We start from the raw sequence: 137,865 nt of genomic DNA on the forward strand, positions 1-137,865 counted from the left end.
AACGCACCTATACACACACACACACAATATCCCTCTTTCTTGTGTTGGAGACCACATTGCTTCGATTGCTGCAAAATTTTGCAGGCTGACTTTATCAAACCGATTATAGTATAAGTAATGACGACTACGGAGGTGTTGTACTTTGAACAATTGTCTTTCAAGACCATGTCATTGTTTTGTACTTTGATGACGTCATCACACTGAAAATTGTGATTAGAGGTAAAGACGCAAAATCGGACAAGTTTACGTGTTATGTCTATGGGAGGTGATTTTTCTTTTAAACCATGCATTGACTTGACAACGTTTAAGCACCTTTATCTCAGCTGATTTTGCTTCGTTTCCTCTGAAACTAAAGTATGTTGTAGCTGAGACAATAAGCTGCAGTAATCATGCATTTTATTCTTTGAAATCTCCTCATCAGGTTGACAATTTTGCAGTTTAAAACTGAAAATGAGAATGGAATGTGGACGAAACGATTCCTGATTCATCTTTCACACACATAAGTTTACGTTCGTCATATTTTCTCGTCGAGACGTATGGCCGAGTGATTAAAGGCGACGTCTCAGAGAAGTGAGGTTGCATACGTGCGGGTTCGAACCCCACAAGATCACGAAACAAAATACTTTGCTATTTTACTTTTTTTTTCTTCAATAGTGTATTACATAATCGTCCATGTAGAAGTCAAGTTCGTATATAAACGCACCTATACACACACACACACACACACACACACACAATATCCCTCTTTTTTGTGTTGGAGACCACATTGCTTCGACTGCTGCAAACTTTTGCAGGCTGACTTTGTCAAACCGATCATAGTATGTAATGACGACGACGGAGGTGTTGTACTTTGAAAAATTGTCTTTCAAGACCATGTCAATAAGCCAGTTCGGGGTTAGCTCATGGGCACATGGGTACAAATGACCTTTCTTCTTTCTCAGTTGATTAGGCACTCCACTAGTTTCAAGCGACAGAAGGCATGAGCTTGCCCAACGTAACAATTTATGGAATTCATCAGTCATGTTCAAACAAAGGATGAACTTGCATAGACCAGGTGACCAGAATGATCCTTCCATTGACATTTTGGAAAGCATCCATTTCATTATTTTGCATTGAATGTATTAACAATCTCTTTCTATTGATATTGTCAGACACCGCTTTTGCTGTCATGTGGATGTGCTGGCAAGCACCACTTATAGGGATCAGTTGAATAATCATTACATTACAGATGCTTATCTCAGTGAATTTAAAAACCACCATGCTCTGCTGGTACAGATGACCTTTTTCTGCTCATGCTCAAAGTGGAACCCCGAACTGGCTTATTGTTTCGTACTTTGATGACGTCATCACACTGAAAATTGTGATTAAAGGCAAGGTATCAAAACCAGCCGATTATAGGTTTTATGTTTACGGCACGTATTTTTCCCAAGTTGCCAGAAATGGCATAGCGACATCAGTAGTTACAAGGCCGCATTTCCGTCTAGCAATGCAATACATGTTCACGCGGCCACGTTGGTTGAGTGGGCATTGACTTTTCTCCCTGTAATATCTATACATTTCTTTTTTGCCTTACCATTTCCGTGGATGTCCCGTGGCCGAGAGGTTAGGGAAACGGTTTTGCATGCAAACTCAATTATAACTTCAAGGTGTCTATATCACATTCTTTTCTTTGTCGATCACAGATGACCGACATCTGATGACCCCAAGCGTATCACCTAACTCGTCAGTCTGACGAGTTTCATATCTCGTTTTTTATTCTTCTTTCTTTCTGCCACATTTTGTGTCGTCAATATCTCAAGAATGACATCACGGAATGACATGACATTTTCAGTCAACATGTCTCATAACAATATCTAGCCACAATAAGGTTTTCATGACAGTAACATATCTATGACGTCATCTAGGCGCCATTTTGTGATTTTCGGACCTTGTCACATGATCAATCATAACTTCATAACTAGATGTCATTTCTGTATCATTTTCGCTGGACATAAAGTTCAGGTCACGCTCTATCTTACTTTCTAACGCTAGTTACCCAGGTCATCATTAGGCGCGCGTAAGCGCGCGTCAAAATTTTAAAAGGCTCAAAACGACTTCCCAATGGGAAATCTCGAAGTTTCAGACAATTATAAGCGTTTCAAACATTTTCTCGCGTGCGCGTCCGTCCGCGCAATTTCGCGCGCAGAGCGCTTAAGAAAGATGGAAATGCAATTTTTTTGACTGATTTGGATTCCTGATACTTTGAGTAACAGTATCCATTGATTTCCGATCGATTTCGACCCATAACAAAGGAATGCACAGGCGTCAAAGTTGAAATTCCGCACGCGCGTCTTTCTGCAAATATAGTGAAAAAACATGTCTTTGTTTATTTCGTCATAGCTCTTTAAATCGTCCGTTGACCCTATATTTCTATTGCATATTACAAAAGCATATGAATTGTAAATAACATTCCAAGTATCAATATTGCCAGAGAAACGCGATGACGTCATCAAATCGTCATTTTATATAAAAAAAGTGGAATTGATTTTTTTGAGGTACTGTTTCTGACATTCATTTGCTCGTATCTCTGTTGTTTAAGCTCAATATTATCCCAAATTCAGATATGTTGTACTTTGAACATTTGCCTCTCAAGTCCATGTGATGGTTTTGATATATGATGACGTCATCATACTAGAAATTGTGATTAAAGGTAAAGACTCAAAATCAGACAAGTTTACGTGTTATGTCTATGGGAGGTGATTTTTTTTCAAACCATGCATTGACTTGACAACGTTTAAGCACCTTTACCTCATCTGATTTTGCTCCATTTCCTCTGAAACATAAATATGTTGTAGCTGAGACAATAAGCTGCAGTCATCATGCATTTTATATTTTCAAATCTCCTCATCAGGTCGACAATTTTGTAGTTAAAAACTGAAAATGAGAATGCAATCTGTACGGAATGATTCCCGATTGTTCTTTGCAACTGTATATTGGTCGAATCCACGCGGCCACTTGTGGGAAGTTGAATAGCGCCATCTCAGTCAGCACTGTCACGACAGTATAATCATACATTTAAGTTTCGCATAGAATCTCCAGGACAGCCATATGGCGTAATCGCTTAGCGCGCTGGGTGTTCATAACGCCATACCGGAAGGCGAGAAGTTCGACTCCCGCGGAAGTTTTCTCTTTCTTTTTTTTTTTTTTTTTTTCCGGCAATTCAGCTTTACTCCGATGTCATTTATCGTATTATTTTACCAAGTATACGTAACCCGTGAACACGGCTGCTCTATTTCCCTCGTTTTGTATTGGAGTTTGGAGATTGGGTTTGCTTCATTAATTTTGTCACACTTAATGTTGTAAATTGCCCCTTGTTACAGTGTCCCGCTTGCCACCTTTCGTTTGCTCTTTCCTTTTCTCTTCATTGGTTCTTGTAATATTGTAACAGGATAGGTAGGAACATGTACGTTTAGATAACTGGCAGGAATGGGAGCTGAATTGATTAACTCTAGTCCAGGTGTATGGCGTCTCGCTCATCTCTTTGAAATTCCAGGTTGTTATTGTTTGACCCAATAACGGAGTTGTAGACAGGTTTTATGTTGCTATAGAGGTATCTTGTGCCACATGAATGGAAGGCATCACTGTTTAGTAGTAGTAATGAACTTTTTCATGTTGTAAATGATATAAAGATATGAATTTCACATCCAATCTTCGGGACAGCCGTGTGGCTTTATAGTCGCTTAGCGCGCTGCATGGTCATTATGCACTACCTTAGGACGAGATGTTCGGGACCCGCAGGACGCTATTATTTTTTTCTCTCTCTCTCTCTTTCTTTGTTTTTCTTTTGGCAGTTCAGCCTCATTCCGATGTCATTACCCCACGACACACAGTCACTCAAGTTCCCCTTTTTTTTTTTTTTTTTTTTGTCGGAGACTGGAGGTTGGATTTGCTTCATTTATCATACGTAATGTTGTAAATTGCCCTTGATATACAGTGCCCCGCTTGCCACCTTTCGTTTTCTCTTTCCTTTTCTCTACGTTTGTTCCTGTTACACTGCACAAGACAGGTCGGAAAATAATTTACATAACTCAACTGGAGCAGGAATGGCAACTGAATAAATTAACTCTAGGACAGGTGTATGGCGTCTCGCTCGTCTCTTTGAAATTCCAGGTTGCTATTGTTTGACCCAATAACGGAATTGTAGACAGGTTTTATGCTGCTATAGAGGTATCTTGTGCCACATGAGTAGAAGGCATCACTGTTTAGTAGTAGTAATGAACTTTTTCATGTCCCTCCATGTCAATTATAGTGTATTCAAAGGGGTTGTGTGTCTATCTGCCAAAGAAAAGGAAAACCTTATTTTCGCCATGGCTATTTCTCTATACGTAACCGTAGGTGATGAGTGTTGTTGGTATCTGAGCAGTGAATAACACAACATCAGGCTAAAATCCCCCTTTTATACGCGCTAAGCGTTCAATTTGATATATCTTTATTTATGTAGTCAATCACTGCTAATGGCGTTACAGAATTATGTTATAACACCTTTCACTGAAAGTTTATAAAGCAAAGTTTATGGACAAGGCAAGCAATTGTACATGAATAATACCAATGATTTCAGAGGGAAATTATGGTATACCTAAATGTAAGGGTATCATTGCTTTGGAATTGCTGAAACAATATCTTGGCACGAGGTCTTCCACCTCTAATAACTGATCCCTTTAAAGATGTGTCGGTCACGGGTGATCGTCATGATTCATCTTTCACGTAGAAGCTTCCGTTCCACACTCTTAGTTCGAGAAGACTTACCATCATACTTCAAATTGTGATTAAAGGTAAAGACTCAAAATCAGACAAGTTGACGTGTTATGTCTAAGGGAGGTGATTTTTTTTTTTTAAACCATGCATTGACTTGACAACGTTTCACCACCTTTATTTCAGCTGATTTTGCTCCATTTCCTCTGAAACTTAAGTATGTGGTAGCTCAGACAATAAGCTGCAGTAATCATGCATTTTATTTTTTCAAATCTCCTCATCAGGTTGATAATTTTGCAGCTAAAAACTGAAAATGCGAATGGAATGTGGACGAAACGATTCCTGATTCATCTTTCACATACATAAGTTTACATTCCTCATATTTTCTCGTCGGGACGTATGGCCGAGAGGATAAAGGCGACGTCACAAGATACGTGAGGTTGCACACGTACGGGTTCGAACCCCATAAGAACACGAAACAAAATACATCTTTTGCTTTTTTTCTTTTATGGAGTATTCACCTTCGTCCATGTAGAAATCACGTTTTCATGTAAACGTACACACACACACACACACACACACACACACACACACACAATATCCCTTTGTTTTGTGTTGGAGACCACATTGCTTTGACTGGCAACTTGGACTTGAAATTACAAATGTTAAAGTGAAGATGGCTCTTAAAAGACCGCATGGCCATGTTTGATTTTTTTTTTACAATATAAAGACCTATTGGTAAATATTCATTCACATATCCTTTCCAATCAACTTACTTGGACACGCCGACACCACACGAAATTTTCAATTGGTTGCATGACAGAAACAATTTCATCTGAATTATGTAGGACTGCATAAAGAATTGGACTTCACGAATATTTCTCAATATTATATTATACTTCAAGTCGCTACTTAACATTATTTTCGTTGTCGATCACTGAAAATGAGAATGGAATCTGGTCGAAACGATTCCCGATTTATCTTTGTAACTGTATATTGATCGAATCCACGCGGCCACTCGTGGGAAGTTGAACAGCGCTATCAGTCACTTGACGTATATCGCCAAAAAACTGAATATCAATGTAAATTTGTGTTGTGTATAGCATACATAGATAGATTTAAGTTTCGCACAGGATCTTCGGATCTTCCGTGTGGCAGAATCGCTTAGCACGCTGCGTGTTTATAATGCCCGACCGGAAGGAGAGAAGTTAATCGAGTCCCGCAGGACTTTTTCCTTTTATTTCTTTTTTCTTTTCTTTTTTTTTCAGCAGTTCAGCTTCACTCTGATGTCATGAACACAGCTACTCTATTTCCCTTGTTTTGTATTGGAGTTTGGAGGTTGGGTTGCTTCATTAATTTTGTCACGCGTAATGTTGTAAATTGCCCCTTGAAACAGTGCCACGCTTGCTACCATTCTTTTTCTCTTTCCTTTTCTCTTCATTTAGATTTTGTTCTTGTTATACTGTAGCAGGATATTTAGGAACGTGTACGTTTACATAACTAACAGGAATGGGAACTGAATTAATTAACTCTAGTCCAGGTGTATGGCGTCTCGCTTATCTGTTTAGAATTCCAGGTTGTTATTGTTTGACAAAAACGGAGTTAAAGACAGGCAGGGAAGGAAGTGACTTGATATTGCTTCATATTATATGAGGAATTTCGGGCAATACCTTTCCAATTAGTGTAGTGATTTTGACAGGGTTCTCTGTCGTTTATTTTCGTCATGGCTGTTTCACTAGTTTAGCCATAGGTGATATGTGTTGTTGGCATCTGGGAGAATAGAACAGATCAGTACCAAACTGGAATAGCCCTATAAGCAATGTGGTAAGCATTCAATTTGTTGCATTATCTTTCTTCTTTAAAGTCAATCACTACTGATCGAATTACACCATATAATATGGCACGTTTCACTGGTAGTTTAGGAAAAGGGAGCTAATTCAATGCAAGATACAATGATATGTGCTACCATTGATTTTAGAGACGTCATTGTGGTGTGGTGCTGGTGGTGGTAAGGGAATCATTGCTTTTAAATTAATGAGACAATCCTTGGAACTTTGCATCAAGAATATAATGCATGTTCGTGCGGCGTTTTTTTTTTTTTTAATCCTGACGTGGACATTATTTTTCTTTATCTTGTTTTTAATTCAAGAATGTTATATCTGAATATGTTCGATTTAGTTACGGTTTCAATGCATCTTGTTTACCATCTTCTCTGACATTAAATTGATGGTTTTTAAATTTGACATTGTCTGTCTATTTGTCTGTTTATGCTCATAAAACACTGCTATAACAACTAAAACATTTGTTTCACTTGTCACACGCAATGCTATGGATTACAGTTGTGCATGCAGTTTTCCTTTTGCCACCTCTCGTTTTTCTCTCCCCTTTTCCCTCACTTTGGTTTTGTTATACTGCAGATGGGAATGATTACAATAACATAACCCAACTTGAAGTAGGAATGAGAACTGAATAAATTAACTCTAGGCCAGGTGTATATAGCGTCTCGCTCATCTCTTTGAAATTTCAGGTTGTCATTGTTCTATCAATAGTCTAGCGGGCGACGTATTTTTAGCCTGAATCAGTCCTTGATTGGCAGTCAATAGAGGGCGCGACGATGTGGAAGTCAAGTTGACTAAAAATACGTCTAGTAAGAAACCTCCGAATAGAGGCGTGGAACCGGGCGTGGCATGACAGTTGCCAGTCTTCAATATCAAAGTTTCATTGGCTGAGCACCAATGTCAATCAAAATACATTGCAGAACTCAAAGGAATTCTAGTCTACTCTCCTAGGTATAATACATATTGTCTTTCAGGGAAAATAGAATTTCCCTGTCTCTTTCACATTATCATAGTATTTTGTCATTCTTTCCCATTCACTTTGAGGTGTATAACATCTTATCTTACCTCAAATAAGAGAATGATAGCAGTCAATGCGACTACATGCATTTGAAAATTCATGAGGGTTCTGCACATGGAAACTACTCCAAAATTACTGCCGAATGCAAACCTCTCACTGTTGTTGTAAAGTCTACGAGATATTCACTGTCATTGTCGGTTTTGAAAGTGTAATTTATGAATTTTTCCCACTGATATGTTTTTCACTTTAAAACACTTTATTTGTTCATATTAAATCTACTAAGATATTTGCTAAATATCAATCAAATCTGCCGTCAAGATAACAATCTCTATTGACAAACACCATCTACATTAAACAGGCATTTCGTGGGTGATCACACTGTCATAGGAAAATCCGTCCGTGGTACATTTCCTGTGAAAAGGGAAAGAGAGGATCTGCGACACAAAAGGATTCCTGTTAAGCCAAAGTGACAGGGGAATATGGTGCATTCTTTGCAATCATGAAATTACGAGACGCCATTCTCACAGAAGACTTAATTATATAAGTACTGATTAACATTTACAACTCAAATGTAGATAAGGACATCTCTCCTGGCAATTCGAAATGCATGCCTATGTAGAAAATGTGAAGCTGAAAAATTGAAATAGCATTAACGAGCTATCCTATGTGGATGGTGTAAACACACACACACACACACACACACACACACAATGAGCAAAAACACGATTATGTTACGAACCTAGAGCACAACGCACAAAATCTATGACCACGTCAAAAGCGCCAAAAAAGACCCATGCATGGTTCAAATGAAATGTCTGGTACCATTTTAATGAGAAACATCTCGTTTAGAAGAAAGCCATATTGAATTGTTGATAACGTATTATATACAAATTAGTTTAGATCTGTCAGAGATAAACACTATCTGCCTTTTATGCCAAGATTCCAGAATTGTGAATTAAGAATTGTGTCCTTTCCGAAGTTGTTCGAAGGATCGTTGATCCGAAGACGAAATAGGGTTCGTAATTCCGAACATGAAATAAACTAAGCTGTCTTTAGTGACAAAATAATTATGTCGATATAACAAGGAAGGATAGGATATTACGCAGTGAAAATTAAACAAAAACATGGTCAAGTACTCAACACTTACACGCACACACACATACACACACGCACACGTATTTAAAAACATACAAACACTACCAAAACACACACTCACTGGCGAACCGGAATACAATCGTATTTTGTAAATTGTATTATAAATAAAAAATAGGTATTTTTATCCTCTCCTCTGTATACCCATCATCAGGATGAGCCATTTATTATGTAGAAACAATTATTGCACTAAGATGCCACCTAAAACAAAATAACACACACACACACACACACACACACACACACACATAGAAATGCTGCTATGACGACTGGTATGTTTCCGCCATACTGCATGGTTCACCTTGTAAGTTTATAGTACATGTACAATGTCTTGACGTGTGATGACAGTTTCACATAATACCTATCAGAAAACATTAAAATGACAGGTTTGTCACAAATGTGCTGAATGCTCACTTTCGTTGAAGTAGGATTGATTGGATGAACGGCTATTATTGTCTAAAAGCGCGTGTATTTGAAGATTCGAGGATTTCTACTTAACTTTTGACCCTTTCATATAAGTTAAGGGAAAAAGTGAAACTTAGCACTTTCACTACACCTTGAACCTTTTGACCTTTGACCTCATGGCCAGGTACTTCCAACAGAATCTCTTTGGGTGATACTTGCATACATTAAGTTTCAAGAAAAATCCTGCAAGCATCGAATCTGGGGAGATAAGAGGAAAATAACCAGTGAAATTTAGAGTATTTGACCTTGACCTCAGTCTGAACCACGACCCCTACATTCCATAAGTATCACTGCCAGTCAGTGCATGCATATGTACTAAGTTCTATGAAGATATCTTGAACCATTTGTGAGATATGGAGAGGAAAAGTGAAATCTAAGTTAACATTTTCACTTGAACTTTGAACTTTGACCTCACGACACAAAACTCTCTCTGGAGAATCTTCATTTGGTCGTAGTTCACGTATACACGAAATTTCAAGAAGTACCTTCAGGCATTGCATAGATATGGGGGAAATACTCTAGTTACTTTTTTGGCATTTGACCTTTTTGACCTTTGACCTTGAGCACGTGTGGCCAAAAGTTGACAGTTGATAGGCATAACGTCACCAACTCATACATATACCTGGCTGCCAATTTTTTCATTAAAGGCATAAATTACCATTTGCAGATGAAACAATAACATAGCAGTAGTGCTTAAAATAGTTCTAGAATGTGAGTTAGGGATTGAAACAACCACAGTAAAAATTTGAATCAGTAAAATCGGAGTTAAGTATTGTTAAATATACAAAACGTGAACATTAGTTATAATAAGAATGTTTCCGGACTTTAGGAGAAATTTTGCGAAGAAATAATGTTTCCCAGAATATGGCGAACTAAAGGAGTATTGTCATAGCTCCAAGGATGTACGGTTTTGAATAGGTAATAACAAGAAATAATCTCCATTCGAGAAATCATTTCATCAACGCTAAGAATTGACATTTCCCATTGGGTAACAGAAGGACAGCTTTAGACTTTCGAGAGCAGGCCGGCACGGATGACGAAAGCAGTTTCGCCCTTTATATTGGTGCACTAACATTTATATCTGATTTCCACTCTTCCTAATGAGCGATGGTAACAAATAACCTCGAATTAACATGAAATTTATGTTACGGATCTGACGTCAACGTTTTCACCTTTTTCGTGTCTCATGTATTTGATTCCTCTAACCCATAACACATGTCTCTTGGTGGAAACTTCGTGATATCGCACATTGAGAACGTGCAATAATTAACTGGTATGCAAGTTATATTACTTGAGCATTATTCTAGACCAAATCAATGTCGTAAAATCATACTTTTGGGATCTTACCCTGTTTGAACTCAAACCCTTCACTTGAGGCTGACAAAATCAGTTTCATCCAGAATATTGCTATAATAAAGGGTTTATAGACCCTTTCGATATACCTAAAATGAAATAAGGCTCATAATTCCTAAAGTTTATTTGTTGATCTAAAATGATATATGGGTTGATATTCCGAAGGTGTGATGGCCTGAAATGAAATTGCGTTTGTTTTTTCGAAGGTTCGTTAATACGAAAATGAAACAAGGTCCGGTTTTCCAGTGATTCATTGATTCAAAATGTAATAAGGTTTGTTAATCCCAGCATGAATTAAGCTTCGTCAATCCAACAATGAAGGTTCTTTAATCCGAACACTATATCCATTTGTGGAGAAGCTGGTACTGTCGAGAAGAGGGAGGGTCATTGTTTCTGTAGATTAGTGATTTGAGGGTGGGAGGGGGCTGATAATGATCAAGGGTGTACACAGTAGTCTTTCAGAGGGTATCATCAGTGCACGCATGCGTGACTTTTTTTTTGGGGGGGGGGGGAGAACCGTTAGGTGGCCTCTTGTAATATTTGTTTCTATAATAATACGTCATGCATGGTCATCATAATGATGCCATAGATGACTATGGGAGCATACGGCGGAGAGGGAAAAATTGTTCATGTTTCCATGAAAAAAGCAATTTGCAAATTGTACGATTGTATTCCAGTTCGCCAGTGAGTGTTTCGGGGAGTTTGTGTATTTTCCATCTATCTCCCTCCCCCCCCCCCCTCTCTCTCTCTCTGTTTTTGTTCATTTTTCACCGCGTAATAGGACTATGACACCTTTTGTTATATTCAAATTAATTCGAATTTTATTTCATTTTTCGAAAAGAACATAAACATTTAACTTTTGGGGTAACAGAGAAAAAGGATGCACAATCAAAACAAAGTAAATTGAGAAAATATAATTGCGGAACCTTGGAGTAACAATAAAAAATTATTACAGTCTTTTGTCTCTAAAACAAGCTCACTTCATTTTCGGAATTTGAACTTTATTTCGTTTTCAAATTAACGATCCTTAGAATACCTTCGACAAAGAAAATGAAAGAACACTGTATTAATAAAATCATGTCGAGAAAGATGGGAAAAGTTTATTTCTGACAGATCTAAACAAATAAGTGCCTCTACGTAATCCACAATAGCTTTCCTCGTAAACGAGATATTTCTGGTGAAAAAGGTGCCAAACGCTTCAGTTGAGCCACACGGATCTTGATAGGTGCTTTGGACTCAGTCATAGATTTCGCGTGTTGCGCCCCACTTTCCCAACATTGTCATGTTGGTGTTATTCAATTGAGCTTCACGTTTTTCTGCATACGCATGCATTCCGAATGGACAAAAAAAAAAAAAAAAAAAAAAAAGATGTCCTCATCTCCATAATCATTTGTGTATAGAGAATGTCAATCAGCATCGACATCCCTTCACAACTGTACCGCCATCTGTAAGACTGACGTCTCTTCATTACGGATTGCAAAGAATGCACTATGTTTTCCCGGGCCTTTGGCTTTGCAGGAATCCTTTTGTGTTGCAGATCTTCTCTTTTCTCTTTCACAGGAAATGTACCACGGACGGATTTTCCTATGACAGTGTGATCAACCACGAAATGTCTGTTTAATGTAGATGGTGCTTGTCAATAGAGATTGTTATCTTGGCGGCAGATTTGATTGATATTTAGCAAATATCTTAGTAGATTTAATATGAACAAATAAAGTATGCTAAAGTGAAAAACATACCAGTGGGAAAATTTCATAAATCACACTTTCAAAACCGACAATGACAGTGAATATCTCGTAGACTTTACAACAACAGTGAGAGGTTTGCATTCGGCAGTAATTGTGAAGTAGTTTCCACGTGCAGAACCCTCATGAATTTTCAAATGCATGTAGTCGCATTGACTGCTATCATTCTCTTATTTGAAGTAAGAGAAGATGTTATACACCTCAAAATGAATGGGAAAGAATGGCAAAATACTATTATAATGTGAAAGAGACAGGGAAATTCTATTTTCCCTAAAAGACAATAATGTATTATACCTAGGAGAGTAGACTAGGATTCCTTTGGGTTCTGCAATGTATTTTGATTGACATTGATGCTCAGCCAATGAAACTTTGATATTGAAGACTGGCAACTGTCATGCCACGCCCGGTTCCACGCCTCTATTCGGAGGTTTCTTACTAGACGTATTTTTAGTCAACTTGACTTCCACATCGTCGCGCCCTCTATTGACTGCCAATCAAGGACTGATTCAGGCTAAAAATACGTCGCCCGCTAGACTATTCTATCAACGGAGTTGAAGACAGGCTTTATGTTGCTATAGAGGTATCTAGCTCCACATGAATGGAATGCATACGCTGTTTAGTATTAGTAATGAACTTTTTCATGTCCATCCCTGCCAAGAAAAGTGTGTTTGACGGGGTTCTGTGTCATTGTGCCTATGAGAAAGCAAAGTTTTATTTTCGCCATGGCTGTTTCTCTATGCGTAGCCGTGAGTGATGGATGTTGTTGGCATCTAGCTGGGCAGTAAAAAACCGAGTATCATGCTATAATACCCCCCCCCCCCCCCGTTAGGTTCTAAGCGTTCAATGTGATATATATTTCTTCTTCATTATGTCAATCACTGCTGATGGAATTACAGAATTATGCTATGACACGTTTCACTCAAAGCTTAAAAAGCAAAGTTTATGCACTATACAAGTAATGGTGCATGAATCCTATAGACCATTGATTTTAGATGAGAAATTATGATATGCCTATAGTAGGGATGTCATTGATTGGGAATTAATGACACGATTAAGCATTTTCATAATCCTTATCCTTCACTCTAACCTCCGTGAAAATATCATATTTGAATTCAACCAATAAGATGGTAAAAAATGCATGCATTCATGTTTTATCAATATACAATGTATGGACTTTCCAAACATTCAACAGCGATTATCTCAAAATGAACATTGTGTGGGTTAGCACTATATTGCATCGACCCCTTCAATTGTCTATCAAGTTCATGTCGATGTTTTCTAATTTGATGACGTCATCATACTAGAAGTTGTGATTAAAGGCAAGATATCAAAATCAGCGAAGATTACTAATCGCTGCCTCATGTTCCTGTGTTTGATCGTCCAGTCAATACCAAACTGACGACATACGTTGAATATGTTATACTTTGAACAATTGTCTATCAAGTCCATGTCGATGTTTTCTAATTTGATGACGTCATCATACTAGAAGTTGTGATTAAAGGCAAGATATCAAAATCAGCGAAGATTATGTGTTATGTCTATGGGGGGATTTTTTTTTTTTTAACCATGCATAGACGATAACGCTCAAGCACTTTTACCTCACTTGATTTTGCTTCATTTCCTCTGAAACTTAAGTATGTTGTAGCTGAGACAATAAGCTGCAGTAATCATACATTTTATTTTTTTTCAAATCTTCTCATCAGGTTGACAATTTTGCAGCTTAAAACTGAAAATGAGAATGGAAGGTGGACGAAACGATTCCTGATTCATCTTTCACATACATAAGTTTACGTTCCTCATATTTTCTCGTCGAGACGTATGGCCGAGTGGTTAAAGGCGACGTCTCAGAGACGTGAGGTTGCACACATTCATTCATTCATTCATTTTCATTTTCATTTCATTTATTTCCTTCCTTCTTTCTTTTTCGTCAAACATAACACGAAATGTATCAGAAGATATAACATAGGCATGTATTCGACTTTACATGGTAGATAATGGTTAACAAATACGAAATTATACATGCATACCGGCAAAATACAAAGTTATGTTTGGAGGATAAAAAAAAAAAGAAAGAACTGAGAGGTTCACTGAAAAGCATGCTTGTAAATTGTGAACCACTCAAAAGGATTCTTGTGAATACATTAAACTTTTTTTTTTTTTTTTTTTTTTTTTTTTTTTTTTTTTTTTTTTTTTACAAAGACAGGAGAGAACAAGACAGTAGAAACACAACGACATTACATGACTTTACAGTAGGGTATACCATGACACATGCGGGTTCGAACCCCACAAGATCACGAAACAAAATACTTAGCCATTTTACTTTTTTTTTTTTCTTCAGTGGTGTATTACATATTCGTCCATGTAGAAATCACGTTCGTATAGAAACGCACCTATACACACACACACACAATATCCCTCTTTCTTGTGTTGGAGACCACATTGCTTCGATTGCTGCAAAATTTTGCAGGCTGACTTTATCAAACCGATTATAGTATAAGTAATGACGACTACGGAGGTGTTGTACTTTGAACAATTGTCTTTCAAGACCATGTCATTGTTTTGTACTTTGATGACGTCATCACACTGAAAATTGTGATTAGAGGTAAAGACGCAAAATCGGACAAGTTTACGTGTTATGTCTATGGGAGGTGATTTTTCTTTTAAACCATGCATTGACTTGACAACGTTTAAGCACCTTTATCTCAGCTGATTTTGCTTCGTTTCCTCTGAAACTAAAGTATGTTGTAGCTGAGACAATAAGCTGCAGTAATCATGCATTTTATTCTTTGAAATCTCCTCATCAGGTTGACAATTTTGCAGTTTAAAACTGAAAATGAGAATGGAATGTGGACGAAACGATTCCTGATTCATCTTTCACACACATAAGTTTACGTTCGTCATATTTTCTCGTCGAGACGTATGGCCGAGTGATTAAAGGCGACGTCTCAGAGAAGTGAGGTTGCATACGTGCGGGTTCGAACCCCACAAGATCACGAAACAAAATACTTTGCTATTTTACTTTTTTTTCTTCAATGGTGTATTACATATTCGTCCATGTAGAAGTCAAGTTCGTATATAAACGCACCTATACACACACACACACACACACACACACACAATATCCCTCTTTTTTGTGTTGGAGACCACATTGCTTCGACTGCTGCAAACTTTTGCAGGCTGACTTTGTCAAACCGATCATAGTATGTAATGACGAAGACGGAGGTGTTGTACTTTGAAAAATTGTCTTTCAAGACCATGTCAATAAGCCAGTTCGGGGTTAGCTCATGGGCACATGGGTACAAATGACCTTTCTTCTTTCTCAGTTGATTAGGCACTCCACTAGTTTCAAGCGACAGAAGGCATGAGCTTGCCCAACGTAACAATTTATGGAATTCATCAGTCATGTTCAAACAAAGGATGAACTTGCATAGACCAGGTGACCAGAATGATCCTTCCATTGACATTTTGGAAAGCATCCATTTCATTATTTTGCATTGAATGTATTAACAATCTCTTTCTATTGATATTGTCAGACACCGCTTTTGCTGTCATGTGGATGTGCTGGCAAGCACCACTTATAGGGATCAGTTGAATAATCATTACATTACAGATGCTTATCTCAGTGAATTTAAAAACCACCATGCTCTGCTGGTACAGATGACCTTTTTCTGCTCATGCTCAAAGTGGAACCCCGAACTGGCTTATTGTTTCGTACTTTGATGACGTCATCACACTGAAAATTGTGATTAAAGGCAAGGTATCAAAACCAGCCGATTATAGGTTTTATGTCTACGGCACGTATTTTTCCCAAGTCGCCAGAAATGGCATAGCGACATCAGTCGTTACAAGGCCGCATTTCCGTCTAGCAATGCAATACATGTTCACGCGGCCCCGTTTGTTGAGTGGGCATTGACTTTTTCCCCCTGTAATATCTATACATTTTTTTTTTTTTTGCCTAACCATTTCCGTGGATGTCCCGTGGCCGAGTGGTTAGAGAAACGGATTTGCATGCACGCTGAATAATTTCAAGGTGCCTATATCACATTCTTTTCTTTGTCGATCACGGATGACCGACATCTGATGACCCCAAGCGTATCACCTAACTCGTCCTTAGTGTGACGAGTTTCATTTTTTATTCTTCTTTCTTTCTGGACAATTTTGTGTCGTCAATATCTCAACAATGACATTACGGAATGACATGAAATTTTCAGTCAACATGTCTCATAACAATATCTAGCCACAATAAGGTTTTCATGACAGTAACATATCTATGACGTCATTTAGGCGCCATTTTGTGATTTTCGGACCTTGTCACATGATCGATCATAACTTCATAACTAGATGTAATTTCTGCGTCATTTTCGGTGGACATAAAGTTCAGGTCACGCTCTATCTTACTTTTTAACGCTAGTTACCCAGGTCTTCATTACGCGCGCGTTCGCGCGCGTCAAAATTTTAAAAGGCTCAAAACGACTTCCCAATGGGAAATCTCGAAGTTTCAGACAATTTTAAGCGTTTCAAACATTTTCTCGCGTGCGCGTCCGTCCGCGCAATTTCGCGCGCAGAGGGCGTAACCAACATGAAAATGCAATTTTTTTGACTGATTTGGATTCCTGATACTTTGAGTAACAATATCCACTGATTTCCGATCGATGTTGACCTATAACAAAGGAATGCACTGGCGTCAAAGTTGAAATTTCGTGTGCGCGTCTATGTGGAAATATAGCGAAAAACATGTCTTTGTTTATTTCGCAATAGCTCTTTAAAAAGTCCGTTGACCCTATGTTTTTATTGCATATTACAAAAGCATATGAATTGGAAATAACGTTTCAAGTATCAATATTTCCCGAAATACATTATGACGTCATCATATCATCATCTGAAATCAAAAAAGTGGAATTAATTTTTTTGAGGTACTGTTTCTAACATTCATTTGCTCGTATCTCTGTTGTTTAAGCTCAATATTATCCCAAATTCACATATGTTGTACTTTTAACATTTGCCTTTCAAGTCCATGTCATGGTTTTGAAATTTGATGACGTTATCATACTTTAAATTGTGATTAAAAGTAAAGATGCAAAATCGGACAAGTTTACGTGTTATGTCTATGGGAAGTGATTTTTTTTAAAACCATCCATTGACTTGACAACGTTTAAGCACCTTTATCTCAGCTGATTTTGCTTCATTTCCTCTGAAATTTAAGTATGTTGTAGCTGAGACAATAAGCTGCAGTAATCATGCATTTTGTTCTTTGAAATCTTCTCATCAGGTTGACAATTTTGCAGTTTAAAACTGAAAATGAGAATGGAATGTGGACGAATCGATTCCTGATTCATCTTTCACATACATAAGTTTACCTTCCTCATATTTTCTCGTCGAGACGTATGGCCGAGTGGTTAAAGGCGCCGTCTCAGAGACGTGAGGTTGCACTCGTGCGGGTTCGAACCCCACAAGATCACGAAACAAAATACCTAGCTATTTTACTTTTTTTTTCTTCAATGGTGTATTACACATTCGTCCATGTAGAAATTACGTTCGTATATAAACGCACCTATACACACACACACACACACACACACACAATATCCCTCTGTTTTGTGTTGGAGACCACATTGCTTCGACTGCTGCAGAATGTTGCATCCTGACTCTGTCAAATAGTATGTAATGACGACAACGGAGGTGTTGTACTTTGAGCAATTGTCTTTCAAGTCCATGTCATTGTTTTGTACTTTGATGACGTCATCACACTGAAAATTGTGATTAAAGGCAAGGTATCAAAATCAGCCGATTATAGGTTTCATGTCTGCGGGACGTATTTTTCCGAAATTGCCAGAAATGGCACAGCGACCTCAGTCGTTACAAGGCCGCATTTCCTTCTAGCAATGCAATACATGTTCACGCGGCCACAATTGTTGAGTGGGCATTGACTTTTTCCCCCTGTAATATCTATACATTTTTTTTCGGCCTTAGCGTTTCCGTGGATGTCCCGTGGCCGAGTGGTTAGAGAAACCGTTTTGCATGCACGCTCAATATAACTTCAAGGTGCCTATATCACATTCTTTTCTTTGTCGATCACAGATGTCCGACATCTGATGACCCCAGGCGTATCACCTAACTCGTCAGTGTGACGAGTTTCATGTCTCGTTTCTTATTCTTCTTTCTTTCTGGCCTATTTTGTGTCGTCAATATCTCAAGAATGACATTACGGAGTAACATGACATTTTCAGTCAACATGTCTCATGACAATATCTAGCCACAATAAGGTTTTCATGACAGTAGCGTATCTATGACGTCATCTAGGCGCCATTTTGTGATTTTCGGACCATGTTACATGATCGATCATAACTTCATAACTAAAGGTCCTTTCTGTATCAGTTTTTGTGGACATAAAGTTCAGGTCACGCTCTATCTTTCTTTCTCTGATGCTAATTACCTAGGACGTCATCTAGGACGCGTAAGCGCGCGTCAAACATTTAAAAGGCTCAAAACAACTTTCCAATGGGAAATCTCGAAGTTTCAGACAATTTTAAGCGTTTCAAACAATTTTGCGCGTGCGCGTCCGTCCGCGCATTTTCGCGCGCACAGCGCGTCAGTAACATGAAAATGCACATTTTTTGACTGATTTGGATTCCTGATACTTTGAGTAACAATATCCATTGATTTCTGATCGATTTTGACAAATAACAAAGCAATGCACTGGCGTCAAAGTTGAAATTTCGCGTGCGCATCTATGTGCAAATATAGTGAAAAAACATGTCTTTGTTTATTTCGCCATAGCTCTTTAAAACGTCAGGTGACCCTATGTTTTTATTGCATATTACAAAAGCATATGAATTGAAAATAACGTTTCAAGTATCATTATTTCCATAATTACAATATGACGTCATCATAACGTCATCTGAAATAAAAAAAGTGGAATTAATTTTTTTAAGGTACTGTTTCTGACATTCATTTGCTCGTATCTCTGTTGTTTAAGCTCAATATTATCCCAAATTCACATATGTTGTACTTTGAACATTTGCCTTTTAAGTCCATGTCATGCTTTTGATATTTGATGACGTCATCATACCTTAAATTGTGATTAAAGGTAAAGACGCAAAATCGGACAAGTTTACGTGTATTGTCTATGGGAGGTGATTTTTTTTAAAAGCATCAATTGACTTAACAACGTTTAAGCACCTTTATCTCAGCTGATTTTGCTTCATTTCCTCTGAAACTTTAATATGTTGTAGCTGAGACAATAAGCTGCAGTAATCATGCATTTTATTCTTTGAAATCTCCTCATCAGATTGACAATTTTGCAGTTTAAAACTGAAAATGAAAATGGAATGTGGACAAAACGATTCCCCATGTATCTTTCACATACATAAGTTTACGTTCCCCATATTTTCTCGTCGAGACGTATGGCCGAGTGGTTAAAGGCGCCGTCTCAGAGACGTGAGATTGCGGGTTCGAACCCCACAAGATCACGAAACATTTTTTTTTTATTTTACTTTTTTTTTCTTCAATTTTGTATTACATATTCGTCCATGTAGAAATCACGTTCGTATATAAACGCACCTATACACACACTGAGACACACACACACGCCATATCCCTCTTTTTTGTGTGTTGGAGACCACATTGCTTCGACTGCAGCAACATTTTGCAGGTTGACTTTGTCAAACCGATCATAGTATGTAATGACGACGACTGAAGTGTTGTACTTTGAACAATTGTCTTTCAAGACGATGTCATTGTTTTGTAATTTGATGACGTCATTACACTGAAAATTGTGATTAAAGGCAAGGTATCAAAACCAGCCGATTATAGGTTTTATGTCTGCGGGACGTATTTTTCCCAAGTTGCCAGAAATGGCATAGTGACCTCAGTCGTTACAGGGCCGCTTCTCCGTCTAGCAATGCAATAGATGTTCACCAGGCCACGTTAGTTGAGTGGGCATTGACTTTCCCCCTGTTATATCTATACATTGTTTTTTTTTTTTTTTTTGTCTTACCATTTTCGTGGATGACCCGTGGCCGAGTGGTTACAGAAACGGTTTCGCATGCACGTTCAATATAACTTCAAGGTGCCTATATCACATTCTTTTCTTTGTCGATCACAGATGACCGTCATCTGATGACCACAAGCGTATCACCTAACTCGTCCTCAATGTGACGAGTTTTCATGTCTCGTTTTTTATTCTTCTTTCTTTCTGGACAATTTTGTGTCGTCAATATCTCAAGAATGACATTACGAAATAACATGACATTTTCAGTCAACATGTCTCATGACAAAATCTAGCCACAATAAGGTTTTCATGACAGTAACATATCTATGACGTCATCTAGGCGCCATTTTGTGATTTTCGGACCTTGTCACATGATCGATCATAACTTCATAACTAGATGTCATTTCTGTATCATTTTCGGTGGACATGAAGTTCAGGTCACGCTCTATCTTACTTTTTAACGCTAGTTACACAGGTCATCATTACGCGCGCGTAAGCGCGCGTCAAAATTTTAAAAGGCTCAAAACGACTTCCCAATGGGAAATCTCGAAGTTTCAGACAATTTTAAGCGTTTCAAACATTTTCTCGCGTGCGCGTCCGTCCGCGCAATTTCGCGCGCAGAGCCCGTAAGCAACATGAAAATGCAATATTTTTGACTGATTTGGATTCCTGATACTTTGAGTAATAATATCCATTGATTTCCGATCGATTTCGACCCATAACAAAGGAATGCACTGGCGTCAAAGTTGAAATTCCGCGTGCGCGTCTTTCTGCAAATATAGTGAAAAAACATGTCTTTGTTTATTTCGCCATAGTTCTTTAAATCGTCCGTTGACCCTATATTTCTATTGCATATAACAAAAGTATATGAATTGTAAATAACATTCCAAGTATCAGTATTGGCAGGAAAACGCGATGACGTCATCATATCGTCATTTTAAATCAAAAAAGTGGAATTGATTTTTTTGAGGTACTGTTTCTGACATTCATTTGCTCGTATCTCTGTTGTTTAAGCTCAATATTACCCCAAATTCATATATGTTGCACTTTGAACATTTGCCTTTCAAGTCCATGTGATGGTTTTGAAATATGATGACGTCATCATACTAGAAATTGTGATTAAAGGTAAAGACTCAAAATCAGACAAGTTTACGTGTTATGTCTATGGGAGGTGATTTTTTTTAAAACCATGCATTGACTTGACAACGTTTAAGCACCTTTACCTCATCTGATTTTACTCCATTTCCTCTGAAACATAAATATGTTGTAGCTGAGACAATAAGCTTTAGTAATCATGCATTTTATGTTTTCAAATCTCCTCATCAGGTTGACAATTTTGCAATTTAAAACTGAAAATGAGAATGCAATCTGTACGGAACGATTCCCAATTTTTCTTTGCAACTGTATATTGATCGAATCCACGCTGCCACTTGTGGGAAGTTGAATAGCGCCATCACAAGTCAACACTGTCACGATAGTATTTAGATTTAAGTTTCGCACTCGATCTTCAGGACAGCCATGTAGCATAATCGGTTAGCGCGCTGGTTGTTCATAACGCCATACCGGAAGGCGAGAGGTTCGACTCCCGCAGGACTTTTATCCGTTCTTTCTTTTTTTCTCTTTTTTTTTCGGCAGTTCAGCTTTACTGCGATGTCATTTATCGTATTATTTTATCAAGTGTACGTAACCCGTGAACACGGCTGCTCTATTTCCCTTGTTTTGTATTGGAGTTTGGAGATTGGGTTTGCTTCATTAATTTTGTCACACTTAATGTTGTAAATTGCCCCTTGTTACAGTTTCCCGCTTGCCACCTTTCGTTTGCTCTTTCCTTTTCTCTTCATTGGTTATTGTTATACTGTAACAGGATAGGTAGGAACATGTACGTTTAAATAACTTGCAGGAATGGGAGCTGAATTGATTAACTCTAGTCCAGGTGTATGGCGTCTCGCTCATCTCTTTGAAATTCCAGGTTGTTATTGTTTGACCCAATAACGGAGTTGTAGACAGGTTATATGTTGCTATAGAGGTATCTTGTGCCACATGAATGGAAAGCATCACTGTTTAGTAGTAGTAATGAACTTTTTCATGTTGTATATGGTATAAATATTTAAGATATATATATATATATATATATATATATATATATATAAAGATATATATATATATATATAAAGATCAAAGATAAATTTCACATCCAATCTTCGGTACAGCCGTGTGGCTTTATAGTCACTTAGCGCGCTGCATGGTCATTATGCACTACCTTAGGACGAGATGTTCGAGACCCGCAGGACGCTATCATTTTTTTTTTCTCTCTTTCTTTGTGTTTCTTTTGGCAGTTCAGCTTTATTCCGATCGATGTCATTTATCGTATTATCTTATCAATTATACTACCCCACGACACACAGTCGCTCAAGTTCCTTTTTTTTTTTTTGTCGGAGGCTGGAGGTTGGATTTGCTTCATTTATCATACGTATTGTTTAAATTGCCCTTGGTACAGTGCCCCGCTTGCCACCTTTCCTTTTCCCTTTCCTTTTCTCTACGTTTGTTCCTGTTATATTGTCACAAGACAGGTCGGAAAATAATTTGCATAACTCAACTGGAGCAGGAATGGCAACTGAATGAATTAACTCTAGGCCAGCTGTATGGCGTCTCGCTCATCTCTTTGAAATTCCAGGATGTTATTGTTTGACCCAATAACGGAATTGTAGACAGGTTTTATGTTGCTATAGAGGTATCTTGTGCCACATGAGTAGAAGGCATCACTGTTTAGTAGTAGTAATGAACTTTTTCATGTCCCTCCATGTCAATTGTAGTGTGGTTTAAAGGGGTTGTGTGTCTATCTGCCAAAGAAAAGGAATAACTTATTTTCGTCATGGCTGTTTCTCTATACGTAGCCGTAGGTAATGAGTGTTGTTGGTATCTGAGCAGTGAATAACAGAGCATCAGGCCAAAATCCCCCTTAGCTATACGCGCTAAGCGTTATCTTTCTTTATGAAGTCAATCCCTGCTAATGGAGTTACAGAATTATGTTATGACACGTTTCACTGAAAGTTTGTAAAGCAAAGTTTATGGACAAGGCAAGCAATTGTACATGAATATACCTACCATTGATTTCAGAGGGAAATTATGGTATGCATAAATGTAAGGGTATCATTGCTTTGGAATTGCTGAGACAATATGCTTGGCACGAGGGCTTCCACTTCTAATAACTGATCCCTTTGAAGATGTGTCGGTCACTGGTGATCGTCATGATTCATCTTTCACGTAGAAGCTTACGTTCCACACTCTTGGTTCGAGAAGACTTACCATCATACTTCAAATTGTTATTAAAGGTAAAGACTCAAAATCAGACAAGTTTACGTGTTATCTCTATGGGAGGTGATTTTTTTTTTAATGTGCATTGACTTGACAACGTTTAAGCACCTTTATCTCAGATGATTTTGCTCCATTTCCTCTGTAACTTAAGTGTGTGGTAACTGAGACAATAAGCTGCAGTAATCATGCATGTTATTCTTTGAAATCTCCTCATTAGTTTGACAATTTTGCAGTTTAAAACTGAAAATGAGAATGGAATGTGGACAAAACGATTCCTGATTCATCTTTCACATACATAAGTTTACGTTCCTTTTTTTTTCTCGTCGAGACGTATGGCCGAGTGGTTAAAGGCGACGTCTCAGAGACGTGAGGTTGCACACGTGCGGGTTCGAACCCCACAAGATCACGAAACAAAATACTTAGCTATTTTACTTTTTTTTCTTCAATTTTGTATTATATATTCGTCCATGTAGAAATCACATTCGTATATAAACGCACCTATACACACACACACACACACACACACACCATATCCCTCTTTTTTGTGTTGGAGACCATATTGCTTCGACTGCTGCAAAATTTTGCAGGCTGACTTTGTCAAACTGATCATAATAATGTAATGACGACGACGAAGGTGTTGTACTTTGAACAATTGTCTTTCAAGACCACATCATTATTTTGTACTTTGATGACGTCATCACACTGAAAATTGTGACTAAAGGCAAGGTATCAAAACCAGCCGATTATAGGTTTTATGTTTACGGCACGTATTTTTCCCAAGTTGCCAGAAATGGCATAGCGACATCAGTAGTTACAAGACCGCATTTCCGTCTAGCAATGCAATACATGTTCACGCGGCCACGTTGGTTGAGTGGGCATTGACTTTTCTCCCTGTAATATCTATACATTTCTTTTTTGCCTTACCATTTCCGTGGATGTCCCGTGGCCGAGAGGTTAGGGAAACGGTTTTGCATGCAAACTCAATTATAACTTCAAGGTGCCTATATCACATTCTTTTCTTTGTCGATCACCGATGACCGACATCTGATAACCCCAAGCGTATCACCTAACTCGTCAGTCTGACGAGTTTCATATCTCGTTTTTTATTCTTCTTTCTTTCTGGACAATTTTGTGTCGTCAATATCTCAAGAATGACATTACGAAATAACATGACATTTTCAGTCAACATGTCTCATGACAAAATCTAGCCACAATAAGGTTTTCATGACAGTAACATATCTATGACGTCATCTAGGCGCCATTTTGTGATTTTCGGACCTTGTCACATGATCGATCATAACTTCATAACTAGATGTCATTTCTGTATCATTTTCGGTGGACATGAAGTTCAGGTCACGCTCTATCTTACTTTTTAACGCTAGTTACACAGGTCATCATTACGCGCGCGTAAGCGCGCGTCAAAATTTTAAAAGGCTCAAAACGACTTCCCAATGGGAAATCTCGAAGTTTCAGACAATTTTAAGCGTTTCAAACATTTTCTCGCGTGCGCGTCCGTCCGCGCAATTTCGCGCGCAGAGCCCGTAAGCAACATGAAAATGCAATTTTTTTGACTGATTTGGATTCCTGATACTTTGAGTAATAATATCCATTGATTTCCGATCGATTACGACCTATAACAAAGGAATGCACTGGCGTCAAAGTTGAAATTCCGCGTGCGCGTCTTTCTGCAAATATAGTGAAAAAACATGTCTTTGTTTATTTCGCCATAGCTCTTTAAATCGTCCGTTGACCCTATATTTCTGTTGCATATTACAAAAGTATATGAATTGTAAGTAACATTCCAAGTATGAGTATTGCCAGGAATACGCGATGACGTCATCATATCGTCATTTTAAATCAAAAAAGTGGAATTGATTTTTTTGAGGTACTGTTTCTGACATTCATTTGCTCGTATCTCTGTTGTTTAAGCTCAATATTACCCCAAATTCAGATATGTTGCACTTTGAACATTTGCCTTTCAAGGCCATGTGATGGTTTTGAAATATGATGACGTCATCATACTAGAAATTGTGATTAAAGGTAAAGACTCAAAATCAGACAAGTTTACGTGTTATGTCTATGGGAGGTGATTTTTTTTTTAAACCATGCATTGACTTGACAACGTTTAAGCACCTTTACCTCATCTGATTTTACTCCATTTCCTCTGAAACATAAATATGTTGTAGCTGAGACAACAAGCTTTAGTAATCATGCATTTTATGTTTTCAAATCTCCTCATCAGGTTGACAATTTTGCAATTTAAAACTGAAAATGAGAATGCAATCTGTACGGAACGATTCCCAATTTTTCTTTGCAACTGTATATTGATCGAATCCACGCTGCCACTTGTGGGAGTTGAATAGCGCCATCACAAGTCAACACTGTCACGATAGTATTTAGATTTAAGTTTCGCACTCGATCTTCAGGACAGCCATGTGGCATAATCGGTTAGCGCGCTGGTTGTTCATAACGCCATACCGGAAGGCGAGAGGTTCGACTCCCGCAGGACTTTTATCCGTTCTTTCTTTTTTTCTCTTTTTTTTTTTTCGGCAGTTCATCTTTACTCCGATGTCATTTATCGTATTACTCTATCAAGTGTACGTAACCCGTGAACACGGCTGCTCTATTTCCCTTGTTTTGTATTGGAGTTTGGAGATTGGGTTTGCTTCATTAATTTTGTCACACTTAATGTTGTAAATTGCCCCTTGTTACAGTGTCCCGCTTGCCACCTTTCGTTTGCTCTTTCCTTTTCTCTTCATTGGTTATTGTTATACTGTAACAGGATAGGTAGGAACATGTATGTTTAAATAACTTGCAGGAATGGGAGCTGAATTGATTAACTCTAGTCCAGGTGTATGGCGTCTCGCTCATCTCTTTGAAATTCCAGGTTGTTATTGTTTGACCCATAACGAAGTTGTAGACAGGTTATATGTTATTATAGAGGTATCTTGTGCCACATGAATGGAAAGCATCACTGTTTAGTAGTAGTAATGAACTTTTTCATGTTGTATATGGTATGAATATTTAAGATAAATATATATATATATATATATATATAAAGATTAAAGATAAATTTCACATCCAATCTTCGGTACAGCCGTGTGGCTTTATAGTCACTTAGCGCGCTGCATGGTCATTATGCACTACCTTAGGACGAGATGTTCGAGACCCGCAGGACGCTATCATTTTTTTCTCTCTCTTTCTTTGTGTTTCTTTTGGCAGTTCAGCTTTATTCCGATCGATGTCATTTATCGTATTATCTTATCAATTATACTACCCCACGACACACAGTCGCTCAAGTTCCTCTTTTTTTTTTGTCGGAGGCTCTAGGTTGGATTTGCTTCATTTATCATACGTATTGTTTAAATTGCCCTTGGTACAGTGCCCCGCTTGCCACCTTTCCTTTTCCCTTTCCTTTTCTCTACGTTTGTTCCTGTTATATTGTCACAAGACAGGTCGGAAAATAATTTACATAACTCAACTGGAGCAGGAATGGCAACTGAATGAATTAACTCTAGGCCAGGTGTATGGCGTCTCGCTCATCTCTTTGAAATTCCAGGTTGTTATTGTTTGACGCAATAACGGAGTTGTAGACAGGTTTTATGTTGCTATAGAGGTATCTTGTGCCACATGAGTAGAAGGCATCACTGTTCAGTAGTAGTAATGAACTTTTTCATGTCCCTCCATGTCAATTATAGTGTGGTTTAAAGGGGTTGTGTGTCTATCTGCCAAAGAAAAGGAATAACTTATTTTCGTCATGGCTGTTTCTCTATACGTAGCCGTAGGTAATGAGTGTTGTTGGTATCTGAGCAGTGAAGAACAGAGCATCAGGCTAAAATCCCCCTTAGTTATACGCGCTAAGCGTTCAATTTGATATATCTTTCTTTATGAAGTCAATCCCTGCTAATGGAGTTACAGAATTATGTTATGACACGTTTCACTGAAAGTTTGTAAAGCAAAGTTTATGGACAAGGCAAGCAATTGTACATGAATATACCTACCATTGATTTCAGAGGGAAATTATGGTATGCATAAATGTAAGGGTATCATTGCTTTGGAATTGCTGAGACAATATGCTTGGCACGAGGGCTTCCACTTCTAATAACTGATCCCTTTGAAGATGTGTCGGTCACGGGTGATCGTCATGATTCATCTTTCACGTAGAAGCTTACGTTCCACACTCTTGGTTCGAGAAGACTTACCATCATACTTCAAATTGTTATTAAAGGTAAAGACTCAAAATCAGACAAGTTTACGTGTTATGTCTATGGGAGGTGATTTTTTTTTAATGTGCATTGACTTGACAACGTTTAAGCACCTTTATCTCAGATGATTTTGCTCCATTTCCTCTGTAACTTAAGTGTGTGGTAACTGAGACAATAAGCTGCAGTAATCATGCATGTTATTCTTTGAAATCTCTTCATTAGTTTGACAATTTTGCAGTTTAAAACTGAAAATGAGAATGGAATGTGGACAAAACGATTCCTGATTCATCTTTCACATACATAAGTTTACGTTCCTCTTTTTTTTCTCGTCGAGACGTATGGCCGAGTGGTTAAAGGCGACGTCTCAGAGACGTGAGGTTGCACACGTGCGGGTTCGAACCCCACAAGATCACGAAACAAAATACTTAGCTATTTTACTTTTTTTTCTTCAATTTTGTATTACATATTCGTCCATGTAGAAATCACATTCGTATATAAACGCACCTATACACACACACAGACACACACACACACACCATATCCCTCTTTTTTGTGTTGGAGACCATATTGCTTCGACTGCTGCAAAATTTTGCAGGCTGACTTTGTCAAACTGATCATAATATGTAATGACGACGACGAAGGTGTTGTACTTTGAACAATTGTCTTTCAAGACCACATCATTGTTTTGTACTTTGATGACGTCATCACACTGAAAATTGTGATTAAAGGCAAGGTATCAAAACCATCCGATTATAGGTTTTATGTTTACGGCACGTATTTTTCCCAAGTTGCCAGAAATGGCATAGCGACATCAGTAGTTACAAGGCCGCATTTCCGTCTAGCAATGCAATACATGTTCACGCGGCCACGTTGGTTGAGTGGGCATTGACTTTTCTCCCTGTAATATCTATACATTTCTTTTTTGCCTTACCATTTCCGTGGATGTCCCGTGGCCGAGAGGTTAGGGAAACGGTTTTGCATGCAAACTCAATTATAACTTCAAGGTGCCTATATCACATTCTTTTCTTTGTCGATCACAGAGGACCGACATCTGATAACCCCAAGCGTATCACCTAACTCGTCAGTCTGACGAGTTTCATATCTCGTATTTATGTATTTATGCCAAACTGTTACGTCATCATCTATACCTCCATACCCACTTAAATCCTGACAATCTCAGTCGTTGTTCTATCATTGTCCTTATTGTAGTAGGGTATAGTTGCAACATGTGACCTTTCTGTATTTTATTCTGTATTTTATTTAGTGACACTTATTTGATTTGATCTTTGTTCGTTTTAATCGGATCCCCCAGTTATAGTATGGTCTTAAAAAATATTTGTACTTATGTTTCCCCAAATCTGATTTTATCACGGGACCTGCGGCTCTATACAAGCTTGCTTTTACGCAGGCCCCATCATATTTTTTTCGCATTATGATTTAACTCGCATGTATACAGACCTTGTGTATACCAAGACAAACTTTTGAACATTACGGTGAAGTTCTATTTTGAATTATGTTCTGTATAAATTTCGCATCAATTTACTTTCTATTGTGATATAATATGTGAGAAAATATGAAAATAAATTGAAATGAAATGAAATGAAAAATGTTATTTACGTTCAGTAAACTTCAGCAATACTACCATTCTCACCAAAAAGCGTAGGTTTGTACGCTCTTTGATTCTCACTATCTCATCTGAAAATCCACAGAAACCTATGGATCTAAGCTATCCAACAGGTGACTTATCGCAAGCTTTGATGTTCATGATGTATCTGGTATGTGATATTGGAACAGTTTATAGAAACTTTGAACCAAGCATGACCAAATTATTCTAAATGAGAATATTAGAACTTCACAGTTCATATTTACTGAGATCTAAACATGATCTTGTTCCAGAGAAGTCCAAATATCAGATGTCATATTCACAGTGTATTACACTTGACCCTGCAATGTTGTATCACTTTATTGCCATCTAACCATAGGCCTATTTCTCTATACATATTTATCTCCATACAAATTAATTTGCACCTCATAGTCCAGGCGCAGGGACCCAGAAAAAATGACTTCGTTCAACCCACCCCGCAGAAAAGGTTTGACTGCATAGGGTGGTCGGTTGGACTCTCTGGAACACCCCTAGGTAGTATGTGATTCGAAATTGTGGTATCAATAACATTTTCCAGGCCATTTTAGTTGCGACAAGACCTTATTGTTCGAAAAAGAGTCTGCGCACGCCAAGACTACTACACGCACCACTAGCACTGCTACAGGCGCCAGTGCCAGTGGTGCGTGTAATAGTCTTAGCGCACGCAGACTTTTTCCTCGGCAAACAAGGGTTTTTGCCAGCAAACTCACTAGCTGAGGTCAGTGTAGTTTAGTTTCTAGCCGTTTTTATTTCGTGTATATTTTTTCCGAGTTGCAGCAAGCCGAGTTAGGTTGCATACCCAGTGATTGTGGTTACAGCTCGTTATAGGCGGGGGCGGACATCCGGGCATTTTCAACATGGCGCCCTAGTAACCGACCCGGCCACCCGCGAGATGAAAACAAATCACAGATATAAATAGGTAGATTGATCAAGCCCATTCACAACCCACGCGTAGCTTTATAGCCAGTTGCGCGCACATTACATGCCGCCATTTTGATTAGTCTTTTGTTACGTCACGGCTTGCGATGAACAGGGGGAGGTAAAAAAGAAGAAAAAAAAAGTCAGCGTAGGCCTGCGCTATGCTGCAACTCTGCAAACCCTGTTCTGCGCACGCTAGCCGTGACGTAACAAAAGACTAACCAAAATGGCGGAGATCGCGTGCGCTGGCTATGCTTTCAGACCCCACTTGATCATTCTACCTATATAGTTCTGTGAAACAAATGCGTAGCGACCGTACCTTAGTGCAGCGCTCAGCAATGCATCGCATGCATAATACACGCACGGTACATGCATAATGCACTGCACTGAATGAACGCTATACGCTAGTGTGCTATTATCGGTTATTTTTGCACAGCTTTCTGACATTTTTACTGCAGATTCGTACATCATTTCATCGTTTGTTTCACATCCTCACAATGCCTCGAAGTTGTGTTGTGTTTGGCTGCCATAATCATAGTCTAATGTTGGACAAAAAACGATCTTTCTTTGAACTTCCAAAACGTGATCGCAGTCCAGAAAGAAGGAACCGGTGGTTAGCTGCTATCAGCCGGGAGAATGAAGACGGATCCCACTGGAGTCCAGTGAAGTCAAGGACGATATGCTCTGAATTCAAATTACTGGAAGTAAATGATAACCGACTACTAACCAGGTGTACTCGTTAGGTACATGTACACATCGGCGAACTGAATGTCTGGCCACGACGTAGGGTCATTGATCCACGAGTCTGCGGGTACACGGTAGCCCGACCAGACGCTGTTAATACGCTACGCGAATACGTATGTACAGCGGCGACTGGGCTGTGTATAGTTAGGTACACGGTAAGGACAAACTGCAAGGCCGATGGAGGACAGTTTAGTCTCGTATCTCTCCTTTGCTTCCCGTGAAAGTTTATCACAGTAATCGAAAGACATCTTATAATCTATGAAAGCATATTTTAACTGAAACAATGAACTAGATTCAGCGGTAAATAAAAGTGAAATGAACAGTACTAAACGCGACAGTAGTAACACAGCGTGAACTGACAGCTCCACTGTAGATCCACGTAAACTCCGTTTATGTGTGCTAATGAACGGTCCCATATATTGCAATTCGCGTATTGTATGACGGCATTGCATGCTCTGTTGCATGCTATTGTTTTCATCGCACTAAGGGCAGCGAGTTCGTCGCTATGCGGAAGTGACGTCACTCCGCCCCCGCCTATTCCGAAGGTTCGTTATTCCGATGGCTCTTTATTACTAAGATTCGTTATTCCGAAGGTTCATTGTTCCGAATTTCATTTTCGGATTAACCAATCTTCGGAATAACGAACCTTCGGAATAACGCCACAAATTTTCGGATTAACAAACCCTTTTTCATTTTCGGATTAACGAACCTGTAACAAAATTAGGTATAGGGAATTTGCGTGTTTCGGATTAACGACCCTTCGGAATAACGAACCTTCGGAATAGCGAACCTTCGGAATAACGAACAGCACCCGTGATTGTGACCCCAAACCGTTCGGGCGTCGCAATCACTTGGTATGCGCCTTCGCTCGGCTTAGCACAATAAAGTGGGCTTCTACACATGCGCAAGCTGCAACTCGGAGAGATGAAAACGAAATAAAAACGACTAGAAACTAGACTGGGGTCGGTTACGGCTGGCACTGAAAATTACAACATAATCACAGTTTTTTGCAGTTATTTTATGAATAATTCCTCAAAACACCGTAAAACCATATATATATATGTTGCTAGAGATGTCAGCAAAACAATGGGATACATTGTAAGTTAAAATATTGTGCATGGTTACCATGGTAATCAGATGTATACAGGTGATTGATAATCCAAAAAATGCCTCCAACTGCTGATCATGAGCACGTAAGGCAAAATAAACAAACGTGTCTGGATTCCAGATATTTTTTTTTCACTTTATCCTACCTTGTTGTGGCAAACTTATAAATGACTGTGGAAAATAGAAAGTTATCTGAGCCCGAAATGTCCTTAAAATACCCTGATCCAAAAATAAAATTGTTGAACAAAAAAGTTACAAAACTTGTACTGTAATAAATAACAAAGTACTGAAAGTCAGTCACACTGTGAGCTCTAGTAACAGGCATAACAAGAAATCTAACAAAGAACTGACAATTCGAACTTGGTTATGAAATGTCACCATAAGTTGTCCAAATAATGATACCCTATATCGACAGAATGAATCAAATTTCGTCCACTTACAGTCCACGAAAAGCACAAAAAGTGTATCTACACTTTAGATATAGCCTATAACAAACAGAATGATTCAAATTTCGTGCACTTACAGTCCACGAAAAGCACGAAAAAGTATTTACACTCGAAATATATTTTTTTCACTTTTATCGCACGCTGGTGTGGTACAAACATAAATGCTGATGGTATATTTGAGACAGAAAGTTGTCTGATTGTCTGAATTGTCTGACCCTGAGACGTCCTTAAAATACCCTGATTCACAAATACCTCGATCCACAAATAGACTTGTTGAAAATAAAGCTAAAATACTTGTATATATAAATGTGTATATATATATATATATATATATATATATATATATATATATTATGTATAACGAAGTACTGAAAGTCAATCCATCACACTGTGAGCTCTAGTAACAGGCTTAACAAGAAATGAAAAATTGAATTCATATTTAACAAAGAATTGGTAATTCGAACTTGATTATGAAATATCACCACAAGTTGTCCAAATATATATTCTCATGGTCGGACATCCGGGTATTTTGCGTGTCACGGGGTCATGGATAGCGGTGGAGTGAAAACAAACAGTCGCGTGAGCCTGGAGTGGTAACGCTGTACGTGTTTTCTGCCGGGGCGCCCCGCGAGCATAGCGCTAGCGCAAGCTGTACTATCATACTGTAGCTGTGCGGGCGGCAGGATTAGGCCTTAGGCCTACCCTAAATTAGGCCCTACCCTAAGCCTACTACAGTACTAACGTAAGGCCTATAGACCTACATACCTGAAGTTTCTATGAGGTACTAAGTAAGGTAGGGCCTACTCAAAGAGGTTCTACGACAGTTGCACATCTGGCCATTTTGTCGGGTCGTTGATCCAGAGTCCTGCCGCAATTTCATACGGGCACAGGTCCAGTCCGGTTGCCTTCAACTTGGCAAAATACCGGGACCGATCGATCGACAGGATCCAGATTTTTAGAATACTGCTGGCAAGACATGATGCATGTATCTCATGAATGATGGCACAAATGACAAAATGAATAATGAAAAACAGTCCCCATGTCTGCGTAGAGTTGCACATAAGTTATACGCGTCGCACATGCACAGCATGCAGTATGCGCATTATGCAGGCTTTAGCGCTTGCAAGCTGTTTGTTTTCACTCCAGTCAACTGGAAGTGACGTGTAGCCGACCGCAAGAATAGTTTACCAACGAAAAGTACGCTTTTAAATCCATTGATGGATAATGCAGTGTACGTGTATATTCCTTCTTTAGAAAGGAATTTATCTGCATTCTTGAATAAATTTAACAATCAATTGCTTTCTTCTGCTCTTTTCCAAGGTTGTTTCGAATAACCATTTCTCTGTAAATATATACTCTAAAAAGCTAATATCAGAATATCGTCGGCTTTGCTCTCTGTATTAACATAGATTTTGAAGGGAATTTTGTGTCCATACATTGCTGGAAACAACATTTGCCTGTAATTTGAAGACAAATATGTGTTAAAAGTACGGTAAATGGTACAATTATGCAGAATGACATGCTTATTGAGCTTTTTGAAAATATGGGCATTAGTTCTTAAGTATTGACAGCTGAATCCTGATTGCATATTACTGGTTGCCATGGCAACAGGAAAAAAAACTTTTTTGAACAATAATCAATAGAAATGTGTGTTTTTAATTCACCTATCTACAAAAAAAAACAACAAAAAATACCAAAGTTTGCAGCAGTTGGAGGCATTTTTTGGATTATCATGATCCTGTATACATCTGGTTACCATGGTAACCATGCACAATATTTTAACTTACAATGTATCCCATTGTTTTGCTGACATCTCTAGCAACATATATATACATGGTTTTACGGTGTTTTGAGGAATTATTCATGAAATAACTGCAAAAAACTGTGATTATGTTGTAATTTTCAGTGCCAGCCGTAACCGACCCCAGTCTAGTTTCTAGTCGTTTTTATTTCGTTTTCATCTCTCCGAGTTGCAGCTTGCGCATGTGTAGAAGCCCACTTTATTGTGCTAAGCCGAGCGAAGGCGCATACCAAGTGATTGCGACGCCCGAACGGTTTGGGGTCACAATCACTGGGTATGCAACCTAACTCGGCTTGCTGCAACTCGGAAAAAATATACATAGAAACTAAACTACACTGACCTCAGCTAGTGAGTTTGCTGGCAAAAACCCTTGTTTGCCGAGTAAAAAGTCTGCGTGTGCTAAGACTACTACACGCACCACTGGCACTGGCGCCTGTAGCAGTGCTAGTGGTGCGTGTAGTAGTCTTGGCGTGCGCAGACTCTTTTTCGAACTATAAGGTCTTGTCGCAACTAAAATGGCCTGTAAAATTTTATTGATACAACAATTTCGACTCACATACTACCTGGGGGTGTTCCTGGAGGTCCCATCTACCACTCTGTGTGGTCAAACCTTTTCTGCGGGGTGGGTTGAACGAACTCCTTAATTAAGGCCCGTACAGGAATTAGCGCATTGACTATCAAAAAAGCAAAGAGCAACACACAATATCATAATGGGCAGAGCGAAACAATCAGAGTATATGGTGCCTGTTGGAAAATGCTTTCATTGCCTTACAACTGAACGTGGAATGTGTCATCTTGCTTTCTGCGGGTGATGTTCGTTATTCCTAATTTTAATCCGAAAATAAAATAGGTTCGTCGTTCCGAAGGTTCGTTAGTCCGACACAAACAGATTCCGTATATACACGTATATACATAAATATTATGTTTGCTGATCCGAAAACGATTTCAATAGGGTTTGTTTATCTAAACGTTAATTTTGTGGCCTTATTCTCAAGGTTCGTTCGCCCGAAAATGAAATAATGTTCGTTATTCCGCAGGGTCGTTCATCCGAAAATTAAATCAGGTTCGTCATTCCTGAGGTTCGTTTATCCTAAAATAAGATAAGATTCATTATTCTGAAGGTTCGATTGTCCGAAAATGAAATCAGATTCGTTAGCACAAAAATGAAAAAAAGGTTCGTTAATCTAAATATAGAAAGTTTTATGATTCCGATAGTTCGTTTATCCCAACATGAAATGTTTTGTTATTCCGAAGGTTCCATATAGTCAGCAAATGAAATAAGGTTCGTTCTAAGTCCAAAAATGAATTTTAAAAAAAAAGGTTCGTTTTTCCGAAGGTTCGTTATTTCGAACAAGATTCGTTAATCAGAAAATTAAATAAGGTTCGTTAGTCTGAAAATGCAACAAGGTTCGTTGAAGGTTCGTTAATCCGAAAATGATATAGGGTTCGTGATTCCGAGGGTTCGATGTTCTGAAAATGAAATAATGTTCGTTCTTAATCCGAAAATGAAAAAAAAAGGTTTGTTTTCCGAAGGTTTGTTATTCCCGTTACAGTTCGTTGTTCAGAAGGTTCGTTATTCCGAAGATTCGTCAATCCCACAATGGAAAAAGGTGCGTACAAACGAACCTGAAATGAAATAAGGTTTGTTATCCCGACGGTTCGATAGTCCGCAAATGAAATAAGGTTCGTCCTAAGTCCGAAAATGAATGAAAAAAGGTTCATTATTCCGAAGGTTCGTTATTACGACGGGTTGTAAATCCGAAAATGAAATAAGGTTCGTTATTCACAAGGTTCGTTCATCAGAAAATGGAATAAGGTTCGTTAGTCTGAAAATGCAATAAGGTTCGTTATTCAGAAGGTTCGTTAATCCGAAAACGAAATAGGGTTCGTTATTCCGAAGGTTCGATATTCCGAAAATGAAATAATGTTCGTGCTTAGTCCGAAAATAAAGAAAAAAAAAGATTTATACGTTTTCCGAAGGTTCATTATTACGGTTTCAGTTCTTTGTTCTTTCTTCCGAAGGTTCGTCAATCTCAAAATGGAAAAATGTGCGTACAAACGAACCGGAAATTAAATAAAGTTTGTTATTCCGAAGGTTCGTTAATCCGAAAATGAAATATGGTTCATTATTCCGGAGGTTTGTTCATTCGAAAGTGAAATAAGGTTCGCTAGTCCGAAAATGGGAGAAAAGGTGAGTACAAACGAACCTTCGGAATAACGACCCCCCCCCCCCTCCCCCACCCCCTTGTCGGGTTAACGAACCTTCGGAATAATTGAGTAATAATTAAAAAAAAAATGTTGTTATCATTATCATTATTATTGTTACTATTATATATTATGATCATTGTTACCATTAGTTATTATCTATACTCCCATCAACATTTCCTTTTCATTTATATCTATATATCTATCATCATTTTTATTATAACTATCATAATCTTTATAATCTACTTCCATTCTACCTCCATTCGCTCAGGCAGCCATTGCTGAAATAGTGTCTTGATCTAGTACACCACTTCTTGACGCTACGGAAGCTTTAAAGTGCCATTCGACTTGGAGACTTGGCGAGATAATTTATCTTGTCAAGTCAACATAATAGCTCTATCATGTCGACTTATCAACTTTATAAGTTGACATGGAGACAAAAATTATCATGTCAAGTCGATTTCTAAAAATTTAAATGTCGTCATGGTGTGATAATGTATCTTGCCAAGTCGACATCTAAAAGTTACATGTCATCATGGTGACATAATGTATATTGCCAAGTCGACATCTAAAATGTTACATGTCGTCATGGTGACATAATGTATCTTGCCAAGTCGACATCTAAAAAGTTACATGTCGTCATGGTGCCATATAAGGTTTTCTTTCTTGTTTTGCTTAAAAAGAGAAAAATTAAATGTACTGGATCAGAAATTTAAGTGTAGAAATAGGAATCTTCTCTGCTGCACATACCTACCACACATTATACTGAGTGCCCTCCCTAGGGGTGCCTGAGGCATTACTTTATTTATTTTTTTTATTTATCTATTTTTTTTTTTTTGGGGGGGGAGGGGGTCGTCGATCTTTCTGTTCATTTGTCCTGTCTTTTGTAGTTGCGATAACTAAAGAAATGTGTTTGGATGGATCAACTTCAGACTTGGGTCCTGTATGCATTTAGGAATAATGATCTGATCAGGTTTCTGGATTTGGTGATTCCATGTCAATTCACCCAATGGGTTCAATCGCACCATTTCAGAATTTGTTCAAATCTGGTATGTAGGTTATTTGTAATGGCCCAATGAAACATAATTGTTTTGAGCGCAGTCCGATGCACAGTTTTCGCGTGAGGACACACCCATTTTGGGCAATTTCAGCGAAAATGGGCATGACATCCCAGTTTTAAATGACCACAGCTCAGTATTAAACCAATGGGCCAAATTCAATAAAAATGGTATCATTGGAAAGGAAATAGAATGAACTTTCAGAAAAATATGTTATTCTTTATGTAGGGGCAATTTAACGAGTGATGACCTTTTGACGTTTGCTTCAACCTTGAATTTCACCTTGTGGATCACGCGACCTTGTGTCAATTTTTAAATATGTGGATCCCTGACATTATTTCTACAAAATATTAAAAGACTGGAGGTGTATTTTTTTCTAGCCCCTATCAAATACCTACAGCAGAAATTTTCAATGCAGTCTCACAATAGCTAACTGTGTATTGTGATGATGTATTCATGTGTATACTACGTGTTAAAAAAAATTTGACACTTTTGTTTGTTAATAACTCAAAAGTTATAACTCGTATTGGACTGAGGTTTTCAAAGTGTAAAACTGAAGGATGTCAAATTTATTTGGAATAAGTTTTGTAAAGTTTACTTCTTTAATATTCTTGAAATAATGTTCTGAATATTTAATTAGATTTTCACTTTTTGAAAAATCAAGGCCAAAAAATCTGTGTGAGTCAGTAATTCAGAGCACAACAATGGCCATTGTGCACTGCAGCTAAAATTCCAGAGCACCTCTTTTAGCGCAGTCATGAATCATTAATGACACTGGATAGCAATAGGTTGGCAGAAAATGACGGGTGCAATACACAGTGGCAATTGTTGTGTTTTGAATGAATCACAGAAACACACAGATTTTGTGGTCTCATTTTTCAAAAAGTGCAATCCTAATTAAATATTCCGAGCATTATTTTAAGACATTAATGAAGTAAATTTCACAAAACTTATTCCAAATAAATATGACATGTTTCAATTTTACAATTTCAAAACCCCAGCTGGATACAAGTTAACACTTTTGAGTTTTTTTGACACCTAGTACATCATAAATCTATAGTAAACATCTATAGACATTATGTTGTATAAGCATGAATACATAATCAATATACACAGTTAGCTATGTGTGGGACTGCAGTGAAATTTTTTTGCTGAAGGTATACCAACTTTGATAGGGGCTATAGAAAACAAACAAAAATAACACACCTCCAGTTTTTGTGGACCCACTGGAGGTGAGGGGTGACTAAGGGATCGTCTGCAGCGTCTGTCCGTCCGTCCGTCCGTCGACTTGGCAAGATACCTTATGCACCATGATGACATGTAACTTTTTAGATGTCGACTTGGCAAGATACATTATGTCACCATGACGACATGTAACTTTTAAGATGTCGACTTGGCAAGATACATTATGTCACCATGATGACATGTAACTTTTTAGATGTCGACTTGGCAAGATACATTATCACACCATGACGACATGTAACTTTTTAGATGTCGACTTGGCAAGATATATCATGTTGCCATGACGACATTTAAAGTTTTAGAAATCGACTTGACATGATAATTTTTGTCTCCATGTCAACTTATAAAGTTGATAAGTCGACATGATAGAGCTATTATGTTGACTTGACAAGATAAATTATCTCGCCAAGTCTCCAAGTCGAATGGCACTTTAAAGCTTCCGTATGACGCAACACGTGCTCTGTCTGAAAATTAACACTTGTGTGATCTTCCCCTGACACAATATCATATTTTCCTATAGCGTATACCATTTTTAATCACACTGCTTGTTTTGTCACAAAACAAAGTTTATTTCATTTTCGAATTAACGAATTGCATTTTTCGCACTTTATCCAACGGTATGTGTCATGTACTTCACTTTGATCACTTCTGTTTCTTTTGTACCATACTATGTATGACCACTATAATAGGTCCTCAAGTGTTGTACAGTCTTTTCACTTCTCTATGTTCTATTTACCTCATTCTCTGTTACCAAAAGAAGTGAAACATATGTTTTGTCGAAAAATGAAATAAACTTTGAATTGAATTGAATTGAATTGAATCACCGGGATAACTAAAGTTTTTTTTTTTTTTTTTTTTTTCATTTTCGGACCACCTGACCTTCGGCGTGCCCCCTCTTTATTGTTATTACAAAAGAAATAAAAAGGAAAAATGGGGGCATGTGCCCCCTCCTCCCCATTTTTGTAAAGGTGCCTCCCCTTTACGGAATTCCTGGATCCGCCCCTGACACAATTATGAATTCATTCAGCTATTTCGCATGAATGTTAATTTCTTTCCGTATCTATCTTCTCCCTCTCTCTCTCTCTCTCTCTCTCTCTCCCTCTTATCCGTCTGTAAGATATGATGATTAAGGAACCTTGCAATGACTCAAAATAATCCCCTTTGCATTCTATTTTCCTTCTTTGATAACCAAAATCCATTAAATACAATTAATGACACGTTTCCAATAGCTCCACAGAATATCAAAACAATGGAGTGTAGATCATACATGTACAGTCATGTGCACAATCACAATAGCCGGGTTCACACGTACAAATTAGCGGGATGACGATCGCGATGCAAATCTCGAGATTTGTATCCCGCTAATTGATGTACGTGTGAACCCGGCTATTATGGAGGAAAATGATCTTATCGGCGGAGGTCTGCGCTCTCCGAATGCTTTTCTATTTGTTTATGTATTTCTAATTTATCTTAATCAATACATCTGCCACATTTATTCATTGTGTAGTATTTGCATAGCCTTCATGCATGGTAATGTTGGCTTTCAGGTTTTAGTTTTGATTTTCGGTACAATGGGATTGTAAAATGATCTTTTATTTGAAATTCATGACAACAAGATATATATTGCAACTGCCTTGATTAGGCTTGGTGTTATTTTATACAACTGTACAGCCATTATTCACCTCCGTGCTTATTTCTTGAGAGAGAGGATGGGACAGATAAACAATATCTTATGATATTTATTTCTTTCCAAGGTTGTTGTTTTTTTTAACTCAAACAGGATTGACACTTGATGAGATAATAGTTGTGAGATTGGCTCTCACATATACTATTTTAGTACAGTATATTGTTTAAATAATCTCAGGTACATGGTAGTCCTTCCTAATTATATGTGATTGGTCACTATTCCTAAACAATATGTACAAAATAAAGGGATCGTATTGTCTGGCTATGGTATAATGTATGGAAAATCCCTCCTACTCATGTTCAATAATCTACCCCCATAAATACCTTTGTCAGCGACAAAAAAGCAAAGAGTATGAAAGCGTGGCTACGCTCTTTGATACAAAGCCAGTGTCAACTCTGTCACACAGACTTTGAATCAACGGTGTTAGAAACAAACAAACGTGAACTGAAATTACTATCCACTGTAGAGTTTGGGATTAAAGCATCCGGACAGTTCTTTGAGAGATCCAGAGGATTTCATAATGGCTCAAGTTGGGTATCAAAAAGGGCGAAATGATATCATAGAATAATTAATAATGTCTAAAATGATGTTAGGTTATTCATTTTGTTTAACACGGCTAGATCTAATATACTTCTACACTTTCCTCGATAATTATTGTAATCGTGGTAGGTAGAAGTCGTAGACATGCCCACTTTTTATCCATAACCAATGTATCATCTATATGTTGCTCATTCACGGTGAGTGAGTTGGATCAGTCGGTAGCGCGTCTGCCTCACAATCCTAAGGACCCGGGTTCGAACCCTAGTCTGGACTGAGCAGTGTTTTGTGTAAACATACCGTCCCCTCTAGCGAGAGGCAAAATACTCTGTCCCTCGGATAGGACTTAAAATGGAGGTCCCGTGTATGAGAGAGTCACAACTCATGCATGTAAAAGATCCCGCTTCATTCATTCATCGCAAAGTGCAGGGTGAAGCGGTCCCATCTCACATCCAACTGGACCCCATGGAAGACCAGCTTAGTGTAGCTGAATAAGGGCGATCCAGCCATCTTCTCAGATGGAAATGAACAAACAAAACAAAACAAAACAAACACCGCCCCCCCCCCCCACAACGTTCCGAAGCCCATGCAGTTAACACCACGCGACACTGAGTGGAATACGATGCTTACAATAATATACAGTAAAGTTTACTTTCTTCCATTCATCAAACAAGTTCTAGGTCGGCACACAATGTTGGCTCTTTGTCATGGTTTGATAAGTCTCGGGAATTAACGAAATCAGATAATTATGCAACAAAAGTCTTAATTTCAGATTCTCAGATTCTCGTCACAGTGATCTTTTAACACAATTTTTTGTTTATATCTTTATATTTTGAGAAAATTAACTACAAGCTCAGAATCGCATGAACAGCTCGCTGTAGAAGGCGAAATCTTATTATGCGCGGTGATTTTTTAGATAGACGCATAGTATTTGAGATATGAGGGAAAACCCGCTTCTGTAAATATAACGATTCGCAGTGTAAAGGTCACGGCAAATACAGCCACCCCCCTGATATCTGTTTGAATCGCCCGATTCTTTTGTGAATGCCACGCAATGCACCTCTCTCACCAAGAAGTAACTCTTGATATTTTGCTGGATTCTTAACAGTAAGACCACATTCAATCTAATTTATGTTCGAACCTTCCTACAGCCTAAACAGAGTACAAGTTGTGATCTTATCGTGTTTATGTCTAATGTACTTCGGAACCCGACATATTAAGTCATCAATATTGAACCCGGAAGTGAAGCCTACTTTGGTAAGTATACGAAACGATATCCACACACGCTAAATATTGTGCCTGACATGTAGTTATACGAATAATGCAAGATCACTAGATATGATTATTACTTCTTTGTTTAACATTTCCATTATGATTTTGCTGCATGGTTTCGTTTTACATTTTTAATCCCATACAAGCTATGCTAATATTTGTGATTTGTGCCGAACAGAAAAAATTACTGTCTTAGCATGTATATACTAAAGCAGTTTGAATGAAGATCATCAAAGTCTCCGATAGAAATAAATCAACTTTGAAACGTTTTAGGGAGGCTGAACAAGTAGCAAGCCCTAACCCTGTACAAAGATGTGGCAAAAGAAACCCACATATTATGCAAGGCACAAAACACAGTATTATCAACGTATATAGGAATGGATCAATATAAAAGCAAAATCCATAAGGGAAAAGGACATTATATATATATATGTATATATATGTGTGTGTGTGTGTGTGTGTGTGAATATAAGTAACAAAACTGGAACAAAGTTCATGTTGTATCACCAACGGTTTATTTCTGCACACACACAAAAAAAAACCGTTGGTGATACAGCATGAACTTTGTTCCAGTTTTGTTACTTATCTTTGTATCTTGCCAACACGTGGATTACCTAATCAATATATATATATATATATATATATATATATATATATATATATATATATATATATATTATATATAATACATGGAACAAAGCGAGAATAAGAGGTGTACATTAGGATAAAATCAGCTGACTTCGACAGACTGGATTATGAACTTCGCTCTTGCTACATCCGCACCCAAGTACAATGACGAAATTGAATTTTATCTCTGAAAACATAATTGCCCGAATTCACGAAGGTAGTACAATCTTTGTCCATGGTTTAAACCATGGACAAATAGTTTTGTATTTGGTGCCAAGTGTCGCATGGCCTATTTCGTCGACGAAATGAACATTTCGTCATTTCGTCGACGTTCACAGCTAGCTCACGCCTTCACGTTGTGCCCCCTATGATATTAGTGTGATCATCACTGGCTATAATCTCTGCCTTTTGTATGTTCACTCCCATGCCTTGATCCCCTTCCTTTGTAATACCTGTCGACTCCGTGGCTTTGACTTCTAACACACTCGTTTTGTTTCCACATTGTTTTAGTGTCCATAACCCTCTGACTGTGCTTGTTGTGTGTAGTCCATTATGTGATTGCTTTCCCTCATGTTTATCGTTTTGCCTCTGACGAAGATTCTGTAAGGATCGAAACCTCATGTCCCTTATGACTACATTTCACATTGGTTCCCCATTATTGGATGCAGTGAGCAGTTTTCATCAGCTTCTTTTGCTACATTAATTTCAAAACTAATGATATTCATGATATTCTGCTAGTACTTTTCGATGTGTTTACCACTGTGTTTCTTTTGCTATTAGGACAGACAGACACCATGGCAACGTTTCATCAAATCAGCAGCCAGAATCTGGAGTGTCCTATCTGCCTGACACTGTTCAACCAACCTAAATCACTGACATGTTCTCACACCTTCTGCAAACACTGTCTGGAACGTGTCTTGGAAACTCAGCGAAACCAGCAAGCTGTAAAATGTCCTGTATGCAGGGAAGGAACGCCCCTGCCCAGTGGAAATGTTGGTAAGTTACAAACAAACGTACCGCTGAGTTCTCTCGTGGACGAAGTGAAAGCCAAAAGTCCAACATGCACAGTTTGTAAGATGGACGAAAAGCTGCCAGCCGTGTCTTACTGTCAGGACTGTGGGAAATACATGTGTAAATCGTGTGAGAAAGCACATTCTATCTGGACACCGTTCTCCATCCACTCAGTAGTAGCCATGAGCGAGGTGCTCTCCGGAAAAGTTCCGATTAAGAGAAGACAGAAATGTAAGAAACACCCTAACGATGATGAGGAGTATTTCTGTACCGGATGTCGTGAGTACGTCTGCCTAAGATGCGGGATGCTAGATCATTTACAAGCAGGGCATCAGATCAAAGAGGCATCTATCCATGAGGATAAAGTGATGACAAATATCAAGGAGTTACAAGAAAAGACAAAATCAAAGAAAACAACCATTGAAAATCATATCGATTTCATAACGACACAACGCAATGAAATAACAAACACGATGAGAAAGCTCAATGTGGATATTGACAAGACGTACGAGGAATATATGAAACTATTGTCAGCCAGAAGAGAAACCCTGAAAAGTGAAGTAAAACGATTGTTAGAAAAATTCGAGAAGGAATTACAAACTATGGAAGAAGAGAGTCGGCGAAAAGTCAGTCAAATGAACGCAATGGAAGAGCTGGTAACTAACGGTATGAGGGTACCACTAGAGAAAGACGCCTTGACTGCACACGACACACTGTGCGAGAACTTGAAGATCTTTCTGGGACATGGTGATCCTGATCACCGTTCACAGAGAGGTGTGACAGAACGAGCTAAGAAGATTTCATTCCGTAAACATGTGAAAGTCAATGAACTTTGTCTTGGAGCGCTGGAAGGTTACACATGGAATGTCAAAGCAGACGTAGAGCTCCCTAGCAAAGGCAGCATTGAGTGTGTTACTCGTGCACCCCAAGATAGTAAGATTGCAGTGGGAACAAGGCCGGGCGGAATCCATTTCTTCTCTCCTAATGGTGAGTTACAGCAGTCGGTGCTGAAGAATGTCTGTGTGACTGGCATTGGATTCCTGTCTGACGGTCGAGGTGTTGTACGTAATTTAGTCAACAATGTGTCACTCTACACTCAACAGTGGAAGAAGCTTTACGTCACGTTCAAGACGATGAGTGATGATGAAGGAGGTCATGCGGGTGGTCTCACTGTGGATAGAGATGATAATATCTACGTGGGTTATTGGGTTTCCGATAAGATCCAAGTATTTACCCAGCAGGGTGGTAATTCAGTCAGGGAAATAGTCTGTGATGGATATTCACCTGAGCAAATATTCTCCTTTCAGTCCACGGGGAAGCTGATAGTGGGAGACATTTCAGAATCTGATATCGTCTGCATTGATGGTAAGGGGAAGAAGAAGAATGTCTTGAAGGTGAAGGAGGGTATGCTTGCCTACCCAGCTGTTTGTCGAGATGATTCGGTCATTGTAGCCTGGGTGAAGGACGGTCTCGTCAGTATCGATCGATACACGAGAGATTTGAATCACGTGCGCAATCTTATTACTGACTTCAAAATGCAAAAAACAGAAAGAGGTTCGTACCGCTTACAAGAGTTTGAGAGTGGCGAGATAGCTTTCTGCACTTCGGATAGACTCTACATATTTGATGTGGGATGTGATAAACAATTTTGTTCTGCAGTACCAGGGTTGAAAAAAAAAAGGAAGAATTCTTTAATGGGAAATTGTAAGTGAATAGAATACACTACAAATGCTAACGCTTACATGTAATGATTGAGTGCACATCTACTCACATGAATATTCATACACTTTTACGAAGGGCCTTAATTATGTCAAAAGGTTACAGTATTCTATGGATTATTGACCATTTCAAAAGTAAAACAGGATCAGTTACAACATTTGTTTTGCGTAGTGTTCTAAATAGTACAACATCATTGGGGGGAAATGCTGCGTAGATCAAATTTGTGTAAACCTACTACACGTATATTCACTGTTACTTCTAAATTTAGTGGTTTTGGGGAATCATGACGGGCGTACTTTACCCCCTGCAGCGTAGGCCTACATGACATAATGAATGGGAATATACCCATCAGGCTCCTTTGTGAAGCTATGTGTGTGTAACTTCTCCGCATAATATAAAGCACATTTCATAAATTGATTGACAATGTCAATATACAGTTATGATCTACGAATCATGGATTTTGTCAATTTCATCGGTTTTCCATTGTATAAGTATTGTGGCTGGTGTACTTTTTCCGGTGTAGCATGGTGTATATGTTACTAGGCAGTAATGTTATAAATCCCGAATCTAAATGAGGTTTGAACACACATGTCTTGGAGTACCGTTCACAAGTTTGAACTGAAGAGCGCCCTCTTCCGGGCAAGTAATGCGTGTACAATAGAAACCCTCAACTTCCGGTGTCTATTTCCTGGACTCTATTTCCGGTCTCTATTTCCTATCTCCTGGACAATAGAAACCCCCAACTTCCAGTCTCTATTTCCTGGACTCTCCCCATCTAGCTATAGATCTATTGCCATCCAGTTCCTCTACAGCTCCTGGTTCTTCCACGCCAAACATTTATCTAATGTTTGACGAGTGTATACTCTGGGTAAACCATTTGGTACTATTAAATGGGCCTTACTGGCTAGAATCTGATATCTCCATGCTTCAAGATGGAACAATAGTTACGTATGGGAGTCAACGGTGGAGATTCAGCCCCCCCCCCCCCCCCCCCACTCAAGGCGGTCGATCATAAACATATACTACATGCTTGTTCCAGATTTGCCTTTAGGATGGAAATGGGTTAGGATTTTGACCCCCTATCATGGACATTCGGAAGGGAAGCCTGCTAGATGGAAGCGTACGACATTCAACAATATTATAAGCAGGATGAAGTACGGACGGCTCAAATGGCGATATCCTGCGAAAAGAAAGCCAGCCCGACATGTACAGCTTTGCTGCAAAGCATGCACAGTTAACAACAGTAAGCACATATACGGGGGTTTGTAATCAACCGTATATTGACCCTATTCAGGATTAATTGGGGAAGATTTGAAAACTATCCCTAATTAAAAGTAGTTCTCGGAAAGAATTAAAAGGCCCCCTATTTCAATTATTTTTATTTATTTATTTATTTATTTATTTATTTATTTTTTTTTTTGGGGGGGGGATTTTTTCCCCCCAATCAAGTCCCTAAATTATATCCTATTCCCGAAAAATCAGGAACGTGCGTGCATGCGGTACAGATGACCACCTGAGGGGGGGGGGGGATTCAAAATGTTCTGAATATCTGATTTTGAATCTATATATATATATATATATATATGTTTGAACATGAGAATTTTTAGTTCGCATTAAATAAACACCATGTAACTAAATGTCATCACATTTTACTCTGCTGTGAGTATGAAAGCTTGACCATAATCTTGATAATTCAGCAAAAACAAGTTACACTAATATTAGGTTTTGTACATTCACTCTAATGACATGACTGATGAAAATGGAATGCAGTGAAAAAAACAACGCACGGGTGCTCTTTTGATGAATTGCTTAATAAGTCTCAGTTTCATGGCATTGTAAACCTAAAATGCAACCATTTGACCCTTGAAACCGAATTTGAGCAAAAGCCGTGATAACGCACAGAGTATCAGGTTCAAAAGGCATTGCACAGACAAAACTGAATACGAAAAATTGCAGGCCACAGTAATAAGTCTGGCCAAGTGCACATTATCGTTGTTGTAGATTAGCCAATCTATTCTTGCAGTAACTCTACCTAACACCAATAATCACAGTATCTTAAGTCTGGTACACATTGTCAGGCAAGCTAAAATCCTTCAGTTGCTAGGTTTCCTTTTTATATTCATTACACCAGGTATGTGGGACCACCTCCCTAATTATACCTAGTGATCAAATAGGAGACATAATTGACAATTCGTTTTGTTGTAGAATCAAATCATTTTGCTCTGTATTCATATGTAAATGTATAATGATGTTACAGAGGTATATCATTTTGTATGATTGGTAGTGTTGCCGCGTTCTCGAACCTAGAAACTTACATTCCAAGAGATTGAATTATGAGAGAGACCAATGATTTTTTTCCTTCAGCATTCAGAGTATTATGGTTTATAATGTATCCCAACACTTCATGCGTGTACACACGCTGCTGTTGTAAGGCAGGGAATAGTGACCATAATATCTCAATTTTAAAAGAAAGTTGCTATTTCAATTAGGAAGAGGTGAAAAGTAACTGTTGTTTTGCACAAAACAAAGGAAAAACTAACTGTCTGTATGGTAGAGAGTGATTTCGTTAGTCTGCATACTAGATTTTGGATAAATGGTCACACATGTGATGATACGAACGAAATCAATTTGTGCCTCATCCTGCCGTTTTCCTTTTCATTTCCTAAAACCTCCTCTAGAATGCCTCTCTCTCTCTCTCTCTTTCTTCATCCCCCCTCTTTCCTTCACATCTTCATTTTCTATTTCATCCACATCTTCATTTAATGATGTTCCTTGCCTTCTGATGTCTGTAATCGCTCACTTATTTTATAAATTTGGAGTAAAGTATCGGACTGAACCACTAACGTCATTTGTATAATGGAGTTGTTTGAAATGTGTCTATATCATATTGTGATTTATTGAATAAAAACGAGAAGCTGTATTTTATGGACAACACCAAAGAATTTAAGATAGATGTCTATGGATAGTTATTCGTAGGATAGCATCAAAAAATATGTTTCATATAATGCCATGTCATAATGATTTAAAGGAAACCAAAAGAGAAATGTGGATTGATTCAAAAAAAAATGTGGTGTAGTACAAAAAAAAAAATGCTAAAAGATGTAAATAGCTTCAAATGGAAGGACTTTGAAAATATTATTGTGACATGTTATTGAAACATCATATTACACGCATTTGTAATATAGTAGTGTTGTATTTTTTCATCACAGCACGTTAGTTATTGCTGTAGAAAATGTCCACTTTGCTAATCCGTATCTATGATTGGCATCCTTGTACGCAGTCATGTACAGCATGCTTTTATATATTGTTATGATTAGAAAGAAGATTATTACAATGTCATATAAGCAAGACAAGAAGAGACCTTCTGTGTACCTGTAGGGCCTACTTCGCTTGAAAATGAATGATAGCATGATTTAGATTTTAGCAGTGCATGCATTTACATGCTTGTATTTAGTGTTTTGTCGGCCGAAATTACAATGTTTCGCTATAATTACGACACCACCTCAATGTAAGAGTAGGCATCTAATTACCGTGATATATTTTATCAAATCTTGTCTTCTACCTCTTTTCCCTCTCGTTTGTAAGGCCTGATGACATCATGACATGCTGTAAATATGCCTTCTTTTATTTTAAGCTTGTTTGTTCATTTATTTCTATTGTTTCTTGGTCCACGTTTTAACAAATGAATTATAAATGTAAAACAAAAATTGAATAGGGAATTATTGTCGAATACAACAAATAAGAGAATTAAGACATGAGAAATATAAGGAATCTAGAAAGAAACATTGCTTTGTTAAAGGGGGCAGATTCCCAGTTAACCTCCGTTGTCTTATTACATTGCCATTATGTTTCTCTGTTGTTTTGGATATCATGTTGTACTGTGTCATGTGTTGTTTTATGCTGTAAACTGGTATATGAACTCACTTATAGTGTTTTTTCATAGATTTTTTTTCAATTTAAACGTATTGAAATAAATCAAACAAACATTTGGATGTTACTAACGTCACTGTTTTGTGAAGACATGTGAAAACATGAAAAGAATTTCTTATTTTATGTCGGTTGTAATGAGAGATATTTAGATTGTGTTTCTTTTACTTTAGTATATTAGTAATGTCATATTGAACATGACTTGGACTTGCATTTGACCCGTGCTCTGAATGCGTGTTAACTTGTATTGATCTAATACCCTGATCATCACTATGTGGCCAAAAGAATATGTAAGTGTGTGTCATAATTATGTTATATGATAATTTTTGTATCATACACTTTTCGTCAGATTACTTGAATTTTGTTACTTGAATAAAACAAACAAACTTCCAAACAAAGATTCCACCAGTGACACAATCATCTTTCAATTATTGGTAAAGTACCAATTTCATCAACAAAGTACGTTGGAATACACCTTTCCCTAGGCCAAGAATAACTTACGTGTTTCCCTTACAACCGCTTCCAAATGTAAAGTGTATCCACAGAACTTAATTGCAGAACTTATTTGTCGCAACGTATTAAGAACGCTTGCTGCCATTCTTACAGTGTTTCAAGATACAATATCTCAAGTCAACAACACCTCCGATATAACACACATTTTTTATATAAAACATATTCCAATGCATCCAGAATTAAATCAGAATGTGAAACAAGGCAAAATAAATACAAAGGAAAGTTCAGAGTTTCGGACTTAAAGGCTGGGAGACTGAATCAGCTTTCATAGGACGTGACGTCTCATTTGTTGATGCATACCGAAATCATAAAAGTGACATGCCAAGAAATGTTTGTCATTTTGTTTTTGTCACTTTTAGAGAAGAAGGCAGATGAGGATTTATGTTTGGAGATGAAAGCGGAGTTTAATACGTTTTACTTCAATACTGAGAAGAAAGACAAATATTTGATAATTTCCGCTGATGCAAATAAGAGCCGAATGAGGGTCGAAAGCCCCCCCCCCCCCCCCTCCCCGATTGAGGACCTGTACGTATACCCGGTATTAAATAGGTTGAATAACACTGGATGCTCTATAATCAGTTTAACGTGGGGGGAAATGGTTGTTGTGGTGGTTTTCCGCTCATTCTTGTTGGCAAAAGGCATCGTTGCAGAATAATTCATTACAATATCTTCTCCAGAATGTCCAAAAGACAAATTGAGCGGAATGAAAGGGAAATGTTGGTACAAGAAACACTTATGATATACTGTATGTTTCACAGCTAAATTTGTATGTTTCGGAGATCGTTGTTCTAACATTATTGTTACCACTCTCTCTTATAACTTCATCAAAGTATTGCGTTGACTCTAAAAAAACTTTTTAAACAGCCTGGGCGTTGGCGGCCGAAGTTTTTAGATTTTTGAAATCCCATTTCATTAAAGGACAAGTTTACCTTCATAGACATGTGGACTGAGTGAATGTAGCAATAGTAGAACACATCAGTGAGAGTTTGAGGAAAATTGGACAATCCGTTCAAAAGTTATGAATTTTGAAGTTTCTGCTAAGTCATTGCTGGATGAAAAGAACTGCTACAGCTTGTGATGTTACATGTGTAGAGAACGATATTAAGAAAATCTAAAGAAAATTCAACATATTTTCACTTTTCACGCATAATAACAAAAAAGACACTTGACTTGCCTCTTTGAGAAAGCAGGGGGAATAATATCACTCTTAACATACCTCAGTAACAAGTCGAGAAATGTGCACTTTTTTCAAAAAATAAGATTTTATGAAATTCTCTTCATATTTTCCTTAAAGCGTTACACGCATATGACAGCATACAACATGAACAATGCTGTACACTGTAGTAGTCTTCTCATCCAGCAGTGACTGCGCAGATACTTTTAAAAATTCATAAGTTTTGAACGGAATGTCCGATTTCCCCCAAACTTTCACTAAAGTGTTCTACTAATAATGCTGCATTCACTCAATCCACATGGTCATGAAGGTGGGCATCTCTTTTAAAGTTTACATATTGAACACTATAAACGTATATCAACTTGATTCACATTGATCAGCTGATGATATCTGTTGATTTAAGAGCTTGAAAATAATATTTATCTACACGGAATATAGAAGGAAGATACTTTGAATAATTCTGCAATCATAATGTGATAGTGATGAAGAGAAGTTTTAATACTGAGATTACAGATGATTTTAGTCGTCTTAATCCACAGTCTTAATCTCTCAATCCATGAACACTCAAATTGTTTAATTGGTTTATATTGGTGGTCTAAAGACATTGCTGAAGACAGAAGTTAGATTTTTTTATCCTCATGTTTATTTGTTTTTCTGCAATACATGTATTATATATATATATCATATATATATATATATATATATATATATACATATATATATATATATATATATATATACATATATATATATATATATATATATATATATATATATATATATATATATATATCTAGAGAGAGAGAGAGAGAGAGCAAAAAAAGCAACAACAAACAACAATGTAAGATAACAGTAAAGACTCTAGTACTTACGAATATCATAATTACGCAAAATGTTTTTGAAATCACCCGCATATTGATATCTACTATAGAGGTCATGGATGCAGCCATTTTTAATGACGGAATCAGAATATGCGACAAGTTTCATAAGAATACGAGACAAGATTCATAAGAATGGCAAACAAGTTTCAGCACTTGTATGAACCAGCGGGCCACAATTTTTACTCAATTGATAGCCGAAATGGAGTACCTTCACATCTTTGGAGCCACATTGGCCACCATAAAACATTCTTTTATTTCTGTTTGGCATGATAAAATTTTCAGTCGTATCTTTGTGTTCGTAAGTATCAGTGTATAATGATGTCGATATCAATCTTTTCAGTACGCATAAAAACTCTATATGAGACACTGCGGAATATCTCGGTAAACCATTGCTACAGTCATTTTGGATGCCATTAATTTTTGGTTGATTTGACTACTTCACTCAGCTGAATTGTATCTAAAAATACGAATTAATTGCTTTTCATCCTTGGCTTAATCCACCGCGTTAATTGAGAGCACAATATTTCCCAATTTATACAAAAATATAAAGGAATTTCCGTTTACACAGGTCTTTTTCAAATATCTTAAAACTTTCAAAGACATTCAGCACCCTCGAAATTGGGAAGACCATCAATTTGCATGTATTTTCAATTTTTCACCATTAAGAAAAAAAAATATTCATATTGGAATTTCAATTGTTGACACCTATTTTGGCTGTCATCTTGAACATCTTTAAACCCTAAAGAATGCAGATGTTGGATCAACCAGATTCGGATTCAGCACCCTCGAAATAAGGTAAAACCATCACTGAAGAGTTTGTTTCCAAAACCTGCTAAATCCACTTTAGACAAAGTGGAGAAAAAGAGTGTTTTTTATATCACATAATTTATTATTTGCAATTTCTCTAATGTGGAATTATTGTAGCACAAGATGAACCTACATGCAAGAAAAGATCGCAAAACCACCCTTCCAAAAAAATCTAGATTCCATGAGTTTTTTTTTTTTTTAATTATCGATTTGAATTTTTGAATTACATGTGGATTTAGCTGATTTTGGAAACAAACATGGATTATAGCACGTTTTGGAAACAATGAACATCCTGATCAGTACGGAAATCTCGTGAACACAAAATCGTAAGTATCCCTCTGGGGATTTTTATCATACGTGGCTCAGGGATGAACCATGATGAGCAGATAAGATGATTAGATTTTGAGTGAGATCTATCAAAGGTCAAAGGTCAATGAACTTTGTGTAAATATGCTATTCTTACCTTTTTATCCTGTTATTTGGAGAACCCATGGGTGGATTTTCATCAAACTTGGTACACAAGTGCACAATAAGAAGTGTAATGAACCAGTAAGATTTCGGGCGAAATTCGCTCAAAGGTAAAAGGTCAACGGTCATTGAACTTTGTCTAAATATGCAATTTAACCTTTTTCATCCCGTTATCTCAAGAACCCCCCTGGGTGGATTTTCATCAAAGTTGGTAGGCCCTACATGAGTGCACAATGAGAAGATAATGAACCAATAAGATTTCGGGCGAAATCCACTCAAAGGTCAACGGGCAAAGGTCAATGGCATTGTAGGAATAGTGTGTACCTTTGATTTATTTATACTTAAGATATGCTTTAGCTAAATATTTCACTGTACTGAGTGTATTACTGCTACCGTCAGATGACTGAGTGAACTAAGAAAATCAACTGAGTGATTGGTATCCCCGCTTTTTTACACTTCTGTACTAGTAAACCACCGAGAATACTAAACAGTAACGAATGTGCCATTACCACAGCAACATACAGGAAAACAACAGAAATAGATCTGCAAGCATTTTTGCCTGATTTTGAGGACATAATGCACTTTTACCATGGAAACGTATTTTCCAGAACTGTTGAAAAGTGTGAATTTTACAGCCTTACATCAAGTTTTTTATGTGTGCCAATTTTCTTGTGAATTGTTTGAAAACTGGAAAAGCGGTTTGATCCGGAAACCTTTTACCTGATTTTAGGCCATAAAGCACTGTTACCATGGGAGAGCACTGTCACCTACCACTGGAAAAAAAAAAAATGTCTTGCATAGCTGCTTATTAAAATTATCATGTTTACCAAGTTTTATTTGAATTGCTTGAAAACTGGAGAAATAGTTCGATCTTCAAGTCTTTTACCTGATTTGGGGATATAATGTGCTGTTACCAAGGCAACCTACTTTTTGCAGTTGTTGAATTTGTGTCCTGCACATCTTCATACAGAACTCAACATGACCGCCAAATTCCATATGAATCGCTTGAAAACTGTAGTAGTTTGATATGTAAACCTTTTATCTGATTTGGGAGCTATAATGTGCTGCTGTTACCATGGCAATGCAATTTCTGCTGCTGTTGAAAACTATGTCTTGCAGAACTTTAAATTGAACTCAGCATGCGTGCCAGATTTCATATGAATCACTTGAAAACTGTACAAGTAGCGTTCGATTTGTAATCGTTTTACCTGATTTTGAGGATATAATGTGCCGTTACCATGGCAACACACTTTCCACTGCTGTTGAAAACTATATCTTGCACAACTTTACCTTTTACTCAACATGTGTGCTAAATTTCATAGGAATCCCTTGAAAGCTGGTAGTTCGAGCTGCAAATGTTTTACCACACTTTGAGGCTGTAATGCGCTGTTACCATGGCAACACACTTTCTGCTGCTGTTGCAAACTTGTTCTGCACAGCTTTACATTGAGCAGTGTGCACAATAAAGCATGTTCCTAGTAATGTATTCACGCACACTCCACACCGGCTCAGTCAAGAATAGGGTGTAATGCCGTTTGCTGATTGGTCGGTGGGGGAAGGGGTTGTCCTACTGGATTTAGCAGGTTTTGGAAACAAACAGAAATGGATTTAGAAGGTTTTGGAAACAAAGTCATTTTAATGTCTTATATTTTTCTTGTTTCTAAATTGAAATTCATTGAATTGGAAGTGTCAGTTGTGGGAAAGGTGATAAAGCATAGATTACACAAAATGGTGGATTCAGCACGTTTTGGAAACGAATTCTTCAATTGTTTTCAATTTTTCACCATTTTAGAAGGAAATAAGGGGCCTACATGGGAATTTCCATTTTCGGCGGCCATTTTGAATATCTAAAAATCCTCAAGGATGCAAGAGTTGTATCCTGCAGATTCAACACACTCGAAAAAGGGTAAAACCATCGAGTGTTTTCAATTTTTACCCTTTAGAAGGAAACACATGGGAATTTCCATTTTTGGCAGTCATTTTGGCAACCATTTTTTTGGTGGCCATCTTGAACATCTAAAAAACCCTCAAGGATGCAAGAGTTGCATCATCCAGATTCGGATTCAGCACCCTTGAAATAGGGTATAACCATCAATCATTTTCAATTGTTCACCATTGAGAAGGAAATACACTTGTACATGTAAATTGGAATACATGTATCTGTTTTTGGCAGCCATTTTGGCAGCCATCTTGAGTATCTCAAAACCCTCATGGATGAAAGAGTTGCATCATCCAGATTTGGATTCAATATCCCTAAATAGGGTAAAAATATCAAGAAACATTGGGTGGACGGTAAAACAAGGTTCAGCCTCTGGCACCTGGCCAATAACAAAATGCTGCCAATCAACAATGTACCATGTGATGACTCAAATAATTCACTCCAAACAGTTCATCTCTTTAACCATTCTTTTATTAATTTTTCATTCATGATTTCTTTCACAATCATCAAAAAGAAACCTGTCCATTGGTATTCAGTTCATAAAGATCTATAGAATAATTTGTTGTTGGTATTTGTTCACTTTTCCTTAAAAGCCTTCATCATGGCACAGGGTGCATGTTGGTGACACACAGCCAAATAAATAAAAATAAGACTGCATTTCAGAATTCAGAGATCTGAACATGTCAATACACGTACAAGCATTTCCCTTTTCTTGAATACATTGCTCAGATGCTGACCACTTCCTCATGCGAACCATCCTACACACCATGCAGATAAAGCTGATGAAATATGTATGAATGTATGGGGGGGGGGGGGGAGGGACTCTGTATTAATCTGTCTCTACAACCAACCTTATGATTGATTCCTGTCATGAAAATTCATTCTGATGTGATTTACTGTCATTTACTTGAGTGACGAGCGAGGCTGCAAAAGATCAACATATGTACAACACCCTCACCACTTTAGGCATCACTTTGCATAATGGTATTTGGGAGAAAAAAACACCATAATTTGAAGGGCAAATATAGGTTTTCATGGACAATTATACAGATATTCTATAAAGGGGATGGAAGTCTTGAAAAAGAATGAGAGATACATGTAAATGTCTCAGAACATCTTTGATTGTATAGCTGAGATATATACAATACAGTAATACGTACATCATTCTAGCTTTCAAGACAGATGTTAGCCAGAAAAAGTATGCAACAGTGTATTATGCATACTACTAAATGTTTCCTTCTTCAGGGCATAATCTTTTAAACATGCATTAGATACATTGTCCTCTGTATAGATAACACTTCACTGGAATCAATGATTACAATCACAGACAGCCGTTATTGCAACAAAATAGTGCATGTACGTTGGCTGATACACAGACTGTAGATATGTTGGTGTGTAAATCTGCCGTTGCTTGTCCTTATTACAAGTAACATGCTTCACAGCTTCTAATTGAAACAATTCTTCAGTCCATAATGGCAATATCTCTACCGCCGTCACATAGAAGTACAGTAGCAAAGAGAAAGTGTACCACGCAGCCCTGAGTTAGATTTGTTACGATTCATTACGCCATCTCCAACTACTGTAAACGTTGATATTTTCGCGTGATTAATTTTTCGCACTGAGCGGCTCAAAAACACATGTATTTGTGGGTTGTTGAATTTGCGATGGGCAATTGTCAACCCATAAGTTCAAAATGTGCAGAGAAACCTCTGAAGATATTTTCACAGGTTTTTGAATTTGCGCTAGCCAGAAGTAGCGTGAAATACGCGAAAATTAATGTACCGTGAAAATTTCTGTTTACAGTAGGTGTGGAACAAGTGTACCATCAGCTCATTTATGTGAGTGAGTGTGGTTAACACTGTTATTGATGAATATCATGGAGCAACTCAACACTGCTGTGATAGTTACCAACTCCACATTAGCTTTTCACCAGCATTTACAAAGTCCTATAAGCATTTTGGCAACAAAAAAAAGGGGGGCCAGAAAAAATTAGAAACTTATATCAAGACGATTACTGAATCTCATTCCGAATGGAAATAAGCAAATCCCCATACAGGGTATTCTTGAATATGTGACTGACAAAATTAAAACAACATTCTTGCTGAAGACCATATGCACACACCAAGAAAAAAAAAAATCATATGTGAATACAGTCGATACAAGTATGTAGAGCCTTGGCCAATACATTATAACAAAACACATAAATCATGTTTTAAAGTGCCTTTCTTGTTTATAGTAATCACTCACATTATACAATTATGTACTCTCATTTGATCGTCACACACACAAAAATAATACTAATGACTATTAATACTTTTTGTATTGATAATTCTCTCAGAATCATACTTCAACCATTGTGTTGGCTTAATTTTACATTACTTGGTACATGGTCAGTGCTGTAGTATCTTGTAAGTTTAAATCTTCAGATGGTTGTGTTTCGGTGAAATTTACACGAAATGAAACAAAGAACATACAAATATAATATGTGCAATGGCATCTCCACACAGAAAGTAAAAATGAAGTAAAATGAAACACCACTAATAAAAGGAACAGCTTAAACAAGTCAAGGAATATCATACAACAGAATAAGCTTAGTTCAGGCATCATACCATTCCAAAGCCATTCAAACAAACCTCTTAAGCATCCACAGAACTATCCCCTCTATCTTTATTAGTCTTCAAGCCATGATCATGAGATACTTAAACAACATTTTTATTACAGAAAATTTGTATATTGCCCTAATACCATTTAACATGCTGGCCCCAACAGTAACATTTTATTAAATATTACTCTAATTAATGATATGTCATACGAAAATGAATATTTCATGTCTTCCATCGTATATCAGCCACTCATTGATGAAGGGGTATGAAGCAATGGTCTGCTTCCTTGCTGGGAATAGGGGGATTCTATTTTCCCTAATATATAATCTGCTGATCTGTCCATAGAAAGCAATAGCAATTTAAGTTCCTGAAATATAACACCACATTCAAGCCAACACAAGTGCGATGCTGCCATTTTCTTAATCTTAACATCCCATTCAAACATTTAAAACCGGTGACATATGACCACCGTCCCTTCATTTCTTCTCTGCCTCAACTTAAGAACATACTCTGTAGCACTTCAGGATGCAACCAGTATGTACTCACATCTCGATGTGATGCTATCCACAGGAGGTATTCAGCCTTATCATATTGGTCTCAAATTCTCGAGCGTAATGTGTAGATTCAGAGATAAACATGTTGGTGTCATCAATGGTAGTCAAGGAAGGGTAGCACAGGCAGACATAAGCCAGCCAAGGGGGGAGGGGCGATGAGATTGTGGTGAAAGTCCAACAAAGGGGAGAGGTGGGGGGCAGGGAAAGGGGGGAAGGGGGTGGAGAGAAGCTCTTCACGAGTCTGCACTTTCCTTCAGAAACTGGTAAACGGAGGAGAAGTCCTTAAGGGCGTATCCCTGGTTGCACATCAGGCGGTAGATTTGGCAGCTGAGGGATCCCAGGGGGGTGGGTGTCTTGGTGGCCACGGATGCTGCACTGGACAGCCCCAAATCCTATCAGGAGTGATACAGGCATGAAATCTTATAAGAATAGTAGAGTGATGTTACCTCTGTGGACTTCTGATGCTGTTCTAGTAACGCTATACAGACAACAGTTCATTTGGTAATAACCATTGACGAGGCAAGAAAAATAAAACTAGCCATGAAAGTCAGTTTGGGTTGCCATATTTCTCCTGTTTCTGAAAAAAATGCAGTAATAGTGCTCACCTGATGATTAGGACCCACTAACACAAGAACCAAGTTAAAGACGCAACAACTTCTATGTGACATGACATTCTATAATGTGTTATTTCCACCATTAAAGTGTGACTGCAACCCACTTACAAAGTAAGTGGGCCATCCAGTCTTAGCACTTGTTTGGACTTACAATTGTGTGATCTTGTGCATATCTAAGTGACTATTTTTAAAGGTACTAGCCCACATTTTCAAACCCACGAAAATCAAAACTGCATAAAACAGGTCCAATATGACTTCAAGTACAAGTTATAACAGTAACATACCTCACCTGTCGCTCTTTGTCTATACCATTCGATAAAAGAGAGAAAATCATCGTTTTAAAATCAATTTTCAAACCGGGTCAACCCGACCCAAAATCGAATTACGAGCGCGGGCTATAGCTACGTACATTGTACATGTAACACGTACGTGGACCGGAGCTAGCGAGCGTTATACGCATGCATACGGATTACGGTGCATTTTCATTTATTTTTATGAAAGTAATGGACTAATTGGAACGAAACTTTGCACAGGTGTTACTGCAATCATACCCAAACTCCATGCTAACTATGAGACCAATTGCTGCAGGTTTACAAATGTGGGCTAATACCTTTAAGGGAAATTTACCCTAAATATATTGTATGTGGATGGAGTGAACGCAATAATATTAGAACACATCAGTGAAGTTCAAGGAAAATTGGACAATCCGTTCAAAAGTTATGAATTTGTAAAATTTAGGTGCCATCATCGCTGGATGAGAAGAATACAACAGTTCATAACATCACTGTAGAACAATGATATGAAGAAAATATTACGAGAATTCAGCACCTTTTAATTTTTCTAGCATAATGAAAGAGCACTTGACATACCTCTTTCAAATAGCAGTGGGATTGATATTCCCCTTGTAAACGTATTTGTCAGTAACAAGTTGAAGCAATGAGTCTTTTTCATTAAAAGTAATATTTCATAAAATTTTCTTCAAACTTTCTTTATATTGTTGTTCTTTGGTGACCTCACAAACTCTTGTATGTAAGTCTTGTATCCCACAGGTGTATACATACAGCCTCGGGGTTCACACATACCTTGGCCATGAGTGCAGTGCCAAACCCGCCCTGGTAGTTGTTGCTTGAGGGCACTCCTTCCATCACTCCGGGGACTGGGTTGTAGGTGTCACAGGACCAGGATCGCCCTGTGCTTGTGCTCATGATGTCTGCCAGTACCTTCTTGTCTAAACCAAGCCTGAAAAAAAAAAAAAAAAAAAATGTGTAGACCACATAGGGTATTTTTAATGGCTTCAAAGTGCACTGTACATTAATGCTTTCTCAACTCCCGAGTATGACAAATGACAAGTTACTGACAACATGAAAAACTCTACGCAGTAAAAACCTATATTCATGTTAAGACAATAAATGGCTGTGGCACACTATAATATACTGAATTTTGTTGGTTAGGGGTTATTGTCTTACTGAATAACATCACTGAATTTCAATCACAAGCACTTCACAAAAATAGCTAAAGACAGTACAGCAAGACACAGCTTGAAAATAATCACACTGCAATAAAGGCAAAAGAGACAAAACAAAAATTAATAGAAGACACACACAAAAAGGTCACACTCATGGACTTTGACTTGGGGGAAGTGTTATTGAAAGAATCATAAATGGGCTTTGATTTGCTGCAGCTCTTGAGGTAGGACTTATTGGCATAGCTTATTTTTTCCCGTAGGATTCATCTGTGGAAAGGCAATCTAATGCTAGGAGTCCACTGGGCCGGCGCCAGTTGGTGCCAGTTTGCGCCAATGCAATTTGCTGTGGCGCCTAGTGGCGTGCAGTGGCTCAAACTGCCTCCCAACTGGCCGTGGTGGCCCGTAACGGCGGCAAAAATTGAGTTTGGCGGCAAGAAAATTTCAAAATGTTTGAAATTTTCGTCGCGCCACTTTCAGCGCGAAGTGTCCACCAAGTGGCACCAAAAGTTGCAAACAATCCGCCTATTGGAATCCACTGGAATGTAATGGCGTGCGCCACGTTGCGCCAATGAGATTTTGCGCCACGTGGCGCCACTTGGCACCACAGAGGCGGATAGTCCGCGCCAAAGCGCTCCAAATCAACAGTGGCGCGAGCCAAACGGCACCTGACTGGTGACTATTTCGTGCCAAATACCACTTGGTTTCCGCCAAATACCACTTTGTTTCCACCATTTAGCGCCACTTGCCGCCTATGGAAGCATGACTGCATCGCAGGACTTTCTCACACAACTTTCAGTATTCAACTCGACAACACCTCTGTAGACGCAGTTTTTCCTTCACAATTTCTACAAGATTTCACATAATTTTCAAAGAAGATGCCCCCAAAAGGCAACAAAGGCAGTAGCAAGGGGAAGAATGACAAACTTGAGCAGTCCAAGAAGAAGGACCCCCAACCCAAGAAGCTCAAATTGAGCTCCAGGCCCCCTGCAAGCAGCAAAGATGACGAAGAGGATGAAGACCTTCGCATGGTGGCGCTGGCTCAAGCTGATAGAGGCTCCGCTCCAAGACCTGCTACCCCTGTCCAAGATGTTGCTCCAGACCTTCCACCCCAGGCCCAAGAACAAGACCAGCCCTCCCCAGCTTCACCTACATCCCCTTCCAGTCACCATGCAAGTGAAGCTGAAGAGGAGGTTGCACAAGCAAGTCCTGGTAAGTAATCATATAGGTCCAGATTATCCACTGCCTCCTATGGTAACTTTATGGACTTAAGTTGTAGACTGTAATTGTATTGTGTTTGCGCTATACTGTGTTGTTATGTCAAAAACTTAGTGGGAGCATAAATGGTGTCTTTTTTTGATCGGTGCATCTTAAAAGTTGATGGTTTTGTTGATAAAAATGTACTATTTAGAGTGGTCTCTGTAATATGTTATTACTTATTCCTTACAGCAGTACCATATGATTTATATTTATTTCAAATATGGGTATTTGTTGTCTATGTATAGCTGGGCCTTCCTCTCCCAAGGAGAAAGAGAAAGAACCCACAAACAGGAGGCAGAGGAATAGGGGCGGTTCTGGAGCGAGGCGGAGGACCGTTAAAGCTCAATGATGCTCAGGAGGAAGAGGCAAAAGAGTACTTGCTGGGGTGCCCGGGCCTCTACAACAAGCGGGATGCCATGTGGGCCGAACCTGACAAGAAAGATGAGGCCTGGAAGAGGCTGGCCGACCAGTGTTTTTATTGACGGTTATGGAGCATTGCGTTTGTCACTATTTTTGACACTTAAAGAGCATTGTGTTTCTTTAATACTAAGACTGACACTTATTCATGGAGCTTTAATGTGTTCATGGATGTGATTGGATAGTTGGGTGATTGTTTTTCTAAGTGTGTGATGTATGCATATTTTCCTTATGTCATTAAAATTTCATAAAAATGTCATTTGTGATTTATTGTTGTCTTGTTACAAAGGTGTTGTGAATAATAGAGTACACAGCCACACAGGCAGAACCTTCCAGTAAGGACTTATAGAACAGGAATAGCAGTGTTTTTATTGACGGTTATGGAGCATTGCATTTGTCACTATTTTTGACACTTAATGAGCATTGTGTTTCTTTAATACTAAGACTGACACTTATTCATGGAGCTTTAATGTGTTCATGGATGTGATTGGATAGTTGGGTGATTGTTTTTCTAAGTGTGTGATGTATGCATATTTTCCTTATGTCATTAAAATTTCATAAAAATGTCATTTGTGATTTATTGTTGTCTTGTTACAAAGGTGTTGTGAATAATAGAGTACACAGCCACACAGGCAGAACCTTCCAGTAAGGACTTATAGAACAGGAATAGCAGTGTGTTTATTGACGGTTATGGAGCATTGCATTTGTCACTATTTTTGACACTTAATGAGCATTGTGTTTTTACTATGGTTGACACTTTTTCATGAAGCTTTAATATGTTTATGGATGTGATTGGACAGTTGGATGATTGCTTTTGTTTGTGATGTATTCATATTTTCCTTATGTCATTAAAATTCCATAGAAATGTCATTTGTGATATATTGTTGTCTTGTTACAAAGTTGCTGTGAATGATTGTTCGGGGCCAATTGGTAGAATGGCTTAAATGTTTAATTGTGAAATAATAAATACTGCCAAATATTAATGCATGTGTTTTTTCTTTAAATTACTATTTACTTTTGCCATTTAATGATTTACCAAAACATCAAAAGTACTTTAGTAGTTTAGGAATATCTAATATACATTCTATTTTTTAACTGCTAAACATGAATAAATTTTTACTTTCTACAAATAACATGTCAGTACTAGACCTTTATCATTTATAGGACATATTGACACAAGAAATAATTGTCATGAGTGTTGGGCTTTATTGCAATGTAATAAAGTTAAGTTTTTCATAACACAATTCAATATGACAAAAATTTTCATACAACAATACTATATGACAAAGAGCACTGTGTTAAAGGTAATCTGGAGTATCGGTATAATGGGTGAAAAATCTTTCAAAAGAGTTCCCATCTGTTTGCTTCCCTCCTAAAAGCATCTTATGTTAATGTTGTTCCATGAAAATAATTCAACTAAAATGTGCTGAATATTTGTAGAATTCGAAGTTAAAACATGGCGTTATTTTTTGTGTTCGCCACTCGGCAAATATTATTCTTTCATTACAGTCCCATATATGGTTTTCTGTGTTGCTACTTTGCTAACATGGTTATATATTTTGAAATTTCTTTAAATTCAACATGTTCTCCAGTTCTAAACAACATCAATGTGTACCAGAATGTAATTTTATGTGACATGAGCAATAAAAGAATGATTTCTACGCAGTGTCTGTCAAAATGAAATCAGAGTGCAGATACTCCTTATTTATAGGCCTACCTTTAACCAGACTAGTGCATCACACCAGTCCATAGAGAAATACAATATCACAATCAATGTTTTCTAAGACAGTCTTTACTCCTGTTCAAAAGTACTACAAAATGTTGTCTAGACCATCTTATCCTGCCATGCAACCGCTCCCGCACTGTTGAAGTAATACTTGAGCATATCCCTCTGGCGTTTGGCAAGCTCAGTGTCCCTGTTTCCCCTGATGGGCCTGTCCAAATCCTCAGTGATGGCGGCAGTTCTCCAAGCTCCAGGGATGAGGTTGTGCTGGGCATCCTCCTGGTCCAACATGCGGACGTCCAGTGCCTGATAGCGCTTCCTGATGAGGTTGTGCAGCATGACGGCAGCTTCAACGAGCAGGCGGACTGTGTCTGGTTCCTGTCTCATCAGGCCAAGGAAGCACTGGAACCGCAAGGCCAGAATACCAAAGGCGTTTTCAACAACACGCCTTGCCCTGGACAGCCTGTAGTTGAAGATCTGCTGTTGGTCAAGGTTACGACGGCCATAGGGTTTCATCATGTACGTCCTCACGGCGAAGGCATTGTCTCCCACGCAAAAGTACGGCATAGGGTGGTCGTCATCATCATGGGGTAGAGGAGCTGGATCTGGGATGCCTACAGTGCCAGCATCAATGCACTCCTTCAGTTCACTATTGTTGTAGATCTGGGCATCAGATTGATGGCCAACCCCACCCACATCGATCCACACGAACTGGTACTTTGAATCTACAAGAGCCATTAGGACAACCGAGAAGAACTGCTTGTAGTTGAAGTAAAGGCTGCCTGAGTTCTTGGGCTTCTGAATACGGATGTGCTTTCCATCCAAGGCTCCCAGACAGTGAGGAAGATTCCATCTGGCTTCAAAATCACCTGCAACCTCAAGCCAGCCTTCATTGGTTGTGGGGAGGGAGATGACTTCTGCAGCATACTCATCCACTATCGCTCTGGCTACGTCAGGGACAAACTTCTGGATGGTTTCCTTGCCCACTCGGAAGTTGTAACCCAGCTCGGCATAGGTGGCCCCAGTGGCGAGATGGCGCAGGAAGACGCACAACTTGAGACCAGAGGGAATGGCCTTCCTGAAGTGGGTGTCCTTCTTCTGCAGGTGGAGTGTAAGCCTGATCAACAGCTCATCAAACATCTCTGGGGACAACCTGATGTAGTTCTTGAACTTCCTCTTGTCATTCTCCCTCAGCTCATTCATGAGGGTATGGTACTGTCCACGTTCGGCCCTCAGCTGCTGTGGGTGGAGCATGGGTCTAAACCATCATTTGTGCTTCCTTTTCTTCTCACGAGGCTCTTCTTCTTCAGGATTGGCCACCATAAGTTGATAGGCAGTGGCCACCTCAGCATCTCTCATGATCTTCTGATGGAGCAGCATCATCACTCCAACATTATCAAAAGCCTCGGACATATCGAAATTGTAAATATTTAGTAGAGAATTTGTTCATACAGCAGCTGAGGAGGTTCTGAACCAGGTAGTCGATGGCCGATATTTATACAGTCGGCAAGTAGCGCAAAGTGGCGGCAAGTTTAAACCAATTTTGCGACCGTTTGGCACAAACTAATCACCAAGTGGCGCAAAGTAGCCGTCCATCGGTGCAAATGGCGCCAACATGGTGAAATTTGGAATCAAATAGCCATGTAATGGCGCGAATTGGCGCACCATTTTGAAGCAAGGCAGGTGGCATTTGGCGCACGCCATATGACACCCAGTTTATTCCACTTGGCGACATACATGCCGAGCGAACATTAATTTGGCGCCACAGCGAGCCACTACGCACCAATCACATAATATTTGGCGCGAACTGGAACCAACTGGCACCGGCCCAGTGGACTCCTAGCATAATCAGAAGCACATAATACTAATGGAATACGTACATGTGGAATGGCCGTAGGAATTACAGATCGCGAGGACTTTAAAGTGCTGAGTGTTTTTACAGCATCATCCCACATCCAATACCATACATTCTTTTTTTTTTTTTTTGTAAAGAAGCGTTACAGTTCTGCCCATGTCAAGGTGTAAAAGGCACAAGAAAAGTATATACAGTTTGTACATGTTACAATGCAGAGGTATTGAGGACTTACCTTATGCCAAGATGCATGACCTCTGACGTGCCAATCATGGAAATCGCCAGCATCATGTTATTGCAAATTTTGGCTGCCTGTACAAGAGAGCAAGAACAAAACCCAATGTCAATTACTTCAGAATCAATGATCCCAAAAATGAACTGTTTCACAGTTTGAGTTTTTTCTTCTTTTTTTTTTTCGAATGTTTGTATCTCAATATGATATGATACCAGCACAAATATACATGTTTTGTTATTATTATTATCATTATCATTATTATTATCATTATAATAATAATTATTATCATTATTATTATCATCATTATTATGATTGTTATTTTCATTATTGTTATTATTATTACTATTATCATTATTATTATCATCATTATTATAATTATTATTATTTTTTTTTTTTTGCATATGAATTTATACTTTTAGTAGTGGCATGTGTAAAATCTGGGAAAACTCATTTGACTGCTTATAAGAAGTTTAGGAGTTTAAAATTGTCTACTCTCAAAGAAATTAACATAATAATATGTTGATAGAGCATCCAGCATGGACAGTCATTAAATTAGCCATAGCAAAGCTGAAACAATGCATGAGCTCTTTGATACCTAGATCATACATGCATGCTACAAATTTTATAGCCAAGGAATATGTGATGGAAGAGTCACTAATACCATAGATGTATTACCATGGCAACTGAAGCAGCACCTACCTCCCCAGTACCCACTGGCCCTGTGTGGACCACATTCTTCCCCATGTTCCGGAGAAGCTCCTCCACGGCTTTAAACTCCTCTGACTTCCCACCAACCATGAATGTGAGTATTCCGTCCCTGGCAGCGTTTACACCTGGGCAAAAGACAATTAATTGGAGGGTGTAATGAAAAAAGGAAAGATAGAGTAATAAAAGACATCAAAGGTTGAAGAAGAAAATATGTCTGGCAGTCATATGGTATAGGCAAAAAAAAAAAGGATGTTTACACTTCCTGCACAGTCAATGATTACACCCTTCTTGATTGTGTTTACAACTGGCTCTGGGCCAATTTACATTTACATTTATTCTCAATCATTCTATCACCATCTGGAATTAACTTTGCTTATAAATGCAGAACTCTACACATTTGTGATGCATGCATGTACCTCCTCAAAATCTACTTTATCAAATGCCTTAAAGGGGCTTATGGGGTCAGTATAGACCGATTCAATTTCAATGACCTATTCACCTACCGCCGCTAGCGGCGCTATAACGGTCGCCATAACTGGGGGCCAACGGGGGCTTCCAGTGAGCTAGCTACCCAGCGAGTTGCACTTGCAGCTCAACAGCCTAGCGTACCCGTCGCGCATAGTTAGCCGGGCCTGGCCGCTGCGCCGCGGCCGGCGACCGCCGCGCTAATATTGTGATTGTTTACTCACTGTGGGAAAAGTCGTTCAGCGGCTTTTAATGCTTTTCTTTTGGACAAATTGAGTGATTCAGACATATTGATCTACAATGAAAGCTTCAGAGGAAGGATCAGGAAAACATATTGTGCAGTTGTTGGGTGCACAAATAACAGAAAAAAAAAAAAACAATGGAAATGGAAGCTTCATGGCAGTGTGTGCAATTCAGACACCACTGACGCATGATAACTATACAATTAGAGACAAATAAGTGAAATACAACGGTATAAAAAATGCATAGATATCGAAACAAACTATGCCTACTAGATTCTCTATTTGATTAGGCTTTCACTGCATATTCGTAAAATATGTTGTTCATTTTAAAAGACAAGTTCAGATCAAAGATTTTGATAATTCACTGACTTATTTTTTTTTTTAATGCTTTTGTGCACTACTTGCCAAAGTTAGAATACACTTCCTGGCTATACTGTATTATTATGCCACACATTTTACAGCCTACACTACAGCTAAATAAATGTTTCAAGATGCGTTCAATTCTTATAGGGGCCTATTGATTTCACTTCTTTAATGTTCAGCACTGAATTGACCATATTCAATTTTGGCCTGAAACTCTGAATTTGATTTTTGATAAAGTGATGCTTTTAAATATTAAACCATGGATGGTGGCAAACATCTGTTTCATAATCATAATTTATTAAGAAAGTATGATTTGAAAATCTCTTTTGCAGATCTTAGGCGTTAGGGTGATGTTATGCAAGGTTACTTAGACCCAAGTAGTTTTGGTTGTTGACATCAGGCAACGTAATTTAAGTTTATACGGCTTAGAAACGCCTAGATTTGTATTCCTTTTGGTTTACTTAGTTAGGCTTGCCTGAAGTTATCGACAACCGAAAATGATATAGGATGTAGGGTTCTAGAAGTCAATAGGTCTAGATCTAGTCTGGACTCATGCCTAGAATTCTAGACAAGATCTAACGTATAGATCTAGACAGATTCTACCCCGCTGGCCCGAGACTCCCGAGTAAAGGCAAAAGCCTAAAAAGGTTCAAGTTAACTGATAGGCTGCAATTTATAGCGCCATCTCTAGCTCAAGGTTCTTATTCATTATTTGTATTTAATTATACCAGTTAACTTCTCAACAGTCTATGCTTACTAGCAAGACGTCTGCCTGCGCCTAGCCATAGTTCTCCCCAGCGGTTTTTATTCTCTTACACAAATGTGAATATATGGGGCTTACACGCGAGTAACCAAGTCATCGCCAAAGAAATAGAGTCTACAAACACTCACGGATCGTACCGATATTTACCTTGAAATTCAAGTTTTGGCTACAGCCGTATGTCATCTACCCATTCGCTCATAGTCGGTAGAAGTTGTCTAATTTTTTTTTTTTTAATTAGCTAGCGAAAAAAAAAAGTAGACTCTAGTTGTCACAAATCCAGATGCGTCGATCGCTGCCAGCGCCAGAGATAGCTAGCTGGCCGGCTGGTGCCGGGTGGTAAAAGCACTGGCTGCCGCTGGCACCCTTGCCACGCACGCAGGGCGCTTGCCGACCCGGCCTGGTTGGCCCCCAGTTATGGCGTCGCCATAAGAGGGCGCACTTCCATGAACAGTCACTTGAATCGGTCTATACATGCATTACATACTATACCTTCCCACCCCATGGGGGGGGGGGGGGGAGATGGCGTCCATTTGAAAAAATTGAGATTCTATCCCCCTAGGGATGCTATCTGCCAAGCTTGGTAAAAATCTGTCATGGGGTTTTAAAGAAAAAGCTGAAAATATAAAAAGTTTATGCACGACAGACGATGGACAAATGGACAACACACTATGCACTATGCACGACACATGATGGATGCCGCACAATGAATGATCGCAATAACTCACTCAATTGAGCCAAATGCAGACACTGGTCAATATTTTATCCTATATGGATTGACTTCTATTACCTCCTGACACCGGTGCATCCATGAATGTGGCACCTTTCTGTTCAGCAAGAGCAGCTACATCCTTTGTCACAGCTGGGTCTATGGTACTACTGTCTATGAGCAAGCTGCCTGACTGCACTTTCCTGAAAACAGTATTGGTGGGGGGGAAAAAAAAGAAAAAAAACAACAACAGAAAACAAATAGTGACCCAGCGAGTTTTATTCATATTACCTGTACACTTATAACACCAATAACATATCACTTCTTTAAAAGTTGCATCATTCCTTAATAGTTTTGTCAAAGTTCAAAACATTCTATAAACACATTGAAATGTACATCCACACAGATGACATACATGGCAGTAAATGCTGAAAGTTCTTTAGCTACTGTTTTCATCCGGCCACGCCAGAAATGAATACAACTGGCAGCATTATCTGATTCATGAATACACAACTACTGTATGGCACCTAAGGCTTTTGACTTCATAAAAAGACTGACAAATTTGGCTTTATAAAAAGACAGATATAGACAAGAAGGAAAGTAACTGAGAGAGAGAGGAAAAAAAAGGATAGCATGAAGGAAAGAAAGAAACAAGAAAGAAGAATAAAAGAAAGGAAGGCAAGACAAAACCAAAATGAAAAGTAAGGGTGGAGCAGCCAGTGAGTTTGCACAGTGTGTGTCTTACGATAATATGCCATTCTCCCCTGTGTAGACTTCCAAGACATTTGGGCTTGAAGGCAACATGGTGATGATTCGATCAGCCTTCTCCGCCACCTCAGCCGGAGTGTCAGCCACATCGGCCCCTAGTTGGGCTATGCTGGCCACTGCCTCAGGGTAGACATCACAGACCACCAGGGGGAAGCCCTTGTCCAGGAGATTTCTGGCCATGTGACCGCCCATGTTGCCCAGACCAATGAAACCTATAGGGGTCATGGAGGCCTGAAAGGTAAACAGAAGCAAACAAATGATGTTTTATGAAGGGCTGCTAGTTTGTGTGTTCTTCTCTTCCAAAATTCACGCCAAACAGACTAAATCTCAGAAATGGAATAAGATAAAAGTGCTGTGTAAAAGACATCTATCTTTGGAAAACTAAGAGCTGTATGAACCGACAGCAGCAGAGTGAAAAACTGATACAATCACTGAAACACAAGTAAGTTTATCTTCCACTCTTCTCTAAATTTCCTCCTCTTTTCCATAATCATGAACAAACTATTATCATCCCAAGAGACTTACCATTCCTCGCACTGAATATCACAAGTAGCGCAGTAATGATCCAAAGGTGATGGCATGAAAGAAAGAAAACAAATAGACAAATCAGATCATTCAAAAAAAAAAAATCAAACATATGTCATAAGTCAACAATAACATCAGAAAACATTAAAAAAAAATGCTGAACTCACTGTAGATGACAGTTACAGCTACACCATCTCTGGTATCTAGTTCATGCTGCTTTACTCTTCATATCTGATGATATGTGATCATGATCTCAACAGACACAAATGCTGGTAACAGCCACTGCCATCTGGCGCTCACGCACATATCCACTATTTTACACACATGGCTTGCCAGAAATTCGGCTCAGATGTTGCACAGAGAGCTATGGCAAAAGGTGGATTGATATCCTTTTTTTCCCTAGCGTAATCCCATCTCATCACCCTCAGAGGATTTTTCCGTAATGGACTTACAAGTACATTTCTGAACTTTACACTGACAGTAGTAGATTCATAAGCTGGGGAAAGTCAAATAGTTTGATTCGTTTTCATCATTGCTCAGTCAATTTATGCTATTTTTTTCATAAATTTTTACAACATTATGCCTCACAACTGGCAGCAGAGAGCAGTCTTGAAATCAGAATTTTATCACATCTGAGTTCTTTTAAGCCTTTTCAAATAAACTCTACATTTTCGGGCATAAATTTGTCGACCTCTTCCTGCCAAACTTTTCAGGTGCAAGTCGTGGTTTGTAAGTTGGCTAGCTAACCATGCTAACTTACATTTTGTGGTGGTATACTCTACTACGCTATTAAAGACGTCTAGACTCTCACGTTAGATCTCGCTGGCAGAAACCTACAATTAGGCCTACTACTAGCTACAGTATTTTTGTGTTAGACCTACAAGTCGAACTCCAGTCTTCCAGTATATAAACTTAACAGTTAAAGGGGAAAACACACACACGCATATACACACAATTACACAGCCAATTAGGCATGGTGATAGATAAAATACTGAAGATCTCCTGTAATTTACTAGCACATCGCCTGTAAAAAGTGTCGCGTAGATTCTAACTTCGGTTTTGGCTTGGGTTTGGGGATTTACATGTACATGAGTAACATGAAAGGCAATATATGGGACCACCAATCTAGGTCCCTACCTCTTCTGGGCTAGAAAGCAGTGACCAGATCGAAATCGGTTAAGTAACAACGGATAAAAGGATACCTGAGTGATCTCTTCCAGATATGCATTCTGATAGCCTTGCTGTCACTACTGGAGCAGCTTTAGTGAAACGAGAAGCAAGAAAATTAGCTGCCAACATGGTCTCATCAGTCTCACGTTTACGTTTGCGAAGTTATCCAGCCCTGCGCCAATCGATCGTCATCGATTCAATAGTGTGCGATCGATATAAATTTGCTCTCTCCTGCCTGATCTCTCGTACGTTGTAGTACATTTGCTCGGAAGGGGCGCGGTCGTGGGCGTGTCCGTATGAGAAACCCAACGTACCAGGCGGAAATGTCTGCAGACTATACCTTCTCAATAAGGAGTGAAATAAGACTGAATTTATACGATTTTAACTGCTTCCTGAGCAATGCATTTGATTTCTTATTCATTCCTTCCTTATGGGGAGTACAAAGTAATTGAATCTCAAAGGGTGAATCAATCATGTGTTTATAGTTGGAGTTTAATAGAAAGGTGATTTCTGCGTCATGTGTGCAATAAAATTAAAAAGAGCAGAAGGCAATTACAGATGCCGCTATAACAAAAATTTAACAGGAAGGTTAAGCATATGCTGATCTGCAGCAGACATGTTTAATAAAGTGAAGTAGTGATTGCTTGTGTCTTTTTTTTTTACTCCATTAAACAACCTTTATAATAATTTGAGAAAGGAACTTGGTGTACGTGCATGGGAATGACTCCTTTGACAAAGATGTAGATACAACACATGCAGGATATATCAAGCCTTTCAATTGTTTTATGTGAATACTACCATCTTTCAGTAACTTTCCCTCTCCCTCTCTCTCTCCCTCTGTGTGTGTGTGTGTGTGTGTGTGTGTGTGTGTGCCTGTGAGTACAAACTATGGTGACGCATAATAATAATGCAATGACACAAAATATTCCACTTTGCACATGATTTTATTGCAAACCACATCTTTGTTGTATTCATGTGGCCACATTCTTCCAGACAAACCTCTTTTAGGCAATGCAACTGCTCTCGTGTAATGCAGTGCTGTATAAGTGGAAATTTTCGCAGTGTGGACAGTTTTGTGGATTTCATATCACCGCCCTGATAAGCAAAAAAAAAAAAAAAAAAAAAAAAAAAGTCACAAGAAAATATCCACTTTAACAGAATCACTTTGTTTTTCTCCCTTTTTTTAAACAATGACTTTCTCCTGGCTTGTGTTGTAACATGCTATGTGAAGAAAATCCATTGAATACAAGCATCAAAATGACACATTTCCGGTATAGTTCAGCAGAAGATAAGAACAATGGAGCAGAGTTATGAAAACTGCAATGACAATCATGTACTCACTGCATATATATCAGCATTGTATTCCATCATTATTACATAATCATCGCAATTAATTCTCCTGTGTGTCTTCGCATTCTGATACAGTACAGTGACAAACTTCACGTATCTCCCAAAAAGTACCACACTATTCTCTCCTTCCTATTTTGAAAAGGAAATAAAATACTTCTAAATTCTTATGGCAGCAGAGTATCCACAGCAACCATACTCCACCTTGTTTATATCCAGTAGTGAGAAATGGTGCACAAAATTATCAACTTCTTTGTCATGGTCAACAAATGATCAGCAACATTTTCTGTAAGGTACAAGGGAAAGATAGAAAAAATGAGAATGTGAAAGAAGAATTCAGAGTAGAGAGTGAAAAGGCAACAGAGAAAATATGTCAAAGTTGAAAATCAAACCAGAGAAAAAGAATGCGCTGTTTATGAGTTATATCTGCCACCAGTGCACATTGTGTAATCATGGTAAGTGAAGACAAAAATATTGGCTCCACGTATAAATGACAAATCTTGCAGGTTTCTTTTCATTCTTGTTTTTTAACAAAATAGGCTGTACACTGTTCAGTATTCACAAATAATTTGTATCAGTGCATGGCAATTCACAGTGAGCTCATAACTAGATTACCTAACTAAACAAAATAAGACTGGAAAAAATGCGACATATACAATATTACAAAACATTACTCTCTTCTTGCATAAAACAGTAAACAAAATCATTGTAACACAGAAGACTTATACTTAATTACATATGGTTGTTTGGTAGCACTATTCAACAGGTACATCAAACAAAGAATGTACGTAATTCAAATATGGCTTAAAGGATTATGCTCCCATCTTCATTCTTTCATTGATTTCTAGATAAGCAGGATTCTTCAGACCCCTGATGTATGTGTTTCTTGAGCAAGATGGCAGCACTTCACAAGGGCAATACAAAAAGAGAGCAAACATATCGACGAAAAGATCAAAGTAGATACATATATACATATGAAGAGTTTGATTGCAAAAACCGATAAGTCCATATTTGCCAAATGGAGATATAAAATAAAGAGAATAATAAGAAAAATTCTGCTTCTTTTGACCATAACTTTAAAAATGTACCTTTATATGTAGTGACCGATATATCATTTAAAAGGTATTATTTTGTACTTTACGACAGAGACCGTACTTCAAAATCTTCAAAAATGGACTTATCGGTTTTTGCGAACAAACTCTTCATATAGACAGATGGATAGATACTGTAAAGCAAGAAATATTTGTGGCATGAAATTTTCACAAATTGCCACTGGCATCCGATGCATTATAGTGAAGACAGGAACTTTTGCATGCATTTTGATTTCACAAATTTGGCTCTCGTAAGATTTGCGAGATAAAATTCATGCGAAAATTTCTGGTTTTACAGTAGATAAAAATAGATAGAAAGACAGCTTTTACAGTAGATAAAAATAGATAGAAAGACAGATAAATAGATAGTGGATAGATGGATATATAGACAGATGTAATAAAGATAGACAGAAAATAGATACACTGACAGACAGATGGACAGACAGACAAATAGATAGGTTGAGAAAGAGAGTGTATAACTCAAAGATGAGAAAGTTCACAGCTTTAGCCATGACTGATAGATGCATGTAGCGCAAAATATTTTGTGGTGCAGAAATTTTTGTCCATTCCATGCACAGTGACATTGCTGCAAAAATATACAAAAGCATGCATATAATATCTTCTTACTTATGTTCCATTCCCAACAATTTATGCCATCACCAGAGATGTGCTCACAGCCAGCTAAAATAGGAACACACAGAATTCATTGAAATTGATCGAGTGCAGACATTTCTGTCTTTACAGTAGTAGGGCCAATAACAATTACAACAAAATGTAATGTGCAGTTGTCATTTACAAAAAGACGGAATCCAACACTTCTTTGGTGGAAATCAAGAAGCTTGCATAATCTGCAAGCATAAGCATACACCAACTGATAGATAACTTCCTATGTGCTAAAACACAAGGGTTCCCAATGCATCAGAAATAGCATTTGTTTGAAATGCATAAAAACAAACCTTTCATGTGTAAAAGGAGCAAAACACGCGAGTCAACGTCAAAATGTCAAATGTCAAAATGTCAAAAGTTTTACACAAGTTCATGTCTCAATTTCAAATAAACTCCTAAGCACCTTGAAAACATGCACAGAACTTCAGCATGAGATGGAATTCATGAACATTAGAACTCTTGCTGATGTACCGCAACCTGCACTGCATCAATTCCTGAGAGTAATGATAATATATGGAAGACATGATTCGTGGAGAAAGTCTGCTGATATCAACGGCAGAAAAAAAGGACAGTGAGGTCCTATACTATATATGCGTTCTCAGCCACTTGTGAGTGGAAAATGCATAGCAACATTGAACTTGTTGTAACCACTCAAAATTTTCCTTGAAAATGACTAGAAACTTAATCTAAGGGTCAATAAATGCAGCCTACAAAATATTAAAAAAAAGAAAAGAAAAAAAGTAATGTGTCACTTTCCCTTGGCTATTTTCAGTAGTTTGAGCTAACTGTTGACATATGAATTTCTTTATGTAACAATATCAACACACCAATTTCAGGATCTGTCCTGTGAGCTGACAAATGGGGGCTTACATAAAGAGAATAACCTCATTGCTAATATATATCTCCAACCACTTGATTCACCAGCATGCTATCAATCTAAGATGTTTCTGGTACAAGAGAAAATCATCTCTGCAAATATGGAATATATATGGAATATACTGCAACACATGTATACATAGACCATGAACTATTCATAAGGAAGCTATTGGGATTGCCTAGAATTATACATTTATATGCAAATATTGGATGCAGCCATGTATACAAAGATTTGAATACACTTGTACACAGATGAACTGATTCCTAATCTCAACACACCATTACAAACAGGACTACCAGGGCAAGCTTTGGGTATTATTAGGACTAGGAATGTGTGAGATTTGCACATCAGGAAGTAGAAAAGGAAACTTTACACAGATGCAGTTTGTGGTACAAAATATTTTTTTCTACAATAAGCATGTACACAATAATTCATTCTATCAACACAAAATGGGGGGGGGGGGATTTTGAAGTATCCACCCACAATCCATGAGCAATATGACAATGGTATACATGAACCTTTCTTTTCACTCCCATTTTATGTATGGTGGATGATAAATGCATCACAGTTGGCTGTCAAGAGTAGATTTTTCTGGAAAGAGTTTGCCACATTATATAATTGATGGCACATGCTTGACACCATTGAATAAACCATGATATATGCATAAAATGAGAATTTCTCCCCCTCTATCATCTCAGAATAATAATGCACAAACATAAATGCATCAGAGATATTATTTTGATATGGGTGCATACATTTTCATATACAACTCCCAAGCATGCAAAATACATGTATTCAATCATACTGACTTGATATGTCATACATTTCATATATTTTTGTTTTTAGAATCATATCCACATGATACACGCATACACAATATGCATACAATCTGCAACCATGTTCATAACCCCTCCCAAAGTGTGATAGTTGTCAGATTCTGAAACATACTTTTCATTCCAAAGTTAACATAGGAATAAGCAGTCATTAGACCATATGCAAATATATTTAATTGAATTGTTTAATTATCCTTTGAATAGTTACTTCCTACACACCCAGACACAGACACAAACACACACACACACACCCAAGTGCAGAATAACCATTAGTCAGTTCATCAATTCATACATAGATTCCATGTGCGTGGAGACGACATAGACAGGGCTTGACATTAGGGTGATCCTGTGGCCCAGGGCCACTAAAAATGGGTGTCGGGCCACCAAATTTATATTTTAGTGGCTCAATCAGAAAACTACAATTAAGAATGGATTGTTACTTTTGCTTCTATTTTGGGCCACTAAATAACTTTTGGGGGCTACCAAAATGTCAGATTTAATATTGTAGCAGCCCAAACGGCCCACCAGACAACCAAGTTGGTCTCGAGCCCTAAAATAGATATATATTGATACTTTATTTTGCATAATGAACACCCCTCATCCTCACACAGCATCAAAGATCATTTCAGAACTTACGTCGTCATACAATAGTATTCTGAGTTCATACCACAACACACATCACATACTTAACACCAAGTATTGCTGGAGTTTGGCACCAGATAGAAGAAAAAAAAAAAACCTCTGAAATAGGATGCTGTTTCCTAGCCTAGCCAAGCTACTTTTATTTTCCCTAAAAAAGCCTCCTGTACTGCTAGGATCCAAAATTCACTTCTTACTGTTGCGTGTTGCATGGTGTCCGCAAGGATGTGTGGCCTTCCAACTGAGATAGACGCATTTGCATAATGATGTACAAAATTTTGCCGACAACAAGAAGTACTTTAGATGACAAACGAAGTTATTTCAGCACTTGACCACAGTACATAATGCTTTCAAACTTTTTTCTTTCTTTTGGGTGTATATATTGCTTTGCCAGACAGAGGAAAATGTTACAGAAAATTAATAGATTAAATGAAGCTTGTTCGCAATATCACAAGAGAGAAGATCTCATAAAATTGTTCGAAGACTAAGCAGTTTCGAGAAGTAGCAAAGAGGAGCAGAGTTGCAATACTATGCGTTTTTTTTCTACTGTCAAGTAAGTGCAGACACCATGAGACATGAGTAAGTAGCATTTAGACGAGATAACTGTCTGAAGCTGAATGATTTTGACGAGCTTTCTTCTCTTTTTGTAATCAGGAGGATCATCACACAGGTCTCAAAAACCCTCTACTGTATTTTACTTTTGAGCAGACACAGTCTTTAAATATGCACTTTATCTATTTTATAAATTTCATGGTCACGTGGCTTCCTGCAACTATCAGAAAGAGATGGATTATACATAACAAACCATTTAGTACAAAGCTGTTCTTTTCTTTTTTCAATGGAATGATACATGTTCACTGAAAACGACCATTTTTACATAAATCATCTTTCATACCAGGAACTAAATTAACACACTGTATCTGTGTACAAAGGTAGGTAAATTTATGATATGGAAGAGCAGTCAAAGTTTTGTAGAGTATCAATTAACAGTTGTTGCTTCTTCAAGAAGGCACTTGCTTAAAGTACAAATTTCTAGAATCTCGAAGAAAGAGCTGTGCACATTGTGAATTAAACTTTTAATTGCAGAAAAAACAAAATCAAGGGTATGCACTGCATAGTAAGGAAAAGCAGGTGGAACAGGAAACAATGTATCCAGATATACTATGGATGCATCCACCATTGTACATAAACCTGGGTGCATCACACATCATAATTATAGCATAATAATTTGTCATTTGACTAGCTCTACCACCCTACATTATAACATCTCTCTTTGTGACCAAAATATAATTCAGCGTTACCTTTATACCCATTTCCTGAATTAAATTTCTTCTTTTGCTACATATTTTTATTTGTATGCGATACTGTCTGTCAGTGTTACAAAATATATTCCACATCACATCAACAAATAAACATAATCATAATGAGTTGAGAAAACATCCAGACAACATTGACTTCTCATCCTGACCATCAGTTTTGCCCAGACGAGATAACGGTCAGCGGTCAGCGGAGGCTTGTCTGACCGCCAGAAGAGCATCAACAGTGGAGGCAAAAGTGGAGATGAGAGTTTGACGAAACAGGTGCGAAGGTAGAAGGAAGCCCCTCCCAATCTCAAACATACTGTCGTCCGGGGCAACGAGACAGATGGAGTGTCGCAAACACCATGTATACTAGTAATACTTGAGGTGGCAAGGATGACCAAAGCATTCCATTCACTTTCATCGACGACCGAGGCACAGTTGTTAAGATGTGCATCAAGCTCTCTTTTCTCTGTTTCTGTTTATCAGTTTGTTTTTATTCTATTTCACTTCTTGTCACTTCAGTGGATCTAAGTCCATGATGGAGAAGTCATTGGATGAGCTGTTGTTTGTGGTGGGCGCCATCTGACAAAATAAAATGCAGAGAGAAAGAGAGATGAATAGAAGTATGAAGTTGAAGGACTATGGAAGTTTAAACCCTGTGCATGGGATGCATTGAAATATAATGCCTCTCCTGTACAATGCACTGTGGGAGTTATCACAATTACAGCTTCCTTCTCTGTGTAGCAAAACCCATTATCTTCAGGCATATTTTGGTATATGCTTCACAAGTTTTGAGGAAATAAGAGAAACTTCAGGAAGGGCTCTTGATTTTCATTCAAATACTTGCATTGGTGATAGTTTCAGCTAATGAGCAAAATTTAAATTGATATCTGACCACAACTGACAAATTAACAAACGTTTATTTTGATACCAACATGACATCTGAACATACAATTTAGCTGAAGGTGCATGGATCATAGAAAATGGCGTTTCCCATTGACCGAAGCACAATTACCATGCAAAAGGAAACAGTGACATACAGTGTAAGAATAATGCCTTGGGGTTTAAATCAAAGGACATTTCCACTGAACTCTCATAAAAACATCAGAAGGTGAAGTGAAATTGCTTGTGCATTTGAGTGCCAAATGTATCCCAGTAAAACTAGAGATATTTTGAGCAGTGCAAAAATGAACATGACATTTAACTGCATAGTGAGATAATTGTGTGCCTTTTTTTTTTTTTTTTTTTTTTTTTTTTTTTTTTTGAGTGGGGAACAGGACCCAATGTACACATTAACAAGGGTCAATTGGTAATTTTTGTGAAACTGTGCAGAAGCATATATGTAAGAATAATGAATCAAGAAATTGTATAAAGCTACCACAAAAATCAAAGAAGCCTAATATCTGTACTTTAGTTGAGTATAATTGAAGTTCTAAATATAGGCCATTTCTTGATTCATTAAATTGACAGCAAATGTCAAAATTCATAAATTTATCGTCGATCAGTCATCAGAGTTTTTGAGGTAGGTAACTAAAAATATTTTAAAACATAATAAAAAGATACTACAGAGCTGCAGAAGGAGAATACTGAATTCAAAATAATCACAGGTGTCAGTTTTAACTATCAAATTTGATCCTCTCTATTTTTTTCTTGAGTGGGGGGGGGGGGTGTCTGTGACATGAATTACTTTAATGCAATAATTGGATGTTCACAGAGACAAACAAGGATATATTCATATTGATCAGATAGGTGCTTAGGTATTTGATGTCTGGATAGTAAAAAGATAGATGAAGCAAAATGTGGGCTACAGTTGCTTGTCTGAAATTGTTGTAATAAGGGAAACCTCTATGAGCTCAAAATACTGACAAGGTGGATTCAAAGAATGTGGAAAATGTGTATCAAGACAATGAAGACATCTATACAGTTCAGAGAAATAATCTACTGCTACAACTACATTTTAACAATTTTATCTTTAATGCATGCACATGCACACTGAAGATAATCATAGATGTAGACACAGTAGGTGGAAATAAGAAAGAGGAGTGAATTCTACAGAGCTTAATCTAAATTTGTGAAATAGCTAGAAGAGACTTCTCAGGATATGAAATGACTACTAAAATTTGCAAAACACGATGTTTTCGCGGTATGAAATTTTTGAGAATAGGAGCCGACGGCCTTTTTCGCGGCATGAAATTTTCGCGAGTTGTCTCTTACATTCAATCCGTATAGTGTAGACAAGAACTGTCACACGCATTTTAATTTCGCGAATCTTGGCTCTCACGAGATTTACGAAATTAAAATGCACGTGAACATTCCTTGTTTTACAGTATACTCTTTCTGTCTGCAAAGTTGGGGAGAAATATTGATAATGGACAGTGCAAAACATAAGCACGGACTATGGTGCTCGTGTGCTTGCATGTTGATGCGCAGGAAACTTTAATGATGTGACTACCAGTGCACCCTTTTGGAAAACAAAATGTTGATCATGATTCTGTTGTCCTTGGTCAATGAAATATCCACATATCTCAACACAACACAGGAATGGTGTGGTGTACCAGTCATAGAAGTATAATTAAAACAGTTTGCAGTAAACCACCGACTCTGAAAACCACTACCGTGAATGATCTACCACATACATGTGTGGAAGAAGGTACAATGACTGATTTCTCATGGATAGATAGGAATCAACACAAAATTTTATTTGAGTATTTGATGGCACTAATCTTGGAATATTTTCTGAAAACTAAGTCCATACTTTACCTTACTATAAGTTCTTTGATGTATTCTTTTAGGATGAAAATAAAATGAAAGACAAACTTGGCAATAAGCATACATACATATCTTACTGGAGAGAATACCTTGTAAGAAGACATATGTAGCACAAGCACATGTGAAGCAAAAGTCATTTATTTCACACATAACTCCTGAACTTTAACAGAAAGGTCAGACTTTTAATATGACAACTCTTTCTATTTGAAATCAAACTGCCTTTAAGTTTGTTATACATTAAGTTACATATTCCAATACTTAAATTGAACAGTGATCACATTTGCATGATGGAATACTCATTATACATCTGCAAATCAACAAACTACATGCTGGTTATGAAACTCAACATGTCCACCTATTTCACTATTACCATGTATTAAGGTATGTTCCATGGAAGTTATAGTAACAAATTCCTTAATATGCAACTGGTAATAGCACTCACTGTAAACAAGGAGTACAGACAACATCAACATCAATATCAGTCACCGTTTCAGTGCTGCCACCACTAGATGAGAAGACTACAACAGTCCATGTATGACATCACACATAGACAGCAATATACAAAGTATATCTAGAAAATGTACAGAGAATTCTGCAAATTTCATTTTTTATGAAAAGTATACATTCCCTCCTCTTGATACTGACATGCGCTAAGGGTAATATAATTCCCCACTGCTTTCTGGCAGAGGTATTTGAAAGTCAAGTACTTTATTCATTATGCTACAAAAAAAAAAAAAAATGAATTCTCTTTACATTTTCTTTACATTGTTGTCTATGCATGACATCATAAAACATTGTTGTCTTCTCGTCCAGCAATGGCTGCATCAAAACTTTGAAACTCTTAAAAACTATTGAACAGATTGCCAATTTTCCTTAAACTTCACTGATGTGTTCTACTGATATCACTGCATTCACTCCATCCACATATATATTTGGGATTTATTTTCCATTAAAAATAAGAAGAGAATTGCACCATCATCTCACATTGGATCCTTTGTTGCTGAGGATATCAAAGCTGAATTCTGTTGTTGGCGCGGGAGGCGAGAATGGGTTGGGCGAGGTGGTCGTCACGGTCCCCGTCCCGCTCTTGTCTGAGACGGCTGCCTTGGAGACGGCAGCATAAAGGTCATCCAGGCCAACTGCAATGGGTTCAAAGGTCATCAAAAGGAATCATGTCAGTGTATGACTCTTGGAAGGTTATATTGTATATGTCCCATTTTGGCACTTTTTGGTGTGTCCAAATATTTTGTAAAAGTTTTACTCCTGTAAGTGTTTCAATGTTGATGGGAATGGTAGAAGGAAGAGTGAGCTTTTTAAACATTTTCAGAAATGTATTTTACTATCTTAATGCAATAACACCAAATTTATTACAAAATCTCATTATACATAATGAAGAAGCTATTTACAGAAAAACATTCAATTCAAATCTGTTACTTTGAATATTCTAAAATATGAATCAGCCATTGTTGTTGTTTTTTGGGTTCACTTTCTTCTTTGATTTGGAAATATATGAAGTAAGAGATATCACTTGAATTACCAAGGGGAAAAAAATGGCCAGGGGTAATAACTAGTGCAATTACACAAAGATGCCTTTTACTATGAAGACAGATTTGGATAGTCGTACTTTAGAAGACTTTCTAGACAAAGGGAACAATTGTTTAATGTGAATATTACAGAGTTTCCTGAAGAGTTACCCGTGAATCCTGTCACTTGTTTGTAGTGGATGCACATATTCACCGGAATTAGTTATACCAGAGACTGGTTTTTGTTATGAGCTCAAAGATGGCATGTCATAGTCATGGTTAACTGGTCTGGTCAACTGGTTTGGGTTTATGTCATCATCGTCGTCGTCGTCTTCGTTGTTGTTGTTTTGTTTTTATAGTGATACCCTAATACAGAAGCATGGCATGATGTAACCAAATGAAATATTTTTTTGGTCATGTTGCTCCCTAGTTCAATCATGGGATAAATCTTCTGATTTTGTTTTGTTGTTTGTGGTTATTGTATTTCAGTGTAATGTTCATCACATACTAATGCACTACAATGTAGCATTAATATAGATAAAGATCAGCATTTTGAAGGAAGAACTCACTGTTTGGAGCAGGAGATGTTGCCGAGGGTGACATGGCACCGAAAGAATCTCCCCTCCTAACGGTTCTCGGAGGGGGAGCTATCACACCTGAAGAATGACAGTAAATAGCAAAACATCCAGAATATGGGTATGGTCAGTTTGAAAAGATAAAACAGTCCCCTCACAACATACAGACCCACAAGAAATCACAGCTTACAACTTTTTTACAACTCAAAACAGTCAAATCCACAGTAACTCAAGCATGGTACTTCCAACCTTATGTCACATGATGAGCAGTTGACCAATCAGCTAGAAAGAATCTTCATGGGTGTCATACATACAAATATATGCAGGAGAGATGGGGGGGGGGGAGGGTGGATATCGATATCTGATAGAACCAAATGAAAGCAAATCGCCGATGCACATTGATTACACTCACAGCTGCATCACTGACACAGTTTCCCACTAAAATACCGGTAGTATCCACGGATCAGGAGCCTTGGGAAAATTTGGCAGTTTGGCTTGGTTGCATCTGGCATACTGGTACTACGTACTCTAAGCTGAAAATGTTCTATCCGATGCTAACCATTTCATAGATGACTCTAAAGTAATAGGCTAAAGGCCACCTGATTTGGTAGTGGGAAGGGGGATATTGTTTGTCATGTGACTAATTTTTAATCAGTCTTATTGCAGGAATCTTTGCACGTGGTCAAAATAATCAGAATGCTATGACTTGCAGGAATTATTTAATGAACTCATGAATTCTGGGTAAATCATGTAGGCATGTCATACCTGCTCCCTGAGATGTACTAGGTCTTGGTCTGCTTCTTGCTATTCCAGGAACTATTTGGATATGAAGGGGAAAAGGCACAAATTGAGAGGATTACATGTTTGATAGGTAACATGTCCATGTCATTGCTACTTGATTCAACAGGATAACACAACACTATCCTAGCAGTAGTAACACCTTATGCATGTTAAGCAAGTATATCAAAGGAGCATTTGCAATTATGACTCTGTGATAAGAGAGATAAGCAAGAATCAATCATGAAAAAAAACAACAACTTATGATTATTAAACACTTTTAGAACAGCCACCTCAAAATGACGTTGGCTTTGTGTACACAGAAGTTGCTGCTGGTAGCCGTAGGGTTCATGGGGCTATAGGAAGCAATTCCTTGCAACAGCAGCATCTGCTAAATATTACTACACTGATTAATGCATTATTATCAGACACAGCAGTCAAATAAATTGTGACATGTTTCTGACAAGGGATGAAACAGGCTTTAACACACTGGTGGGTAGAGAGAGGATTCTAATATCATATGGAATAAACTAAAAGAGACCTTCTTGGATAATTGACTGACATTTTGGAAGAAGAAAAAGGCTCAGAGAGTAGACACAAAGGCAAAGAGACAGAAGAAAAGAAAACAAAGGAGCCGTACAAAATTAAAAAAAAAGAGAGGGTGTTAGGATGGAATAAGAAAATTAAGGAAAAGAAAAGCACTGGATTGTAAGCAAACTGGTGAAATGAAGGGATTAACTCATAAAGATAGATTGTACTATGAAGATATTTTGTCTGAAAACAGCTGTTAACTATCAAAGTTTCCAGACCATTTGCATTTCCATGGAAAGAGTGCATATTGTGATCATGAATCACTGCCACGTCTGACTGGCTTCCTGGGAAAACAAGACTATAAAGTAAATTAATATCCCATTTATACTGTGGCCAGAATTTGGAGCTTCCTCAAACCATTATGGGAAACCCTTTTAAAAAATTGAGTGCTTGACTGTTTATGCCACTCGGGCTGTCCGCTCATATTTCGCTTAAGCAGGACCTGACTGGCTCCGTTCTCATTGCAACTGAATTCTCCTAAAATAAACAGTGCAAGTGTAAGTGTTCTTAGGAAAATTCACACACAAAAAAGTTTAAAAAAGGACTGAAAAATCAGCCCATTCAAATTGCAAATTGTAATTCAGATTCAAGTTCTTTACCCAACTTTCATGTTCAGTGGTGATTAGGGAAGCACATACATTACTACAATCATTGACCTTAAGTTTTGTAAACTTATTACTCTACAACTCCAGTAATTTTGATACAGGAATCACCATGTAAAAGAGTGCAATTAGTTAATGTTTTGAAGTTGATTTAAAAATGTCTTCTGCGGATATAACATTAAACTTTTTTTGCAAGTATCTCAAGATATGTCAGACCTTGCTATGAAAGTAAGTGAATCTCAAAACTTCAATCAGTAGTACTACAATATGTAAAACATATGATTGATTGTTTGTTTTACTGAATGGGATTTTTGGCTTTGACAATAAAAATTATATCTGTCAAGCAGCCCTTACCAGCGGTCTGAGCTCCGTTGACAGTAGGGGAGGGAGGAACCGGTGACATGGGTTCGGCGGGGGACTGGACAGGGGACGGGGATACTACAGGGGAGAGGGGTGCCACATTCCGGGGCGGGGCTGGGGGAGGTGGTGGTAGCAGCAAAGGTTCTATGGGCTTCGCTGCCGCCGGGGGTGCAAAGGTGTCGTCAAATACCCCTCCTGGTTTGCCCGCCTGGTAGGCCGCAGCCTGCTCTGCCAGTGTGCCCCCACTCGTCATGGATGCAGTTTGTGATGGGTCTGAAGGCTGGTTTAATGTCTTCACAGAAACAGAGAATCAAGAACAACCCCTCATTTCTTAATTGCCTTGATTTACATAAACAAATTATAATCTGAGCCAAAGTAATAAAATCCAGGAACAAGAGTCATGCACTATGCTATGACATTTCAAATACCACAATGTTCATCTTGCATTGCAATTTAGGCCTATAAGAGCTGAACAAATATGCATATGTTCATTTTTCAAATCTGATTTCCCAATATGACAATACTCTAGAAACAGTGACATTGTTATTATCCTGTTAAATTATGTGCTTAAGCATAGATTTTGAAAACAGAGGTATGCTTTTCTTCATTGACATTCCAGGAAGTCATAAGCCAGTTAAATGTGTCCCAAATCAACTTCACACACTCATTAACCCATTGAAGAAGCGCCATAAATATTAAAGACAGCCGTAAATAAGGGTATTTGGTATTGATCAGCTTTAGTCCAAATTTCCAAATTACCTGTAGGTTCAGTGTTGTGAAAGAAAACATTCTTTTATTTCTTTATCTTTTATTTCTTTTAGTCCTGTTCAAGTGAGTTACTGATTGCAACTAAGTGTGTTGAAAGCGATCTTGGGATATTGATCAGATGTGGACACAATATGTCACATCTCAGTTGTAACGATATATCCATTAAAATTAGGCAAAGAAAAAAAAAATACTAAAACGGTCATGTGACCAGGTTTTTAGTTGCTGTCTTACATTAAGATCTGCAAGTAGATTGACGGCAGTGAACGATTCTGATGTCGGCGATGTAGGAGATTGCACGGATTCCGTGAAAGATGGAAAGAAGTGGACTTCAGTCTTTGAAATGTCCGATGCGCTGCCGTTGGTCTCCGCAGCTGTGTTGAAGGGGTTAAACTTTGCGGATCCAATCGGAGACTTTTCCTGCATGCAAACAAGATTGAAATCATCATCATCAAAATGCAGGGCTCGACACTAGCAGAAGTCTGGTGGCCCAGGGCCACTGAAAATTGGTGATGGGCCACTGAACTTTCAAAAAGCATGATAGCTTCTGGTGGCCTGATCAGGTAGACAAGATTCTACATAGATTGCTATGTTTGCTTTTATGTAGTCATTAGTGCTATTTCATTCTTTTTCAGGCTGCTAACATTTCAAATATAAGGATTTTAGTGGCCCAAATGGTTCACCAAAGGAAAAAAGTAAGTGTCAAGCCCTGCAAATGTCATCAAGTTTTAACAGCTTACAGCACTCAAAAATTGTCATCCCTTCCTGCCAGCAGATATCTGGAAAAAAAAAACCACCAGTATCAAACCAAATTTTTTGCTTTGATTTCTAGGTTAGGCCAGGATATGGTTAAGTGTGTGTAGTAATTCTAACTAGAAGAATACAGGATTCACCTAAAATGAAAATCAAATAGGATTCACCTGTAACATTCCGATAGTTATTCAACATTCAATTTTCTTCAGCACATATGTGATGTAAAAATAGAGTCCATCACACACATGAAGACACGCAATGAATGCAGGTAACAAGATTTGCACAGAGGACTAGCTTTTTAATGCATACCTTGTACGAAGTATCTTCAATTTGCTGTCTCAGAACTTATTCTCAAACTACAAAATCATTGACAGAATCTCTACTTCATTGAAAACAAATTAAAAGAACATAATCTTACTAAGTAGAAATTTATTCTTGGTAGTAGAGAATAAATAGATTTTAATACTGACCTGCTCCCCATTGGCTTCCAGCGAGTATGAAGGGGTTAAGCCTTGCTCTAACTCCAGCTCCACAACTCTCATTTTAAGCCTCTTATTCTCAACCTCAAGGTCTTCAAGCTACGAGGGGAAAAAAAAGACAAAGAAACAAGTTCTGTCATATCACTACTGGGCAATTCCACGCCAAAGTGGACATGACATCTAAAATTTCAAATTCATATTTCCCACGCAATTTTGGTATCAAATGAAAGCTTAAAGTTTGAATTTTATGGATTTGGGTAAAAATGTTTAGTTTTGTAACATATTCGGGGTCAATTTTTCAATTGTTTAACTAATCTTATTAATTTTCAAAAATGCATAAATTATAATACAAATGTAGCATGGCCTGTATTCAATATTTGAGAAATAAATGTTATGAATTGTTATATTTAGAACTTAGTAAATATGAAAGAAACAGTTCATTTAATATTTTTACAGTTTCCATGATTTGTTACGCTTCAGTGACTTCCTAAAGATGACCTTGTATTTTGTCCTTCCGTTACCACAAAAAGAGGTCTTTTTAATATTTTATCAAAAATAGTAATATCAAAACCATAAAATTTTCAGTGCAAAGCAAGTTTAGGTAGGCCTATAACTTGGCACCCATCCATCCACGAAACCCCTCCTCTTTGAATAATTATAAATGAATTAAAAATGTCCTTCCGTTACCGAAGCTGGTAACGGAAGGACAAAGTTGTGGTAATAGAAGGACTTAGAGTCTGTTTTTAGCTATTTAATGTCCCTAAGATGAGAACACAAATGTGTCAGAACCTACTCTAAGTACCCTTGACTAAATTCAAATAACAAATGAAGCCACACCTCTTTCCTGAATGCAGGTCGACCCAAAATTGGCTCAATTTTGTAATTTTGTGTGTACAAACCCTATGGGAAATAGTGCTCTTTCATAAAACTCATAAACATCTGATATTTTTTTTCTTTTGATCACTTTGATTACTTGACTTTTGCCTAACTAAGGTTAAAAAGTGGTCTGTGACAATTTTCTTTGGAAAAAAAACAAACAACAAAAGGAAAAAACAAGGAAATACAAAAGAAATTCAAGAAACAATAAAAAATAAAAGAATTGAGATTGATTTTGCAATTTTTATCACTACATTTGTTTATTACCTCAAAATGAAGATCCACACCAAAAAATGTCCGTAAATTGCTTCACATTAGTATTCTATGGACTAAACTGTAATTTATTGAATAAATTTGCATAATCAGTTCATATTTTGAACAATCTAACTATGGTCTCGTGTAGATTACTCTCCAGGGTGATGTGTGCAGATTTTAATCATGATTTATTTATGCAAACAGTGTTAGAGATTGGGGGGGGGGGAGGGCCTGGGGATAAGCCCCCAAGAACCCCCCTCCCCCCCCCCCCCCCCACACACACACACACACACTGTGAAATGAGTCCATAAGATTTGGCTATTTGGGGGATTAAGCAAAAGAAAGAAAAAATATCACATTGGACTACAAGGATGAACATTAAAGTTGGAAATAACATCCTTCACTGTATGCACAAAGCTCTTTGTCCTTCTGTTACCACACATTAATGAAAACAATGTGTTGTAATTAAAAAACCAGTTGACATGTTTCAAAGTTAAATACATGAAAGTAAAGCTAAAACTATTTGGATCAAACTGTATACCAGTCACATATGAAAAAATTATCAACCTTAGAGAGGTTTAATAAAAACTAACCATAACCCATCTTCCCCATACACTTTACACAGACAATCTGCATGTCCTTCCGTTACCGTCCTTCCGTTACCAAACACACATGGACATTATGTGGTCTAATTAAAAAGTAAGTAAACATATTTGAAAGTCAAATATATTCCATTACAGCTAAAACTATGGCAATTAAACTGTATACCAATAAATCAAAATTGCTCCATAAACTTCACAGAGTTTTGATAAAAACTAATTTGCCTGAAAACCCATGTCCATTTTGATGTCCTTCCGTTACCGACCTCATTAATATGCATATTTCATTACTCTTTAACAGGTATAACAAAAATTTTGGTGGAAATTATTGTCTTTGGCTCTGGTAATACATCTCTATACTTTGAAATGCTGTATCCATCAAACTTTTCTTAGAGTACTTTTTTAAACTGTGAAAATTCTATCTGAATGTCCTTCCGTTACCGTGGAATTGCCCTACTGCCAGACTATTATAAAATAAGTTCAATGGATGAGCTCATAAGAGTTATCAACATAATTCATTTCCAAGAACACATGTGGTATGAAATGGAAGCTTCCATAAATTTGAACATTTTTCCCCCAATTCCAGTCACTTCAACATGAGCATGATATACGTGGTAGATATGGAGAGAAATAAGTGTCCTCTTCCACACAAATGGGGTATGATGCTTTATTTCCTTTTCACACGCATTCATGATTTCATTAGTCAACTCAAGAGGGCGAGTCTAGTATGAGTATGAACACATTCACCAAATATCATGTCATTTCATGTTCCTTCAAGAAGTATCAAGCTTTATGCAGAAGGGTTGTTGACATATCTCAGTATTTTCACACATAAACAAAGCCAAGAACATGCTGAATCGCTAAAACAATCAAGGCTGTTGCTTGCGTCATATTTTTCATATCAGTATCCTCATACAGCACGACGAGTTATTGTGCAAGCTTTATCATCTTTTGATATCTACAAACATGTGAAACACAACCATCTTGAATTTCAAACTTGGGGTACAGAGATAAAGTCATGTTTAAAAATATACCACATGTAAAAGAAACTAGGACTAAGAGAACTAGGAATGCACACAAGAGGAGCTATGTGGTACACAATGACAATCATGAAGCCAAAAAACAGAAAATAACAGTATACAATCAACCAATGTTTTACAAAATGGAAGCGACAAACTACAGCACTTGCTCTCATGACCGCTCACTGTATGTTACACATGAGGGCAGATATACATGTATCTATAGGTGATTTGGTGGTAGCAAAGCATAAAGAGTGGGTGATTTTTTAGAGCTGCCAGCTCAGAGGCAGAAGGGTGTTAATCCCACTAACACCTTTATGGCTCTAAGGTTACTAATCAGCAAGGTACTTTACAATATGTCCTCCACAGTTCAGTTTTCACGTTAAAAAGAAAAAGAAAAATGTTTTATACTTTTATGAAAATAACCTAAAAATAACCAGTGATTACTTTGAGAATACACGACTGCCTTCAGGCAGTATGTTCTCTTCAATTACTGTTATACATGAACAATCTATCAAATCCTTCTTGTTTTTGCAGTGGAGGTAATTTTCCCTAAATACTACATTCATATCTCATGAACTATTCCGCTAACAGCAGGGCCAATCTCTATCGTTGCATAAATCAGATTTTGAATTCTCTGACATACATAGATTCTGCCTTTTCTCCCTTGGCATTTAATGCAAGGGATGCAAATCATTGCACAGTGTAAAACCTTACACAATGATAAGGTAATATATAAAACTTACATATTTATACATAGATTTCAAACTAGAATCTACTGTAAAAGTGGAAATTTTTGCACATAACGTGAAAATAAAAGCTCGCGAATATTTTTGCTTGTGATACAATGTATGTACCACTATTAAATGTCGTGAGTCTGTGGAATTAAAAACACACAAAATTCATCTTGCCCACCCCAGTGTGAAAAATTACTCGCGTGAAAATATCCCCTTTTTACAGCATCTAATGACTAGCACATTATAAGAGGAAGACAGCAAATCCACTGGATCAAACTTTTAGTAGTACATGCCACCAACATTTGTTTGTTGTTGTTTTTTTTCCTGCAACCGTCTGCTTGCTTAACCCATTCCCAAACAAGATTCTACAATCTCCACAGACTTTGTCCCAGGAGCAACCTGGTTGCCATGATGAGCAACGGATCAATAAAGACTATGAATGTATGAACAATACTTTCTCTAATTTCCTGTCTTTAATAATCCCATGCATATGGAGGTGAAACAATGAAAAAATAGGGGAAATACACGGAGCAACTGTGACTGATAAGGAAGAAAGTGAAAAAAGGTGAAGCAGCATGCATGTCCATCTCTCTTCGTACTTTTTTCTTTCTCCTTCTCCCTATATAATTCTCTCTTACAGTAAGGAAGCTTTTGGTGGGTACACATGTGTCTGTGTTGCTATGTTCCTCAGAAGGAAATGACAAGAGTGTGTATGTCATACAGTCCTGCTGGTGTTCATTGCTACATCCAGTGTTATGGGGGGGGGGGAGACGAGAGAGAAGACTGCTCAAAGACAGCACAGGAGCATGTGACTACTAAACTCCCATCCATCCACCACGTGCAAAATCCTGACTCACACATCAGCCAGTGATTGTATCCATGACAACGATGAAACATCTTTAAAGGCAGGAACCCTTTAATGAATGCAAACACTATTCATTCCATAATTCACCTGCATCAAAGCTGTGAAAAAACTCCTCCTCCAATTCACTATTAAGGCAAATAAAAGATCCTCAGATTATCTCTTTTTCTAAATGGCAGACATCATGAGCCAAAAAAACAAATTTTGCCAAGAATATAAATTTATTACATGCTTTGATTTGTGTGTATATATATATATATATATATATATATATATATATACGTTGAGTAAGTTGTCCACATGTTTCTTCGCTCTTTCTTCACTCTTTCTCAAGAGTATCAACACTTGAGAAAGAGTGAATCACTCAAAAATTTGTGTGCCGAAATAAACTGTTGGTGAATACAGCATGAACTTTGTTTCTGTTTTGTTTTTGATTTTATACATGAGTAAGTGTACATTCTAAGACTTTCCTCTTATTTTCCTTGACCTTTTATATCTATCTAACGACACCCCCCCCCACACCATTTTTTTTTTTTATGCAGATATAACTAAATGAATTAATTGCCATCTTGCTGTGATTCACTGATGTATCAAAAACCTTGATTTCAATTAGCTACGGCGAACCCATGTCTTTTTCACCTCATAGCATGCCCTGCAGGTTTAGAGCATTCACCTTCCAAAGATAAAGCACTTTCATTGTGTTTGGATTCATGCCAGATTCACTTGATATAGTGATTTTTAAACTGTTGAGGACGGACTGACTTTGCTACAACACGCATTTCCCAGAGACACCTGCCCGAGTATACTTGGGACTCGTCCTCAACGGGTTAACATATTCACATCTGAAGAAATATTCAAAGTGTTAAGAAGATCGGAAGCCAGCAACCTTTAATAGTGCTGAATACACTGATACAGCAAACGTCCGCAAAAAGAAAGGTAAAAAAAAAATATTCATATATATTTCAATAAATACCAATAGTATGACATAGAGAAATTATCCTATCACTACCAAAAAATTCCAAATTTCTGTTCATACGTGTAACATATCCAAAGCACACTTTCTTTCCCTTTATCTCTTACACACACACACACACACACACACACACACACACACACCACTCCTGCCCCCCCTCCATCTCTCTCCCTATCTATCTCTATCTCTAGCTATCTTTATCTCCCTTTGTGTCCTTGTCTCTATTTCTGTTCTCAGCAAATTACTCTCCACCCTGTACTATATCTTTCTCATATCTGCCCACCTATATATATCTCTCTTTTGTCCTTGTCTGTCTGTCCATCTTTTATGCATTAACCTCTCCATCCTTGTAGTTGTATCTGTCTGTCTGTCTTTTTTACACACACACACACACACACACACCCAACTCACATCCAACTTGGCCCCATGGAAGACCAGCTATTGTAGCTGAATATGGGCTCTCCAGCCATCTTCTCAGATGGAAATGAAACAAACAAACACACACCCCCCCCCCACACACACACACACACACTCTCTCTCTCTCACTCTCTCTCTTCCATTCTGTCACCCTCTATCTACTTTTTTATTTTGTCCTTGTATCTTTTTTTTTTCATCTGTCTGTCTGTCTGTCTGTCTCTATCTCTAGCTCTACCACAGTCTTGAATCAGATTGTTAGGACAGTGTTCCTCCATGAGTTCATCTCTTCATTACTAGACAGGTAGTGATTATGATAGGGAATGAGACCATATCAAATATGCAAGATAAATGGCAAGGAATAGATGAAAGAGGAGTTGGAAGTTGGGAGAAAGATAATCAGAAAAATAGATACATGATGAGCACATAGATGTAGAGATTTACATGGAAAGATAGATATTGTAGACAGATTCTATCGGGCAGATAGACAATAGAAAATACACAGACTAACAGACAAACAGGTAAATAGATAGATAGATGGATAGATAGATAGATAGATAGATAGATAGATAGATAGATAAATATATAGATAGATAGGTAGATGGATAGATGGATAGATACATAGATGGATAGATAGATAGATGGATAGATAGATAGATAGATAGATAGATGGATAGATGGATGGATAGATAGATAGATAGATGGATAGATAGATAGGTAGATAGATAGATGGATAGATAGATAGATAAATAGATGGATAGATAGATAGATAGATGGATAGATAGGTAGATAGATAGATGGATAGATAGATAGATAGATAAATAGATGGATAGATAGATAGATAGATGGATAGATAGATAGATAGATAGATAGATAGATGGATGGATACATGTAGCTAGAAAGACTGACAGCCTGACATATGAATAGACTGATAAACTTCTGTAAACTGATATCCTTTTGAGATCTTGCATGATTTGCAAAGTAGTGACTTTTAAACTACCCTGAATTTTGTTTCATTATGCATAATTTGTATCACCAAAGTGTCATATTTTTATCATAATCTTAACTATTCTGCCACTTGAAAATCTGCAATTACTGTATACGCTATAATTTTCGCGTACATAAATTTTCGCGAATTGCCGCTGTCACACATTTTCGCGAGTGGTTAAATTCGCGATTGGGGGACCAGAGAAAATATGAAGTGGCAAAGAAAGTGTGAATTTTCAACTTTCTAGCAAATAAGAATGATACTAGTTATACACTGCATGAAAAAAACTTACCAAACTCTGTGAACTAGTAAGTTAGAATTCAACATTTTTGAAGTGGTTAAGTCCATCGCGCTAGATTTCTGACGAGTGGTACGAGGGGTTGCGATAATGGATTGGCTCTACAGTATTCGTATGTAGACGTGGACTAGCCCGACCACCCCAGACGCTGTTAATACGCTGTGCTGTGCGAATGCTACTTACAGCGACTGGGCTGTGTATACTAGTTAGTAATTAGACGTGGACGTGCTATATGTACGTAAACAAGCTTAGCCAGTATGGTCTGTTTGGTAAGCCGTGACATGGTATACAAGTACTGAAATGTTCGTATCATCAAGGCAAGGGATTCATTTTGGAAGGTAATATTTTCGCGTGTTTTTAATTTCGCGAATAGCTCCCGACTCGCGAAATTCGTGAAAATAAAACCCACACGAAATATATAGCGTATACAGTATGTCGTTATGCATAATGTAGAGGGATTGCAAATCATTCTTACGCCTTGTGTGTCAAGAAAGATAAATTAAGAATTGACGAGGAAAACTATGCTGGCAGGCAGAATATCTAAATTTGATGGGCAAAATTAATAATTTTTCATGTTATGGTGTCTTTTAGGTTTATATGAAGAAAAGTGTTTGTATACCTAATCACTCTGAATGCATTCATAAGCAGGAAGAAATTACCCTTTCATTTTATAGATTTAGTGACACTGTGTTTCAAACCTGATCTGCATAATTTTTGCAGCACTAGCCTAGAATACTGTGAGCATGCTTGTGGTCATTAAAAAAAAATTGACTAATCAGTCTACAATTTAGCAAACTTGGATGCATACTACAGCAGTACCATTTACACAATTGGATTCCTCTGTAAACATAATCTAAACACCTGGGCACATACATCATGCATGGTTTGCCTTATTCCGAAAGGTCTGTGAACTAATATCATGTTAAAATCTGTGAACTATTTTCCCTACAGGATATAATAATGTGCTGTGCTTAACACCTGTTCCTACTAAATATATCATTTCAATGACTGGAATCCAGTTTGAAAATAGTTCTTATTACTATGATGGGCAAGTCCCTAGCAAGCTTCCAAGCTGTTAGGAAAAATCTTTGTCATTCAAAGTACACATTAACTTTGAATATATCAAAAAACTTGCCTACACAGAAATGTACCATCTTATTTATCCTGCCCTTCAATGTTATGTAACATTAATTCCACTTTAAAACAGTCATTAAAAAGGGGATCATGGTAAACCAGTTTAGTGTAATTCAAGCCTAAAAAAAGTGGTGGGGAGGGGGAGGGGAACATGCTCATCCCCGCTGATCACAGATTTCTTTGTTTTGGTTTCTTATTCACTTCCTCCCTTCTCTTTGTTTGTCAATCATGATTTTGCTGGCAGATTTTTGGCTCAGAAAACATGGTCACCCTCTACTGATGCATCATGTTTGTGAAATCAGATACCAGTCCATATCTGATTCTTTGGTTATTTTGGAATCCTTTCAGTCTAAATCTGAAAACAGTCCTTTCCTGAAGGTGTGCATTACATAAATGTAATTTAACACAATCTTATCTTTTCTGCAACCTCTTGTATTTCCTTCTCTCGGGCATTGTACTTCCGCGATTCATCCCAAAATACTGTAAAAGTGGATACTTTTGAGCGAGTAATTTTTCGCGTTCGGTCGGGTAAGGGGAGTTTGTCGTGTTTTTAATTCTGCGGAATCAAAACATCCACTACTGAAACATATGGCAAGCAAAAATATTCGCATGCTTTTATTTTCGTGCTAGTATCTGGTTGCACAAAAACTTCAACACTGCGAAAATGTCCACTTTTACAGGAGTCTCCCTTGGGCTTTGTAAATGCTGTGGTAAAAAATGCATTGACTGCTGTCTCCCTACGGGGTAGTTGGTATGGCTTTGGTCAAAGACGTTTAATTTCAGAAATTGTCAAAACTCAGGAGACTCAGCTGTATGGTGACGTTCAAAAATACCCTAAAATGTATGTAAAAACTTTGAGAATTATGCCGTCACTATGACGAGATCTATGAACAAATATCACCTTGCAAACTAGACCATTTACTGACTGGTTTATTCTAACACTAATGTTTAGGGAAAATATTGAGTGTAATATATCCAGTTATTCACAGATGTTTGTTTTTGAAGTTCTTGGCATATACATGTACTTTCAAACTTGATTTTATTCAAACTTACAATGCATCACATTCATAAAATATCAGAGAATCCGATACAGTGTAAAACAAGGAATGTTTGCATGCATTTTAATTTTGCGACTTTCGCCGGAGCCGAGATTTGCGAAATTGAAATGCATGCGTAATATCTTGTCTACACTATATGCATTGAATGTTAGAAGCAACTCATGAAAATTTCATGCTGTGAATAAGGCCGTCAGCTCCCATCCGTGAAAATTTCAAGTCCCAAAAATATCACGTTTACAGAAGAAATGTTGGATCATGCAGCACAGATTCTTTGAATAGGAAAACATATGTGATCAGTGTCTTTAAAAGAGATTTACTCATATTGTCCATACCACTCTTCATACCCTAAAAAAAAATCTTGCTGATGAAAATAACAAGATTAGATATTTTTAAAGCATGATGCACAGTCACTGAGGTTAACAAGATGTTGTCTAGTGATAAACTGGAGGGGGAGGGGCATACACTGTGCCCTCACTTCTAAGATTGTGCGGTGAGTAAGCATGTACAGCACATTCTCTTAGTGTCTGTCAGACAGGAAGCCGAATTCACCTTGACTTCAGCGATAAGGACACCAAGATCTATATTACTCACGGCACACATACCCGCTGCATCATCACTCTTTCGGCCCCTATATAACTCTCTAAAGTTCTCTCCCTCTCTCATACCAGCCAACCCTGAAATTCAGAATATATTCAAGAATAGCTGGGAGAAAATAATGAGAAAATTAGGAGTTTTCAACCATCTCCCATACATCACTATTAGCAGGTGCTGACGAAAATAGTGAACGCAAGGTTGAATGGAGATTCTTCATTGAGAAATAAGAACGCTCCAATAAAATGGGAACAGTTGGCAGGTATGCTCTCCCCCCCCCCCCCCCCTCCCCTGCCACCCTCACTCTCTCTCTCTTCCTCTTTGTCTATTGATCTATTTTCATCCCACTCATCTATTATTTTCCACTCTGACGACATTCCCGAGTCGTGTCAAATCATGTTATTTCATACTACCACAGGCACTCTGCTACTTCATCTAGCTAAATTGCAGTTTAATCATAATCTTCTATGATATATTTTAATGGGGGGGGGGTTACATGTTAGATGCAAAACCATTTTTGTGATAACAAAATATTAATGCAGTATTAAAAGCAAACATAATACTGGTGTGATTTAACTATAAAATTCTTGTCATAATCTCTGTGAGATTTCAACACAAAGTTTTATTTTTGTGTTTCTTCGGGTCTTCTTTTTTCCAAATCTTTTGAAGTCAATTGGAACATAGGGTACAGAGAAAGTTTCTTTGTATATATTTCAGTCCAAAGCCTTATTTTTGATTCCATATGGAAATTTCATAGAGCTCAGTCTTGCAATGAATATGACTTTTGCAAGGTCAAGGTTTAGAGAAATAGTTACAAAACAGATTTAATTTGACACATCATTCTATTTCTTGCATGTCTATTTCAACAATTCTACAAAATACAATGATAAACATCAAATTATCACCTACACAAGCTTTCCAAAGGCTATTTGCTATACAGCAACACCTATCTAACAGTTTCCTTCATCTCTGAAATCTCTCCAAAATTATAATCTGACTAAAATGCTATCAAAATTGGAATGATTGCTTAAAGGTGGATTTTGTCACACCCTCATGATCTATCAAGAATGTATGTGCCATTTTCCTCATCTTGTACGAACTTTCTCTGACAATCAGCCGACAAACTACCAAGGTATGCATGGAAGGATTTTTGTGGTGTGACAGTTTGGTGGAATGTAAAGTATGCAAACACACACGGCAAAAATAGAAGAAGCAGAGAGATGTCATAATGATGCTGCAAATCATATGAGAGTTTTATTGTAAAATAAAATATAAACAACCAAAAGCAACAAAAAGGTGAACATACGAGTATGTGTCAGCAACATAAATGTACAAATCAAAAACAGCAAAGCATCAAAGCATGTCAAACTGAAATTGAAAAATCAAAGCAAAAATTGTGACAATGATTCAGGACGGCACATACATTCTGAATATGATTTTGAGTGTTAATGAATGCGAGCACGTTGATGATACCCGACTGAATGCTATTAGCATATTGTTGTACAAGCTGCACATGAATTTTACCACTTGCAAGGTACTCATTTAATGTGATTATTTCATTTAGCACAGCAAATTAGTATTCAACCACTTGCTGCTTATAAGTTTCTATACACACACATGAGTTGTACTTAATATGACTTTTCAATAATCACCTTCAACCACTAATGAGCATTTGCCCTACATTCTTGTAGTTGGTTGAAGAGGGGGATGTTATATCCATGCAAAAAAAAAAAAAGCTTTTTAAAAATCCCCCTCACATATTCTACCATTCCTCCTTATATTTACATGATAGTATTATTAATAGCAGAAGAGTACAAAGGTTTTCTTTAAATACTCTGTTTAAGAATACAACATTAAGTAGTAGTCAGTGTGTATGGCCATGGGAGTGTTGTGTCTTCATTCAATACACAATGCATCCTTGCTCACTAGCAGTACTGTATGAAAGAGATTGAAAATAAAATCTTTAAGATTTTATGCCAGACATAGGTTGAAAATACTGTAACATGCTCTGAGATTTGGCTTTAAGTATACACCCTAAAAAAAAATCATGCTAAAGCTTAATGTTTTTAATACAAAATATATATGATATACATATGGCATATACAATGCTCAAGCATCAGAAGTAGTAGGTCATAAGTATTCAAAGAGTGAATGCTCCACCAAAACAAACAGCAACCACGTGTACAACAGTCACCTCCCTCAAAGTGTGTATAATTCTTACCACATTCAGCACATGTGTGCCTCATTTTCTAAATGGGTTCTGTAATTGATCACATAGCTACAAAAACTGAAATTATAGTATTTTGCATCGTTGCCCTCTCATACAATACCACCATCTCCACTCACCCCCCCCCCCCCCCCAATCATTATTTCCCCTCAGAATGAAGTGCAGACACTCCACATTTAACTTGACAGGTATTATCCCTCGCAATCAATTTACTCTTTTCAAGGAGATATATCCCTTTAGCAAACTACAAAGGACCCTTTTAGGAGTTTCTTTTTTATTTCACATTTAAAGGCAAAGGATAAATGTCTGAGAACCAGTAGAAAGAAAAAAGTTGTGAAACTCTGTTTTCTGTTTGGTTCATATGAAAGAAATCCTATGTAAATTCAGCAGACATGTAGGTATTATTAAATAGATACAAGTTTAGACAAGAACACTGTTTGAAGACTACACTATTAAGAACAAACAAACAGACACAGTACTTTTCATAAATAAGTAGATAAATGCACATGAGGCACAACCTAACATTTTAGCAAGTAAGGTTTTGAGCGAGCATTTATAATCTGGTTGTCATGCTTCTACATCAAGTATCAAGGTTACATTTGAAAGTAGTGCAATCAACTGCACAGAATAAAATTTGGGCATGCGACCTTTTAACAGTGAAGGTAGTCAACCAAGGCTGCACAGGGTTTGTCCAAATCAAAATATGTCCTTGTGAACACAAAGCACCTTTAGAATTTGGCACTGATGACAAGTAGGACAGTTTAAATAGGCAGTTAGAAAAGTTACAAAAATATATATATAGGCCCTATACTGCATATAGTCAGGATGGGTATTGAATAATGATTATGTGTTATAATGAGTAATTTGAGTAATGATTTACCTTACCATACCCTGTTTGTTTGCTTGCTTTTTTTTTTTTTTTTTAATACAAAGTTTAAAGAGAGATTCTGTCTCTCTGAAGTCTGGTGAAATAAAAAGACTTTTTTTTTTTTTCATTTTTACTGTCATTAAACACAATCGAATTTGTACAAGACACAGTACTGAACGATTCTGGTATGTTTCCCACCCCCCCCCCCCCCCCAGAGTCAGATATAAAAGCTTGCCGAAGACCAACATCAATTTCCATCATAAGTGATACAGCAAACTTGTGAGCAAAAGACTTGTCTGATGAAATATATCACTTGCTACTAACAGATTGGCCTGGTTCAGTTCGGTTTAGTTGTTTTCACACTCATCACAAAGCAATTCCTCAAAGCTAAACCTCAACAGTAAAAAAAAAAAAAAAAAAAAAAAAAAAGGATGTCTTGGCCTTTTGTTTGCGTCCTACTCATTTCTATTGTGCCGCAGTCTCTCTGCTTAATACAATCTTGGAATTTTCAATGCCAGATTGTGAGCTCTGTAGAGCACCCTTCCACGCATGCATGCACCCGAGAAATGGGGCTGGGCGTAGCTATATAGAAGTGTGATGTAACTGGTAGAATGGGGGTGAATACTTTACTTATCCTCAGCTAATAAAAACAGAAGGCTTTATGTGGACTTGAGGGGTAAGAATGCCACGTGAGCAGCAGCACAAGTAACGTATTTCACAGTTTACCTCATGGCAGATGTCTTCTGTCTTTGTAAAGTTTATCTAGCATCATTATGCTACAAAGGTATTACTTGTCCTTTTACAGTTTGTTAACAAATCAAAATCTCATTCAAACTTGTCCTGTCTCCATTTGATATTGTTGTTTTCAATCTGATGGATACAGGATACCTGATGTACATGTCCCATTGAGAGCTTGACTTTGCCTAACACAAGTTGGGATTTAGGTGACTAATCTCCAAAACTACTTGGAAATCAATGGTTTTCTGACAAAACCTTGTACAGTGGGACATCATACTTCAGATACATACAATGTAAATTTACGACAAATAAATCTCTCATTGGGCCAAAGTTTAACCATCACATTGCTGTCACTATGTCCATTAGAATACAAAGTAAGACTGTACTTTTCCAACTGGCAAATAATAATATGTCCATTTCAATCAAATGTTCATGTAATATACGGTCACAGATTAGCTGTGTACAACAAGTCATCTTGTGAGACCATTTGATAGATGAAATATGGCAATTTGAATATATTGTATCAAAAGAGATGGAACATACTACCAAAATAGGTTTGGAGAAAGTAACAGGGCTTGAAGGAATTTCAGTATACCTCACTTTCGATTGTATCTCAGCCTCAAGATGTGCACAATATCTTTTTGATATAAAATATAAAACTTTCAGTGTGCTTGGCAGCATAACAAAGTGATTGCCAATATTAAGTGATGTGTCTAACTATATTGAGCTAACTTTTATAAATAATGAAACATTAAAGAAAAATGATTCTCGACCAGTAACTCTATCTTTCGGTACACATTGTCATAAATTTATCAGAGAAACAGATAGAGAAAACCATACTAATATTTGATCTGCAATGCTTGCATCATAGTGTGCAAACCACTAAAACTCAGTATTATAATTACTCGGTACTTATGTTGTTATTGTGACATTTATGATGCTAGGATGAAATATTATCAATTACATATCCATGAAAGAATATCTATAGGGAGGGGAAAAAGTCATTCCAGCCTTAACTTTAAAACATGTTAAAACAATTTTCAGATGTGATGAAAAGATCTTGATTTGTTGTTGTTGTTGTTGTAAGATTAATATTATAAATAAACAGAATGTACTTATATTGTACATTAAAGTACAATTTACAATTAATTCATACATGATTATGTATGTGCTAAGATTATTCTCACTGTAATATAATTCAACCTTGCAATATTTTTCTGAAACATACCCAGATTAACTAAGAACCCAGAATAACTAATACATCTACATGTATGTTGCATGAAAACTTGGCTGCCATGACTAGTGGGGAAACACATTAATGACAATGGATCTAAAAAAATTGAAAGTCAACTTATGGATAATGATAGATGCCAGCAAATGTCAATGTATGGTCAATCAAATTTCAATCTGTGATGTTTAAGTAGCAGACACATAGATATCTGTTTTCAAGTGTCTATCAAGCTAACTGATGAATTGTGATGTTGGTTATTGTTCAAATATTGCAAATCTAGCTCAATATGAAATGAACACAAAAAGAACACATACACATGATGCCTGAGTGTTGGCTTTCCTGACATGATTTGAAGACAACAATATTAAAAAAAAAATCACACAAAGGAATGATGCACTTGCTCCCCACATTATACTATACAAGATAAAATAAATACTGGTCAGCCAATTTTGATTTTAAGAAGATAATTCTTATTTTCTTTTTAGCCTCCAATGTCTAATTAAGGGATTCTTTAAAGGTCCAATTTTTCGACATATTTTTGGTGTGGTTTCAAAATTTTTATTTTTTTTATGTATGAAAAAAAATATCAATTTAACTATAATATGTTCTACATATTTTCTAATATTGTAACACTGGCATCTTTTTACCTCTACTTACACCACAGATAACACCACTTTCTCCTTTATTGCCAAATATACAAACTCTTCTGTGGATGTGACACTCCTACCAATGTGCTATCAACTTTCTTCAGAAAAAAGAGAGAAGCAATATCATTTGACAAATTTATTCCTGACTTTGCTTTATATCAAACAGGCCACCCCACTCTTCCACAGAACTCCCTCCCCTCCCACCTCATCACACAAACAATTGTCATTTCCAATATACATGTTTGCTGCACATAAACTACAATATGTAATTTGTCCTATTCCATAAAAACATACCAGCATAATTTGTAACAAATCTATGAAAGTACCTATCAGCATGTGATGAGTGCCAGCAAATATTAAGAAAATATATAAATAGATGTTCATAGCTACAAGAGTTATAAACCAAGATTTCTTCCGATCATTCATTACTGTAAAAGTGGATATTTTCGCGCGACTAATTTTTCGCGCTAGGCCGGGTCAGAAGAGTTTCGCGTGTTTTTAATTCCGCGGAATCAAGACATCACGCACAGGAACGTATGGCAAGCAAAAATATTCGCGTGTTTTTATTTTCGCGCTAGTTTCTGGTTGCGCGAAATGCGCGAAAATTTCAACACCGCGAAAATTTCCACTTTTACAGTACCCCATTCCTCCCCAGCTTTGATGAAACATTTAGGAAAACACATGAACGAAAGAGGGGGCAGGGATGAAAGGAGTTAATTACTTACCAGATGAAATATTAGTCTGAGAAAGCACAAACAAAAGCAGAGGCAGCAATGTCACCAAAGTTGAAATCATTCAGGTTAGTACAATGTAAAGTTAGTGACTTTCACTTATCAGGTCCAATACAATTGTCATAAAATTTGTTTTAAGGAGCCACAAGCTGGAATGTGTTAGCATGGGGAGAATTAATTGATATATGATACAAGAAATATTATATAATTACAATAAAAGACTTTGTCATTGAAACATCTGCACAAATTGATATCACTTGCCATTTCATGGTTAGTACAACTTATGAAATTTTGGTGGATAAAGTAAGTTTCCCACTTTGCAACATTAGAGACAACACCCTTGCAGCTTTGTGTCTTGGAAATGGAGGAAATTTTAGGATGAATTCTGAACTGAAGACTATCGCCACTTTCCACTGAAAGTAATACAATGAACATACGATAAAGCTCTGCTACATTGGTAATATTTCTAACATATGCCTACATCAATCATGACATAAATACTGTCAGGTGAACCTCATTGTCTGTTTAAATACTGTATAATACTGTTAGTTCAGCTGCCAGGGCCTCTGTTCTGATTTTTTTTTTTTAATACTGACTTGGTTTCACACACTTTCCATCGTCAAAGCTCTCAGCTAATGAAAAAAATGATGGATAGGAATGTTGTATAAAGTATTCACATCTTGTTCACATTCTCAACAAATATCAATACAATCACTTTAACTATCATTCTACTTCAAACATCAAATAAAGGGATTCATAAATAAATAAATTCATAAGCCAATATGAAAAGACCTGAATACAAAAGAGTTGATCGCTGATCTTTGGCTTCTCAAAATTTTAGCAATCAAAATTTTGCCTCCCCTCCACTGACCACATAAAAGTGTAACATTTCATGCATACAACTTTAGCTATTTCCTCCCTCTCAATCTTCTTGCATGAGCACATTATTTCAAGGACACACACTCACTCATCTCTACACTGATAACATCAGTTGTTCATAGGACCTGTGTGTGACATTTATCAATCATAATTATGGGAAAATGCAATGTTTCAGATGCAATGGGTTACTAAATTGCCCTTTAAAGTTTGACAGCACTTTTCTTGCATGGCTTCACTTTTGCATGTCTACTCAGTACAATGAACATTCTTGCAAAGCTACTATTAAGACTACACATTGCAACTACAACTTAAATACTTGAAGATGGCTGCTAGCGTTCTCTTGCACCTATTTTGTAATTCATTGCAACTATGGATTAAAGAGACACAAAAGATTTGTTTGAGCTTGCAGTGGAGAAATGAGAGAAGTCAGAGAGAGATCTTACAATTTGGTCATCAAGATATCTTCTTCTGTATACTGAGGAGGGTGCTCATAGGGGGGCAGTTCAACACCCAGTGAGGCCACAGACTGGGTCATCATGGTAGGATGGTTACCAGGGGAAGGGCGTGTTGTTTGGGCGGGGCTTGGGTCAAGGGCGATGATGGCAGAGGCAGATAGCGGGGACTTACGTGAGGGTTCTGAAGGGGGTGGGGGCGGGTGTGATGTTTGGGTGGGGCTTGGGTCAAGGGCGATGATGGCAGAGGCAGATAATGGGGATTTACGCGAGGCTTCTGAAGGGGGCGGGGGAGGGTGTGCTGCTTGGGTGGGGCTTGGGTCAAGGGCGATGATGGCAGAGGCAGAGAGTGGTAATGTGGGTGACGGTTCTAAAGGGGGTGGGGGAGGGAATGTTGCTTGGGCGGGGCTTAGATCAAGTGCCATGATGGCAGAGGCGGACAGTGGGGACTTGGGCGAGGGTTCTGAAGGGGGTGGGGGAGGTGGTAGAGGCGGGGCTGGGTGAAGCTGAATTTGAGTGGGAGGAGTTGCTATTCTTGGGGGCGTGGCCTGTCCAGGTGGAGGAGTGGCCCCATTGGGAGGGGTTGCGAGCCTCGGGGGAGTGCCCCGGCCAGGTGGCGTGCCCCGGCCGGGAGGAGACATGCGGCCAGGGGGTGTGGATGCCCCTGGGGACAGACCACTCTTGAATGTGCCATGGGTGTACTGTCGACCCATCTGGGGGGAGGCACCCCTGTATAGGGGGCTGGTGCTCACCCGTTTTCGTAAAGTGTCGTTCTGCTGCTGCTGCTCCTGACTCTTGTTACCACTGGACAGGAACTTCTGGTAGGCTAGGTCAAAAGCTTGCCCAACAGTCAGGGTTATTTCTTCAGCCTGTAGACCATGTGAAATTAATTCAGTCGCAAAAATTGTGAAAATTGGACTAGAAAACATACACTTTCGAATAAATCAGAATCGGAAATTGATAAAAACATGCTCTTATACGGAACATAAAATAAACATTCCCAAAATCACATAATTAAAACTTAATATTCATGGTTAATGATGTGCATTAATGTTGTTCCCTTCTAAGGCACCATGCATCACTACCACAAATTTCAAGCCAGATTTTAAGATTCACATCTATTCATTAACATAGAAATCAAGGAAGAATATACATAGACTGCTCTCTTCATACAGTATCATATTCAAGTTCTGAACAATAAGCCTCATTAACTTTGCATGGATCACAGTGTTGGTTGTGTTTATAAAGAGACTATTACTACAACATAAGACTTATAAACATTACTTTTTCAGTTGGTGAAATACCAGGCCCATGAAATTTAATGAGCCAAATTCAAAACAACTGTGGGTAAAAAATAAACATGAAATGGAAGAAGAAACTACTGCCGCTTTGGAAGTGTACTCACATTTTTGTCACTCTCCATTACATGGCACAAGTGTTTATTTTCCCTGACATCCTTGGCAATGAAAGCACAGATCTTCTTATCCGACTTGTCATCAGCACAGTAGGAGATGTGGTGAAGTGGGTACGAAAACTGCTTCTCCTGAACATTACGGAAAACATAAAAACATAACAAAATAAACTTATGTCAGCCTGTTCACACATTTGTTTATCATATTCCTTGTGTCTTAAGATTTTTTTTTTTGGTATCCTTTTTATACTTGATTTAAAAAACAACAACTGTTGAATACACTACTATCAACAGATTAATACCTTGAAAATATCTCAAATATAGTGATTCACACTTTAAAAAATTACACTGTACTTGAGAGTAGAAAAGTTTTGCCCTGAAACTTTGAGAAAGGTGATGAAAAAAAAAAAACCACATGCCATTGAATACACTACTTGTATCTACAGATAAATGAAAATATATGGTAAAATATTTCATCAATTCCTTCCACATATTCTTGTAAATCTCACTGTAATAAAGAAAAAGTGTTGCATTGTCACTTTAAGACACTTCAATACACAAAATACTGAAGACACTGCCAGTATTGATCTACAGTCCTGTCAACAACAGCAGCAACAAAAATGTCCAGAACACTTTTCATTAATTCCTTCCATGTATGTTCCTGAAAAAGTCACACTGAAACCAGGAAAAGGAAAACACTATTAGGTACTTTGATGAAATACATGGATGGATCAAAATCCACTTTTTTTTGCCATATATGGGAGATACTATGCCGAGTATTTTCCATCTTTTACATATATTCAGGAAACTGAAGCTGAATGAAAGATTTAGTGTGTTGATACATGTAGCTAATACACAGGAAGCTGAAGTTGGTTGCATATTTAGGCATTGAGGTTATGACATCTGTTATTCATATTGAAATGTAAAATGCACTATGCAAGTACCAGATATATAATGACTGTTAGAAAAAGAAGGAAGTTTTTTTTTTTTTTTTTTTTTTTTTTAATGTCAACGAAAAGTTGTTAATCATTAGGATGTATTGTCAAGGACATCATTTGATTAATATTCAACACATACATTTTGTAGCTGCTGTGCTATACAGGCTTACAACTCTGTACTTGCACCATAAACAAACTACAATGCAGATCATTGCATTATTATAAATTTGCATTATCTTCAGTCAGTGGGGTAGCCACAAAGCTATCTCTTTGTGTCATTTTTTTGTACAACGTTATACAAAATTTCATGGTCTCTGGGATCAAATACTACTCAAGATGAGCTACACTAAAATAAACTAGAGATTGTAATTTGTCATCACTGACAAATTAAGGTGATCCGATTTTTTTTTAATCAATGATTCGAGTCCTGATACTGCAAAGTCTCAGCTACAACATATTAAAATCTGAGAGATATTCACCAAAGCATAAGTAAGATAGTGCTCGATAAAGAGAGTCATGTCAATTTTCACATCTAAAAAATTCCCTCCCATAGAGATAACACCTCATAGCGAAGATAGAAAAAGAAGTACATATGACCTTTGACCCCACTTTGCACAGACAAGATGGCATCTGAGCAAAAAGTGGTTATTTTGTGAAATGATCCCTGTAACATGGTCTTTACGTGTGCAAAATATGGGAAAGATAGGACATGTATTCACCAAGATACAGGCGTCTGATCAAGTAGTTGTTACTTTATGAAATAATGTTAGTGACATGAACTAAACATGTGCAAAATATGGTGGTGATAGGGTATGTTTTTCTTGAGTTATTGCACATAAAGTTGCAAAAAGAAAGAAATATTTCAATACATCGAAGATAAACTTTAATTTCAAGTAAGTTTTTTGACGTGATCCCGACATCGTATGAAATAACGAAGGGCACATCCACGATAGCCCTACGTCTCAGCTACAACATATTAAAATCTTAGAGAAATTCACCGAGGCATAAGTGAGCTAGTGCTCGATAAAGATAGTCATGTCAATTTTCATTTCCATAAAAATTGCACTCCCATAGAGATTACACGTAAACTGGTCAAATTTGACAAGGTTACTCAGTTTCAATCCATTTTTTCTATATCTATGAAAGAGAATTTCATAAGCTACAACATATTGAAATTTGGGTGAAAATTGGCAAAGGAGAAGTGAGATACGCTCGAGTAAACTTGAAATTTGATGACGTCATTTTGAAAATTTACTTTTTTTACTTTATTAAGAAATTTGATATCTTTCAATCATTTTGTCAGCATAGCCAGCCCATGAAATGACATGTACAACTCATCAGCTTTCAGAATATGTAAAGAAAATGGGGGGTCACCCTCCATCCTGACGAGTTAAATCCGATTTAAATTTGGCGGTTTTTTGGCATAGTTGCAGTGTGTATCGCCATTGACGCGCGCGCGGAATTTCAACTTTGACGGGCCCTTATGACATCATATTGAATCGGATCGACTTGAAACTTGGTAGAAATATTCCTTGACATTTCGGACATCCGATTCGCGTTAAAAAATTAAGAATTTCTATTTCATATTAGCTGTGCGTGCGAATATGTGCGCGTGCGTACGCGTCCGTCCAATTTTTTCAATTTTTAAAAAAATGCTCCAAATGGTCTGAAACGTGTGCAAAAAAAAAATGGAGCTCGATTTGAGCATACAAATATTTTAACGCGCGCATACGCGCGCGTTTTGAGAGAAAAATTAATTTTAAGAATATGAGTAGAATCCGCTTGACTTGAAATATATGTGACGTAAATTTCATTGAAACATTCCATTCCATTAATGAGATATGCATGAAAATGTGTTTTCTTATAATGACGTCATAGTGACGTCACGGTCGACTGATCACTTTGATTTTACTTGCGCTGTCGTCTTTGCGACACGATACATATATGGTATAAGTTTGACATTGAGAGGCAATGCACTTTCTGAGCTAACCTCTGCACAACTTTTGTCCAGAAATAAATAAAGAAAGAAAGAATCCGTACAGATACAATAGGTGATCCGAGAAGATTCTCGGATCACCTAAAAATGCAAACAAAATTTGTATGAGTTTTTCAGGAGGCCTGACACATCTGTAACATTGTGTCTGAAAAAAAAAAAAAATGTCCTCCTGTTAAAAAAAAAAAGTCTGCAAGAAAGGTGTGACAACATGCTGAATGTCCAAGCGAGAGAAACACCAAACACTTGAATCACAAAGTTCTATTGTACACCACAGATAATTATCACGAAAGGGGGAAGTTGAGGTTCGATATACGTGGAACAAGAATGGTGTGAGGCTAATCAGAAGAAAATTCCATAGAAGATAACATCACAGCTCGGTTGCCAACAATAACAACAAGAGCATCCCAGTCCTCTTCACATCAAAAACTGCACAGTGAGTATGGACCTTGTGAATCTAATAGACAAACATACTTTTGTACCTCATCTAACTTGAAAAGATGTTCATATTCATATTGTGATTTATATTGTATGAGACTTGTTAACATTGGGGACAATATATGTGAAATCTTATTTACTGGAGCAGAAGGATATTACACTACAATTTTAGCCTGTTCATGCATAAAACAGTGGTAGAAATAGGCAGTTGCAAAGGGGGCATACTTTATTTCACACACTTTCATAATAAAATACACAATGTTATATGTATATCCCTACGGTTACAACACTGATGGGGCAGTACCACTGTTTCAGAGGAAATGGGCAGTTCCAACATAAAAACACAAGGTCTTGATATCACAACATCATCAAATGATAGACAATCTGATGTGTGTTTATACTGTAACTTGAACAATGGATAGATGTAGCAGAATCAACCTGATTTACAGCGATCTCTTCCTCAATCAAATCAACTCAAACACCCAACAAATTCTCTCTTTTTTTCTCCCATTTCTTCCACAAACATACTCAATTGACAAACGGACATTTACAATAATTAAAGAAAAAATAAACAAAATATTTAATTGAGTGAAAGCAGCAATACTACTTAGTAGAACACATTAGTGAAAGTTTGAGGAAAATCAGACAATCCATTCCAAAGTTATGCATTTTTAAAGTTTCGGTACTGTGATTGTTGGATAAGGAGACTACTACATGACATCATAATGGACAATAAAAGAATTTCGTATCTCATGAAAAATTATCATTTCATTGGCTCATTACTGACATGTATAGGGATATATTATTCCCCTGCTTTCTGGAAGAGTTAAATGCTCACGTAATGTCAGAAAAATGAAGATGTGTTGAATCTTCTTTATATTGCTGTCCATAATGACATCGTGGAGTGGAGAGGTCTCCTTATCCAGCCATGACGACACCAAAATTCATAACTTTTGAACAGATTGTCTGATATTAATTAAATTTTCACTGATGCGTTCTACTAATATTGGCGCTTTCACTCAATTCAAAATTATATCTGGGTTTTGGTTTCCCATAAAGTCAAGGCAATCATGATTTTTTTTAAAGAGCAACTAATGAAGAATAGAAGACAAGAATAAAAGAACAACTTTTAAGAACTTTATAAAAAATAGAAAAGCTTTTGAATTTAACCTTTTCACAGTACATGACTCCATTTCTCATTTGGAATGTTAGAAAAGAAAATGAAATCTCCATCCTTACCTTAGTCTGTTTCTCCTGTATAGTCACTCCATCGACCGATATTGTTAGTTCTCTCTTGGGTGGCTTTGTACCTTCTGACCTCTTCACTTGCTTGTTGAACTAATCAAACCAGCAGAAACAAATAATGAGATTTTCATTTCTACTTTATGAAAATTTCTGAACATTCTACTAGACAACATTAAACAGGAATCAAATGAGATGAAATTGAGATTAGTGAAATTTAAACACCTTCCACAAAGGATATAATCGTAAGGTTCTTGTTTATCTTCATAATGCCTATAAAGGCAACTGATGGGATTGAAAGAGATAGCCAGGAAAACAGGGTAAAATGAATACAGCTAAATATTTCTATTTTGACATACTTTTCCATCATTTGAGGGTTGAAATGCCAGTCTACACGTAGATACAGCATCTCACAATGATGAAATATGTTATAAAATTTACAACTAAAAATCGGGATTTAAAATCATCCCAATTGATGAACTGGCAGGACAATCACTGTCATCATTGAGAAAAAGAATTCATAATTTACATAGAAGACATCACAAAGATTTTTCAAACAATTTCATACAAAAACAGTAATTGTGAAAGACACAGAATATAGTGATCGTATCCATCACACATGTATTGATATGTACATTGTACATCATTTGTAGATGATGCACAGCAGAATGACATTAAGCTTATCAAAATACTAAATACAGAAACTATGCACAAAGTATACACAATTTTCAACAATTGCTGGCTTTTGCTCATCACAATGATTTCATTAAACTGGCACTTCTCATCACATAACTTGTTTGGAGTGAAGAGGTTTTCTATTCCATTGACAGCTACAGTTGTACATACAGACCATATCAACTTGGCACTGCAAGATTGCTAAATAAGGGGTTTCATGGACAAAAACCCCAGCACAACAACAAAACTCTAAGCAAAATCCAACTGATATTTTTTCATGGTTCAGCCTAGTGGGCTGCCTGATTAGGCAAATGAGACCAATTATGTTTTGTAGTAAATAATGGCATGGTTACTTTTTGGTTGATGTTTTCGTCATGAGAACAAATGCACCCTTGAACTTTAATTATGCTGCAGCATCAATCTATGTGGAAAACACACTCACAACAACCAGGCAGTGTATGATTAATGTAAAAATCACACTGTAACATCACTTCTGGTTGCACAAGATGTAGACAACGATCTTAACATGGCATCATATGAACAAGTTTTTTTATGCACTATTTCTTGTGCTATAAAACCTCAACATGATTGCCAGATTAGCCTGTTCCTCTTTGTTTCAACCTATCTATCATGAGCTGTGACATCAGGGGCTTTAATATGTTCTATTTCATCCCTATCAGTAAAGGATAATTGGCAGCTGGGAAATTGTGTATCTATAAAGTACACTGTAATGCTGTTTATGGAGTAATGGATAATTTTAGCTGGATAATTTCCAGCCACACCGGCCCAATCACTGCCGGTGTACCCTCATTCTGTATGCGTGTTTAATAGTCATACACAGGATGGGATGTTTGAGGCTGAGAGGATGTTATAGTCACACATTTCCTGCCCACAGCTACTAAAAGCGTGTTTGCCCCACACCTGAATTATACTGCCACTGGCTAAAGGTAAAAATCCATTCCACGTTCACATCAACATTTACGAAAAAAGCAATTCATCATATAGCCAGCTGATACACTGGAGGTGAGAATTCATTCTTACTGGTCACAGTCATATCTTAAATGCATATCAGATGAGGCAAGGAAGTTTCATGGCCACACATATCTTGTTTTTCAAACAAATCTTTTACAAATGTCCTCTTTTTTTTTTTACATAAGGGCTTTTTACACTTGTGTTTCTTAACCCCGGACTTTCTCTGACCCAGGACTATCGTTAGTCCCGTACCAATTTTTTCAGCTTTTTACACTCGCCAATTAGTCCCGTACTATCTCTTGTCCGGGGCTAAGGAGAAAACTGACCTTTTTACACTCGTATTTCTTAGCCCCGGACTTTCCAAACCATATGAATATTCATAATTACGCTGTGTACTGTACACGTACACGCACGCACCGGCAGCACTTGATTACCTCGTTTCTGATTGGTCAGTGAGGGTCGGACTTCGTCTCCGTCGCTTAGCCCAGGATTATTTTTTCGTTCTGTTTACACTCACTTGCTTGGCACCGCAATTGCGGTGCTAACCCCTGCTATTTTGCAGGGCCAGATAGTACCGTACTATCGGTGGGGCTAGCCCACTTTGGCAAAAACGAGTGTAAACAGAAAGTGGGCTAAGGATAGTCCCGTACCAACGGTGGGGCTAAGGCCCCCCCCCCCCCCCTTAGCCCCACCGTTGGTCAGGGGCTAAGCAAAAATTTACAAGTGTAAAAAGCCCTATACAGTCTGTAAATTGGAGGGGGACACTTCTATCTTCCATATCAAAGTGTTGGACAGTGAAAAGGTTGCAGAAACAATGGCATAATACATTGTAAAGGGCAGGGGGTTGCACTTGATAAATTACTAATGAACATATAGGCTGTTTTGTGATGCTCTATTCATGTAAACCAATTTGTGTTTTTTGAGGCAATGTCATCATCTATATCCCTGTCCACTAATTTACATTTGATTGCGTTCAATATTTCATGACCATTCTATTAAACTTTTGAAATTCCATATCTTTCTCAATATTTTCATCCAATTTTCATTTAAATCTTACTCTTTGAATTAGTCAACCAATGTAGAGATGAGATATCCCTTTAAACATAATGGAATGTGAAAACATACAAGATTGCAAGTTTCCTTCTGCAAAGAGTCATAAAAGCATATTGGGAGATTTACCAAGTGAGCAGAGACGTGTAGTGATGAGTTATTTGAAAAGGCGAAAAACTTGAAATGTCTGCACTACACTGAGAAATTATAGATCTACACGTGTACCTTTTATTTCTGTAAAGCAGCCTTTACAGATTTGTCCAAGCATGTCTGAAACATCACTCTCATTACAGAATGACTCAAACAGAGCCATGTCCCAGTTTCCATATAGTAAACAAAGCTGTGATGCTGTCATATAATGAACACAAAGATGTTTACCAACTCGTGCAAGACACCATAATATGTACAACATCAACCACACACACACACACACACACACACACACACACACACACACACAGAAGAGAAAGTGTTTCTGTTGTAACAAATGGTAATCCTAAAATAAAATGGCACAGATAAGCCTTGAACCACACCTAGCAAGAATCATGTTGATGTCTACAGGTACAACATGTATAAAGTCATTCCTATCTGCCATGATCAGCGTGGTTTTTCGACTACCCACCTTCAGTTTAGTCACTGCCTCCTTGACTATGTCAGCTCCCTTGGGGCCCTCCGTTTCCACGTTGCCCAGATACTGTTGCCGAGGGAGTCAAACGGACATACACGATCAAAATCAGATTGACAGCATGAAGAATGATCTTATTAAAATGTTAAGAGGCCAATCATGTTGTGAATAGTGCATGTAATTGTAATCTTAAATCAATGCTGAGCAAATTTCAGTAAATGTGTCCTAAGGTTTTGAAGAAAGGATTTAAGGCTGTCAAAGTCATGATCACTCCTATTTCTCTTTTTCCTGTTACCTAACTTCACAATATACAGACTAGTGATTTATCTTTGGCTGCCATCCAGACTGAAGATTTGTACAATATGTACATCATTCTTCATGCAATAAAGTTACAGTGTACCTTATATTAAAAGCTAAAAATTGTCAAAGTATTTAATGATGACTATTGAAAAATCAAAGTAGTAAAATATCTGTCATTTCTGATTTAATGCTAGTAACATGCTTTAATGGATTCTGCCAAATACAAAATGTATAATTTCTCAAATCATAACTCACAATGACATTTCTGACTATGATCTGTGAATCTTTACCAGATATACATTGTAGTATGAGTAGTTCAATGATTTGAAATGGTATAACCAGTTTTTTTTTTTTTTTCTCTCTCTCTCTCTCTTCCTACATAATATTAATGTCTAAGCAGATCTGGGATGACAAAAGATCATGACTTTGAGATGTCTCGTGTGGTTTGGTTTGGTTTTCCTGTGTGGGTTCTCACATATAAAAGTCTGTACAGAGCTCCCAGGCATGTCTAAACCCGGGAAATTCTTTGCTGTAGTTGTTGTCATTGTTGTTGAATGTATGGGGTAAGATAGAGAGACAGGCAGAGGTCTCCAATGGCAAAGACAGAGAGTGTGACGACTGTTGTGCAAAATACTATTGACAAGTCTACGTACATCCTCCGAGACAGCCACTGACAATACAAAATTGAACAAGTACAATGGTGACTTCGGAGAGGACAAAAGGTGACTTGCCTCAGCGCACTGCATACTTCGGTGGATTTCTGTTTTATTTGCCCCATCCCTGTCACACGTAAAGAACCCTATCCTGACACAGCACAAGCCACTGTTTGTACAATTGTACATACTGAAGAGTCTTGAAGAATTTTAGACATAGAATATAGCTGGGTCACTGCAGTGGTGGCTCAATTAAGGGAAATCCCCTACTCTCTTTCTTTCAACAACACGACATGTACTATGAAAACTTGCTTTGTGACCACATTTTGATAATTAAAAGACCACAGTGTGTTTTATAACTTCAGACAACTTAAAGGGAAGACAAACCCAAAGAGCAATGTGGATTGAGTAAAAGCAGCAAAGTTAGTAGAACACATCAGTGAAAGTTTGAGGAAAATCGGACAATCGATGCAAGAGTTATGAATTTTTAAAATGTTGGTGTTCGAACCGCTGGATGAGGAGACTACTAGAGGTTATGACGTATGAGAGGACCACAATATAAAGGAAATATAAAAGGAATTCCACAAAAATTCACTTTTCTAGCAAAATGAAAGAGTTCTTGACTAACCGCTTTCAGAAAGCAGGGGAAATAAGTGCTACCCCTAACATATGTCAGTATCAAGTTGATGGAATATGTAATTTTCATGAAAAATGAATTTTCATTGAATTCCCTTTTTATTTTCTTTATATTGTAGTCCACTCATACGTCATAACCTCTAGTAGTCTCCTTACAAGGTACCCAGCAGTTGCAACACCAAAACTTTAAAAATTCATATCTTTTGCATCGATTGCCCGATTTTCCTCAAATTTTCACTGATGTGCTCTATTAATATTACTGCTTTCACTCAATCCACATTGCTCTTTGGGTTTACTTTCCCTTTAATTTAACTTCCTTCAGGACAAGTTGTGTTAGGGTATGTCAGACAATCTGCTCCATATACAAAAACTATGCTTTGAAGTTCATTGTCTGGTCTTTCTAGACAGCATTAAAAGTATCCTACCCAATTTGGTATACTATATATTATACTCACTATTAAAGTTGTTCCAGTTTATTCAGTTGTTTATCATCACTGCTAGCTTTTATATTGTACTACTATTACAATGCCCTACCCTGCCACAATTTACATTTTCAACTTTACACAACTTGCATAAAATGTGTTCCTCACAAGGGTTAAATCTTTATGTATACCATTTTGCATTCATGATATAAATAATGAGATGTACCTCAGCCTACACTTTATTGGTAGTACCTAACATGCTGAAAGTTATTTGCCAAGAAGTTATTTTGCAACAAAAGGAGTATGAAAAAAAGAAATCATCATTGTACTGAAAACTTCATGGTCAATCTATAGCCTTAACAATCTCACAACTGAGGGGATAGTGAGGAAGAAGAAGAAGAAGAATCTAAGAAGAAGGTCAGAAAGAAAACTCACAGAAACATCCCAATACTCAATGATACAGGAAAACATTACAGCTTGCATTTGTATCAGTCTTGAATAAAAGATTTTTTATGTGTTGCAGAAAGGAAATTCAACCTTTACTGTGAACAATGGACTATCGGTATCTATATCAAATTGTGCACTCTTGTGAGGTACATGTATACATATAAGCCAGAGGAGCACACAGCATTTAGGCTATTGACAAAAAATCTGTGTACATGTTTATGTAGACATACTTGTAACCTGTACACCTTTTAATTGCAATTATGGATGCTAAATATGGAACATACACTGACAAACACACAGTTGCTCAGTTTTTAGGTTATCCCCAAATCCTCGCCAACTTGTCATGGCAGAAACTGGACATACATGCTTGTAAGCTACAGTGTATGAGCTGTTCAGCAGCCTTTTATCCAACACATTAACTACTGTACATTATGTACTTTGCCAATCATAATATATTTGGCTGTGATAGCATACTGGTGTACACGAAAGAGATATCCTTGAGCTGTAGGAATGCTGAAAGCTTATTTTGTATGGAATCCTCAAATTCTAGTGAAAAAAAAAAATGACAAAAAGGAGATTTTGTCTGCACAGTCACCCTTTGGCGGTGAAGCATGCAGTACCTTGGTAAATGTAGTCACATTTTAAAAGCACAGATTGTGGACAAAAATGTGCATTTCATGCAGGGGTTTTGCATTGTACCGTATGTAATTCCTCACTAATACAATTGTAAAGTTCTACAGTGTATGCATGAATGAAAACCTGAAAAGATTTTGGATGATAAAAAGGAAAATATGTAGACTTGTATCCTTGTTTATCAGACATACAGTATTTTTACATCAAGACCATAAGACAAAAAACAAAAAACAAACAAAACAACAACAAACAAACAAAACCCCCAAAATGACAAGATAGAAACATTCAACAATGACACATACGTATCCACATAAGTTAGTTATGTTTACTTGGAACATCAAATATCTCAAAGTGAGAGGATTTCTTGAATTTCTTTCTCTATTGAACTAAACTGGAAAAACAAGAACACAATGTTTTGTGGTTTTATCAATGTGTTAAGAATTGCCTTTGGAAAAATTAGGTATTAAGGTACAGTAAGTCCAGTTCACAGAAATTGCCTTGGCATGAAATCCTTATGGCATGAGAATTTCTACTACATGTACATAGTACTACAGGAAGGTGAGATGAAACTACTATTACAAGCTGCTACAACTATACTGTATGTATCAGCAAGATGCATGACAGTGACTGGCAGAGCTGTAAGTCACTAAAATTACCACTCACAAATCCACAACTCTAAACAACTGGAATCATGTATAGTGGAGGGGGGGGGGGGGGCTTTCAAAGTTTGCTTTAAAAATAATACGCTATGCCAGTCCCCTCTCCCTTCCTGTTTGTTAAATTATCTCGGCAACCAGCTGTCAAAGGCTGCTGATGCAGACCTTTAAATTTCTTTCCTCAAATCTAGATCATATTAGCACAGGGCATAGTGCTGATACATGTATACATGTATATAGTGTATATATGGTGCCGGTGGCAAGAGTAAAATTGAGAGCAATGATATGAACCAGGAAATGCAACAGGTGTTTTATAACTTACCTTGACATTGTACACCACGTGCCCTGATGTGAGAGCTGCAGCCGAATGCACCCAGGTCTTGGGACCTACAGAACCACAATTGTTTGAAAAGATTCAACCATGATACTGTTTGCCACTGTCATTGCCATTTGCCATTGCAAACCATGCAATCAAAATATAGAATTCATTTCAACTGCATTATTACTCTTTAAATGTCTTAATTCCCTTCTCTTTATGTCCCTAAAATGACTGATCTTTTGAATCTAAATCAAGTGCAAACAGCTCTTAATTAATATGTGGGCAATGAAGTTCATAACAGTCTGCTTTCTCAGCAATTGACACAAGATACTGAATTTCATTCACACCAGAAAAAAAAAAAAAAAATACAAGACATTAAATGACATCAGCCAGCATTATAACCAGTTTATGAAATAAGTGTACGCACCTGGTGCATCTTAGGTTTGCTGAATGAATGTACATGTATACAATCATAAGTACGTACTTCTGTTCTGCACTTTTTTTGAACCTCTACAACTTTAATGTCAAACATTGTAATTCTATCTGTAAATCCCTTGCAGAATACACAACACTTTGGTACATAAATCACCACATAATTGAATTGTCTTATTCACTCACCAGGTTTTGAGTTATTCCATTTGGTAGTCATTGCTGTCAGTGCATATAGGCCCTTGTCATACTATCTCAGTGAAAAAGCACCAGTAGTGAACTGGTAGTGACTATTCAGTGTCTCTACTCTTTCCACCATTCAGATGTACAGCTTCAGCCTTGTGTCGGCTTAAAACAAAGTTCACAGCAAAGGTCCAACAGAACCGAGTTCAACTCTGATTGGTATTGAGAAATGCCTTCAGATGCTCCGGTCAACTACAGTGTAGAGCTAGTCCACAAAGCTGCCAGAATTTCCCCTGGATGCTGGAAAAATCACATACGCACAAAGGCGTACATCCTCAAACGATTTGCGGCTGGCAAATTGTCTTTTCGAATGTCCGCCGGAAGACAAACGGCTGGCTTCCTCTTGGTAGAGCCGTGAGCTTCCTCTTATAGGACCAGTTCCCGGTTACCTACAGCTGGCTCTTTGGTTGGGGTCCCATTCAAGGACTTTGTGTGGGTCACTGCATGGCATAGGAAAGATGTTCTTTGTTTTTTTATTTGTTCTTTTTTTTTTCCTTCAAGATACTCTAAACTATACAGAGACTTGTGAGAATGAGAGTATAAAATACCACTCGGTGCTTCAATGGACGGCACCACACAAAGTTTGTCAGGCTACTGTCTTACAAAATGCGTGGTATTTATGACACATGCCTGATCCATATTGTAGGGCCTTATCAGCTCTCAAGCAAATATATGATTGCCATGTACAACATTTACCTTTTATTTGATGTTGGTTTACAAGATCTATAAAGTTATAGAGGAAGTGACATTAAACTGAAAAGTAACATTTTAAATCTATTTCAGAAAAATCCACTATATATGGGTACTGACATGGGAAATCACAGCTTACACTGGTCATGACAGTTTTTCAGATTTAATTCACTTCGTCATCATGGGTTCAATGAGCGTATGAGTAAGTATGTCTTTGTGATCTATGAGGAAATAAAACAAATAAAGTCAAGATCACCTAAAGCATGGCAAAGTAATAGAACATCACTTCTAAAGTAGTTCTTTGTGGGTCTACAAAAGATTCATTTCAATGTTAAAACAACAACAAAATTCCTGCTGTGATCTTCCCTCTAAAGTGCTCTACTTTTATCATCATATCAAATCAGTCTTCATGCAAAATTGGGGCAAGGGGCAAGGATTCTGTAAGAAATGGTGCTAGCCTAATGAAAACAAGGAGTCACTATCAGAGCAGATTTACAAGATCAGTATAAGTGTGTTGGCAAACAAAATGTATTGTTTTGCATTGTTTGTACTACCACAGACATCATGTGCAGGCCATGCTAAACCTTTTACAGGTTGACTTTTTACACTTCAAATCAGTTCTCATACTTATCTGCTTCTTCTCAACAGCAACAATGACAACCGAGAGGAATAAAGATAGATTGATACATTAATACTTTAGAATGCTTGCTGCATGCTTTTGATTTGGGTACAATCTTTGTTGCTCTAGTTTAGAAGCACACGCTGTTCCTAAACTTTAAGTTTGTAAACATCAAAAACTTAACTCTCAATGATTAGCTTGGAGCTTAGCACCGTGTGGATTCACTAGAAAGTTAGCAAGTCTATGATTAGAACCATGAGACATCTTAGGATTTATGCTCTCTCCACGAGCCACAGGGGGTCCCAACTAGAAGTTTTGCTCTGTGTGAACACAATAATCAACGAGCTTGTAAGATAGCATGAACCTCGCTTGTCATTCACATCCGGGTCAACCTCCAGCTGCGCTATTTTGTATGGACATAAGGTCATCATCGAGCGTCATTCACTCGTAAGTTGTATTAACTTAAAGTTTAGGTGCGCGTGTGACCCCGCGTTGTGAATTCACGAGTGGAGCTACGGTGTACACTGTAATCATCGACTTAAGTTTTCGACCTAAACTTCAAGTTTGGCAACTGCGTGTGAACCTATAACTTCTGTGATTAAAGGAGGTCACAGCAATTACCAGCACAGTATTGGACACAAGGTCAATTGCAGTTGTGTACTTGAGGTATCCAGTGTCAACATGACCCTGGATTCTTACCACTGGCAGAATCAGGGCACCGGGTAAACTTTAAAGCATGAAATTCAGACATCATCACAAAATACTGATAAGGACACTTTACTGGCCAGGATGCGAAATTTAACACTGAACTACAGAACTGTAACTCCCCCCCAAAAAAAAAACAAAAAACAAAAACAAAAACAAAAACAAAACAAAACAAAACAAAACATACACACACACAAACAAACACAAAACAAGATGAAGTTGCTCTTCCAAAGCATGAATACACAGGGACAGTAAAAAAAAAAAAAAAATAAAATAACTAAAAAAAAATTTTAAAAAAGTATTTTGGAGATTTTTCCTTTCTATATTTTCAATTATTGTTACAAATTATAGTTGAATCTGCATACCCCATAGAGAGAAAATGATTTTGTATGAGAATAGATTTAAATAACTGAATATGAGCAACACGGAGATTCAGAGGGAGGTATCCCAATTCTCTTATTAAAACTCTAACTACTAGTTTATCATTTTCATTTTCAGAATTTTGCTCACATTTTCACTGATTTTTTTTCTTTACAATTACATTGGTATACAGTACACGTACAAATGTACATGTACAATTGTACCACACCTTGAAAATAATCTACATTACTTTGGAAGTTTGTGTTTACAAACTCCAAATCTGGCTGCAAGACAGGTATTATGCTGATATTAACAGCATCAAAATAGTGCGGACTACTATTTGCTCCTGCTCTGATTTTACAACCAAATAATGTAAATATTACTGACATACAGTGTACTTGTGTTTGTAGCTAAAGGGTATTAGTTTTTTTTTTTACATTTCACTTCACTGACCTTGATACTCATGACAAGTGATATACAACCACTGCACTGGTTTCACATTTACTGCATGGATTTTATTTTTCCCCGATGACCTTGATTAAAATACACTTGTATACCAAAATAACCCCTTTTTTGGATACTATTCAAAAAGGAAATCAATGTATGTAAAACTTCACTAAAAACAAAATAAAACATGGATTTGTTCAAGGGTAAAATGGGTACAATACTGTTGAAACAAGAATTTAGCCTGTATGTCAAAATCAATTCTACTCTAAAGAGCATGAAGTTTCCTCCCCATGGTATTAAAGAATCTCTGCACTTTTTGACTTTTAGACATAATAGTGGAATACAACATGATGTACATGTACATCATACTTATTAGTAATACATGTATTAATGATAATTTAATAATCAGCCAAATGATCCTAGGAAGTTCTATGAATTTCTGATATGCACATTGTAAAATTCTGCAGTTTTGCAAGTGGCAGTACAGGTCCATCCTATGTGTAAGGAAACAGTGATATGGATTGGTTTCAACAAAATGCCAAATGGTCACAAGTTGAAGTAATGTCAATGATATCACTTGGCTTATTAAATTAATATTTAACAACAGGCATGAAAGTACCAGTAGGCCGACATCACTTTATATCTCCCACTCATGGTCATCCATATAAGTTACTGTGTGAACCCTGGCCCTGCTTTGTGAAATCATGTGAAACTTCAAAATCCCATTAATTTCTTCTTAGACATCAATATATTTCATAACCTGTTTTATAACTCTTCAACATTTTTATCTGTCTCTACTTTAGCTAGCTACTTATCAAGAAGGCAAATTACATGAAGAGGTATTTGCACTGACACTTGACATTTTGAGAGCACAAGATCAGGGATTTCTTGAATTTTTCTTAGGAAAGATTTTTGCTTCTGTCTTGCTAATATATGGCCCATTTGTCTTCAATCAAAACACAATTCGATTCCTATTTTCCTTTTAATAGAATAGAATTGTACATGTGTCTCCCACACAGAAACCCATCCAACCAAACAAACCAACCCCACAACGCAACCCTACCCTGCCCTGTCTCTAACGTCAGAGACCCTACCCAAACGGCGACCTCCCCATTCGGCCACTCCAACCCTACTGTCCCCATAAACAATGATAAATAAATGTACTAACTACTCTGAAGTACAGTTTGGGATATGGGATCATTTTACAATGGGTACATGGACCTGGCACTTATCTTAAAGTAACTCCAAAACTCTTGCAAAACTTTAATTTGTAAAGTTGAGAAATTCTACAAATTTCTGACATTGGCGAACTCACTCGGCTTTGCGAAGGCGGCAAGCGCTAAGCATGCACACAAGCAATGTATTAAAACCCCTAGCGGTTGGCAGGTTCGTTATGTAATGGGCGTGGGCTACTACTGCAGACAGACCTTCATTCCGAGATCTTAGGCTACCGTCGCCCGGCCCTTCCCTTCCTCAACGGAGAGACAACGCCAACAATATTCACTTCTTTTCAGGAACGACACAAACCATCCTGCTACTTTTCCTCCACTTATTTCCCTTTATGTTGCCTGACTGTTGGAGGAGTAGAACTATACGTAAAATACATGTTCTGAAATCAGAGTTTTACCCCGGAGTTTTACTTACCTTTATTAGCACGGCCGCAGCTTACCACTGGATCGCTACCGGTAACCACTTTCTATAAGATCCTCTTATCGCGTGTAAGTAGCTGCGCTAGCTAGCTAGCTCTCCTCGGTTTGCGTTTAGTATATCAGCCGTGTGCGATGTGTGAACGTGTGTGCATGAAGTGATACCGAAGGAACGAAGTTCGCCGAGAGACTGTGATAGTGAACCCGTACCCGCATGCGCAAGTACAGTCAGACCGCAACGCTGCTGTTAATGAGCTCAAATCAAAAATTTATCGTACGCGCAGGTTTTTGCGCATGTCCTTCTCAGCACCCGAGATTTTGCGAGATAATTCAGAGACAAAGTGCATGGTCTACGAGATTCACTTATTGACAACATGAGGCTAACATGAAGATCTACTATCCGCTACTAATTGACATGGTTTGTGAATATTTGAAATAAATCACACCTTTTAATGCTTACATTATATAAAATGAGCTTATGATACCATTATTCAAATCTCTGCAATTTATCGATATTTTCCAAACGACCCTGAGACAAATTAGAACAAGGCTTTCTATTTATTGCCAACCCGACCCGTTCATAGGTTGAATCACCACATGAATGATAGTCAACGTTTTAGATATACTTGTTATAATAGCACAGTAAGAACTGAATTGGTCCCTCGCTTAGAAAACAATAAAAATTTAAAGTCTCGTCGAGTAAAAATCATAGTGTGGCAATTCGAGATACATGAATGATCATGCGCTCCCAGGGTATCATTAGATAAATTACTCAGCGATGTATACAGTGGATTAATAAGGAATAATTATTCTAATACCAAATAGAGAGCTCCAAAGAACTCATGTGCGCAAACTTTAGTGCTATATCTTTTATTATTTATTTGTATGCTATCTATTAATGCACGCTACTCTATCTAGTTGTGCAAACAAAGTTCAAGCCAAAGTTGAGCTGTCGATCAGAGTGGAGTGTTGTTCTTGTTGTTTACGTGGAGATCAGGGGCCCGTTGCATAAAACTCCAACCGGATTTTTTTCCGGTTGAAATCACAAAATTCCGGTTGGAAGCTCCCAACCAGAGTTTTTATGCAACGGATTTTACATTCTTAGATTAGCAACCTTAAAAAATTCTGGTTGGGCAAATTTCAACCAGAATTTTCTAAGGTTGCTAAAAAAGTTTTATGCAACGGGACCCAGGGCCTGAACCTGAGCGCGTATACATACATTGTGCGCGCGCACACACACACACCATAGGGTCCTACACTGTCATCTACACACAGTGTATTACTGTTATGTAGAATACACGTTTACTGTTATACCGCGAGGTTCGTTCAACTCTCCACTCAGAGGGAATTAACCAATCAGAAACGCGTATTCGCGGCAAACTGAAATCTCGTCAAAAATTAACTGTACAACGCAATGATTTATTCGCCACCTGACCCGTTCATAGGATCAGTCCACATAAAGTCATCATGTTTTCATAGAATGATATTTCCTCTTTCATTTTATAATTCTTCCATTTTGGTCCACCTTAATTTCATTAGTCTAGTGTACCCCTTAAGAAAAATGAAAAATATGCAAATTTTGCGTTTTATAATTGCCTTGTTCAGTATATTTTATAAGTCATAACCTTTTAAGTGGTCAAATTTTATCAAAGTACAACTCTTCAGCTCTTTATCGATGTATAAATCATGAAGATTGATAATGTCGTTTAGATTTACAGACACTTTAAAAATGTGGTCTCCCAGCTCATTACGTATTCATGTCCGCGAGGTCCATGCATACGCGTACGATAAATGCGAAGGCTTTTCAGGACGTTGCGGTCTGACTGGTAGAAGTAAGGCCAACATACACAAAATGTGCATCGAGCCGAATGAAGTGGAAGTTATCGCCCAAGTTTGACAAAACTTACTTGTAATCGATTACTACTTGGTTAATTTCGGGAGGGCTCTCTTTTTCTTTTCTGTTCTCTTGTTATAAAATTTCAAATCAGGGGCGGATCCAGGAATTCTGTAAGGGGGGGGGGGCGCAACTAATATTTCTGGTACCACTTCCGGGTTTCATTTCATTTTTTCTTTTTATTTCTTTTGTTTTTAAAGAAAATAAGGGGGCGTGCGCCGGTTGCGCCCCCCTCTGGATCCGCCACTGTAAATTGTGAAATTGTGCAGAAAGAATGTGTTGATGTGATATTTATCATGATTATGGTAATATGACTTGCACAGTTCCCCTTTGTGTAATACCGATTATTATTGAAACTCATCAGGGGAACAAAAACAATGAGGTATTGTTTTGTATATAAAAATATGACGTTGAGCCCATGGGTAGGCCTATAGGTAACTTAAACTGAGAAATTATTTTTATAAAGTTGTAACGATCAATCAAAATATCATCAGTTAACATTATCTGTTAAATTTCGTTTTATTGACGAAGAATAAAGTTAATCCGAACTGGGCGATACGATCGACACATTGTTGTCGTGCATGCTGACATAATTGCCTCACACCTTTACAGATCCTTGTAAGTAGAAACGATGATGTCTCTGCAACGGCCACTTTAGTTAGATTTGATTAAGACAATAAATTATAGGGGGCTACATGCTATGGGGAACCCATGCTATAATGACATTCTCCTTGCCAAAGAGCTAAGGCCCCTACGCGTGAGGATAAAAAAGAGATGAAGAATTATAGGTCTAACAATGCGCGGTGGTTGTTACATATAGGCCTTTGCAGTGTTTATGGAGAAACAAATGTTTTCGATAGACTGTCTTTATATTATAGAAAGTATGATGACATTATGGAATTTTTGAGGAATTCTGATTTGTAGACATTTTTAGTTCTTTTTTTGATAAACACTAAACTTCTATATCCGTTATCCCATATGATAATAAACAACACTGTTCTCACTTACCATTGCAATGCAATTCGACACCAATGTATAAAGTTGATTTAAAAAAAATCTTATAAATTATATTCCCGATATACACTTCATAGAGAAATCTAACTGGACACTGGGATATGGTTTTGAAGGCTAAATTTTTTGTTCCAAAGCACCAATAAAGAAACACAAAATTAATACATGACACTTAATATAGGTGAGGTATACCTCATCAATCTCAAGCCTTTATACTCATGACTTTTGTTTCATTTTTCCATCTGGAAGATGGCGGGAGGCCCGTCACAGCTGCACATAGGACCTACATAGCTGGTCTTCGATCATGCATGGGGTCCATCACAGCTTGGATGCGAGGAGGGACCACTGATTTCACCGGCCCCCCTTTATTTGCGATGAACTTCGGAATGTTTTCCTTGCAAGAGTTGTCGTGACTCTCACACACGGGACCTCCATAATACAGTATGTCCCCCCCCCCCCCCCCAAAAAAAAAAAAAAAAAATACAATCAGATTTTCGAATTGATCACACCCAATATTATGATTGACCTCTCTAAATACTACTTCAGGGTCTTGAAATATAATATCTTAGCTCTTATATTTTGCAGACACCCCATTCAGTTTTCTTAAACAGGAAATGTAGATTGTTGTAAATCATGTCATGAGTCTGATTCTTCCAATTTTAGCACTTCGATGCTCTTGTGTGTGAATACCATAGACAGAACTTGGAGGGAAGAGATTCCTGACATCCTCTGCCAATTCCTCATTTCTCACAATCATGAAATTCTTCCGTCGAGATGTTTTCATTGCAACTTATTGACAAATTGTCCTACATCGACGTATTATAAATCAATTGATCAGTGTTTTAGTAAGCCGTAGCGGCTGTGGTCTAGTGGAGATGACGCCTGTCCGGTGATCAGGAGGTCGTATAGGTTCGAATCCTGCTCGAGTATGTACACCCATGATTTTTATCATGGCTATACACTACTAAAACACTGATCAATTCAGTGCTTATTTACGTCAATGTATAGGGCAATTTGTCAATCATTTGCAATGAAAACATCTCGACGGAAGAATTTCATGATTTTGAATAATTACGCAGTCACGATCCATCCGCTGCATGCTATAAGGATTGAACACTTGCTGTTGGGCGAAAGCTCGGTGGTCTAGTGGAGATGATGCCTGTCCGGTGATCAGGAGGTCGTAGATTCGAATCCTGCTCGAATATCAAATACGCCCATGATTTTTATCATGGCTACACTATTACAACACTGATCAATTCAGTGCTTATTTACGTCGATGTATAGGGCAATTTGTCAATCAGTTGCAATGAAAACACCTCGACAGAAGAATTTCATGAATTTGAACAATAAAAACAGTACCCGCTGCTTGCTATAAGGATTAGAACCAACACTTGCTGTCGGGCGAAAGCGCAGTGGTCTAGTGGAGATGACGCCTGTCCGGTGATCAGGAGGTCGTCACGGTTCGAATCCTGCTCGAGTATGTATCCTCGTTTCTCTTTGACCACTGAAGCAAATCGAATGGGGCTTTCTGTAAGACTGTGGGTAATGAGTTAGTTTCATCATGGACCTACGTAGGTCCATGGTTTCATACCCTAAATTTGTATTTAGATTGATTCACTATTTTAAAGATATCATTGCGGAGGGTCCCGTTGTAATTTGTTTTGTTTTGTTTGTTTGTTTGTTTGTTTGTTTTTTGTTTTGTTTTGTTTGTTTGTTTGGTTTTTTTTTTTGGGGAGGGGGGGGGGGGGGACAGTAGAGTGTTATGCTTTCGTAGATGGGAGCTGTCGTAACACACAACATTGCTCACAGGGAGACTTGGGAATCGAACCCGCGCAGGTCCTTGGAACTGAATGGGGCATAATAGACGCGCTATACCCACCGCCAATATATATATAGTCATTGTCACATAGGCCTATTATTGCTGGGTTTTTTTTTATTATTATTATTCAATTCAATAGTCAATTCATTTCCATAAAAAGGCATTTCAAAGAAGTATGGCCTACGCCCTACAAGTTGTTGATTTGACTTTCATTCATCTCATTAAGGACAGTTTATCGAACATAAAAACAAAATATATGCACGAATGATATTATAACAAAAAAAAAAGAAACAATGCACCCTTTGTCATGGTAACAAAAAAAAAACAAACAAACAAACACATAACGACAGAATAGAGTGTTCCACTAAAGGGCCAAGCTTGTAGGACGTGGAACACTGAAAAGAAAACGCAGGAGCACCACTATTATACCAATGAAATACATTCATTTCAATTCAATATACCATTAGGCCTGTAACACTAATCATTGATATAGATGACGATAAAACAAGCATCTACAATACTTGGGCCTACTACAAAAAGATTTTAGAATGCATTATATCATAACATAGCAACTTGGTACAGACACTTTTCGGCCGTGTATACCAGGAAAATGTGACCAAAAGAGAAGATTTCATACACGCGGCCAGAACAACAAAGATAATTATTATTATCATTGTGATTGCACTGTAATTGTAATACATGTATCTTCCTCGATTTGAACATTATCAGGTTGCTTGTTTTTTTGTTTTTTTATAGCAACATTAGCGCCATCTATGATCCTGTGTTATTATCTTTGTACCATAGTCCTACATTGTGCATACATGGTCATTGGGATGTCATTCATAAAAACATGTAAAGCCTAAGATTACTAGTAAATCACCTGCGTCATGTAGCCTATACTCTTCATCGGTGATGGGCCTATACATCCATAATGATCATCGAAAGTTATTTGACACAGTTACGTATTTAATTTGTTTAGTTTGTATATTGGACATAGTATCGTGAAGAAAATGAAGAAGAATGTACAACCGTTCAACATGCATTCAACGACTGCGTTGCCATTTTCGTTCTATCGTTTATCTTAATCGATTAATAATCAAAACCTGTTGATCAAGATTAGTCGCTAACTTCACGAGTCTCGGGGGATCGGTGCATACCAACATCTTGGATCGTGAGGGGAGCTGAGGTAGTAAGCTTCTAGGCGTGCATGCAGCGCAGGTGGAGACAGCCGTAGCCAGCGTCTCGATTGGATACCCGGCCGGGGCGCCTGCGTCGGACCGACTTCGAAAAGGTGGGTAGGTACTTAAACTATGTTACTCTGTATGTCTATTATACCTGATTCTTGACTGAAGAATCAGTCCATATCGTTAGGGATATGTTCTGCGGAGATTTTAGACAACGTCAGGCATTAAATTACTCATATTAGGGCCTATGCAGTTTCGCATCCAAGCAAAATCAAGTACAGTTGCAGCGCTTGACCGAAAGATCGGTCTGTATCTGTCCGTCGGGGAATGTTCCGCGGAGACTGTGTCTGGCTTCACGGATCCCCTTGTCTATATGGGGGACAGCGTTAATGGCAAAATATAAGAGTCCTCCGGACAGACGGATCTTTCTGTCTATTGCAGCGCCCGATATCGACCCGATGAAGGCGGTATAAGTTACTGTAAGTTAGTAATCATCTACTAGTAGGCCTACATGCACCATAGTCCATACATACAGACACGCCGGGCAGAGACGAGAGGGTAGATCGTATACCGTCCTGCATCCGATCATCAGGGAGGTGGGTGTCACCTCCCTGATATGTTGAGAATGTGGTATGTGCCTGCAAATGTGTGTGGCAGGTAAAATGCTGCTCTTCTTTCAAATGTTATTCTACTGTGGTTAGCGGATTTGCATTCATTGATTATGCGTATCAGATCATTAGTTTATCATTTTGCCAAATGTGTGAATGAATGAATCTAAATGAATCATATTATTTTATTAGGGATGGCACATGATCAGTTTGTGACCCCATAAATATAACGGCCCCCCAGGCCCAGATCATTGACATCTTCTTGGTCCAATTTTTCAGAGATACATTTAATTTATGAGGGTGTTCGTACCCTGTAGCAAGACTTGTCAACGAAGTACATCAACAAAATGTATCTTTGTGGAAGACACGGAGGCTTGTCAAGTTGTAGTTGGAGAATGTTTTTGACTACTTGAGTATCCTTTAATGTCAGTAATGAATCCAATCACGTGTTTACCTAACTGCACCGGCAACCCCAACACACACCGTGCTGTTACTAGTTACATCGCCCCGCGCCGGGGTTAATGTTAACGGATCCATTGGCATTGCATTACTTTCCTTTTACAATCCTTCTGTTGTAAAAATAGCGAGAATATTGCTTATGCTCTTCTTTTCGAGCAGCGACATTACTCCAGAACTCAACAAGGTGGTCAGACTCAGAGATATATCAACACAACAGAAGAGTTCAACATTGTCATTGAGTCATGGGGGATGGTGACGGCATTTCTGAGACAGAATGGCGTCGGCGCTGGGCCCCGGACCTCAGCGCTTTGCCCTGGGTCCCTTTCACCATCAATGGCACAAGCCTCATGGTCAAGAGCCACTTCAGCGACTCGTCGTATACCGTCCTCGTCTACGACTATGCCTCTGTGTGGCAAGAGGAATGCTCCGCTGACTGTGTGCAGACAAGAGCAAAGGTGAGGGTAAAAAGAGTGGCAGCTTCTTGTTGAGTCTAACTTTAAAATTGTCAGTTTTGATTGAAATATCTCAGTTTATGTTGACTACAACATTAGAGTTATTTTCCTGTAGTCAAATAAAAGAATCACAGTATCAGTACATGGACAATAAGAGCCTAGAGATTGTACTCTTCCTCCAGAATGAAAACAAAAGACAAAACAAAAGCATGAATTATAAAATGAGTACTGATCGAGCTTTGAGTTTTGAGTCGATAAGTGTTACCGGTACTATCCTTTAAAGGAGTGAAAGCTACTTTAGGGATATTTGAGTGGGGATTGATAATTACTGCAGATATCGCATTTGTAGAATTGGTACATGTAAGGTCAATTTCAGTGGACGGTATTAAAATGTGGAGTAGAGCCCACTTGCCTATTCTGCACACCACCTGTTTGCTGTGAAACGTCTGTCCAGCCACACTATGAGGGCACTTCGTATGAGAATTGGAGATTGAAGGAAGGGACCAATGCAGACATATGAAAGCCCTTTGTTTTAATCCCTATCAGGGGCAGCGGAATGTTTTACAAGGTGGGGGGGGGGGGCTGTGGGACGGGGATGGGGTCAAAGTCAGTTGGACTTGGTACCGGTAGTCTAGTGGATACAATGCTTGTATTGTAATTATATAATCAGGAGATAGTTGATTCGAATCCAACCCAAGTATGTATGTCTATGAAAGATTACTCATCATGGCTACTACCAACAAACAAACAGAAAAAACACCGAATAATCGGTGCTTATGTTGATGAAGGGCTTTGTCAATCAGTTGCAATTTTAAATTTGTTCATGTACTGATCCCTGATTTATCTGAACTGCTGCTTTTCTCCTGGTAGGAGTGCAACCCCAATGTAGAGGCCCCCATCAGCAAGCTCCTGCAACATCTTGGAGAGCTCCTCGGGGAGCCGCAGAAGTCCGCCAAGTACTCCCTGAGCTACCCCCATCAGAGGCAGGGGGACCGGCGGCTGGGGACCCTGATTGTCAAAGTGGCCTCCAAGCTGGCCCAGGGAGTCCCTTTCAGTTGGGACCTCTCACTGCTCAGGGCATCCGATGAAGTAGTGAGTTAGATGTAGTAGTGTTCAGTGTCCGTAAAGGCATGTGGAGTTGTTGTATACTGCATTCACCAGCGAAAAAGCCACTCTTTTTTTTTCACAGAAATAAAGGACTAGCACAGCCTAGGTATGAGAGCATGCATCATTTTCTTATGGGGGGCATTGAAATACACAGCCCAATGGTACATAATTTGTGTGGGGTAGTAAAAATTTGTATCAAAAAGATATACAAGGCATTTGTTGGACATCATGATGATCATATCATGAAGCAAGCAAGAGTCGTTTTAAAAGAAAACTGTACTGACATTTTCTAATTGTCTGATAATTCTAATCTACATTTTTTGATGCCTACTACTGGAAAGAGAGGATTGTAAAACCCAGGATAAGCCTGTAATGATTTTTTGAAAAAAATGAAAACGAGCAAGCCATGGAACGATCCACGCAATTTGGCCTACGTCACAGGTGCTCTTTGTGCACAACTCCGACATTAGCAAGACGAACTACATAATGCCAATTTACTGATGAAATTTCACACGAAGCACTCCAAAAGCTGTTATTTAGTATAATTGCACTATGGAGCTATAATAAATATGTTAAACAATATCTATTAATCTTTAAAAGCAAGCTCTTCAACAGCTTTTTATTTAGATAAAACTTGTGGGGAAATTCCAGATATGCAAAATGAAATTGGCATCGTTATCCGAACGTGCTGCCCATAGAAGACCGTGCGTAAGTAACGTTACGCATTGATGATCATGATCGAGCGATGGTTCGCGAGTTCAAACTATCTAACGTAGATGAGGGCTGAGTGAATCTCGAAAATCCAAATGTAGATAGACTCTCTTCAACGGCACGCACGATTTACGCTTAGTGAGATGAAAACGGTACCCAGTACACATAGACTCTGAAATACTAGAACTAGGACAAGGACTACTGAGCAGTCAAGGAGTAGGTTCTACGTGGCAGTCCAAGTTTTGATGAGTAGGCCTTGCACTCACTCACCGTCGACATTGCAGCTGTAGGCCCTATGTGCACAGTGCTAAGGCACAGCGTAACGTTACATACCCTGCTGCCAGAACTTAAAGAAAGTCCAGAAGAAAGTCCAGACCCCAGATCTAGATCTGGACCCTTGTCCTGCAGGCACTGTTGTTCCTGTGCTGAATTTTTCAGGTAAGGTATCTGCTTTATGGATTTCCGATGTTTTGTAGTCGAGTAAATCTCATAGTGGTGTTCTTTACACCAAGGACTAATGTTAGATCTAACAGTTTGTTTCAGTAGGCCTGCTAGGACCCATATCTCGGAAGAGTGGCCTGACCACGTAGATTCTAACACAGTGTCGCCGCTTCGCGATCCCAGCGCTGGTGTAGGTATAGTGCTAGCGTACTTCCGTATCCATGTAGATATCTCAAAATTCACCTTGCCAAATGGCACCAAACTCACAGGAAGTACTTTATGATTCATATCCAACAGCTCACATTAATTGGAAACAAATCACATGTTGGGAAGCGTAAGTGTAGATGTCGACTTTCCTGTTGGTGTCGCTAAAAATAATCTGCTCTACGACTAACATGAGTGATTGCGGCCAGGCCCTACCTAGAGTGTCTATCTGCTGCGCACGCACAGACTGAAGTTAGCCATTTAATATCATGAGACAAATCTTTCAAGTAATCGGGGGCAATAAATAAATTTACAAATTATTTGTGGTAAGTTGAATGAAAAATGTAGTTCCTATATCACACAAGTCGCAAAAATCATTACACTTTTGAGTTTAGTTCTCGCGTAAATTCCCCGTTCGCACAGTACTAGTCGGCTAACTTCAGTTCTAGATTGTGCATCTTGCGTTCGCCAAGATCTCTCGCGAAGAGTGATTTTTTTTTTTGATTGACGACTTGAAAGTCGGCGTCAATATTGATACTTCTCGATTACTGATTTCGTTCAAATATAAGAGAATACTTTGAAATATGCTATGAAGTATATCCTGTAATTTTGGTGCGATTTGGTTTAGTGAAATTTGAGATATCTACATGGATAGAACAGTACACAAGCGCCGCCTGCTAGCTAAATTAGGCCTAAGCATCGTCTGCTACTCGATACGAATTAACGCACGCGTATGCAAGCACTTGTAATCAGTAATAGTGAGAGCACCTGTGACATCATAACATCCGGGCTCGTCAGCTCATTAGCATAATACTCACCTAAAAAGTTCCATTTTTAACATTAAATTACGGACTTAATCGTTATAAAATTGTGATTCTGTTTGCACCACTGGGTCTTTTAGAATTAAAAGAACAACATATAAAAAAATAAAAAACCGGTAAAATGCCCTTTTAACCAAACCCTTATGCAACCAAGTGTTATTATTATTATTATTTTTTTTCTTCCTGGTTACCCACAGGCATCAACCCATCTGACCATTCCGCTCCTCACACTGGTATCGGAGCTGATGAGACGAGAGCGGGAGCTGCAGAGGCTGATGAAGAGAAAGGACGAGGAGATTGAAGACTACAAGATGTCTGGGGCCAAGATATCCCGCAGTGAGTCGGTCCATCCTCCCCCTCCACGTCTCTTGATAATGTACAGTGCTGCCATCAGATGGCACATCCTGTGCATGTGTGTCTTTGTAGTGCTATATTTTTAAAGGTTTTACAAAAATGAGAAACTCTGACTATGATGTACAGTGAGGCATATCAAGCATCAAATCTTTTTAGATTGTGTTGTACCATATTGTAATTTTATTATATTGTATTTTATTGTGTCATATTGCAAGTATTGCATTGGATTATCTAATGTGTTATACAGTGAACTTGGTTGCATACCACTGTGTTTTGCCAGCTATCTTCAACAGAGAATTTATGCACAACACCAATAAAAAATATAATGGATGAAGCAGTAGGTATCCACTGTCAAAAAATCTCGGTTCGGTTTTTGAGCTTCCTGTGGGCTTTAGTGTTTAACCCTTTTACCGTGCTTTGTTCACTAGAATGCACACACACTGAAGTGCTTTCTTTGCCGACTGGCACAGATGCCTGGAAATTACCAAATTGTTGATGAATGGAGATTAACTAATCCCCGCAATAATCCCCGCAATCCCAATTGCATCACTATATGGCCTTCTTGTTGGACTGAGGCACATTGCTACACCTGAGTGGACTTGTTACTCTACTAAAGGATCAAGTTTGGATGGATCGTGCGATGCCAATGAAAAAGCTAGGAAAGTTAAAAGCTAGCTGCCTGGTAACACAAAGGGTTGATGAAATTGTTTTCCAGGAAAAAGATGTGAGCTTATTAGGATGGATAGAAACCAATATTAAATCTGCAGGGGGGAGGGGGACTGAAGGAGTAGAACTATTCCTGGTGTATATGCTCTGACCCCGCGTTCACATTGGTCCCTGCGACGCGGGGACATCCACAAGAGATCTTATCTTTTTTACGACTGACCGTTCACATTGGTATCTCATCTGTCCCCGAGCTGTGGGGGCATTTTGGGGCTTGGAGCGAGCTCTGCCACTTGAATCCAGGCATAGCGCATGCGCACATTTGATGACCACAGCTGGACGCTATCAATTGTGCCCAAGGTCACTCTCCCCTCCAAATCTTGTCCCCGTACCCGACTTGCTTCGCGGGGACGAGGGGACAAGTCCCAGCAGCGAGCGTTCACATTATGGTTTCTGAGGAGAAAGTCCCAAAGCTCGGGACTTTCCCCGCGTTGCGGCCCCGCGTTGCGGGAAGCAATGTGAACACGGGGTCTGTCACATTGACAGATGCTAGAAATGTCCATATTGTTGGGTTTTTTTTTTTTTTTTCTAATTCTATTTATTGGATTCCCTTTCTTCTAGAGCACAAGCTTACACAGGTGTTTGACGGGAAGGCATTCAACCAGGAAATGGTTCAGTCAAAGGTAAGTCTGTCTTGTTTGTGACTCCAGACCATGGAGGTAATTACCATGGCAACATTTATTAGTTGTGTCTAGAACTGCATCAAGGTTTTCTTTTATGAAAATTCAAATTTTACGCTGTGTGGCAGACCAACATTTACAGATGGAGTTTATGCTTCGGTGCTTAGCAAGAAAGCAGGTCTATATAGTGCTTATGATACCGTAATACCTGAACGGTTTCTATCATGAAGAGTGTGCGACTATTTCCTCATCAAGCAACAAAACACACATAACAGATTGGCCTAGAACAAATATATCAGAAAAATATCTGACAGAATGCTTCATGCAATGCCCCCTCCCCCCATTCACTCTTCCGAAGAAGACTTGATTTGAATGACAGTGTATAGTAATATAACGATATTTCTCTCTTCAATCTTACATCCACTCTGGGACACTGGGGGGTTATTGGATGCAGGCATTCAAAGCAGAAGTTGAGGCAGGAGGGAAGAGAGCGTTCTCCAGTCAGGGTCAGGATCTCTACAAGGAGGTGATGGTAACCAGGGCATGGCTGAATAGACCGGTAGACAAAGGTAATGCAACTAGAGGTGTGGTCTCCCGTCAAGACTTTTCATTTAACCTAAGTGACCAATTCTATTTGGTCAGGGAAATAAAATCATGATTTTCAGAGAGCAGGAATTGTCTGTAAAGAGGTTTTTTTCTGAGTATTTACAGGCGAAAAACTCATCATACAAAGGAATTTTTTTAAAGTGTACAACTGAAAAGCTAAGGAGAGAAGAAAGTGAGGTTTTTTTGTAGTATGTTACATCTTATGCTGCAGAAAGATGTGAAATATTACTGGTTTTTAAGATTAGTTTCAAAGATAGTAGCACAGATTATCATATGAGATTTCTATGATATTGTTGTTTTGTGATGCTGGCACTGATGATGATGGTAATATTAACTATTTTGAACTTCATGTGCAGTGTTCTCAAATGTGAACAAGGCCAGTGGTCAATTACATCCTGTTCATGTTTGTAAAAGTAACACATTCATAATCAATTGATATGTATCATAGCAAGACAAGATCAAAGTTTTTTAATGTAAAGTTGTCATTGTAGCCACTCTATGTCTTATCTGTCATTTCTTGAAGTTGTTTAGAATTGGAATCAAACTGTCTGTGATTACAGTCTTCTCAATGTCTTGCATCTGAAAACAAAAACTCTAAAGATAATATGTGTTCTTACCTGCAGATCATGTGATTCCTTTTGAATATCTATGTGTTATGTGATATTCTGATCAGATATGATTGAAATGTTATATTGTGATGGTGAGAAACTCTTAAACATTTCCCACTGCACAGTTTTAGTAGTTAATGATTATTGGAGAAAAAAAAAATTATGAGTATTTCACTGTTATGTCCATCTAGATATATTTTAT

General features: G+C 37.9%; 5 protein-coding genes across 5 annotated transcripts in view; 2 read left to right on the top strand and 3 right to left on the bottom strand.

The window, feature by feature from the left end:
* Positions 1–43,892: 43,892 nt before the first annotated feature.
* Positions 43,893–46,613, top strand: LOC140237866 (uncharacterized). Its single transcript, XM_072317798.1, has 2 exons — positions 43,893–45,737; positions 46,608–46,613. Exons 1-2 carry the CDS (start codon positions 43,893–43,895, stop codon positions 46,611–46,613), a joined length of 1,851 nt encoding a protein of 616 aa, XP_072173899.1.
* A 9,383-nt stretch (positions 46,614–55,996) lies between these two features.
* Positions 55,997–72,131, bottom strand: LOC140238116 (3-hydroxyisobutyrate dehydrogenase, mitochondrial-like). The gene is made up of 8 exons (XM_072318051.1): positions 72,000–72,131; positions 70,798–70,808; positions 70,250–70,503; positions 69,586–69,707; positions 66,957–67,090; positions 66,258–66,334; positions 60,391–60,547; positions 55,997–59,086 (listed from the first exon to the last, which is right to left on the bottom strand). Exons 1-8 carry the CDS (start codon positions 72,094–72,096, stop codon positions 58,928–58,930), a joined length of 1,011 nt encoding a protein of 336 aa, XP_072174152.1. The 5' UTR covers positions 72,097–72,131; the 3' UTR covers positions 55,997–58,927.
* Positions 61,523–64,686, bottom strand: LOC140237786 (uncharacterized). The gene is made up of 2 exons (XM_072317721.1): positions 64,397–64,686; positions 61,523–61,559 (listed from the first exon to the last, which is right to left on the bottom strand). Exons 1-2 carry the CDS (start codon positions 64,684–64,686, stop codon positions 61,523–61,525), a joined length of 327 nt encoding a protein of 108 aa, XP_072173822.1.
* Positions 72,132–78,972: 6,841 nt separating the features above from the next.
* LOC140237867 (uncharacterized) lies at positions 78,973–119,551 on the bottom strand. The gene is made up of 13 exons (XM_072317799.1): positions 119,521–119,551; positions 118,906–118,970; positions 114,834–114,905; positions 111,512–111,610; positions 106,898–107,035; positions 106,245–106,361; positions 87,907–88,014; positions 86,918–87,103; positions 85,913–86,210; positions 84,354–84,404; positions 83,583–83,669; positions 82,475–82,629; positions 78,973–79,303 (listed from the first exon to the last, which is right to left on the bottom strand). Exons 1-13 carry the CDS (start codon positions 119,549–119,551, stop codon positions 79,235–79,237), a joined length of 1,476 nt encoding a protein of 491 aa, XP_072173900.1. The 3' UTR covers positions 78,973–79,234.
* A 10,435-nt stretch (positions 119,552–129,986) lies between these two features.
* Positions 129,987–137,865, top strand: part of LOC140238027 (non-homologous end-joining factor 1-like) — a 10,034-nt gene continuing 2,155 nt past the window's right edge. The window contains exons 1-6 of the mRNA XM_072317954.1: positions 129,987–130,056; positions 131,176–131,471; positions 132,339–132,560; positions 134,950–135,088; positions 136,391–136,452; positions 136,904–137,018. Coding sequence (XP_072174055.1) covers positions 131,259–131,471; positions 132,339–132,560; positions 134,950–135,088; positions 136,391–136,452; positions 136,904–137,018 — 751 coding nt within the window. The 5' untranslated portion in view covers positions 129,987–130,056; positions 131,176–131,258. The remainder of the gene's footprint in view (positions 130,057–131,175; positions 131,472–132,338; positions 132,561–134,949; positions 135,089–136,390; positions 136,453–136,903; positions 137,019–137,865) is intronic.

Source organism: Diadema setosum, chromosome 14 (assembly GCF_964275005.1).
Source record: "Diadema setosum chromosome 14, eeDiaSeto1, whole genome shotgun sequence".
NCBI classification, from domain to species: domain Eukaryota; kingdom Metazoa; phylum Echinodermata; class Echinoidea; order Diadematoida; family Diadematidae; genus Diadema; species Diadema setosum.

Coding starts and splice junctions, on each gene's coding strand:
- LOC140237866 (XM_072317798.1), top strand. CDS start 43,893: ATGGCAACGTTTCATCAAATCAGCAGCCAGAATCTGGAGTGTCCTATC.
- LOC140237786 (XM_072317721.1), bottom strand. CDS start 64,686: ATGAAACCCTATGGCCGTCGTAACCTTGACCAACAGCAGATCTTCAAC. Junction 61,560..64,396: donor TGGAGAACTGCCGCCATCAC/TGAGGATTTGGA, acceptor TACTGAAAGTTG/TGTGAGAAAGTCCTGCGATG.
- LOC140238116 (XM_072318051.1), bottom strand. CDS start 72,096: ATGTTGGCAGCTAATTTTCTTGCTTCTCGTTTCACTAAAGCTGCTCCA. Junction 66,335..66,956: donor GGCCAGTGGGTACTGGGGAG/GTAGGTGCTGCT, acceptor TCTCTTGTACAG/GCAGCCAAAATTTGCAATAA. Junction 60,548..66,257: donor GTCATGCATCTTGGCATAAG/GTAAGTCCTCAA, acceptor TTTTTTTTTCAG/GCTTGGTTTAGACAAGAAGG.
- LOC140237867 (XM_072317799.1), bottom strand. CDS start 119,551: ATGACTACCAAATGGAATAACTCAAAACCTG. Junction 111,611..114,833: donor AGGCAGTGACTAAACTGAAG/GTGGGTAGTCGA, acceptor TGGTTTGATTAG/TTCAACAAGCAAGTGAAGAG. Junction 88,015..106,244: donor ACGACACTTTACGAAAACGG/GTGAGCACCAGC, acceptor TTCCCCTCGTAG/CTTGAAGACCTTGAGGTTGA.